The sequence below is a fragment of the Mixophyes fleayi genome, chromosome 4 (assembly GCF_038048845.1).
Source record: "Mixophyes fleayi isolate aMixFle1 chromosome 4, aMixFle1.hap1, whole genome shotgun sequence".
Lineage (NCBI taxonomy): Eukaryota > Metazoa > Chordata > Amphibia > Anura > Limnodynastidae > Mixophyes > Mixophyes fleayi.
In genome coordinates, this window is record NC_134405.1 from 71,837,430 (window position 1) to 71,944,343 (window position 106,914).

General features: G+C 41.5%; 1 protein-coding gene and 1 long non-coding RNA gene across 3 annotated transcripts; one reads left to right on the forward strand and one right to left on the reverse strand.

Annotated features, from left to right (window-relative positions):
* Positions 1-4,194: 4,194 nt before the first annotated feature.
* Positions 4,195-11,633, reverse strand: FIGLA (folliculogenesis specific bHLH transcription factor). 2 transcript variants are annotated; one of them, XM_075207438.1, is made up of 6 exons: positions 11,509-11,633; positions 10,097-10,327; positions 9,843-9,995; positions 7,275-7,508; positions 5,504-5,541; positions 4,195-4,320 (listed from the first exon to the last, which is right to left on the reverse strand). In XM_075207438.1, the coding sequence occupies exons 1-5, from the start codon at positions 11,590-11,592 to the stop codon at positions 5,521-5,523; spliced, it is 723 nt and encodes a 240-aa protein (XP_075063539.1). In that variant the 5' UTR covers positions 11,593-11,633; the 3' UTR covers positions 4,195-4,320; positions 5,504-5,520. The 2 variants fall into 2 exon arrangements, with proteins under 2 accessions (XP_075063539.1, XP_075063541.1); XM_075207440.1 differs by lacking the exon at positions 11,509-11,633 and adding an exon at positions 11,345-11,383.
* On the forward strand, positions 11,508-82,036 carry LOC142151614 (uncharacterized). The gene is made up of 3 exons (XR_012691217.1): positions 11,508-11,645; positions 11,727-11,781; positions 81,707-82,036. It is a non-coding gene; the product is annotated as an uncharacterized LOC142151614 (long non-coding RNA).
* Positions 82,037-106,914: the final 24,878 nt, after the last annotated feature.

The following is a 106,914-nucleotide window of genomic DNA, read 5'->3' on the forward strand; positions in this document are numbered from 1 at the left end:
AAGAGAGGAATACACATACATTAAGCACAGACACAGTCCTTCTAAAATATCACTGAAGTGATAAGCACAATTTTCATGAATATTGGTTTACCCCGCAAATTGGCTGCTTCTCCTGTGTCTCCCCTACACATCCACTTTAAGGACTCAAAGGGGTCGATTCAATTTGGCCCCGTTATTCTAGGAATAACACGGCCTGCACACCATTACTAAGGTAAAAGTGTGCAGTATTACTGTTAGTACGGTCATATTAACATTGATTACAGCTTGCAGCTCTCGGGGCCGCGAGCAAAAATCCGGGTTAAAATGACTGTATTAAAGGTAATAGAATTAGCGCTGCGTTAATCCTAGACTAACGTGGCCGAATTGAATTGGCCCCTAACGATGTAATTTCATTGATGGCTACAAACCCTATCCTTCTATACTTCCAACAACTAAAAAGTCATATTCACATTGAGGGCATGTTTGACATACTGTGCGATCACCAATATCACATAACAATAACTTCAGAAAAGTGGAAAAGGTATCATTGATCCCCAATGGCCACAGTGCATCATTGTTCTCATGGCAATGCACAAAACACCAGGAACACACCATGTATGTCAGGCAATGAGCCATTACACTCCAAGTAGTACCAGGAAGTGCCTTACAGTAAACTTAGATAAGACGCCTGGTTTGTCTATATGTATATTCTGACACACTAATCCCCCATAGTAGAATCACCACTAATATATAGCTTACCACCAAGATTATAAGGCCAGCAGGGGAGGAGTTCTCAATTAATTAATTGTAGGATGACCCACATAGTTTATTGCATTACTTCCCATGTGAGTCAGTAGTATCAGGGTAAAGATACCATTATTATAGGGTGCCACAAAGGGTCAGCTGCACCATACAGAGTACCATAGAACAAAATAGTACATAACTTACAATAAACACATTACAGTTCAAATCCCAGCACAGCTATGAACAATCAACAGAGCAATGAGATATAAATGTATCCCAGAACACTATAAAAGTAGAAAAGGGATTAAGGAGAGGTGGGGGAATGAACCAGACAAAGCTGAACCTGTGCCCAGGAGTGTGGGCGCAACTAACAGAATCAGAGCCAGTGAATGAGGTGGTGAGTCAGTGTTAGGAAATAGAAATCTGAGGGGAGGGATATAAACATGAGTGTGGCAGGAAAGAGGGGAGGATGAATGAGGGCGATGAACACTTTGAGGCCTACTTAAGATTTATTTTTTTCCATGAAAATCCCACGAAAACGGCTTTTAAACATTAACTTTTTTACATTTAAATAAGTTTCACATTTATTAAGAGGGCATTGCAGCTGCTTTGCCTTTCTCTTCAAACTCCAAAGCAGTCCCTACAGATGTCTATGGGGGCTGCAATTTTGCACAATTTAGCAAGTTCCGAAATTCAAAGATTTTCAGAACTTGTGCACAATGACCAACGCCAGCTATAGCTGGTGTTAGCCATTGAAGCCTATGGGGAGAGCATTGCGTTAGAGAGATCTTCGGATCCCTCACCGCTATTTACCTGCTCTCCCCTCCGGTCACTAGCGCAAAGCTTTGTGATAGTGACCATAGCGGAGATAGGAGACAGGTCTTCACAGGAACCGCAGTTTTTTGCGATTGTAGTTCCTAGTGAAGAATTTGAATAAATAAACACAATATTTCAATCCTGGTCTTTGCAATAAGGATTAAACGTACTCATGGTTAAAATGCGGTGGGTAATAAATATGCCCATTGGTGTTTGTGAAAAGGCACATGAAGAGGTGGGATAAAGGTGGCAGTGGAGAAGTTAGACAGTGGTACAGTAGGCTTTAAAGGAGAGTTTGAAGCTTTTGCAGGCTAGGAGACAGCCTGATGGAACGATCTCCCTCATTCTAGAGAAGGGAGGAGTGAGACGTGGTTACCAGAAGGGAGGTGAGGCAGTATTCACTGGCTGTATTGGAGAGGGCAAGAGGGAGTAAACAAGCAGAGGAAGTAGGATATGTAAAGAGCAATGGACATGGAGGGCTTTGTAGGTGAGGATGATGCTGCTGTAGAGGAAGGGGAGCCAGTGTAAGGCTTTCAGAGAAGGGAGACGGGGATGGAGCTGGAAGATTAGTCTCGTCGCAGCGCTGACTATAGGCTGAAAAGGAGCGAGACAAGAGCGGGGAAGGCCAGTTAGTTATTTTATTAATTTTAAAATTATACTATATAGTTCTACAAATAAGAATGTAATTTCATATAGTTTTGCTAAATATTTAAAATAACGTTATACAACACAGAGCATGAAAGAAACATACAGAGGCACATGGTAATTAAGAAAAGGTTTTAGTAATTGTTCTAACACAGAATGAATTAAATTATGTCTTGTAATATTGCTTTAAAAAGGAATATACAGTATATTATATACACACACACAGCGGACAATGTGGGAGCTAAGAAGTGGTGGTATGACAGACCAACGTATACCAGCCCACTTGGACCAGTGTATGTGAGCATATGTCTAGATGTGTGTAGACAGACAGATATACTGAGCAATCATCTCCATAATTACTGTTACTCAAAATATTTTAGTTCAACATCCAAAAAGCCTGCAAATCCATTACTAGCGGCTACTTCATGAAAACCAACATTTTAGGTTTTAAAGTCCTTTATTTTTTGATAAAAGATGGAACCTTTACACTTGCTGGAAGGAAACAACCAGCCAGAGACTTCTTGCAACTATGCTCCTATCCCAGCCTGCATCATCTGTGCTTCCCTTATCCCCTTGTGGAATCTCCTCACACGGGCGGCCAGTCGTGCAACCTCCTGCTGCACAAGGTTAACTGAATACAGTATAATAGCACAGACACATGTAATATAGCTCAGTGCAGGGAACAAGGGCTATTGTTAAGAAACGGAGAAAAGACCAGCAACTTTATAATCGCTTAGGTACACTCTCACTATAAGGTTACCCCCAGTAAGTATGAGAACCTAGGTTAGAAACCAAAACTAAAAAACCCCAGCATGTTATTTTACATTTTTGCCATCCGTAAACCTCAAAATGAGAAGGTGACCAACTAATAGGAGCGCACCGTGCAGGAGGAGGTATAGGAACGGGAGAAGAATTTTTCCTTTCATGTCTTATTTCACTAATTGCGTCAGTCACTGCGCTATAGCAGCGAGTGACCAGAGCATCAGTAGTGCAAGTGCTGCTTGAGCGAGGAAAGGCTGGAACGCCTCTGTGTATAGTATATCAAAGTCTTTGCCATGGAATGTGTTATACCTCAATGTCCAAGTTGCAGAAATGCTAGCCAGCAGCACCAGTACCATTTTTGTACCTATTATTAAGTGGAAGTGCCTTTTTATATAGGAGGCATGTGGATTAGCACATCAAGGTAGGGGCACAGGTGGGGTGTTACTTGTTTGCATCTTCTAATTGGAGGATCTTGTTGAAGCAGAGTGGATGGAGACGTTCCTTGCCAAATACAGGCTATGTCCACTTGTACCGTGGATTGCAGACACATAAAAACACAATGGACTCCACGTACAAGTTCACATGGAGCTTCAGTGCTCAGTTTTTGGTTCACAGCAGCACCCTATGTAAAATTTAGGCATTAGATATAATGGAGCTCTGCTCAAAAATGGAGCCGAGGTGACGGAGCCCCCATGATTAGTACCATTATCTGCACAAAGGGAAATATAGACAAATGGGTAGGAATAAGTCTCTTTCGTCAATATTTAAAATATGTCTTATGACACAGTGTGCATTGTAAATGGGGGTGAGTTAAGGCTGTATCCCAGTTAGCAGGGGGCCATAGAGTCCCCCCCCCCCAAAAAAAAAACCTCTCCCCTTTTTTTAAAATCTACACAAAATTTTCAATGTTACACCCTCCAAGAGTGCTTTGTGCATGGCAGAGTTAACAAAGTGCAGTTACATAAAATAAAATGTACATGCTCCCTTTAATGTCTCTACAAAAGGTCAACCAGTGAGTAAAGTTATTTTCAGTAAGATGTAAGTATCAGTACTAATTCAGATTTTTTATAGAACACAGAGGAAATAGGAATGCATTCCTTCACGTGGATAATTATACAACCACAAGACAGCATGGAAGTCAAACATTACCCCAAAATTAACACTTTCTACCAGAAACATATTTCCCTGGGGAGAAAGGGGAAAATGGGTGGGGGGAAGGGGAACATCATGTACAAACCACAAGAAAGCTGCTGGCCAGAAAAGAAGTTTACTTAAAATATTCATATTTAACAGTGTACACAATACAAATATTTGTTACATATATAAACAAAAAAATATATAAGCTTCATATTTCATGTAGATCTTCACTGGGACCTAAAAAGAACACAACACTGTTTATTATTTAAAAAAATAAATAAAGAGAAATCAGAGTTAGTGAATTTGGTGAGGGGGGCTGGTTAACCCAAGAAAATCAGAAAGTAAACTACACTATTGATTTGTTGGATGGAACGAATTGCTAATGAGAGGTTACATTTGCTGTAACATATGGGGGATATATAAACTACTGCAAACAAAACATGATGCTGTCCATGGAAAACGACTTCAAGTCCTCATTTTTCTAGTGCCAATATGCTGCGGGCAACAACTATTTTTCCATTGAAGCACCGGCCATTGTCTCTCCCTTTACTTTGTGTCTATCAGATTGCGCTTGATTAAGTTGCAACCACTGACATTAACGGCAGATGAGCGATGCAAATTGGTTACAGGTTGCTCTATGGCTGCCTACCTCCAAACTAGGGACACCCTGGAAGAGCAGACGTTGAGTGTGTAGAAATGATAAATATTGTGTATTGGGTGAGTGCAGAGTATCAATGTTTTTTTGGTTGTACAATTTGGAAAACCCCCTCTTGCACCCCAGTTTTTACATGGAGGGTGCAGAGGATCAATGTGTGTGTATATATTTACAGACTGTTGTAAACATAACAGATGCAATTTGCTGCAAGCAACCTTTGCCACACAACAAATAAAGCTACTGGTCTAGCCCTGGCTTTTTTTTTTTTTAAGTATTAAAAAAACCAAAAAGTTTACTGTGTTTCGGTGCAAGCGAAGTATTCAGAAGCATACGACTAAAAAAAGTAACAAGCAACTGCACCAATTAATATTGCCATTCCTGCCAACTAAAAGCATCTATGTTCCGCACCTTTAGAGGACTTTAATTTTCTTTGACATACCTTCATGCAACCTTTACTACTCTTATTTACTAAAAGCATTGCCATTTCTTTGCAACCTGCTTCCATCATGGTCAGCTGTGTATAAATACACAATGATGCAGAGGATCTTATTAGATTTCATCAGTGCAAAAGCAGGCAATGACTTCTATGGTGTAGATTGTTTAGTAAATCCATGACATAATAAATGCTTTCTCTGAGTAGTTCACCTAATTCCACCTTACACAATCCCAAATAAATACAGATAACATTACATGAGGGATCAGTTTAGCAAACAGCACAAACTACATTTGCCCTGTGCAGTGCAGTACAGTGCAATATATACTCACCTACAGGGTAACAAGGCTTAATGACTGCTCTGAAACGCCTGATAATGGGGAGAAAATAAAAACAATCGTCAGGTGTGTGAATGTGGAGATTTAGCTTTAGGATAGAGGCGCTTATACAACATAACACAAACATACAGCACACACAGTATAATAACCTGCAAAGTTGTGATCCACAATGCAGTGCACAGTACAATGTGAGACTTTAGATATACAACATAGCAACGAGCAATACAGCAATTGTTTGCAGGAAATATTAAATGCTTGGTAAGCAGCTTCAGAGACAATAATGTATGCAACAGCAGTAGCTTTTAAACTCTGAACAGCCTGCATACAACTTGTTCCGAGTGCGTGTGAAGGGAGGAGGTCATCATTGAGTACTATTTCCTAGCTTGCACTCAAAGTGCATGTATGACACCCTGTGACAGGCCAAACAAAATGGCAGCTGAATTCCATTTTATTATTCTTGTACTTTTATTATGTGTATTATGAAATGCTATGTAACCAAGGCAAAGCCAGGATATGTCTATATACATATATCAGCTAGGCGTTGTCCCAGTGCCAACTGCGCATGTACTGGAAAGTCCCGTGTAACGTCACTGCTTTGTGCCTGCGCAGAATAAGTGAAACTGATTATTACTCATAGTTCCACCAATAAGAAGTTCTTAATTCTGTTTAAAACTTATATGTTAGTAATATCCGGCACCCTTAGTTTCCTCTCTATAAAAGCTGATTTTGCTGCAACACAAGTTGCCTCGTCCTGGACCGTCGGTAATGGTGCCAGTCATTTGTCTATCCAGCTCGAGAGAGAGTGGGGCCCTGAATAATTGCTGATTAAACATATTTCTAAGAGAACTATCGAAGCCAAGTATATGATTATTATATTTTTACTTGTTTGCTATTTGAACTTTGTGGTCATGACAAACTCCTTGCAACCTGAAAGAACCCGTCACCGCAAACACACCCTCCCTAAAGATTTAGGAAGGGTTTATTTACACACCTAACACCTCCAGAGGAGCCTCACTAAACAGGACATGTCTGCCATGTAACAAGGCTAACTGGGAAGTGGAAATGTCCTAAGAAGATATGTTCAGGTGATGGGCAGATATGAGAAAGCTGTGTGATTACATACAGGTTAGATAAACATGGATACTAAAAACAGAAGAAATGGCACGTGCAGGCAGGTCATCTGCCCACATCTAATGCTGGGAGACCCACATGTATTCCTCCTGATGTCTTTGGACACGGTATTTTGACAACTTATATAGGAGGTCACCAACAAGTTTAAAATGGGTGCATTAAGTAAAAAATAAATGCTGTTGCATCTCAGATCACACTAACACCCCCTTCTACATTCTTTAACCATGCAAAATTCAAAGTTTTTTTTAGTGTTCAGTAGACCATAGTTTTAGAAGGGTCCAAAAAGAAGATTCTTGGATAATGCACATAGTGCCCATCTAATTACTTGTGCAATGTGCTTTAGCAGCAAAGATTATTACAGATAATCCATTGCCTTTGCAGGAGTTATATCCACAACCCCTCCCTACTTGTAATGACCCAAACCTCCCCCAGGTTACCACCATTACCACATAAAAGTAACTGGGGTAAGCGGACTCCTACACTGGAAGAAGAAACTTGGAGGGCTACACATTTTGGTGCTGGAGTAGAGTGCAGATAATGCAGCACATGACTTAGTGACCAAGGAACCAATGCATGGGGAACGGCAAGAGTTTAAATTAGGAAAGACAGATGACAATCATATTATAAAACGTACCAGTCTGCCATTCTTGTGAATTTGCACAATGCCTAGATATCCTGGGAACATGGCATTGGCCCTCCATAAACCCATTGGGTCTTCAGTCTTAACCATAAATGGCATTCCCCCTTGCATATTCCCAAGGGGGTTTACGTGAAAATCGCTAGATAATGTGTCCATGAAGTCTTGCCTGTAAGGCATTGGTCCCAGGTATCTATCGGGAGAATCTACATCAGGAACATCATCTACTTTCTAAAAGAGAATTGGGAAAAAAGCGTATTATTAAATAACTTCATCCTGTAAGTCATAAATAGCACATTAACAGGGATTCACAGAAATGCCAAAACACACCGCCACCCAAAAAAACTCAAAAATCTAGTAAATTTGATGTAGCTCTTCACATGAAAACTGTGTGCTGCGATTTCTACAGGGGTTTCAAATGGACAACCTGCAAACATCAATGAAGATTTACCTGGAGAAAACAGTCACAACTAGGTTCTGTCCCATGCTGTAGAGTTACAGGAAGAAATTTAGAACGGATTTATATAAAAGATAGCTAGAAGTGGGATTATTTTTTAAAATAAATCAAGACTGTATTATTAGAGAACTTTGCATGTTAGGCAGATAAACATATGGAATATATGGAGGATAGCTTAATATCCCATGCTCAAGACTTTAAAGGGCTAGAAACATTGTGTTGTAGTCGCAACCTATTTTCCTATTTTTACAGTAGTGATCTTTGCAAATAAGAAGAGTGCGCAAAAAAAAAAAAAAAAAAAAGAAATCCAAAAGAAAAGTTAGTTTATTTCAATGACGGAAGAAATAAAGATCTGAAATTTAAAACAAACATAAAATTAGACATAATTAGCTGTTCAAATGGTTTTAAGCACAAACCCAGAGAGGAATATGCCCATCCTTTAACAGACGTCTCCCTGGCTGACAACTGAGGGACATTTGAGAGTAGTTAGAGCCAACTGGATAGCTGCTGCCCAGTGAACTAAAAATCCCTATCCCAGCCTCACTTCAGGTTAGGTCAGAAAAAGCCATCTTGGTGCCAGTTAAAAATAGTTTTCGCAGATTAAAAAAAAATAAAAAATTACATTTGAAAGGAAAATAAAATAAAAATTTCAAACAGGGCAAATTGATGATCCTCAGGAACATGGGATTGGTTACCCCTGTGAGATATTGGTTATGTTGGATATTAAGAACACCTATATAAAAGGAGGTTACAATACAAGTTTTATTTTTTTCAAATTTAAAGAGCTCCAAAATTATAAAACAAGATCTTCTGCATCTGCGGTCTAGAGTCAAACAGGACAGATTTCAACAGGGCTTAGTAAATTCCGTACAATGACAGAAAAAAAATGGTAGCTTGTATAGTTCCATGTGGGCAAGTGTTGAATTAGCAGAGCTTGTCTTAATGCAGCTGTTAGTAAGACAGCATGCAGAGATATACATGGCACAAGTGTGTGTAGGATGCAGAATGAGGAGCCGTGCTGTGACATGTTCTATACAAAGTAAATTGGTAGAAATTCAGATTTCCACTATTCTAGATAGATACCACCTTAAACAAACTCATGTACCAACAGACATTTTATTCTTTCAGTGTCTATACTCAAAGTGTCCTTGTTTTCATGCACTGCTGACTAAGTTAGTGCAGTATAAATTTATACTGTATACCATTTATATTTATTGAACATACATACATAGGAAAGACACAGAAAATAGAGATGAAGGATCTGTGGTCCAAAAACCAGCTTCTGGACACAAAAACAATAAGCAACAATAAAATTCACCCTGACCCTGAATTAGAGAGTAAAGCTCCTCTCCCAACTAGAAGGTCTGTAAGCGTCATTTTTCTTTTATTAGGAAATGTAAAATAATCCTGATTGCCTGTCCTCAGTGCTTGCACAATGAGAGACTAAAGAATACCAAGCCAAGCTCTTATATTGCACTGCACATAATACAATACTATACACGCTATTTGAAGGTGAAAGAAGCCAATATCACCCTACACCAGAGGTGCTCAAACTCAGTCCTCAAGAGCTACCAACAGGTCATGTTTTCAGGATTTCTGTCTGTAGAAACAGGTGGGATAATTACTGAGCCAGCCAAACAGATTAACTCTGTGCATGATTAAAGAAATACTGAAAACATGACCTGTTGAGGACTGAGTTCGAGCCCCTTTAGCCAACACTATATAGGCATCTCCTGTGTGTTCCCCTCGCCTTCATGTTGTTTCAGGTGTGTGACTAGGATCTGAGCACCTTTCTGTCATCATTCTGTTAGTCCATTAGGACCATTTTGATTTGAGCAAAGGTAGAACCATTGGAAGGCTACTTATGGGAATATGTTAGTGAGCACAGGGCAAGTGTCTTGAAGCTGGGAAGGGCATCAAGTCACAGACCGAGTGTTAGTAGCAGGAGCAGAACCGACCTACAGCTCAGAGTAGTGATGTGAACCTCCTGTTATATAAAATGAAGATTACATACCCAACATGTTATGAGGCAAACCATACTAAATGTGCATTGCATTATTTACATGAGAAAATACATCCCCCTACTAAGCAGAGTACCGAAGCAATACCTCAAACCCTCCAGTTTCCTCCAGGAGGTCATGAAGAAGTTGTATGTATTCTGTGGCTGCTTTTAAGGTGTCCACTTTACTCGGTTTTCTGTCCTTGGGGATCAGCGGCACAATGGTTTTCAGCTTGGAAAATCCACTGTTAATATTTCTTATCTGTAAGTAAATGTTAATCGTTAAGTTTAAACTCCCAAGACCCCCACAAAGTATATCTGATCCAGCGACCGGCCAATGTCATCTCTATTGCACTCCCTCACCCGCTCTCTTTCCTTGGCATTGGCTGCCTGCCTCCTCTCTAGAACCTCCTCAAAGTTCTCCAAACACAGGTAGCGTCCGGTTGAGAGTCTCTTCATCTTGTTGATGGAGGCCATATAAGGCAGGTAAGTATAATGCTCTTTTAGAACATTTCCCAGTAGTTCAGGAGGGGGTGTTACATACAGCTTTGGAAGTTCCCGTTTCCACTGTGTCAGAGCAGTTTGTGGCTTCTCCTGAAGGAAAATGTTTATTATATTTACAATGTTTGTTTTACATCTAAATCTGAGTTTTTAGTGAGATGTGTTAAAGGAAAATAGATGTGACAAGCATACAAATCAAAATAAGCTGTATTGGCCTCAACAGTGTATTGAATGAATGATTATAGCAGTACAAGTGCAGCTTAGCTTGGACCAGGATAGTTTTGTTTGTTGGCCATTTTTGTGCGTTTCTGTTCTGCGAGTGTTTCAGTTATTTAATGTATTATTTTTGCACAGTTCATGAATTCTGCTGCTATTGGCATGCTGTCTGAGCATGGCTTACTGGGGAGCAGTTAGCATGCTCTGAATACATCATCAGAGAATCTGTTTGATTGGAAATTACCTGTGTAACACCTGAGGCCATTACTAGCTCAGTCAATACAAATAATTAATATGTCCATCATTAAATGTGTAACCTCCCACCACAAAATATTTAACATGATGCAGAGGAAACCATCTTATCTTTCCTTATTATAGCATCACAATGTTTCATACCTTTGAAATATATGTAGATATGTCACATGAACTTTTGTAATTAAAAATTCTAAAGTTAGAAAATATAAAATTCTAAATTGTAGCATATAAATTGAAAACAAATAGGAGACAATATAGAAGAAAGAAAAGCCTCCTGAAACTTCTTATTTCCCTTGGTAGACATTTACAAGCAATGCCACCAGAGAAGCTTTTCTATAAAGGATGTAATACAACCAACCTTATCTGCAGAATGAATATACTGCAGAGTACTGATCCTAGTTTGTAGCAATGCAACATGACTTCCAAATACCATTGCATGGTCCGTATCAATAACATGTGACATAAGTATATAACTTACCAGACATATAAACTACAACGGGATTCTCTTAACCGCACCCTATATGAACCACTTTAGAGGCGTTCATACTTCTACATGTCATGAGAGGTTTCACAGTAAATAGATAGACCCGTTGCACAGTGTAAAATAACCCAGAGACTTCTATAAAACAGAATATGTACATATCTAGCTGTACTTCTGTCCATATACATCGGCAGTTGACTAGAATACAATTTTCAGAACTCTTTCTGGGCAGGTGCACATTTTCAATGATAGACAGACACCACAACCTCCATCTTGCAGGGTCGGTGAGAGGTACAGATTAGATCCCCGGGGGCCCTCTTACCGCAGGGGAGCAGGGCAGGCCGTCCATGCTGATGCAGAGAGGCGCACAGCTCCCGGCACCGCTACGTGACGGCGGTGACGTCATGACGCTGAGGAGCCAGCGGCAGCCAGGACAGCTCTTCTTTGCTGCCTCTGCCAGTGCCTCAGCAGTAACAGTAACAGTAACAGTAACAGTAACAGTAACAGTAGCAGTAACAGTAACAGTAGCAGTAGCAGTAGCAGTAGCAGTAGCAGATCACCCCCAGGACCCACCTCCTGCAAGCCTACAACCAGCGTAAGGAGTGTTATCTTTTTTCAACAGTACTGTGTTTCATGCAGCATATATATATATATATATATATATATATATATATATATATATATATATATATATATATATACCCCCATTTTTTAAAGTAATATATTATTTTAGCTTAGTGAAATGTAAACACTTTCTTAAGAACTTAAATTCATATTCATTTTTTGATCTCTTTCTCCCCCCCAACATTTTAACTAATTTTTACATTTTTACTAATTCCACCCTTAAGAAACTTAGGAGTGTATATATATATATATATATATATATACACACACACAGAAAGAAAGTTGTCAGCGCTTATCCTTTAAACTGCATATCTGTGTGTCTAGCTAAATGAAAACATGAGGTGTTAGTTCATATTTTGATCAAAAGACTTAAGCCTGCATCCCACGTCAAGGGTACCTCATTATATGCAGGTCCTACACTGACCTATATGCTTTAAACACTATTAAAATCAGATGCACTCACCTCCCAGGTATAGGGGTTTACATCTAACAAAGGCTGGCTTGTGAGCCACACCCAAATGTGCCTTAAATAGGCTTGATGGACAGCTGCTATGACAAAAAGGCAATATTTTAAAACAAAACCAGAGAAAAAAAAATAAAATATATATATACAGGGCCATCTTTTCCATTGGGCACGATGGGCAGGTTTCCGGGGGCCCCAAGGGCAAGGGGGCCCCATAGGCAGGGCTCTTAATTAGAATAAATAACCCTGCAAAAAAAAAACCTGCAATAAAAACCTTCAAGGGTCACAGAGCAAGTACATCTATCTATCTATATATCTATATCTATATCTATATCTATATCTCTACATATATATATATATATATATATATATATATATATATATATGTAGGGGCCCCGGTGCACTGCTTTGCCCAGGGGCCCATAATGTTGTTAAGATGGCTATATATATATATATATATATATATATATATATATATATATATATATAATCTATAATATAAATGTCTAGTGGCGTGTGTTAGTCTGTCTGTGTGTGAAAAAAATAAAACCAAGCTGCAGCGCCACCTGCTGGGCGGAGTTATACACTGACCTACTAAATTCTTTGTGTGGAAAAAAAAATTCAGAAAGGGCTGAAATTTGGTATACTAAGATGTTTTTAATTTGTTAATTTAATTTGTTAATTGTTAAAAGTGTTTATAAAGATTTTAAAAAAATATATATATATTTCTTGAAGGAGAAGTGACAGTTGGGAGTGGTTGGTGGTTGAGGCCTGGGCTATGGCCCAAATGCATGACAAGAACCTTTTTAACACCTTAAGTAGATTTGACTAGAATGCATGAGTATCATGCACGGGTTAACTTGTGTGTGTGTGTATATATATATATATATATATATATAAAATCTATACACACACACATATATATATATATATATATATATATATATATATATATATATATCTACACATATAGAGATATATATATATATATATATATATATATATATATATATATACATACACTAGATTTAGTCTATATAGAAACTGTTTTTGTGTTCCATTCACCACAGGGTGAGTGGAATGTGATGTGGGTTCAGATACAGGCACAGATAATTGTGTATGAGAGCCCTACAACCAGATACAGGGGGACGGAGATTCAATTCAGCGTGATGTGTCTCCCACGGAGACACATTGGGGCATATTCAATTCTGGGCGGAAATGCCGAAAATCTCGCTGTCCGCACACGATTACCGTTATTACGGTAATCATGCGCGGGAAAAACCGTTAATACGGTAATTTACTCGCTGGATTTCAGCCGCAAGCTGAAATCCAGCTATCTATTACCGTATTAACGGTAATAGTTTTTCCCCAGCGCGGAAAAAAAAGAAGTGAATATGCCCCATTGTGCCCATGTTGGATGGAATCTCCACTCTGTGGGGTGTGAGGAAAAATGAGCGGACATGCTTTACCATAATGTGTGCAGCCGGAAATCACGGTAATGTCTGGTGGCACATCACCGGAAATTCAGTCTGCCCCAATGATGGAATTCATTAGGGAACAGAAGATGTGGAACTCTGCAGTTGTCTATTTATTTAAGTAATTACATACTGCAAACAGAGCAATACTAAAAGCACTGGAGATTTTGCAATGGTAAGCAAAGAAAAAACTGGTCATGGACAAATTTGTTCAAAATGGATAGGGAAGTTAAGGATAAATACAAACCATGCAGTTTCTACTATAATTCCAAAATGTCCCTGGACTTATTTGTCCTCAGCAAAGTCTTTGTTTTCTAGTTATAAAAACAAAGTGCTCAGTACCACTTTCTCTTTTTCTGTGTTAAGTTAGTAGTTGTCAACCTCTTTGTTGCAATGATACATGCAGGGCCGGACTGGCCTTCTGGCAAATGCCAGAAGGGCCGATGGTCAGATAGGCCGGTTCGTGCAGTCGGTGTACCAACACTTCCTGGTCAGTGCATTTAGAGCCAAGTGTTATTTGTATAATTATTTACAACGCCAAATATTGCCACATGCAAGTGCCATAGTCATCATGTTACATTAGCTATCTTTTTTTTAAAATATTGTACATCTTCTCTCAGCACTGTCCGTCCATCTCCCTCCTTAGGGACAGCCGCTTCTGAAGCAATCATGTAGTCGGCGCTGCTAGTGGGAGCAGCAGACATGGTACACGGGTCAGTATCACATCCACTAGACAGTCACAAGTTGCACAACTATAACAATTTTAAATCCAGCAATACAGCTGATGAGAATATATATATATATATATATATATATATATATATATATATATATATATATATATATAGTTCCTATAGTGTGTATATATAGCTTATATTTTTATCAGCATAGTGCGATGCTGTATATTATAATTACATAACTGCATAAAAGCCCTGGAAGAAAATGGTAATTAGTAAATTGTCTGATGCTGCGAACAAAAATTAACTGGAGGCCTTATTATTATTATTATTATTATTATTATTAATAATATCTTTTATTTATGAGGCACCACAAAAAGTCCACAGCGCCGTACATAGAGCTTGGTATAACAGTACAGGGTGACAATACATGGCATACAGAGTAGTATAAAAACACAGTGCAGTAAAAAACAAAGTGCAATAAGTATAAACAAAGTTCAGTAAGTACCAACTAGCAGAGAAATGTGCACAGGGTAAAGAGGTAAAAGTGAATTCCAGTGTACAGATAGAATGAGAAGGAGGGAGGTGGGTAATGGATAAAGGGTTTAGCCTGTGCCCAGTAGAGTGGGCACCACTTTTAGGATTAGGTCAGAGATGGAGAAGCGGAGGAACAGGAGAAGAGGAGAGATAGGGGCAAGAGTCAAGTGACGAAATGGAGAGAAGATGCGGAGGGCCGAAGGCAGATGTAAACAGGAGCAGGAGGACACGAGGAAAGAGGGCCCTGCTTAATGGAGCTTACAATGTAAAGTTGAAGGGGAGACTGATAGGAGACACAGAGTGGCAAGAGGGGGTGAGGGACCAGAACACTGAGGGGAGAGAGGCACCGAAGTAAGTAGGAGGGGGCGAGGTATAGAATGGTTAGTATAGAAAGACGTAGAGGGTGAGAAGGAGTAAGTGTGGAGATGATGGAGAGATATGGAGTGGTGAAGTTAGAGAGGGCTTTATAGGTAAGGGTGAGGATTTTGAAGAGGATTCTGAAACGGAAGGTGAGCCAGTGTAGGGCTTGACAGAGAGGGGAGGCAGATGAGGACTGGCGGGAGAGGTAGATAAGTCAGGCTGCAGCTTTTAGTTTGGACTGAAAAGGAGTGAGACTGGTACGGGGGAGGCCATTGAGGAGGAGGTTTCAGTAATCAAGGCGGGAGATGAACAGAGAGTGGATGAGAATTTTAGTGGCCTCAGAGGAGAGGAAGCGTCTGATCCGGGCTATATTGCAGAGATGGAAGCGACAGGAGTGGGCAATGAATTGAATGTGAGGGGCGAAGGAGATGGAGGATCAAGGGTGATCCCCATGCATGGAATTTGGGGTGAAAAGGAGCAGATGGTAGAACCAATAGTCATGGAGAGGGTGGGTGGGGTGGAGTCTCTTTGGGAGGGTGGATTATAAATTCAGATTTGGCCATATTGAGTTTGAGGAAATGTTGGGACATCCAGGAGGAAATGGCAGAGAGGCAGCAGGACACCTTATTGAGGATGGAAGGGGAGAGCACAGGAGAAGAGAGGTAGATTTGGGTGTTATCAGCATAGAGGCCTTATAATCAACCTTATATTTTAAAGCTTCATCTATGGAACAGGTGAGTTAATCAGTGCTCTTAATATAGCCCTACCAGGTGGTCCCATTGTGTAGGAATGTGTTAATGACCTGGTAGACTGGGCTCTCGGGTCTAGTTGTTTTACCACTAGAAATGTTTAATGCACGGTGCTTAATTTCTCAAAATTCTATATTTTGATGGATCAAACAACTAATTACACATCCAAAGGAAATATTGGGAGCATTTTATGGTCTGTGAAAACTTCAGGTTACATTTTTAATTTCTTAAGTTTGAGCCTGATGGTGAGCCTCTCCTAGATTGCACCTACAGCCACTAATACCCCATTCATACTGCACCAAAATCCCGGGTTTTTGCCGGGGCGAGCTCAAACGACCCGGGTCTTGGTGCAGTATGAATGGTACAAGTCAAAAATCCCGGGTCTAAAAACCCGTGTCTTCAACCCGGGATTTATCGAGGGGTAATTCCCGGGTCGGACCCGGGTTGCCTGCACTATGAATGGTGCAACCCGGGTTTTTCAACCCGGGTTGCACAGAAAACAAGCTGATTGGCTGTCTGCCTGTCTCTGGAGGATGATGTCATCGATGGGAGCCCGTGGAAGATTCGAGAAGGAGTTTAGGAACATGAACTCTGGGCTACACAAAAGTGAGTCGTCGGCCATGATGAAAAGTAATGTGGTAAACAATCACCACCCACTTTTGCATCATCTTTATGCGTCAAAAAACCAGTCACCTTTCAATGACATCACCATTTTTCAGCCAATGAAAACTGCTCTGGTGATGACTCCCACAAATTGCCAGGGCACAGACTTGTGCAGTATGAATGGGGTCAACCCGGGAAATTCCCGGGTCCGAGGTGCAGTATGAATGGTGTTTCTGAGCTGGGACGCTCCGAGCCCCGGCAAAAACCCGGCTTGAAAAACCCGGGATATTGCCGGGGCGGCAGTATGAAAGCGGTATAATATGACTTTAATTTAAATGCAATTCACTCTCTCATTAAAGGTACAGGGGCAAACGCAGGATTTGCGGAAGGGTGTTTCCACACCAGGATGCAAGTGGGCATTACCAGCATGCATGGGGGCGTGGCTATAATTTTAGAGAGTGCTTGGCTGCTCTCCAACTCTCCCTTTCCCCATAATATATATATACGCAATGCTGAGAGCACTACTGTTAGGTGCACGCAGCTCTCTCTTTTCCAGCAGAGCCATGTGAAGCGGGGGCAGGGTCCAGCCACCTCAATTATACAGTGTCCCAGGCTTGGAGGGGGGTTCTAGGCACTAGGAACCCCCCCCCCTTCTGTTTGCCTATGAGGTATTCTGTATCACCTGTCTTAGTTGGCTTTTATATCTAGTATTGGGTTTGCATTTTACATACCGTTCTGTGTTGCATTAATTTTATTTAGAATTGTGTTAAATGTAGCAGTTTGCATTAATCAACGACTAATATGCAGCCATTGAAATCTAAATTTAGCCTGTTTTTTAAAATAAAGGAAAAACAATGTGTGCAGCTCTCAAAATTAACATAATATTCACTTTATTTAAGCAACAGAATTCAGTCAACTCTGTTATTTCAGTCTGACAAGCCAGTGGTGACAATTTAAGATCGAGCACAGGGCTCTCTCACTCTAAATGGCACACACAGAATAACACAAAATATAATGAAAAGTTTGTTTAGTTGAGTTTTTCAGAATATTATTTTCATATCGCATTCTGAGTGGGAAGCAACACAGGGAAAACCTCTCTAAAAACACTAATTTGCAGCAATCTATGATGTGCAAAATGTATTTGTTCTAGGGAACAGGATTGTCTCCACGCAACAGGAGGTGGCTTAGGCAGCAAGTCTCCCACATACGCTGAGGCACTAGAAAGTGAAATAGTTTTCACTTCCCTGCTAGAAGTGGAGCTGTGCATGTGCACCTGCAGTCACTTCAGATCGTGCCAGAGCACCACTGGTCAGATTTTTTGGAAGCTCATTGGTGACAAACCAGTCTTAGAAAGGAATAGTGAAAAAGAAGAGCGCTAACTGAAAACCCATGCTGTAAACTTGGACTTGAGCATTTAAGATATAAGAACATTTGAGTTCCAATGGCTCGTTCTGCCTACTGAACTGTTCTCATCCGGCTGTGTTTATTGTATTTTTGTTCACAGGCGTGTGCTAAAATGTGTTTATATTCCCTGTATATTTTAGATTATCGATTGTGTGTTAGAAGGGTTTATTATTAAATGTTGCCATATGAAAGTGTTAATCAAAGATAAGACAGGGCAATGGGTATGGCCAAAATAAACTTCATATCATCCACTTTTGTCCTCTAGTCAACAAGACATGGCATCAGGGGAGGGCTGGCAAATTTTAGCCCGAGGGGCAAGATTCGACTCAGCAGCACATTAGAAACATTTTAAAGGAAGAAAAAATGCAGGTGACCCAGCCCAAGGTAGCCCATTATGGGACCAGCCTAGGGGCAGATGCCCCTCTGCCCCCCAGCCCAGCCTGCCCCTGCATGGCATGATAGTACTCTGGCCTAGACTGCTAGGCGCCCTCTCCCCAGGGAACCAACGCGGTCATGTGTCAGCAGGGGGAGGACACTCTGGGGTTAGTCTGTCATATTGCCACCAATCATCAGCGAGTTACCGCACTAATACACTCCTCCATTAGCTTCATGACCGTGGGAATAATCTATGTTATATAAACTGTATTTTTGGGCTTTATGACTGTGGTGACTAGGAACTGCGCCTCGGTTACATGCCTTTGCTGTGCTTCTAGGGAATTACTCTACCTGTTTTTTTATCTGTTGAATAAACCACGGTCTGGTCGCAACAACTCACCTAGGTGAGTTTTGAAGAAACCCACCCAGACGCACGTTCTTAACAGTATCCTTTGTGCTGACACTTTTAAATTCTGGAGGAAGACCAAAGACACATACGTTCGATTTATTGAACTTTCACTGACAACTTACAATAACGGTTTATTTGCTGCTGTTAGAACAAGTTGTTAGAGACAAAAGTTAGAAAACCAGTTTGACTCCAAAAATCAGGAAAGAGTAATAGTGCTGGCTAATAGATTACTTCTGCCCCTTATTGGTGGCTGCTAGAAGCGTCTTTTGGTCCATTGCCGCACCTAAAGGGGTGACAGAAGGAAAGATTATTAATACCCATACGTAGAGCCTCCAGCTGAAACAAGAGTCCTAGGAAAAAGGAGAAAGGGTGAGAGCTGTTGCTACTAGGTGGCAATTCTGTTCCCAAATCCAGTTTGCAGGTCATAGATTCCTGTAAACGAGTGTGTTGTTTATCGGGAAGCTTGCTGTGGCTGGATCACTTATAAATAACTTACTGTATAAATTTATTTAAATTAATAGCGCTGGGCGCCAATTTATGTCATTGTAAATGTACTGATTTTTTTATATTGTATTGTATTTCGGTATAGGAAATGTATTTTTTTCTGAGACAGTGCCAGGAGAGGAAATTGGATTTGCGTAACTTTTCTAAAGGAAACCTCATGCTAATTAATTAATTTCATGTGAAGTGACCAACGGGTCTTTTTAGCCTGAAAGCACAGCAGGGAGTCGTTACCTGTTATCCTGTCTTGTTAAAGTGTAGCAGGAAATGTCTGAACAATGTGATTTAGGATATCACAGATTAGTGTTAATTTTGTTAAATATAAATTGCATTTAAAATCCAAGTTTAAGGAACATCTCGCATCCTGATGTTAATCCCTGAATTAAATATTTCAGACTTTTAGGGGCCTGTTCGGAAAAGGGGGCTGGTCTACCCCCTGTCAGGCTGTGTCCAAAATGTATAAAACGAGCACTGTTTGACCATATAGTAGTATTCCATTTGTACTTCTGGAGATCACTAGTACCTTAAACTAGTGTATGTAACTGTCCTTGTTAGGACACTTGAGCTAATAAAACATCACTGCTTCAAGAGTCTGCTTGAAGCCTACTTACTTGCTGTAATTCCTGTGACCTATAGATTAGACCCAATCTAATACATTATCCACCTGTTCTGAGGTTGGTACCCAGCATTCCAGTACCAACGCTCTGCCCGCTAACTTGCAGCTCTGGTCAGTGTGATCAGCCAGGGAAAACCATTCACAGCAACCCTGATCTAAAGAATGAGGTAAGGGGTACCAGCCCAGCTGCCCAGTGAGGGGGTACACCAGCAGCGAGATAAAGTTACCCAGAAGGAAGTGCTTCTAGGCGCTGGTGTAGGAGCCTAGTGGTGGCAGCAGGCTCCCTCTACTGCAACTGGAGGGGCGCATTTGGGATAAAGAAAGGGGACGGTGGCCCAGCTGGTCCCCAGCAACACAACAGCCAGGGTGGCATATGAGCGCCATCCTGTCGCACTTGCCATCTAGCAACAGCAGGTGGGTAGACTACCATATATCTTGGTGGTTGCTCTGAGAAATTCAATCTTTTGTAGATCGGTTGGTCTCCAATAATGCTTAGCGAAGGGACGAGCTGAAGACCATCTTGCTGTCAGCATAGATGTCTGCAATGATATGCCTTTCACTTGCACTTTTGTGGCTGCTGCCCCCTGTAGGGAGTGGCTTCTAAACTGGTTTGTTTCTATCCCTGCATCTTTTATGGTTACCACAATCCATTCTCTGATAGTAGAGGAAAAACTGAGTGATATTGTCTCTCATGGGAGAGACCCAGGTAGGTGGATAGGCACAAAGCCACACAAAGGTTAGGCTCTGAAGAGTCATATATAATATTGTATTCAATTATTGGATTATTGAATGAGGAAGTCTTAGGATGACGTTTTGGAATGATGTGATACACCCTATGAGTCTGTGATAACCACGGGTCTGAGGTGTGTATGAGGGTCAGTTCAGATCCTCTACCTGCTTTGACTAGAGCCAGCAAAGATGACAACGCACAGGATAAATAGCCAATAATGGAGTCCATCTCCCATGAAGCTAGGAAGGAGAGGAAAGGCTCAATATAAGTGTGAGAGTATTTTGGTAAGATGGGTCTAGAAAGGTATATACTCTGTAGAAAACAGAGATATAGTTTGTTATCCATTAAGTTTGGGATCATGATAGCTAAAGCAGAACTGTATGATTTGATGGTAGCTGACGCTAGGCCTGACTCATATTTAGAAGCTAAGAAGTCCAGAGAGAGAGCTTCATGAGAGAGATTCCCTTGAAATTGCCAGAGGAAGAATTCCTTAATAATTATTCAGTATCTAGCTCTCGTTCAGCTCCTTAAGGAGGCATAATTTAGTAATTTTGTCGGGGATACAAGGGCTACGTTTGTTAACAGCCATCTACATACATTGGGGAAGTGTCTAGTATGTATAGGGTTCCCTGGAAACAGTGTTTGGATAATCCTAGGGGAGTCTTCGGACCAATGCATAACTGACTGATCAGAGGGAACTAGACTCTGGATGGCCATCTTTTAGGACTCTGCCATTAATTATAATTGGCTTGCAGTACCTCTTTTCCACCAGAGGTGCTGCTGTTTTACTTTAACATTCCACCTCGCCTGCAGGAGTTAACCTCCTTCCTTGATTAGTGCCTGCACATGTTCCACTGCTTTATATACCTGCCTCAGTCATTGCTCCTTGCAGTTCATCGTTGATTTCTGATTGTTGTTATTTGTCTGCTATTGTTGTGAATAACCTGCTCCAGTTTGTTACTTTGGTTTGACCTCTGCCTGTGACCTGACCATCCTTGATTGCTAACTGGATTGACCCTTTGCTTGTGATCCCGAGTGCGCATATCTGTGCCTGGACCGACTCTTTGCCTGGTATTTGACTCAGCTTTTCATCTGCGATTCCACTTCCCAGCCTCAGTTTTGTGGTGTCCGCTGTTTTCTCCATTGGACTTACCTGTGTTCTGCCTGTTATCCATGATACCATTTCCTAGCCTCAAGTCTGTGGTGTCTGATGTCTGCTCCTTTGGACTTGCCTGTGCTTGCTGTGTTCTACCATCCAGATTTACAGCTTGATCTGGCCCCTGTTTGTACTGTGTTGCTCTCCAGCGCCATCTCCATACAGGCCACTACTGACATTACATCCAACCTTAAATCTGTGTTGCTATAGACTGAACTATTAATCCTTTCCTGCATCAAACCTGGTTGTCCTGCTACCTTGTACTGCGGTTAAGCCTTCATATCCTGGAACTGTTGTACTATGGACTAACCTTGCTATTTTCATATGTTTGAAACACATCATTGCTTGTTCTGAGTTGCTGTTCATAGGTTCTCTGCACCAATTGGTTTTTCATCTGTATTTGCCTTTATAAACATACTTTGTTTTATTCAAACACTTCCCTTTTCCTTGAAGTTCATACTAGGTATCATAACAACTCCACCACTATTTGAGGAATCCATCCATCTTGATTTTCTGTATTACCTGTAATTGTGTTACCAGAACGAGCAAAGGTGGGAAATCAGGTCCTGTGGACATTCCCGATCTCAGGACATCCCTAGCTCCTTTCGAAAAGCCCTGTGACGTTTGGGAGATCAATCTGTCCTTATTGACAGCTAAACTCCAAAGGTGGGGGTGAGGACTATGTGGAAAAAAGGTTAAAAATCTTCTGCTTTAGACATCAGATTGTGCATTTTCATGAGGGGTCTATCAAGACTGAAATGTCTCAATTTCCTCATCGGGCCTTAACTAGTAAGCAGTAATTCTGATTTTATTTCCTATTTTATTTTCTGAAACTTATTTGTGCAAAATATATTGTATGTCTTTTGTAAATAAGCCTTGTAAACATTTTTCAGATTAAATAAATTTAATCTAGCATGTTCTCCATGATTCTTTGTGAATTTATGAAGCCCAGGGAGGCTCATGCTACATGTGTATGTGATTAAACTGTGAAACATTAATAAGTGGTTTGTGTGAACGTAAGGACACCTTTGTGGTGGCAGAAAAGTTGTATTCATTTCTAAGTGACTAAAGTGACGCCAGTCACGAACAGCTGTACAGATTGCTGTGTATGGGGCAGGCTGGGTGTTTGTGACAGCTTCTATTAAGATTCATTTATGAACCTAAAACATTGCTAACCTGCAATGTTACTTTATGTGCTTAAGTGCACTTTCTTGCCGCCAAGGTACACTCCCACTTCCTGGTGTTTGGAAGCACTCCTGTAAAATCAATCTGCATCTCGAATTGTGGGTTGGCAGATGCTCAGGAAAATGTGTGCTCTGGAAACCGTTAAAATGTCACCTCAAAGTACAGCAGAATGTCACTTGCTTGGATTATTCTTACATTAATTGTGAGAGGACATTACATGTGTCACTTTTGTGTGTTTATTTATAACATTGGTTGAATAACACCTAAACATACACTTCCCACAGAAATACGACTGGATGGTGCAAAATGTATAATAACACCCGTTCCCTGGTGCTGGACCATTCAAATCCATTTGCTGGGACAAAAAGGCTGTGTTCCCTCCCATGGATCAAAAAAAATCCAGTAAATAGACTTTCTCTACCCCTTTATCTCATTTAAATTGTCCAGTTCCACAAAATTAAATCTCTGCTTTCCACTTCAATGCAAAAGTAATGCACCCAAATCCTCCCGTCTGTCGGTGAATAATTTTGCACCGCTGCAGACAACATCATTTTGGGCTGCAAGTCCATGAACTTCCCCAAAAAAATGTGTACTTGTCTAAAAGTAGATGTGCGATATCACAGAAGAGTATTTAGCCTGTAGATTAAGGCTTTGACAAATTAGCCTTATTGTCTTATCTCATACATAGACAGTGTCGGACTGGGGCATGAGGGGCCCACCGGGGGACTGGAATGGTAGGGGCCCACCAGAGGGGGTGTGGTCAATCACCGTAGAGGCGAGACCAGACACTAGAGGGGGGAGTGGTCAGCCCATGAAGGACATAGCTAACATAGTGTAGTATATCAAGAAATGTAGTGTATATAAAGAGTGCATAGTCTAGGCCCCGCTCCTTAGATCAGGACAAAGTCTTGCCCCACTAGAATCAGAACAGTTGGCAGCCTGTCCTGCTCTCTCCTACCTGTTCTTGCAGTGTTCACTACGTTTAGGGGTTGGCTAAAATATAGTCAAGCCAAGGTGTACCATTCAGATAACGGAGACAATATAAATATATAAATATATATATATTAATAATGGAACAAATAAATGTTCATATTATGCCACACAGTAGTGCCCCAGTTCAGCTTATGCCACATTGTTCAATTTATGCCACAATTCATAGTATTCCACAAAGTACTGCCCCCAAACCATATTGTGCAAAGAACATGCTACCCCCCCCCCACCATGTAAAAAGGGAACATTGTCAAGTTAAAAAAAAAAAGGAAATAAAATAAAGTAAACGTTACTTACCGCTGCTTCATCTCCTCTCTGTGGTCACCTGGGCAGGCTCCAACGTCATGACGTGTGCGACTCTTAACGGTGCAGTTGACTTGCGCTTTGCAAATTTGTGACTCGGGTGTGCCCCACCTACATAGAAAAGGGCAGGGGCAAATTGTGAACTTAAAGTGGCCCTGGAAAAAGTGGCCTCATGTATGCGTAGCCAAATAAATGGCAGTCGGAGCCCAGTATGTGTGTGCACTCAATGTTAGTGTGTGCGCCTGCTGTATGTACCCGAGTATGTGTGTCCTGTTCTTGTCGCTTTCCTGACCTGTGGCTGCTGTTGTCTTTAGCTCAGTTGCTGCTTGTCTGGATCCAGGAATGTTGAGGGTCTTATCTGGAAAAAAAAAGGGGTACAAGAAAGTTAGAAAACTCCAACCAGCCCTTGGCCTTAAATAAATAGTACACACGTTTAATAACAGCCCCAACATTAAAATAATAGTATTCACTGTGATAAATAGATCTATTTCCCTCCAACCAGGCCCAACATTAAATTAATAGTATCTTCATTTAATAAATAAACCTACCTCCAAACAGGCCTAGCAATAAATAGCATTTAAGTTTAATAAATATAACCATTTCCCACAACCATCCCGGCATTAAATAATTCACATTCACATTTAATAAATAGCCCTGCTGCCCAAACTTAGCCCCATATTCAATTAATAGCCCCAAACCACCCCAACATTAAATTAACGGTGCTGCCACCTTATATTAAATTAATAGGCCCCGTTATTAAATTAAATTTCCCACCGTCACCCCACAAATAAAATAGCACACGTTAGCCACCACCTACCTCACACCCACATTACATTACTACAAGTCCCCTGCCCCCACCCCCCTTTTCACTTATAAGCCCCCCCTGTTCTCGCCCCATTTCACTTATAATAAGGACCCTTGCTCTCACCCCCATTTCACATAATAAGCCCCACTGCTCTCACCCCATTTTGTTTATAAGCGCCCCCTGCTCACTCCTATTTCACTTTAACAAACCCCCCTGTCCTCACCCCCTTTACATTGCCACAAGCCCCATTGCTCACACACACACACACACACACACACACACACATTACCAACACACACACACATTACCAACACACACATTAGCCCATCAGCAAAGAGACCCTGAAAATCATTTTTATGGCAGCAGCTAGGAATTAGACTAATACTTGCTGATAACAGAGAGATATTGATAGGTAGGGCTGTAATATGTTTCTATACCTTCACCACCTCCAAGCAGAAACACCGGACTCCTGCTCCTCTGGGCGGCCGCGGCAAGATGAACTCCCCTGCTGAAAGTGAAAAATAACACTCTCTCTGCACCTGCGCGGTAGGGTTTGTTATCGAAGTGTCGCCGCCGCCATCGCAAGTGACATCTTCTCCATAAGCTCCGCCCCAACATCGGAGGGGGCGGAGCTTCGACGCAGCTGGGCCTGCCGGTGAATAGTCCGGCTGTCCGGCAGGCCAGTCCGAGGCTGTACATAGACATATAAAAGCTAAGTGCTAACGGGTATCCATGCTTTACCTCAAACTTGTACCTACCTATTAAGTTATAAAATGAGCCTTTTAACTAGAGATGGGCGGGCTCGGTTCCTCGAGAACCGAACCCACCCGAACTTTGGCTATCCAAGTACCGAGCCGAGCCGAGTAGGCTCGGTACTCTCCCCCCCGCTCGGAATCCAAATCGAGGCCGAACGTCATCGTGACGTCGTCTGATCTCGGGGCTCGGTTCTCGCGATACTTGAAGATTATAAATACACGCCTCCACAGCAATCCATCGCCATTTGACAGAGGGAGAGAGCAGGGTGTAATCACAGGCTGAATAGAGCAGGGACAGACAATACAATATTCTGATTCCAATTGTGCTAACAACAATCGATAGAGAAGAGAGGAGGATAGAGGAGTCTTTTTTTTTTCAATATTTAGCACTCCTAAGTGCTTTTGGGCTATCCCCCATAATTGTGCATAAATATTTCTGGCTGTCCAAAGTATTATCTGTCAGCAGATTTAAAAAATAATTTTTAGCACTCCCAAGTGCTTTTGGGGTGTCCCCCCATAATTGTGCATAAATATTTCTGGCTGTCCAAAGTCATATTTGTCAGCAGTATCTAAAGCAATTTGTAGCACTTTGGGCTCAGAATGGATTCAAAGCAGTCCACTTATGAGCAGAATGAGCAACCAGGTACTGTCACCAGTCCTGATGGTAGTTTTCCCAGTACGTCATCTGGGCAAGGCGATGTCAAACTACACAGTGTTTCGAAATCAGTCCAAAAAACACACACCCAAAATTTTTTTACTGTGTTGAAGCGAAAAAGAAGTGTTACTGAGCAAAAGTTAAGTGCCGATAAAAAAAAAATTGCCAACATGCCATTCTACACACACAGTGGCAAAGAGAGAATGAGGCCTTCACCTTTCTCTATTAGTGGCAGATCCCAAAAAGTTACCGAGCCTACAATTGGTGCACAACTACTGTTACGCGTCAAAGCCAAGCTGCAAGATAACAGTAAGGCATTAGAGGATAATGTTTGCTCTGATTCACAAATGACACCAATCCCTGTGGAGAGTCTATCCAACAGTGGTATGTCTAATCGTGAGCATTCTGTTAGTGTACCCATAAAGAAGGGCCCTTTCAGAAGTTCTGCTCATGTGTGCCTGAACAGCCCGAATGTAGCCGGTGATACACAAATTGAGGATGCCATTTTGGAATTAGAAGAGGATGAGGGGGAGATTTGTGTAGGCGACTAGGGCGCTAATGAGGATGTTGATGAGGTTGTTTGTGTAAGTCCTGCACCAGTGGCAGCATTTCTGGCACGTGACAAGAAAAAGGCCATTGTCATGCCTGGGCATAAAACAAAAAAATCCACTTCTTATGTGTGGAATTATTTCTACCCAAATCCAGACAACAATTGTATAGCCATTTGTAGTGTATGTCAAGCCAGTCAGTCGAGGGAGGGAGCTTAACCATCTTGGAACCTCGTCTATGTTACACCATTTAACGAGAGTTCATGGCAAAGTGTTGGGAAAAGCTGAAAGTTCTTCCAAAAAAATTACAAGCACTCCATCATCATCTAGGACCCTCCGGTCACCGACATCCTGACGGCTACAAAATACACCCACAACACCATCCTCATCAATATCCTCAGTAGCGCTCGGAGTTAGCCTGGCATCCCAATTATAAAGGCTGGATGACTCCTGCACTATTATTGATTCCTCTGAAGAAAGCGTTAGTCCTGCTGCTGCTGTTGCTGATGCTGGGGGTGAATCGTCAGCCCAGAGGAAGGCCAAGAAAAAGAGCAGTCCTACATTTCAACAATTAACTGTGAAATCATTTGCTAGGGGAAGCAAATATGACAGCAGTCACCCAGTCGCCAAGCGAATCACAGATGCCATGGCTGCCATGTTAGTGTTAGATCTGTGTCCAATCTCCACAATAAATGCAGCTGGTTTTTCACAGTTAATTGAGGTTTTGTGTCCGCGTTACAGAATTCCATCGCGACACCATTTCTCCCGTAAAGCAATTCCACAACTATACCAAAAAGTGTGTAACAATGTAGAGATTGCGCTGAAAAATGCCATTCTGCCCACTGTCCACTTAACCACAGATATGTGGACAAGTGGAAGTGGGCAAACCAAAGACTATATGACTGTGACAGCCCACTGGGTTGGTCATTCACCTTCACCAGCAGGAACAGCAGCAGCATGTACACCACTACGTAACATTTGTCACAGGCAGGCCACTCTTTGTATCACCGGCTTCACTAACAGGCATACAGCTGACAATTTGTTACGCAAACTAAGAGATGTGATTGATACATGGCTTATACCACTTGGACTCTCCCCAGGATATGTCATTTCTGATAACGCCAACAATATAGTGCGAGCATTACAGCTGGGTGATTTCCAACATATTCCCTGTTTTGCTCACACCATCAACTTGGTGGTGCAGAGCTTCCTACGAAATAACTGTGAGGTGCAGGAGATGCTTTTGGTGGCCCGTAAAATTTCAGGCCATTTCAGGCATTCAGCCACAGCATGTAGGAGATTACAGCAGCTCCAAGAGCAGTTTAACTTGCCCTGCCACCAACTTAAGCAAGAGGTGGTAACTAGGTGGAATTCCACCCTGTACATGCTTCAGAGGATGGAGGAACAGCGCAAAGCCATTCAAGCACATTACACAAGCCATGACATTGGGAAAGGAGGGAGGATGTATTTTAGTCTTGCACAGTGGGGAATCCTTTCAGTGCTGTGCAAGGTGCTGAAACCATTTGAAGTTGTGACGTGAGAGGTGAGTGCAGACTCTGCTAGTTTGAGCCAAGTCATTCCTTTAATTAGACTATTGGAAAAGCAGCTTGAGAAACTGAAGGAGGAGCTGAAAGCAAGCAATTCAGGAAAGTATGTTGGCCTTGTCGATCAAGTACTTCATTCGCTTCACAATGATCCTCGAGTTATTAAGATCTTGAACTCGGATCAGTACGTTTTGGCCACTGTGCTTGATCCAAGGTTTAAGACCTACATTGAGTCTTTACTTGTAAATGAGCGAGATGTGAACTTTTGCAAGGAGCTATTGCTCAACAGGTTGGCCGCTAAACTGGGCCTCGGCTTCACGTGTCCTCCTTCACTTTCTCACGCTGCTGCTGCTCGTAAAAAAATTACATTTCCCAAAAAGGAGCAGGGAAGTCGCAGAGGGCAGACCAGAACAATTTAACATCTGGGCTGGTTTGAAGGATTTTTCAAAAAAATGTGTGACCTTGCCCATAACTCCATCCAATACGAGTATAAACATGCAAAGGATTATGGAGGATTACTTTCAAGAGGTAGTTGATATGGAAATGTCATACAGTCCCTTTCCTTACTGGGAGGAAAAGCAGGCCATTTGGAAACCCATGTACAAACTTGCTTTGCAATACCTATGCTTCCCACCCTCCAGTGTGTACTCTGAACGAGTATTAAGTACAGCCAGGAACTTAGTCAGTGATCGCCGTCGAAGGTTACTTCCAAAAAATGTGGAGAAAAGGATGTTTATAAAAATGAACTACATCTTCCACGAGGAAGGCCTTCACCATCCAAGACATCCAAGCACTGACTGTTCTCTAATGGCGGATTCAAGCGGCGATGAATTGATAGTCTGTGATGATGACGTACACACTGATGAGGGTGAGGATGAAAATCCAGATGATGACGATAACAACTGTTTAAAACTTTCTATTTAAGTCTAGGGTGCAATCTACCCCCAAAGAGGAAAGGGACTTGGGGCATTTCCATATCATGTACCGTGACACGTACTGCTGTTTGGGCAATTTATCCTTAAGGGTAGGGTGTCATACACACAGTGACCCCAAAATGGCTTTCTCCATTTCAATTAATATTGGACAGTCTATAACGGCTGAATTTTTTTGTATTTTCGACAAGTGGAGGGGGGCCTATAGAGACAGAAAGCAAACTGCCTTTGTCCATTTCTTTACATATTTAACTATAAGTGTAGGGTGTAATATACATCCAAAGACGATGGCTGCATTGCCAATATGCATAGATGGAGAGGAAGACAATCTGTTTTGTGTGTAGAATTAATGAAGGCCTACCTACCAGGAATTAAACTGTTTTTTTGATAATTTATTAGCTTTACAATTACATTACTTATCCAAGAAACAGCTGGAGCACTAAATTTGGTTATTTTAGGCCCAAAAACATTGATTTTCCAACAAAATAGCAAAACAAAACCAAAACACGCAATGGCGGTTTTGCAAAACCAAAACACGACGGTAATCCAGATCCAAACTCAATACAAAATCAAAACACGGGGGTCAGTGACCATCTCTACTTTTAACATGCAAAAAGGATCACTGAAACCAGTGTTGGCATGATTTATCTTTTTTTTTCTTCCACATGTGATTTTGCAAACATGCAATAATTATTGTTTTCAAAATTCTGTGTGAAAAGAACACTTCTACAAGTGTAGGGAACAGTGATCTCTTATGTGGATTCTTTGTGCTGTAGTGTTTCAGGATCTCAAATTCTAATAGGTCCAGCAAGTTGTGGATAAGAACTTGGCTAAGGAAATATTGGCAAAGGTGCCCTGTGATGTTGATGAATGCAATCTGTCAAATCTCCTATATTAAGCAATAGTTAGACCAAGTTGTGTTAGTTCATACCTGTTAAAAAAAACAACTAAAAAATGAATAAATCCTGCTATGAAAGCTTTTTTTTAAAAGCTTGTAAAAGGGTTTGAGTTGGAAGTTATTGGTTCCAATGACCCTATACCCACTACCACTTGCATCCATCCATGTAGATATTTTTCTCGGGGCACCTCTGTTTCTCTGAAACAGAACTGGCAAATACATCTTATTAGCCACTGTAGGTGGAGTGGGTGTGTGGTATGGGTGGGAGGACCAATCACAAGCCACAACCTTTTTATTGTAGCTTCCAATTGATCGTCCTGCTCCTCTCCCGTGTCTACAGGTCACAAATCCCTGGCTGTGTTTCTCTATTGGAACACTGCAGGGTTGTCATGGTGACGGCATTATGTGATGTCATAGTGCTCCTGTGCGATGCAGGTGGCTTATGCTCTTTTTCCAGTTGATACTAGTGATGCTGGCAGGGCCTGATTAAGGGTTCTGGCCGCCCGAGGCTAATACGGCCGCAGCGCCCCCTCTCACCGCCCCCCCCCCCCCCCTCCCCTCCCGAATATATAGGTGTATAGGAACACTCCTGAATATGGATGTTCAGGTGTATTCTCCAGCATTCAAATTTAGACAGATTGGGGGGTATTCAATTGTTAGCGTTAACGCAAAAAAACGAGCGCTCCAAAAATATTACCATTAATACAGTAATATTGCGCGCGAAAAGCGTTAATACGGTAGTTTACTCGCGGAATTTCAGCTCGCGGCGAGCTGAAATTCCGCTAGTAATCACCGTATTAACGCTAAGATTTTTTGAGCGCTCGTTTGAGAGCGTTAACGCTAACAATTGAATACGCCCCATTGTGTCATTGTCTCTTACCTGTTCTTGCTCTTCTCTCTTGCAACTTTGTTATCCTCTCGCTGGCTTCTGGAAAGTTGGCGTCCTGTTTTGAAAATGCAAAAATTTATTATAATGCACAATGTTAAGAAACCCTGAATGATTAGGCCCTTTATTTAAAACAAAACACTCCATTATGGCCAGCTAAAAGTACCCCATTGTACAGGCATATATAAGCAATATCTGAATATTTGTGGTCAATCAAATACAAACCTCTACCAGCCCCATCTCACTAATATTTAGTATTCTAGTGATTGCTGAGACCACAGAGAGCATCCATGTAACCGCCACACAATCATGAGATTAAGCCCCCCAAAGCTGCTCTATTTTTTTAAATACCCCTGCTGCAGCCATTTTCCTTAACCCCTGCTGCAGCCATTTTCCTTAACCCCTGCTGCAGCCATTTTCTTTAACCCCCCCTGCAGCCATTTTCCTTACCTCCCACCCTGCATCCATCCCCCTGCAGCTATTTTCCTTACCTCCACTCTGTAGCTATCCCCCCCCGTCACATCAAAACTCCCCCAGTCACTTATATCAGCCCCCCACCTCTGCCCTCCTTCACACATATCAACCTCTCTCCCTCCCTATAGATTATCATGGCATCCCCCCCTCCCACCCTATAGATTTGTATGACAGTCCCCCCTCTCCCACCCTATGGATATGCATGGCAGTCCCCCCTCTCCCTCCCTATACATATGCATTGCAGTCCCCCCCTTTACCTCCCTATAGATATGCATGGCAGTCCCCCCTCCTCCATCCCTATAGATATACATGGCAGCCCCCCCCCCCCTCCATCCCTATAGATATACATGGCAGCCCCCCCCTCTCCCTCCCTATAGATATGCATTGCAGTCCAACCTTCTCCCTCCCTATAGATATATCATACTTGCCAACTTACCCGGAATTTCGGGTCAGTCTCCCGGGCTCCCGCGAGAGCTGGCATTTCTCCCGCATCCCGGATTTCACAGAGAATCGCGTCGTTTTCCTCTTTAAAATATCACAGTTCAAATGGATAATTTTCTTTTTGTCTGGGCATAAGTTCTTGGCAAAATGTGTACCTTATGCTTAGAGAGATTATGGTCTATAATACCATTATAAGTAAGCATGGAATCAAAGTAGATTTATTTGATAATTTTGCCACTCATTGATACAAAATACTGTGTAATTTAAAATAAAAACGTATAGCTAAAGCTTTTTTTTAATAATTACAAATAAAAACCAGACAATAATTGATAGCATAAATGCTACCACCCTTCTGTTAAGACGTGGTAGAAGTACCATTATCTGCAGTTACTGCACACTGCCATATTACACAATTCTGCTTTACATTATTGCTCGTGTTCACCAGGTTGGATGGAGGAGTGTTGGTGGCTAGCAATTTCCACTTTGTCTTTCAACATTATTTCTATGGGATTGCGGTCTGGGCTTTCAAACATAGATATGTTTATATTTAAGCCACTGCAAAGTAGCTATTGCTGTATACTTTGTGTTATTGTCCTGATGGAACTTAAATCTTCTTCCAAGTTCTAGGTCTCTTACAGACTACAATGGTTTTTCCTCCCAAGATTTGTCTATATCTCAGACCCACCATTGTGTCCTCTATTGTGACAAATATTCCAGTCACTGAATCAGAAAAGTATTCCCATAACAATATGTTCCTGCCACCATGCTTCATGTTATAGTTTTCTTGGGATGACGCACCAGGCTAGAATGGTGCCAAACTTAGCACCTAGCAATCGGACCGTAGAAGCGTCCTCCACTTGGTATGCAGGCCTCCAACATGCTGGTAAATTCTAGGAGATATGTCTTGTGAGTTGTCTTCAACAATGGTTGAACAAGAAAATAAAATGTGAAATATGCCAAAGGTGGTGAATACTTTCTATAGCCATTCTATCTTTTGTATTGACTTTAATGTGTTTTCCTGCGGAACAGTAAGAGGAATGTAAAACAAAATTGACCCCAAATAAAGTAGTACTTCGCAGAATTATAAGTAGGCTAAATAGTCAAATACAGAATTTTGAACATTAGAAAATCCATTAGAACACCTTCCAAATATATGGTGGTGCCAGATTAGCATTTTTGTTTTAGCCAGACAAACATTGTTTGTCGTGTTGGAAACATGATTTCCTCACATTAGAACCTGGTTTCTCCAGCTGTGGTACATGTACCGCTTGGAGCACCTCAAACATATGCAAGGGTTTTGTCCGTTAAATATAAGCTTCAGCAACATTCATTTATTAGTAAAGAATAAACATGTTCAAATCTAATTAAAAGTGGTATTTTTAGAAAATTTAAATGCATAATGAGCGACTTTGTATACATTTACGCAAATTAAGGACTGCTTTGAATAAATGTCTATGCACAGTGAATAGGTGTACTCTAGTGTGACTTCCCATGAAAATGTCCGTAAATGACAGCAACGTCTGTGCGCAATGTCCATTAATGCAAGTGTGACGTGATGCTTAGACAGAATTCATATAATGTTGTTTATTTACACCTACAATTTATTTTATATAGTTCATTCTTATGATTGGTCCTTGCAGCATATACTGTGTCTGATGACCACAATAAACCACATGATCTGAGAACAAAAAACTAGACCCATCCAGTGAGTGTAGAAACAATCTACTTTTGATATAAAGTATATAATTTATCAGAGAACAGAATATACTTTGATCATTTTTATTAAGCTTGTAAAGCGCTACGGAATATGTTGGCGCTATATAAATAAATGATGATGATGATCATTTTTATTAAGCTGAATATTCAGGTGCACCTTATTGTTTTCCCTGTAATGTTAAAACAAGACCATTAGGTGTCTCACTTGTACCAAATAACTCCGCTGCTATGTTGGTTGCATATCCACCTTCAGCTCTCGGAGCCCTTTTCTGTATTGATTTTTATACAGCTGTTGTTCTAAGCAATGCTGCATTGTTTGATGGGTACACAAGTTTAATGTCATAAAAGACCTGCAAAGAATTTTATATCTTTTTATGAAATTTGCTAAATCATTTCTTTAAAGAGAAATGTGCACTGTTTATTGGTAGCATGTCATTTTCTCACAGAATGGTCATAGTAGAGGGAGCTCTCACTGGGTAGATGAGCAAAGTGCAAGAAAAACAAATGATATATACTGTTGGTTGGTATTTACACGACACTTCACACCAGGATAGCTTAATCACATGTCCAATTCTATTGTCAGGATGGTAAGGTAAGCAGTTTGTTCAGAATATAGACACCTGAAGCTTTTCAAAATCCCTGCGACCCTGTCTCTGTCTAGACGTGCATCTTCTGTCTAGTCACTGGCTAACTAACTGCCTTCGGTCACCCTGCTCGTATCTGTGTGCTGTATGAAAATATGAGTGGGAATTTAACACTGCACTCTGTACTTCCAGACTATTTGGGATTTCACCTGTCCCTATGCAGGAGAGGTGTGGCAAATAACCCTCTTTGTCACAAAGTGCTCAGGTTTTGTAGCAGAGCAGCACCATGCATATAATTGCAGTGTGCACATATTACAGCTCTGCAGTGATTCCTCCTCCCAGCGTGCCCTACATGGACAGCCATGTAAGCAACAGAGAGGGGGCAGCTATGGAGGAAAGAGTGGAGATGTGTTATTCTTTCCTCCATATTTGCCTTACAACATAGACCCCATGGAATTTCTCCTTTAAAGTAAAAGTACTCACGCGATATTGAATAGAGATGTAAAGATCGGTGTTAAACAGACATTACACACACATGAATGCTAGTGAATACACATGGAGTATGGATTGAGAAAATTCAAGTTAAAACTGTTGTCTGGATCAGACTGGTTAGTATGTGGTGGCATGATTAAAAACTCATCCTATAATTTAACACGTTGCTGCCTGTCTGATGTAGATTATACTTTTTTACACGTGGCTTAAACATGGAACTAGACAGCTGATAGTCTAAAAATATAATGTTAGCAAATGGACCTGTACACACACATTCTGACAAACATTAACTCTACGCTGCTTCTTGCCAGTTACAATGATTCATGCAGCACTCGGTACACTATGCTGCAGGGAGGCTTTGAGAACACACTTGGAGCACTGTTAAAACTGAAAATACAGCGCAAGGTCTTTTAGCAAATGTTGTTTTTCAACACATTTACTTAAACCCATGAATATGTTACATACTTATTTGAATTCTAGCTTTTAAATACACTACAATCAGTCTTTGTGTAATATAAGTTTTGTAGCTGTGTGACTGCAGCTGGTGGGAAATGATATATGCTGTGGATAGCAGGTCATGCTGTAGTTATTGATATCTCTGCTAAGGGGAAACCCACTGACCTCATTTAGAGACTCTACAATTAGCTCTGGGATTCTGTCCTTGAAAACGTTATTTGTGACACCCATAAACCAAGAAATAACATCAGGTGAAGACCAGACAGCAATATAACCTTTATGTTGTAGAACATTTGTATTTATTCTCTGTCCATCATGTATTGTTATCTGTGTGGATGTGTTATCTGTGTGGATGCTCCTTAAACTGCTAAATAGGAATATGTATTTTAAATCCAAGTAAATTCATATTTTACGGCACTTTCACTTACTGGAAATAAAATTAGACACCATCTGCATGTGCGTTCATCTTTATCCTATTTGTGTCCGTTGTGTGCTGGGGGCGGGCAAACAGACAATAGCCCATTCTAAAGGAGGTAGATACGGGTAGTCGGGAGTGGCCAGGCCAGGCACTGGTGATCACTTGCTGGATTCCAGGTTTGGTGGTTGGTGCACCTGTGTGCCCAGCCACACATGTTTGGCAGGTGCGCATCCTGCTGCTATAGAACGTGCCTACGTGGGCATGCTCTGAGTAATAGGTGCTCTGATCCTTTATATGTCAGGCAGACACTGAGCAGGGTTCATGATAAGTCCTTATAGGTTCCTGGGTGCACTGTTACTTGTGGTTCTTCGGTTTTGTTTTTACCCTGTCTGACTTCTGAGACCACTAGCTTTAGATGTTTCTCTTGCATGCTGTCTCAGTACTGTATCTGTCTAGCTATTGCTGATGTCGGGTTGACTTTCTATACCTGGCCTGGTATTGACGTTGCCTCCTGGTTCTCTGAATTTGGATTCTGTTTTATCCTTGTGGTTTACCAGGTCTGGTACCCTTCATCCCTTGTTGATAATACATTTGGAGGGCTGGGTCGTGATGCTACTGTATCCCTATGGGGCTTTCAGAAGCAGAACAGATACTGCATATATGCGCGGATGAGGTTTTACTGACCGGTTGGTACTACAGATAGGGGCACAGGGCTATTGTTTGCTGGGGGGCTCCCAGTGGAGCTCAGTGCTTCACATTATTTAAAAAAAAAAATCATTCTTCCAGAGTGATTTATTAGAATAATGTTTTAATTGCTAAACTTTCTGGTAATGTTACAATATATAGGTGACTCCTCCATCGCTCACTTATCAGGGTCCGACGTTGATCCTACATTGATCTTTCTCTGTCTCACTGATGTGTTTCTTGAGGGGTTTTTTTGTGGCCTTCCCCTGAGTTTCTTAAGTGCTAGGCCTACACACACTGTCCCACTGCACGGCAATCCCAAACCTCTTACTTAGATGGGCCTGGTATTCGTCCTTCTTCAGGAAAGGACGCTGAGGAATAACCATGGTTTTCACAAGCTCTGGAGGGTACTGCCCAAAGTAGACAGCAATTGGTGTTTGCTGTCTACACTGAGGGTAAATTTGCTTCATGGTCGATCATGGCTGGTGCTTCATCCTTCTTACAAGCAGGAGTGCTCCTAAATGCTTATCACAGTTCTCAAAGGATAATTCATGAGTGCTGTGACCCCTGGTGGTAAATGTATCAAACTGAGAGTTTTCCGTTGGGTTTGAAAAGTAGAGATGTTGCCTGTAGCAACTAATCAGATTCTAGCTGTCATTTTGTAGAATGAACTAAATAAATGATAGCTAGAATCTGATTGGTTTTTGAAACCCACTGGAAAACTCTCAGCTTGATACATTTAACCCCTGGAGTGCTACTTCTAGCCTACATCAAAAACTTATTGTTAATAGGCAAGCCTGGACTGTCATGAGCAATACAGACACATGACTATTGCAAGTATTTTGCTAATCTTTCTTTTTTTCCCTGTCTCAGAGGATAAAACTTACCTGGCAGTTAGAAATATAACACAAAATATTAATGAATGCAAATCTCTAGCTTTAAGTTGGGAATATAAACACCTGTCTGTCTTAGTTTTTATAGATTACAGGGTTTTAGTCATTTTCTAGATGTTTTTTTAACTATGACATGTGATGTATAATAATATAACTCCCCTGGCTATTACTTTCAAGATTATAACAATAAATGTTAAACCTCTCTTGGATGGGATGGAGTCTTATGCAAACCTGGTAGCCTGCATTGTGAGACCGTTTTTCAAACCAAAATATACAATCTAGAAACTCCAGTGATTTCAAGGATTTCCTTAATGCAGCATAATCCATAGATAGGCAAGAAAAAGGAAAAGGGTATTGTTATATGATGAGTCATGATTGTTATGAGAATTGCCGTCTTTCCCCTCTAGGCCTGGCACAACTTCTCAGTACCATGGTCTTGCCATGTTGTTTTGTAAGCAATTATCTGAATGTTCCATAAATATCGTTCCTGGATGTGTGCCACTGTATGTTCTTTCAACTCCGGAATCTCTTATTAAATGTTATCTAATCAAATACATAAAGAAACATTTACAGAAGGTGGTTGTTTGACCACTCCACCTCTCAGCTAAAATTGGAATCGTGTTTGTATGTAAAGATGATGGCAGCTTAAGACCCTGTATTGACAATAGGGATCCCTGTCAGAGAAAGGCCCCTCTAGCTACTCCCTGATTAGATATCTTATCATATATTCCAACCGTCATACAATATATTACCTCTATTCTGTCAGGAAACCGCTCCTGAACCCCTTTATCAGTCACAAACTGCACTCTGCGCACTTGTGACTTGGAAGCTTACTGTAAGGGAACACTGGATTCCAGACCCAAATCTAACACTCGCCTTTCTCTAAGGCTACAGATTTCACTGGTCCCGTCCCAACGCAAACGCAGGCTTCACACCTCTCTGCAACTGCCACCAGCTACGAATAAGGCCCGTAGCAAGCCTATGACTTAATCGCCCAATTGCGCACTCTCTGTGAACTGGTAGCTAAATAGTTATCTCTTCTCACTCTGGTATCTAAAGAATTAATCCAGCCAAGCAATCTGTCTCTTCTAAACAGGCAATGGATTCGTTTAGAGCAATAAGGACAGAATTATTAAATTTTAGATTTAATATACAAAAAGTACAATGCTTGCAGATAATAAAAACAATTAGATAAAGATTTGACATACAAATAAAAAATTGCAAACAGTTATAAAAACAAATGGGATGAAAGTACAGAGCATTACTTACAAAGAATAATCTGTATGCCTGGGGCACGCAGAAAAGATGGACAGTCCTTCAATTAGATTGATCCCCAAGAAGCTGACCATTTGTCCCTCCAGAACACAGATTTTTAAGCAAACTCAAATGGGGACGGCATTCACAAGGGCAGTGTGAATGCTAATGTGGGGGCGGAAATGTCCCCTGGGTGTCGCCTAAGGTTTGTTCAAACTATTCCTAAGTTTTGACCGGTCTTAGCTGTCCTCAGATATCTCCCAGAGACATAACTTTCCCTTCAATAAGCTGATCATAATTTCCGGCACATTTAAATACCAAATATGATGAGATTACAACAATATCCAGTCTCATCCTGAAATACATGTGACTATGGCTGTTCCCTGTGTATTTGTTATCTATGTTTTAAGACCCTTGTGTGGTTTTTGCCTCTCAGTACGGAGTGGCATCCAGATTTCCCAAAATATGAACTATGTAGACATTTTCCTTTGAAACCCATATTTCCATATATCTTTATAGGCAGTCTTCAAACGCTATCTTTGTCTACAAGGATCTCACCTAAGCATATGGCTCTCTAATTTACACCTAGGGGTAAATGTATGAACATGCGGATTCTTTAACACTCGCGTGTTCAGCGCGTTCGGCGATGAAATTTCAAGCGGCGCTGCATTGTAAAGGGAAGTTTCCCTTTACAATGCAGCGCCGCTTGAAATTTAATCGCCGAACACGCGCGTGTTGAAGAACCCGCATGTTCATACATTTACCCCCTAGGGTTAGTTTGTGTTTACACTACCTATTGAAAGGAAGTCAATTAGCTAGTGGAATACATGATCAAAAACAATGGATGTCTGTGATCTGCATATCTTAAGCTAGTCTCTTCACAAAGGGTTTGCTTAACTTCATTACCTCCTACTGGGCTCATTTGGTCACACATTTATCTGAGTTGAAGATCAGGTTAATTTATATATCCATGCAAAGCTTTATTTGGGCCCTGACATTCACTATTCTATTTCAGCTTATCAGATTTATGCTCTCATCCTGACAATCCCCTCTTTCAAATTAGCATGCCCCTGCTTTTCATTTTGTTTGAAATTAAAAGGAGTAATTTTTTTTTACATGAAAGTAGCTCTCTTGCTAAAAAATAAATAAAAGGGGACACCCTTGTTTGGAAGAGCAGAGTCTCAAACTGTGGTACCCACTTTTGTACCCCCCTTCCCACAAATTTCTAAAATATGTTCAGGCACCCATCTTTGTAAGAGTGAAGTCCCCTCTTTCAAACTATAGAGTCCCTTTTTATTTATTTATTTAGAAACCACATTTATAGAAATAAAGATAGGTAATTATTATCTGTACTGTGTACTATTCTTGTCGGGAGAGATGCAGCTCTTTAGAAAGGTATGACTATTTCTCTGTTCCAACTGTTTGACGAACTTTAATTTATTAAACAAATGAAGAAAATTAGTATATTGTTTCACCTCCTGGTAAACTATTGTGCATTCCAAGCTTGGGTCAGAACAGTGGCGGATCCAGGGGGGGCGATCGGGGCATTCGCCCCCCCTAGCAGCAAAAAGCTAGGTCCCAGCCGCCGATTAAAACAGGAGGGGCGGGGCTAAGTGGGGGCGGGGCTAAATGTGGGCCAGCCAATCAGAGTGGTCCCAGCCGGCGACCACAACTGGAGGGGGCGGGGCCAATCACAGGCGGAAGGCGGGGTTAACGCAGGCCAGCCAATCAGAGCAAAGGAGGGGCGTGATTATGTAAAATCGCCCCCCCTAAACATAAAGTCTAGATCCGCCCCTGGGTCAGAAAGATAATTTTGCTTGTCAGCCTTTAACCTCATTTGCAGTTCTCTAGTTTCCTAAATAATGTCTCCCCCACATATTAATTTTTGTCACTCTGAAACCTTTACAATTCTCTCATTTCACATTTGAAAACAAAATCACATAAATCTGGAAGTATGATAAAGGGTCCCGATGTACAAATATGAAAGTCACCCCTCAGGAAAGGTGTAACAATCTTATGGGGAGACCTGCAGCTATTCAGAAAGTTATGACAATTCCTTCTTTTAAACTGTCTGCCCAACTTTTTTTTTTAGTAAATTAATGAAAAGTGTGTTTTCTGCTGTTTGTGTTACTTACACTAAACTACTGGGTATTCTATCCCTTGGTTATAGAGAAACCAATGCTATTTTATAAAAATGCGAAGTCTTCTGAAAAACTAAAGGTATGACTGATGCGGATTCTGCACAGTAAAATTACTGATATTGACGTTGAAGAGCCCAAAAGGGCCAAAATTTGCTTAGGACAGGGGTAAAAAACTGAGAAAGTGAGCCAGATCTTAGAACAGTATGTACACTGCTAAACCTTATTTGGACTTAGCAGATTTCCTGCCTTGGGCTGAGTTTACTTAAAATAATAGCCCTCATTCATCTATTGAGATTTCACCATTCTTTTGTGCTCATTTTTTTTTTCATTTTCTTGGCAATTTGATTAATTAAAATATAGAAAATGAGAAAAATGTAGTATCCTCTCTTAACCAAAAAAAGATAAAAAATCTGCAAACCCATACACTTTGGCAGAAATCTAAGTGTGTGTTGCCCCCGAAGAGGATATTACACTTATTGTGCATCACAAATCGGGTCAGATGAGTTGTATGTGTTAGATATAGATCCCGGTCAATATGCAGGTTTAGGAAGTACAGAGTGTGCAACAAATACATGACAACTATCATGCAAAACAGTTATTAGAGATGGTAATTATATCTGACATTACAGTAGGTGGTATTCGGTTGTTCAGCTTTAAAGTCATTCCTCTTGTTTTTTGTCTGACCCGATGGCTGTTTCTTAGTAAATGTACTTTTTGTGTCTGTTTCCGAAAAGATAATTTGGATGTTATCAGGTTCCAGTTAATTAATATAGACACATATCTTTTACTTCCTGTTAATTACAGAAGCTTATACCACTAATGCAACAGAAACGTGAATTTCTTGCCCTTGGCACTGTCTTCTGTATTTTCCTGAGCATAGAAATATGTATAGGGTAAATGCTTTCCTTTTTACATGCACCCATAAACAATATTGAATATTAATACAATAAATAATGTACAACATGAGTCGGCCAGATGTTTTATAGGGGTTCTTTCACACCAATTATTTATGAAGCGCAGAACAGCCTTATTGCAACACCAGATTTGCTCCTTAATTTCTGCAAGTCAACTGGGGCACACAGATTTACAGAGGGTAGGAATTGGGCAGACTGACAGTGTGAAACCGTGCAGAAATGAGTCTTCATTTTGCAAAGCCAAGATGATTGTAATGAAATAAAGTGATAGAAAGAGAACATATGCGTACACACCTACAGGATTTACCTTCAGATCTGTGATCTTCATCCGTCATAACCATCTGCTGAAAAGATTGTGACTCTGCACACTCTATAGAGATCTGCCTACACTCCTGGTTGTGAGTGTGTACACACTTCCACATTTGCACAACATCATTCCATCTGTGAGCGTGATTTTTTAGGAAGTTTAGAAAACCATATCAAGCGTTACAATGTGCTTTTGTAGATAAAACATTGATCGTAGGAGCATACACACTCTTGTAGTACCTGACCACACGGTCGTTTATGGTATGATCTGCAGGATAACTGCATCAGTGTGTACCCAGTTTAAGTATTGGTAAATTATGCTAAAATACAGATTTCTGGCTCAGTGCTGATTCTACATATTTTTGCAATTTAGATAGATTTACAAAGTAATTTTCATGATAATACATGATGGAGCTTGCAAACATTGCCGCTGCTTCAGGCCATACAGAAGCAGCCATTTTGTGAGTCATTCGTGCGAAGGCAGACAATTAAATTGGAATTACTGTACCATGAGATCTGACACAAGAAGCCCTGTGCATATTTTGGGGTGTATGCATCACTGGGGCCACTAGTTCTAGGTGAATTGTTAGGATGCATCCTTATAATGTGTAGGTTCAGTACCTAACCTATTACCGCCTCAATAAGCCTCTGCTACATAATCCTTTTCCTTTCCTCCCCATCGTGTTTCATCTAGGAGGGCTGTCTTACTACATCTGGTTTGACAGTCAATTTGCAATACTGATTTCAAACCTGTTGAGGTCGGGTAATGCAATACTGGGGAGACCTTCCTCCTGATGAGGCAAAGCAAGCAATCATAGGTTCTTGCTAGATACACTCTGCTAGTGACTGTGTGCATCCAATGAGTATAGCAAAGGGTCTAATGTTCGTAACTATTGTCACCAATATAAATGCGATCAGCGTGGTTCCAAAACACACAGAGGTTTAATAGCAAAATATAGTATAACTGATACATATTCTGCACACTGGATCCAGTAACGGCTCATCAATCCTGAGGTCTGTGTTGTCAGAAAGTGTTACTGTACATATGGCCTGTTTATATACAGTTTGGTTTGAAAAAAAACCCAGTGATAATGTCACAATGTACACAAAGATAACTGCAAGATAGTTCTTCATTGGTTCAGGGTTTAAGATAGTCCAGTTTTTCAACCCGGGTTGCACAGAAAACAAGATGATTGGCTGTCTGCCTGTCAGTGAATCATGAAGAACTGTGGGGCAATGGTGAGGGGTATGTTTTATAGTACAGAACTGTGTGCAGCATATCTCACACTGATTCTACTGTGCTGTGTACATACATTTTTTGGAACTCAAGGTGACCTCTCAGTTTTCTTTATTCTTTATTAAAAGGGGAAAGAGTAAAATGTAGTAATTGGGTTTGGATTGTGAGAAAATTAAGAACCTCAACCAGAATAGAGCTACAAGTACACTAAATTTGGAATATAAGTAGTATATAAAGGTCATCAACAATTAAAGGTAATTTAGCCAGTCCCTGCAGCTGTATAATGCTCATTCTTCAGCCACAGAGGGGTCACAAAGAAGAAAGCTCAATGTACATGTCAAGTTGCTGCCTCGTTTTATTACCATAGAGTAAAATTAAATTCTAAGCACCAATAGTTATTATCCCTGCACCTTTAAATCACAATAACTTGGTCACATCTTCTTACCATACCTTTTTGTAAATATTGTGCAGGAATCCGAATGATAAGTTCAGTCGCTGAGTGATGAAGAAAGGTACTTAGATCCCAAATACTATACACATTATTATATTGATTGCGTGAATCATCACATCCCCAGATTATGAGACATATAAATGCTGTGTTCCAGCATTAACCAGTCACCTTTCAATGACATCATCATTTTCAGCCAATGAAAACTGTTCTGGTGATGACTCCCACAAATTGCCAGGGCACAGACTTGTGCAGTATGAATGGGGTCAACCCGGGAAATTCCCGGGTCCGAGGTGCAGTATGAATGGTGTTTCTGAGCTGGGACGCTCCAAGACCCTGCAAAAACCCGGGATATTGCAGGGGCGGCAGTATGAAAGTGGTATAACTCATGATTCAGCTTACTGTGGAATCTAGACTGAGGTTACATCTAAATAAAATACTAATGTATGCATGGATTGAACGTAATAGCAGTGCCTGGAAGTAGGGCATTTATTTACTAGAAGTCACAATTATTTCATTTATAAACAAAAATTGAAAAAAACACAAACAAATATTGAACATTAAAATGTAACCCCTGTTGTACCTATACATTGGTGTGCCACATGTACGTTTTAATGATTATAAGAAAACACACTGGAAATGCATAAACCGTTTGATGTCAGGTCGTACTACATCTTCAGAAAACAATTGTGAGAAGCAAATTAGTTCTTTGCTAAATTACTGATGTAAATGTGTACTAAGGGCCTCATTCATGCAACTTACGTTTAAGAAATAAGCATGGAACTTGAGTGCAGTTCTGAACATATTAAATCTAAGTGGATCTCGCAATATGTTTCAATTTGAATCAGGGTGTAAATGTGCTTTTCCTAAACGTTACTTGCCATATGTTAACAGACAGAACACAGTGCAGGATACATACATGTTTACGTGTAATATAAAGTCCTATCAGAACGCATGTAAAACAAAAATCTTCAACGTACAGTAAGAAATGCTTTATTATATTCTAGGGAATTCACTTTTTGGCAAGACGGGTTAGATCTTGCTGTAATTGTCACTCTGCTGTTGCTGACATCACTGTTTATTTCTGTTCCAAATATTTTGTAATTGATATTATATAGTGTAAGACAACTCAACTCTTGCATCTGTTACTCTGGTTAATTTGGGTGGCTTAGTGTTAGGACCACATAACAAATATAGCACGTGTTAAACTGTCCTCTCATGCCAAGCACTTTAATTATTCTGTCTGGCAGACACTGTAAGGACAGACATTTCATTACATCAAGTGTGTTTTAAAATTCACTACCAGCCAATCACAAGTGGCTAGAATGGCAAAATGACTGGCTATTCAGTAAAGGGTGAGCACCAGGAAATTCAACTTTTGTACATTTAGGGGTATATTACTAAACTGCGGGTTTGAAAAAGTGGGGATGTTGCCTATAGCAACCAATCAGATTCTAGCTATCATTTTGTAGAAAGTACTAAATAAATAGCCAAAATCTGGTTGCTATAGTCAACATCTCCACTTTTTCAAACCTACAGTTTAGTAAATATACCCCTTAGTGCTCTGTTGTAGAAAGGGGGTACTAGTTTTTGCAGGCATCAGTTTTTTTTCTTCTGGGGAGTCGGATTACTCTCTACATTTCAAGGGGTATTTCTATCCAAAGAGGAGTATTGCGTTACGTTGGTTAGTGAACATAAAATGTAAACTGGCTTATTATTTTCAAATCTCAATATGTAAGCAGGGCAGCATTGTAAATACATGCTTTATATTTATAAATATGATAGTACTATAAATAAACAGAACAGTATTCCATTAAAAAGAGACCCAAAATGACCTCTGCACCCTCATTTTGCTTATCTCAAAATGCCCCTCAGACTGTACATGTGCCACCACCCACTTGCTCCAAAATCCCACCACATGCCTTCAGACCTCCACTTCCCACAAAATCCCACCACAAGCCACTTAGGCTTCCCGCCTACCATAAAATGTCTCTATGTGCAACTTAGACCAAGACTTGCTGCAAATTACTACCACATGCCACTCAGACCTCCCACTTACCTTGTCACTGTCCAGAGCCTGCAGAGGGAGGAGGTAGCCCACATGGTGCAGACTACATTGCACTCCTTCATCCACTTAGATGTGTGGGCCTTCAGTTCCACTGCACATGCGTAATCTGGCGCGCTGTGTCACACATGCACATATTCTCTCAGTGCCGCTCATGCAGTTGAGTATTGTAACTGTATATTACAATGATAGGTGATTTTCTATGGCCAGAGTAAATTGACTATGGACCCTTATGCATTACTACCTATTGTATTACCCATTGTACAACATTACAGAATATGAGGGCTGCATACATTAAATCCTGCCTAGAATGAAACACAATTGCAGGCTTTGCATGAAGTGGAATTTGTTCACATCTGCCTTCTGCAGTTCCATGTATAAGAGCAGTAATGCTGGATGCTTGGATCCACTGTGCATCGCAGTTTCCCTTGGCGTGCATGGGTCTTACTAACTCTATCGGGCACCAGACCATGAGCTAATCCACTTTCTTTTTTCTTTTTCTTTTTTTTTCACTCGACCTTTTCTGTTCGCTCTGTTGCACGTGTGTATGTGTAGTTGGTCACGTCCTATACAGAAATACATGTCTGCGCTTTTTTTTTTGTCTAAGAGGCCTGGAAGCTCAGGCAGGCTTTTTATATGTAATCTTTTACGATCATATAAACCCCACAAAGGCTGAGAGCATATTATGCATTGCAAATGGCAGGATTAGGAGAAAAATACAGAGTAATGTGAATAAGAGATTATTTCAAGAAACATGATCTTATGCATCAAGATATTAAACTTGTCCCTGCATTTTATCCTCCTGTTTGTGGAAGGAACAGTGAAAGACTTGAAAGACTTAGAGCTAGATTTACTAAAGGGCAGTTTGCTCAAACCGCCGCTTTTCGGCTATTTTTCAGGCGGTTTCTAAAGCCCAAACCGCCGTCAAAATGGCCAGAAATTACATTTTTAACAAACCGCTATCCCAATTTTAACAATGATGAACTTACAAACATTTGGATTTACTAAGCTGGGGTTTTCAAAACCGCCGCAAAACAGCCATACAAACGGCCAAAATAAAAGAGGTGGTTGTGAATGGCGAGATTGCTCAAACTGCTGCTGTTTGAGCTATTTTGCCATTCAGAACATAAGAAAAAGCACCATTGACATTTAAAATATTTGGGAAATCATTATTTATTGATAAAGGGACAAAATAAATGTAAGAACTTATGGGGGAATTTTTATTTTTTATATATTTTTTTACAGGGACACTTATAGCATTATAGTAAATGGGAAATGTGAATATATAATATTAACTGATTGTTAATGATGGATATACCGTATTTCTCCATGTATAAAATGCATCTTTTTCCCCAAAATTTGGGGTCTGAAAACTGGGTGCGACTTATACAGTGGTAGCAGGGATCCAGAGGGAGGGGGGTACAGTGGCAGCGGCAGGGGGTGGGGGTGGGGCAATTGCAGGGGCTTGCTGCCAGCAGCTGCTCTAATCAGAGCAGCCGGCCAGCACTCTGCCTGTCTCTAATGAACGGACCTGCACATAGTGTGCAGCCGCCGGCAGCAAGCCCCTGCAATCTCCGCACACTTTGACAGCTACCGTAATTTTTTTTTTTTTTTTTTAAATTTCGGGGTCAAAATTAAGGTGCGCCTTATACATGGGGAAATACGGTAATTATTTATATTGCACAATTTGTCACTACATATTATCCGAATAATATAATAATTAAATAATTTTATTGTCTTTAATATAATGATTTTTTTTTTCTCCTCATAAGTTATTGATTCATTTTGCCCCTTAATCAATAAATAATTATTGCCAAACTAATTTAAATGTCAATGGTGCTTCTCCTATGTTCTGAATGGCAAAATAGTTCAAACACATGTTTGAGCTCTCCAGCCATTCTGAAGCAGGTATTAAAACTGTCCTGTCTGTCTTTTGGATGGCAGTCTTGATGGCGGTTTCATACAAACCGCCAGCAGTTTAGCTTTTTAAATCCGCCAAACATCGCCAGTCATTTTAAATTGAAGCCTCAAACCGCGCTATAGTAAATGCAGCGGTTTGGACCACTAAACCGCCAGCGAAACCGTGTGCTGTATGTTGTAGACCAAACACGCATTTGTAATTGGAGGGAGACCATGTATATTGGGGATGGCTGCTGGCTATGATTAATCTGTGAGGACCTGTGTGTACTGCTGGCATGGACATGCTGGAAATTGTAGTTCCACAACAGCTGGAAAGGTTGCCTATGCCTGATGTATGTAATATTTGGTTTCACATATATTACAGAAGCAATAATCAAAGTATGTATGCCAGTGTGCGCGTGTGTGTGTGTGTGTGTGTGTGTATATATATATATATATATATAATTATTTTTTTTAATTTATTTTTTAATTATTTATATATAATTTTTTTATTATTTATATATGAAATTTGAAATGCAATTAAAGACAATGACATGACCATTAGTTATTTTTTTGGCGAAAAGTTAATATCTGGGAGGCTAGAAATCAATGAGATATATTTACATTCCAATTACATTAGGATTTGCAGAGCATTGCTCTATAATCTGTTGCTGGACGAGGAGTATATAGTGCATTGGATTTGGCTTGAAGGTGGAGGCTGCTTATGTGACCTAGAAAATAAGCAGTTCAGCTTTATCAATCTGCTAGCTTGTGCAATGACATCAATAGTAGGGTGTGCAGTGTCTGTACAATGGTCATTTGCTACAAACCAGAGTTACCAAACGTGTCAGCCAACAGATAGCTGCACCATCTTACCGCTGAAATATGCATAGTATAGTTTGAAAGGTTTTCACTAACCTCTTAGAATGGTGAACCTTGGAAACCACATTGATCTGACCCCACAGTGTCTGGGAGAAGGAAGGAGAGGGTATTAGCGACTGTTAGAATCCTGAAGATTCAAGTGGAGCTAGTAACCTGTAGCATGCCTCCATCCTATTGTGTCCCCAGGTTTGTACACATTGCCAGTCCTCTTTCTCTCTGGAGCAATCTACTTGATTGTTGCAGCTTGACAGTAACAGCGTGTGTAAAGTGATTGTTAGTGTTCAGGCACCAATTACATGTACACTGCAGCAGTAAGAAGGTACTCACTTATCCTACAGCTTGAGCGGAGAACGGATAGCTGTACAGAGTAGAACGGGAGATGGGGAGAGAGCTCTGCAGAACAGAAACAAGAAAATGTTAAGAAGAGTTTGTAAGATTGAGGACAGGCAAGGGGCAGCGTTAGATAGCGGGGAAAGGTGGGTGACCCTGGAGAGTAAAATACTAAGGTGAAATAAGAGGAATGAGAGAGGGCAACAAGCACTGAAGACAGTATAGGGCAGGATTAGAGGGGTAAAGGAGAGTACCCACTCCAAGACGACACACCCAGAACACAGTGGAGCATATTATTTTATTGGGTGTGTTTTGTGTTAAGGGGGTGACCATGTGCACGGTTATCTTTCTGTCCAGGTTATACCACCTTGCTTTAGTATTATGGTTATCTTGTATGCTGGAGACTGTGTAATAAATGGCTTACTTTCTGTACAAAAACACTTGAAATTTTTCCTGTATCTAGGCACTGGTGAATCTGTGTCAGCAACTCTCTAAATATACTCATAACCGAGGTCATTCCAATAAGTACAATAAAAGTATCTTGCACTTATTTTTGCACAAGTGTTCCTGCTTCTAGAGATAACACAATGCGCATTAAGGTGGTGGTGCATGCAGGGGTGCAAAAGTAAGTGTCTATTCACGGGTCTGTAGATGAATATGCCTAGTTGTGCGCCCATAATTCACAGAGATTTCCTTTTATGGGATGAGGTTATTTAAGTGAGATTCAAGGGGTGGATAAAGGGCATTTGATGGAAGATAATTCTCCTTTTCTAACGGGGCGGGAGGGCATTTTTTTTCTCACAAGAGGACTTGTAGTCTTACATGTCCTTGGAGGTGATGGAGTATAAAACTTGCCCATATTGCCAGTGGGATGGCTTCTGCACCTTCCAGGCAGCACATTATATGGAACAGCATATATTTTTTTTTTAAACTCTTTATTTTTGACAACAATACAAATAATGCAAGATGGTTGTGTGACAAGGAAGGGAGAAAGAAGGAAGAGATTTTAAGAATATACAATATAGGACAGAATCTGAGAGTACAGGCAAAATTATCCTTAGTTGCGTTCTAAATTGCACATTTACTTTCCCTCAGTTCCCTAGACTATCTTTTTGTTGTTGGTTTTTTTGTTTTTTTTTTATTTTGGATGAGTTAAAAGAGGGGGAGAGAGATAGGAAGAAGGAGAGAGGAAGAGGGAGGAGAGAGAGAAAGAAAAGAGGTTCAGTGGAGTCCCCAAGGAGGGGGCGGCCTGCGCGACCCATCTTCAGGGGGCCGTATGTCTCGAAAGAGATGCTAGTGAATAAAATGAGGAAAGAGTTGGTGTCAAACCTTCACGGTGAGCTAAGGATGACTTAGTAATAGAGAAAGATCGAATCTAGAGGGGGCGGTGATACAGGGGGTTAAAAGGGCGGAATGAGGAGAAGGAACAGGTTACTGGATGGCAGGCATAGTGGACTGGTGAAAGGAGTACCATGGATCCCAGGTTTTGTGGAAGTTGTTGATTTTATCATGGAGGAGGCTTGTAATGTATTCCATTTAAGCTATATACCAAACTTGGGAGGTTATGCTATGAAGGTTCGGGAGGCAAGATGACTTCCAGTTCCTAGCTATTTGGAGGCGTGTTGCGGCACATATATTTTGTGCCAGTTTATTGCTGAACTTATTAAGTGATTTGTCTCGAGAACATAATAGCATAACCAATGGGTCCGAGGAAACCCCGACCTTCAGGATTTTGGAGATAAAATCGGAGACCTGCTCCCATAGATTGGATATAAAAGGGCAAGTCCACCAAATGTGATAAAAAGATCCCACCCCACCACATGATCTCCAACATAAATCTGACGTACCTGGGTAAATCTTGTGAAGTCTCGTGGGTACCAGGTACCATCTTGTGTAGACCTTAAATGTGTTTTCTTTAATCGACGTGTTAATGGATACCTTGGAGATCCTGGTTCTGAGCCGGGACCATCCCTCCTGATCCAGAGTTTTGCCAATGTCCAATTCCCAAGCGGTCTCGAACAATTCGACGGGACTATTTTCTGGTTTTAGGTATACGTGATATATCAGGGAAATCAATCCCTGGGCTCCAACTCGATTGATACAGCATCTCTCAAAGGGCGTGGGGCTACGTAGTTTAGAAGATCTGCAATTTGACTGTATAAAGCTTCTTATTTGAATGTAAGCAAAAAACAGGGACGGGTGGGAGTTTATACTTTTCTCTCAGGTCCGGGAAGGACTGGGGGGCATATGTCCCTAAGATGTGGGTAAATTGAGTAATCCCCGCTTTTCGCCAGGGTACAGCATAGGATTTGGAGTTCCCGGGGGGGAAATCTGGATTGTGCCAGAGTGGAGTGAGAGGGGAGGGAAATTAAGTGAGTTTCCATCTCCTATGTAGTTTATCCCATAGATTGAGTGTGAACTGTAGAGTGGGGTGAGAATAGGTCGAGGCCGGTCTCTGACTACGGGGAAGCCAGGGAAGGGAGCTGAGATTATGTTCTGCTGTGAGTGCGTTTTCGAGGTCAACCCATCTCTTGAGCCCCGGGGGTGTCTGCCAAGAGACTATATGGCTTAGGTTAACCGCGTGGTAATATTGGTCAAAAAGCGGTAGTCCGCAACCACCTGATCGTGAGTGCTTGGCCAGACAGGATCTTTTGAGTCTCGATTTTTTCCCCTGCCAAATAAATCTACTACATAATAGTTGGAGATTCGCTAAGTAAGCCCCTGGGACTGATATAGGTAATGTCTGGAACAGATACAGAATTCGGGGTAAGACGTTCATTTTTATTACATTTATTCTGCCAAACCAGGAGATGAATAGTGGGTCCCATCTTATGAGGTCGCCTTTAATGGAGTTTAGAAGGAGGGAATAATTAGCGTTAAACAGTTGGCTATATTCCTTGGTTATCTGGATCCCGAGATAGCGAACCGCTTTAGGACGCCATTGGAAATTAAATGACGACTCGAAGGTGCGTTTCACCGTGTCAGGCGTTTGGAGCGCAAGAGCTTCAGATTTAGAATTGTTTATTCTGTAATCTGATAAAGAACCGTATGTCTTTAGTTCCTTGAGTAAATTTGGGAGCGAAATTAGGGGGTTGGAAAGTGTCAGGAGGACATCGTCAGCGAATAGTGAGATTTTGAAGTGTCGGGGGCCAATTTGAATCCCAGAGATGTCTGGATTTCTTCTTATGGCGGCAGCTAAGGGTTCAATACATAGTGCGTACAGTAAGGGTGACAAAGGGCATCCTTGTCTTGTGCCATTGCCCAGGGAGAAGGTGGGGGATAGTAGTCCGTTCGTCAAAACTGATGAGGACGGGCGGTGGTATAAGGCTTGGATGGCCGACATGAATTCGCCCTTCAGGCCAAATTGTTTGAGGGTGTTGAACATGAAGGGCCATGAAAGCCTGTCAAATGCCTTTTCGGCGTCAAGGGCTAGGACCACTGTGGGAATTTTGTGCTGGTTGACATAGTTCATAATATCTATGGTGCGCCTAGTATTGTCTAGGGCTTGTCTAGAGGGGATGAAACCTACTTGGTCCGGGAAAATCAGGGTCGACATGTAGTTATTTAGTCTGTTTGCCAAGACTTTAGCGAATAGTTTTACATCTGCGTTGATTAATGAGATGGGGCGATAACTAGAGCAACAGGAAATGTCTTTGTTTGGTTTGGGAATGACCACTATGGTAGAGCGGGTAGATTCTTCATGGAATTTACCGCCGTGTAGTATGTTGTTAAATAATTGGCTCAGATGGGGGACAAGTGTTTTAGAAAATGTTTTATAGTAGAGCATCATGAAGCCGTCGGGGCCGGGGGCTTTGGAGTTTTTTTGTGATTTCAAGGCCAAGGAAACTTCCTCCCCAGTAATTTCCTGATTTAAAGATGTGATCTGATAAGGGGATAGGGTGGGTAGTGAACCTGTGTCTAAGTATGATTTGATGGCCTGGGAAGAGGCTTCTGGGGTGTGTTGAGCTTTGTGCAGGTTATAGAGGTTTTCATAGTATTCATGGAAAGTGCCATTAATGACCCTGGGATCATAAGATATGTTTCCCTTCTTGTTTCTAATGGAAGAGATTGTTTGGGATGCCCTTTTAGCTCTAATTCTTTTGGCCAAGAGAGTGTCGGCCTTATCTCCTTTCTCGTAAAAGGATTGGTTGAGCCAGCGGAGTTGACGCTCGGTCTTCTCTGCCAATATAGCCTGAATTTCCCCTCTAATTTTTTGAATCTGCTGTCCTAGAGAACGGGAGTTGGATTGCTTATGTTGTAATTCTAGGATTTTGAGCTGGGAGAAAAGCTTGTTGTATGTCTCGTTGCGTTCTTTCTTCCTACGGGAAGCGAACTGTATAATGTTTCCTCGGATTACCACTTTGTGAGCTTCCCAGATTGTTGGGATCGGGACTTCTAGGTTATTGTTGGTGTCAAAATAATCTGTTAACGCTTCTGCTATTTGCTCTTTAAAGTGCGGTAGCTTAAGTAATGTCTCATTTAGTCTCCATGAAGTTCTGCCCCGGGGGTTCTGAAAAAGGTCGACCGAGAGGGAGAGTATTGAGTGGTCAGACCAGGTGTTAGGGATTATGTCAGCTTTCTTTATGTGTTGGAATAGGTTAGAACAGCACATGAACATATCTATTCTGGAATAGGATTGGTGGGGGAATGAATAGAATGTGTAGTCCCTGGAAGAGGGATAAAGTGCTCGCCAAATGTCAAAAAGGCCAGCTTCAGTTGTTTGCTTGAGCAGGTTTTTGGTGTGTGAGGCTAGGGAAGAGGGGTGTCTAGAAGTTGATCTGTCCATTGAGGGGGACATAACTGTGTTGAAGTCTCCCCCCAAGAGGACCAAACCCTTGCGTGAGCGATGTAGTTCTGTGAAGAAGTGTGTAAAAAAAGCCGCCTGACCTGTGTTAGGAGCGTAGATATTAGCAAGGGTGATGTCTAAGTGTCCAATCCTTCCCGTTAAGATCAAGAATCGTCCCTCAGGGTCGTCCCTGATCTCTGACTTAACGAAGGGAACAGAATTGCGGAGTAGGATGGCCACTCCGTTTTTCTTAGCAGTATGAGATGAGTAGTAAGCCGTGGAGTGATTTCTGGAGGACAAGGAGGGATGGCCGCCAGCCTTGAAGTGGGTCTCCTGTAAAAAAATAATATCACCTTTTAGTTTATGCATAGTGTGGTGCAGCATAGAACGTTTTTGCGGAGTGTTCAGACCTTTTACATTGAGAGAAAGTGCAGTGAAAGACATAGCTGTTTTGTAGGGGGGTTAGGTTGTTTTGAGGACAATGTGTTCAGTAATTGGGAGGGAAGGAGGGACACCAAGTAGAAGAAAGGGCAGAGTATGCGCCAGGAGAGAAAGGCGTAGGAAGAAAGGGACAGTAGATAGAAAAAGTTGAAGAGGTTTTAGGTTGAGAGAGGGTAGGGGAAGTGGACTCAGGCCTCAAAGGCAGAGGAAGAGTCCACAGGTGAAGTGCCTGAGTATCTGGATAAACTAAAGATAGGTAAAATGAACCTATAAAGCGTTACAAATGAAGGCACTTGGTGCGGGAGTGCAGAAATGTTTCGTATATCAAAATATAAATTTAGAGCTATAAGTGAGTAGTTCCCAATATGTGTGGGTGCGTGACCAGGGGAGCAAAAGGAGTGTCCCCCGTCTGTCTTGCAAATTATCTAAGTATAATAGATTATTGGCGAAACGGCCAACCAGAAGTGATTAATACTGTAGTGCAGCAAAAGTTATTTTAACAAGAACAAACCTGAGTGAACGGATGCAAACAATGCAATAGGAAAAAAGGAAAAAACAGAGTGTGCAATACAATGCAGAACATAACGTTACATGAGTTAAGAGATGTGACTAGGTATTAACATCCTCTCTAGTGAGGAAGACAGAGAGTTAAATCAGGGAGGTTGTTGGCTAGATGAAGTTTGCGGAACTTCTCCAGAGGGTCTGTCAGAGTGTGGGAGATTGAGTTTGTGGATCAAGTCTTTCCCTTCGTTGGGTGTGCGGATTGACTCTTGATGACCTTCCACCTCAACTATTAGACGGAAAGGGAATCCCCAACGATACTTATAGCCATTCTCCCTGAGGGTGCGTGTCACATCCCTCAGATCACGACGTTTAGCAATAGTTGATGGGGCGAGATCTTGAAACACTTGGATGCGATTACCGTCAAAGAGTATAAAGGGAGAGTTCCTGACTGCCTTGGTGATAATGTCCTTAGTCTTGAAGGAGAGGAGACGTAGGATAACATCACGGGGGGGGGTCAGAGTCCTTTGGACGTGGTCTTAGAGCTCTATGGACCCTTTCTATCTGTATTGGTTGGTTGGAGAACATGGGGTCTAAGGAGGAGAAGAACTTGCATACGAAATCTTCAAGGTCCTTGGGTTCGATTTTTTTCAGGGACGTTGCGCAGTCGTAGGTTGTTGCGACGGTCCCTATTTTCCATATCTTCCAGTTTGTCTCTGAAGAAATCATTTTCTTTCAGTAGGAAGTCCAAGTCCTGAGAAGCGTCGTTCTGGAATTTGAGTGAGGACTCCATCTTGTTTTCTAATGTTGAAGTTCTTTTAGCAATTATGACCATTTCCGTTTTGAGGTCCCCTATTGCTTTTTGCAAATCTACCGAGAAGGCGTTGGTACGATCAACAATTAAGTTTTTCAGTTCAGCAAAGTCGGCCTTGGTGGATGGATTTGACGTGCCTGATGACTCTCCATCGTTGTGAGGTTCTTGAGGGGAAGGGGGAGAAGAAGATGATGAGCCAGGTTTGTCTTGACGGGAGAAATGCTGCGTGATTTCGCCGGCCGTGCCCCGGCGGCCTCTACCTGCAGATCTGTTCATATTGGAGATTTTAGTTCTGGAAGACCTTCCGTCTCAATAATGAGAGTGTAACAGACAGGTGGGGGACAAGTCCATTTGGTTTAGGTGGACATTAGCCCTTTTAAGCTATTAGAATGGAGGGAAAGGGAGGATTACCCCAGGAAATCCTCCGGGAGCTGTCCTTACAATAAGTGAGGTACGGTATTTTTGTAATTAATGCGGGACCATAATACTGGCCTCTGCTGTTTTGGGAAGGGGATCTTCTCTCTAGTGGTGCGCAGCTTTGAGAGGGCCCAGGGCGGAGTTAATACAGCTTATGGAGATGCTGTTGAAGAATTCAGCAGTGGGTTCCCCTCAATCTTCGCGGGGGGCCGTTGTGTCTTCAAATCTGAGGGACCCCAACCAGACCTGCGCTGTCCACCCAAATCCAGAGATGGAAGGAGGGGATGCTTATTTGTTTGGTGTGGACTGCTAGTGCAATATGCAACAAGTGGGTTGTCTCACCAGAGCCAAGATGCGTCCTGGAGTTCCCACCGCAATTTACAGTGTGTGGGGGGAAGTGTTCGATCACTCCACGTCTGAGGTGTGGAGAGTGCAGGGGGTAGCCTCTCCTTGGGAGCCCAGGGATTACCTCGTTGCTGGTGAGGTTGCAACTTCCGGGATCTCCAGACTTCCCAGCAGGCACTGCGAATAGTAGCAGGGCGGAAGAGAAGAGGACAATGGCGGCTGCTACTTCCGGCGAGGGGATCAACACCCCTTCCCTCCTCAGGATCAATTCAGCGGGGGGGTCTCCAGATGGGCCGGACGTTCCCCGATCCGCTCGGGTAGAAGGTGAGGGGAGTGGGTATGTGGCGAGCAGGGAGGCGCGAGGTCCGGATCACGGTATCAGCAGCCGGGCAGAGGGATTCGAGCTAGGGCCACCAAGAGTTCTGGGACCTGGTCTCCCCGGGTCCACGGAGATGCTGGACTGCTTCTGTGGGGTTATCTTTGGGAAAGGGATGGGATAAAGGGCACTTTACCGGCGTTTTTTTGAGGAGCCCACCGACTGTGCGACTTCTCCTGTTGGCTACCAAGCCACGCCCCTCGGAACAGCATATTTTGAAGAGCATTTCAATCAAAGGAATGAAACTACTGAAATATATAAGTGAAACATGTAATATATAGAGTCCTGTTGTACCCCCACTCTCATGATAAAACATGAGGCTGGAACTAGCAATATTTTAGCAAATAAAAACAACATGTTAAATGATTGAAGGGTGGTGGGCCTAAAGTGATTGTACTCTGGAGATTTTTACACTTCCAGTTAGACCCAATGTCTTGAAAATGTAGACACTGCCTCATTTGGAGTTTGATGTATTTTGCGCACACAACATACAGAAAAAATTTTGTTGCAGAAATACATAGAGGTGTGAATTGGCATTGTTAATAGTAAATGGGACAATGGCCTTATCTATACATACAAAATATAATGTAATAAAGTGTCATTTACACGAGAGAATAGTGGCTTGACAATTATTAATAAATGTGAGTCTGATCTTCATATGAAATTCAAACACTCCCATCGTTTACTGTTTCATAAGTTAAATGTCAATCTTCTTCCTGCAGTAGTCCAATTGGAAATGACAATTAGGTAGTCAAATAGACAGCTGTGATTTGACATAATATAGCCATGCCACTAATGAATTAAATACAGCTGGATGGTTTCAATACACAACACACCTTTAGGGGGGAATTCATTTGGCTGTGTTACTGTAAAAAGTAATGCGTCCTGTGCACTGTTACTGTTATTACGGTAATAGTACGCTTAAATACCGTTATTGCGGTAGTTTCAACGCCTGCTTTTTGCTTGCAGTTCCCTGATAGGTTGAACACTGCGCTACTTCTGGGGGAATTAGATTTCCCCCTTACTGTACTTATGTTTTCCTGCATCTGCTCTGCCTTTGTAGACGCTAAGGGATGCAAGACTAAGATATGGATGCACTTAAATCTAGATATGGATACATTTTGATACGCGTGGGCAGTATTGAAATGCATACATTCAACTCTAAATAAGGTACTTGGTCTCTTCCTATCCCTCTTTTTCTACCCTGTATTACTCCTCTTTAAAAAACATAGCATAGAAACAAACCTGTTACTTGTTCATTATTGTTAATTGTGAATGTTTATAGCCGTTTCTTTCATACATAAAAAGTGTAACAATAAATAAATATAAAATAACTAAGGCTCGGGGTGCTTTTCAGAGGGGAAGTTCCAAGAACCAGTGTATGTGTGAGGCAGATAAATAGGTGAATTTGCCTTTCCCCTTCTCACATCATGACACTACTCCCGTCTTGTGTAGTTCTCACTTACATACACCAGTGAACAGGTCACTACGCAAGATCAGCTCACTCATATCCTGCTGCTGTGATCTTTCTGATGATCAGATTGACTATGCTGCAAACGTTCTGATGATTAGATTGGCTCTGCGGTGAACGTTCTGATGATCATATTGGCTCTGCGGTGAACATTCTCATGATCATATTGGCTCTTCAGTGAACGTTCTGATGATCAGATTAGCTCTGCCGGTGATCGTTCTCATGATCAGATTGGCTCTGCAGTGAACATTCTCATGATCAGATTGGCTATGCTGTGGTTAAGCAAGAGATGATATTGAATACAGTAAAGAGGTGAAACTGTAGGCAAACACCATATATATTGGCATCCTTTTCAAAACACACATACAGAACTAGAAATATAAATTAGTTGTAACAAGTGCAGATAAAGTAATTTTTTGCACTAGAAGTAAAAAAACAAATGGAGAGTATAGGAAATAAAGATGTCAGCATTTTTTCACAGCTTGATCCAGTTTGAATTATATTATTAGCTTATTTATTATGGTTGCTAATTACTGTTTGCTAAGCTTGTATGTGCCACTAGCTAGTTTCTCCCATGTACTGTATGTTGTGCTGCACACAGAGACAGTATCTGTATCCATGTGTGCATCTCCTGTCACTGGGCATGATCAATTATGTAACCATAGCATCTATGTACTGTCTCAGCTTTTATATTTAGTGGTTTCTGGTATGTATTCCCTTAGGGCTCCAATTTAATTGAATGGTTGTGGATAGTGACAGCCAATCAATGGTAACTTGTCATAATGAACTGGAATCGATCCTGTTTGGCTGGTATACTGTAAATGGTCTTACTCTGAATTGTACATTTGTATATAAATATAGAAAACTTGTTCTTGTTATGAAATGTTTCATGTGATGTACAAAACTCCATGGCTTTTCACCAGTGTGTCTGAATGACCCATCTCATGCACATCAAGGTTAAAGAGTTGGGAGGCTTGTGTCTAGAAAGGGAGCAAACCAGGAGATTCAGATGCAAAATAGACCAGGAGACAGACAGTGAGAGGTATCAGAGCTTAGGAAGGGCAGTAATACATGACCTAAGAAAGCCAGAGAAAGGAATACATATAATTACAAGCAGATGTCTGGAGAGTGTATAATAGGGAGTAGTAGCCCAGATCAGGGAGGCAGGTTGGTAGTGTAACACAGGGAAAGGCTGGCAGGATGCTGGAGGGTGTAGAGCAGCTACGGTGAGAGGATAGGAGCTTAGGACCTGACAGGGGGCAGAGGATAGTGACTGTAAGGCATAATACCATTTCATGTATCCACAATACTGCATTGAACCAAACGAAACACTATTCCAAAGTTGTGGCACTCATATATGAAGACGTAATAAATTGCAATAGGCTTAAAATGCTGAACTGCTCTTTATATTAATGATGCAATGTTCCAGAGCTTTCTCAAGTGCTTACAAATGTGAAAGTATTTGCAGGGCACTTTTACTTTACATCACTCCCCTCTGCGTAGAGGCTCTCAAACTCTTATATATGGGATTTGTGATTTGGAGCTCTCCCCTTGGGTTATGTTACTGGGGAATAATCCCCACAGGTGCTGGTGCTCATTTCATTATTACTGTTTATCATATTAAATTAATTACAATTTCTTAATGTTTAGAACAATTATCCAAATATACAATATACTGTATGTACATTTCATTTATTGAATATTGACCATATAAAGCAGACATTAATTAGCTTTCTGTGATAATTTATGTATCAGAACCTGTCTTTTCTTATTCCAGTGGTATGTCTGTCAGACCTCTTAACGCCCTGACTAAGCTCACCTCTATCACACAGCCGTACTGTGAGGTAACTCAGTATACCACCACTGACTGATCTCACCTCTATCACACAGCCACACTGTGAGGTAACTCAGTATACCACCCTGACTGATCTCACCTCTATCACACAGCCACACTGTGAGGTAACTCAGTATACCACCCCTGACTGATCTCACCTCTATCACACAGCCACACTGTGAGGTAACTCAGTATACCACCACTGACTGATCTCACCTCTATCACACAGCCACACTGTGAGGTAACTCAGTATACCACCTGCTGACTGAGCTCACCTCTATCACACAGCCACACTGTGAGGTAACTCAGTATACCACCACTGACTGAGCTCACCTCTATCACACAGCCACACTGTGAGGTATCTCAGTATACCACCCACTGACTGATCTCACCTCTATCACACAGCCACACTGTGAGGTAACTCAGTATACCACCCTGACTGATCTCACCTCTATCACACAGCCACACTGTGAGGTAACTCAGTATACTACCTGCTGACTGATCTCACCTCTATCACACAGCCACACTGTGAGGTAACTCAGTATACCACCACTGACTGATCTCACCTCTATCACACAGCCGTACTGTGAGGTAACTCAGTATACTACCTGCTGACTGATCTCACCTCTATCACACAGCCACACTGTGAGGTAACTCATTATATCACCCCTGACTGATCTCACCTCTATCACACAGCCGTACTGTGAGGTAACTCAGTATACCACCACTGACTGATCTCACCTCTATCACACAGCCACACTGTGAGGTAACTCAGTATACTACCACTGACTGATCTCACCTCTATCACACAGCCACACTGTGAGGTAACTCAGTATACTACCACTGACTGAGCTCACCTCTATCACACAGCCACACTGTGAGGTAACTCAGTATACTACCACTGACTGATCTCACCTCTATCACACAGCCACACTGTGAGGTAACTCAGTATACCACCACTGACTGAGCTCACCTCTATCACACAGCCACACTGTGAGGTAACTTAGTATACCACCCCCTGACTGAGCTCACCTCTATCACACAGCCACACTGTGAGGTAACTCAGTATACCACCCCCTGACTGAGCTCACCTCTATCACACAGCCACACTGTGAGGTAACTCAGTATACCACCCCCTGACTGAGCTCACCTCTATCACACAGCCACACTGTGAGGTAACTCAGTATACCACCCCTGACTGAGCTCACCTCTATCACACAGCCACACTGTGAGGTAACTCAGTATACCACCCACTGACTGAGCTCACCTCTATCACACAGCCACACTGTGAGGTAACTCAGTATACCACCCCTGACTGAGCTCACCTCTATCACACAGCCACACTGTGAGGTAACTCAGTATACCACCCCTGACTGAGCTCACCTCTATCACACAGCCACACTGTGAGGTAACTCAGTATACCACCCTGACTGAGCTCACCTCTATCACACAGCCACACTGTGAGGTAACTCAGTATACCACCCCTGACTGATCTCACCTCTATCACACAGCCACACTGTGAGGTAACTCAGTATACCACCCTGACTGAGCTCACCTCTATCACACAGCCACACTGTGAGGTAACTCAGTATACCACCCCTGACTGAGCTCACCTCTATCACACAGCCACACTGTGAGGTAACTCAGTATACCACCACTGACTGATCTCACCTCTATCACACAGCCACACTGTGAGGTAACTCAGTATACCACCCCCGACTGATCTCACCTCTATCACACAGCCACACTGTGAGGTAACTCAGTATACCACCCTGACTGATCTCACCTCTATCACACAGCCACACTGTGAGGTACCTCAGTATACCACCACTGACTGAGCTCACCTCTATCACACAGCCACACTGTGAGGTAACTCAGTATACCACCCTGACTGATCTCACCTCTATCACACAGCCACACTGTGAGGTAACTCAGTATACCACCCTGACTGATCTCACCTCTATCACACAGCCACACTGTGAGGTATCTCAGTATACCACTCTGACTGATCTCACCTCTATCACACAGCCACACTGTGAGGTAACTCAGTATACCACCCCCTGACTGATCTCACCTCTATCACACAGCCACACTGTGAGGTATCTCAGTATACCACTCTGACTGAGCTCACCTCTATCACACAGCCACACTGTGAGGTATCTCAGTATACCACCCGCTGACTGATCTCACCTCTATCACACAGCCACACTGTGAGGTAACTCAGTATACCACCCCCAGACTGATCTCACCTCTATCACACAGCCACACTGTGAGGTAACTCAGTATACCACCTACTGACTGAGCTCGCCTCTATCACACAGCCACACTGTGAGGTAACTCCGTATATCACCTACTGACTGAGCTTACCTCTATCACACAGCCACACTGTGAGGTAACTCAGTATACCACCCTGACTGAGCTCACCTCTATCACACAGCCACACTGTGAGGTAACTCAGTATACCACCCCTGACTGAGCTCACCTCTATCACACAGCCACACTGTGAGGTAACTCAGTATACCACCCCTGACTGAGCTCACCTCTATCACACAGCCACACTGTGAGGTAACTCAGTATACCACCCCTGACTGAGCTCACCTCTATCACACAGCCACACTGTGAGGTAACTCAGTATACCACCCCCAGACTGATCTCACCTCTATCACACAGCCACACTGTGAGGTAACTCAGTATACCACCTACTGACTGAGCTCGCCTCTATCACACAGCCACACTGTGAGGTAACTCCGTATACCACCTACTGACTGAGCTTACCTCTATCACACAGCCACACTGCGGTATCTCAGTATACCACCCTGACTGATCTCACCTCTATCACACAGCCACACTGTGAGGTACCTCAGTATACCACCTACTGACTGAGCTCACCTCTATCACACAGCCACACTGTGAGGTAACTCAGTATACCACCCCTGACTGAGCTCACCTCTATCACACAGCCACACTGTGAGGTAACTCAGTATACCACCCCTGACTGAGCTCACCTCTATCACACAGCCACACTGTGAGGTAACTCAGTATACCACCCCCAGACTGAGCTCACCTCTATCACACAGCCACACTGTGAGGTAACTCAGTATACCACCCCTGACTGAGCTCACCTCTATCACACAGCCACAATGTGAGGAATCTCAGTATACCACCACTGACTGATCTCACCTCTATCACACAGCCACACTGTGAGGTAACTCAGTATACCACCACTGACTGATCTCACCTCTATCACACAGCCACACTGTGAGGTAACTCAGTATATCACCCCCTGACTGAGCTCACCTCTATCACAGTGTCTGGGCCATACATTCAGTCACTGGGAGGTAACTCAGTATATCACCCCCTGACTGAGCTCACCTCTATCACAGTGTCTGGGCCATACATTCAGTCACTGGGAGGTAACTCAGTATATCACCCCCTGACTGAGCTCACCTCTATCACAGTGTCTGGGCCATACATTCAGTCACTGGGAGGTGTGCATAACAACACCTGAGGGGGTGTTACATATCTATATCTATGAGGTGATATAATATAAATTTAATTTATAAAGTGCTTTGTACCAATATGACTGAAATGACTTTCCATTTGTAGAATAAAAAGATCTTATTCAAAATTAACAGAGTAGAGAGAGAAAAAAGCGAAGTGTTGGGTATTGTGAAAGAGGTGCATTAAATTAAATGCTAAGAGGCAAGTGTTGAGTATATTTTTGACGACTTTTCCGTTTTTTATGCTACAACCAGCAGGGCTTGCTCTTGTCAATTGTGTTGGGGGATTTTCTTTCAATGTGGCCTTTTATTCATCAGGTCTGGCTACTCAAGTTAAAAAAGAGAAGAGCCAGCCTCTTGCAGCCCAATGAGTTATCAGCCAATGAGAAAGCTGCTAAAGCCAGCTACTGGGCAGGTACTGAGAGTGGTATTATGTTCTGTAGCCGGAGCCCTGTCACAGGAGATAGACCAAAGAGAGAGAGAACAGGCAAGAGGGACAGTGAAGCGATTGGAAATAAGTGTGCAAGCTAAGGCAGAAGAAAGAGGGATATTGGAAAGTAGTTGAGAGATAAGGACATAACGGGGACAAAACTGGAGATAAAGATGTAAAATAAAGCAGGAGAAAGACATTGAGCGGTAGCAGAGCTTAGGAAGGGCAGTAATCAGGACCGGATTAACCCGAGGTCTAACAGCCCAGGGGCCTCGGGCATCCAGGGGGCCCTTGACAGAGCTCAGCAGCATTATTGATCGGGCTGGCAGGCGGGGGGGCTCCTCGGCCTGATCAATGCTGCTGATCCTGTCACTGTTGTCCTTCTGAGGCGCTCAGTAATCTTCATACTGAGGAGATCTCGTGAGAGTGTCACGAGATCGCCTCAGTAAGGAGCTTACAGCGCGCCGCAGAAGGACTACAGTGACAGGAGAAGGTAAGCGCTTGGGGGGTCAGCGGGCAACTAAAAGGTGGGGCTCATGGGGGCGGGCGGCAGGTGGCTATCAAGGGGGGTGGGGGGTGGCAGGTGGCTAACAGGGGGAGCCTCACGGGGGAATGGGGGTCCCCTTAGCCCAGGGGCCTCCATTCCCTTGATCTGGCCCTGGCAGTAATACAAGACTTAAGAAAGCCAGAGAAATGAATACATATACTTAGATACAAGCAGATGTCTGTGATGGGAGCATAATAGGGAGTAGTAGCCAGGATCAGTGAGGCAGCCATTCATTGTAAGAAAAACATCCATTCCATTATAATCCATCTATGGAATCTTCTGTAGTGAATTCCCCAATCTAACTAACCTCACATTGGAAAATGCATTACTGTGTTGGTAGTGAAGTTATTCCTCCATTCCTTTTACTCTCTGAACATGCTCAAGCCTTTCTCATACACAGGTGTCGTATATTCATCTAACCAGTGATTTATACAATGGTAAAATTATGTTTGGTTTTCGTGCATTTATCCCCCATTCTATGACTCTTAAGATTTTGAGTAGCAGCTGACCACACATGGTGTCTCACCACTACTAACCAATACAGAGTGATTTTCCCACGCTCTGACCAATCAGAGCAAAGTCGCTCTGTATTGACCAGTGCAACATGCTCAGAGCCTGTCATTCGTGTCACTGCTCCTCATTGAGCAGTGACACGAATCACTGTCCTCAGCGGTTTTGATGGTTTTATAGGTTTTCCAAAGGGATTTAAAAGCTGTAAGAAAGAAGAGGAACCCCCCACATGGATTTAGGTGAGAACTAAATTGGTGAACCAGGGTGTCTGGGTGTTTTTCTATTTTTGATAGAGGACTTTGTGCACGGGCTCTGATGCAAGGGCATGCTGGCACTTGTAGTGCTACAAGTTGCTGAATGCTCTGGCGGCTTTGGGTATGCTGGTATGCATGTGTAGTTTGTACAGGCCCCAGCATTCACAAGCAAATGGGTTAAAACATGTGAGTCAGATGGGCTAACCGGGGTAACTGAAATCCCCGGTGAACCCCACTGGCTGATGGCCCTGTCCCTTTTCTCAACTGGAGACCTCAGAAGAGAGAGGACATGAGAGAGATCACATAAACCCCTCATCACTTAAATCCCTCATCTCTTCCCAGTCCTCTAACCCCCGCCGCCTCTTTGCCACCTTCAGCACTCTCCTGGCCCCCTCCCCCCCCTCCCTCCTCCCTGACTGCCTCCGATTTCGCCTCCTTCTCCTCTAAAATCGAGGCCATCCGACTTGAAATCTCCTCCTCCTCCACTCTCTCTTCCACCCCTCCCACTCTTCTGTCCTCCCCCCCCCCCAACCACCTTCCCCTCCACTCCTTCCGTCCCACCACCGGCGAGGAAGTCCACTCTCTCATTTCATCCTCCCCCCCCCCCCCCACTACCTGTCCCCTGGATCCCATCCCCTCCCACCTTCTTCGCTCCCTTTCCCCCACCACCTGCTCCCACCTCGCTCACCTCTTTCATCTCTCCCTCTCCACTGGCATCTTCCCCTCCTCCTTCAAACATGCTCTCGTATCCCCCATTCTTAAGAAACCTAATCTCGACCCCACTTCTCTCTCGAACTATCGCCCCATATCTCTTCTCTCTTTTGCCTCCAAAATTCTCGAGAGGCTCGTCTGCAGCCGTCTCACCTCCTACCTTTCTGAATACTCCCTCCTTGATCCTCTCCAGTCTGGTTTCCGCCCCCTCCACTCCACTGAAACTGCCCTGGCTAAAGTCACCAATGACCTCCTCTCTGCAAAAGCCAGGGGCCACTTCTCCCTTCTCATCCTCCTTGACCTCTCTGCAGCCTTTGACACCGTTGACCACCCCCTCCTCCTTCACACCCTCCAGTCTTTCGGCCTCTCCGGCCCAGTCCTGTCCTGGTTCACCTCTTACCTTACTCACCGTTCCTTCTCTGTCACCACCTCTGGGTCTCTCTCCTCCCCATCCACCCTTCCAGTCGGGGTCCCTCGGGGCTCTGTTCTGGGACCCTTACTCTTCTCTCTATACACCTCCTCCCTGGGTGAACTCATCAGCTCCTTCGGCTTCAGCTACCACCTTTACGCTGACGACACTCAACTATACCTCTCCTCTCCTGATCTCTCTCCCTCCCTCCTCTCTAGGGTGTTTGCCTGCCTCTCTGCCATCTCCTCCTGGATGTCCTCTCGATTCCTCAAACTTAACCTTGCCAAAACTGAGCTCATAGTTTTTCCTCCCTCTCATACCCCATCCCCTTCTGACCTCTCCATCACTGTCGACAACACCTCTATTTCCCCTGTCCCCCAACTTCGCTGCCTTGGTGTCATCCTCGACTCCTCTCCTTTGGCCCCCACATCCTCTCTCTTGCTAAATCCTGCCGCTTCCAGCTGCGCAACATCGCTCGCATCCGGCCCTTCCTCTCCCAAGATGCCACCAAATGCCTTATCCACTCTCTGATCATCTCCCGCCTGGACTACTGCAACCTCCTCCTCACTGGCCTCCCCCACTCTCATCTCGATCCCCTTCGATCCGTCCTTAATGCTGCAGCTAGGCTTATTTTCCTCTCTCGCCGCTCCTCTTTTGTCTCCCCCCTCTACCTAGCCCTTCACTGGCTCCCATTCCCCTTCAGAATCCTCTTTAAGCTCCTCACACTCACCTACAAGGCCCTCGCCAACTCCACTGCGCCCTACATCTCCACCCTCCTCTCTATTCATGCTCCATCCCGCCCTCTCCGTTCTGCCTCTGACCGTCACCTCTCTTCCACCCTTATAACCTCCTCCAATGCGCGTATTCAAGACTTCGCCCGCGCTGCCCCCCTCCACTGGAACAAGCTCCCTCCCTCCATCAGAACTTCCCCTAATCTGTCCAGTTTCAAACGGGCCCTAAAAACCCACCTTTTTCTTAAAGCCTTTCTGTCTCCTATTTAACTTCCTACCTTATCTTCTGCCTCTGTCCCCCTACTCTCCCTCTCTCTTCCCTGCATCTCTCTGACTGTCCACCCCTCCCCTTAGATTGTACGCTCCTCTGAGCAGGGCCATCTCTGCTCCTGTTTCCACCACTTCTAACTCTGCTCTCCAGCTACTTAGCCCTCCTCCTCGAGGGTCCTTCACCCCACGTCCACTCTCGCTCCCTCCTCCCCCTGGGGGTCTCACTGTCTTCCGCGCCCTCCTTCTTGGGCCCCGTCGTTTGCGGATCCTCCCTCCCCCTTCCCCGCCCTCTCTAGCTGTGCATTGAGCTTACTGAGTTGCTGTGTTTACTGTACTGTGCTGTCTCCCATTGTATTGTAATTTTGTTTGTCTCTGTACGGCACTGCGGATGCCTTGTGGCGCCTTATAAATAAATATTAATAATAATAATAATAATAAACTTTGTTATAGGTAAGTGCATGTACAGTTATTTTATGTTACTATTATTATAGATATATTAAATATTATTAAGAAGAGGAAACAACCTCATGGATTTAGGCGAGAAATAAATTGGTGAACCAGAGGGTGTATATAGGTGTTTTTATTTTTAATAGAGGACTTTGTTCATGGGCCCTAAGTGCAAAGGCATGCTTTGTAGTGCTATGGCAGCCATGGGTATGCTGGCATGTGCATGTGATTCACTGGATGTGTCGGACAGGTCCACTGGGGTACCAGGGAAATCCCTGGTGGGCCCCACTGTATGATGGCCCCGCCCCACTTCATGATGGCCCCGCCCCCTTTCTAAACTGGAGACATCAGGAGAGAAGACAAGAAAAAAAGAGATCACAATAATTTTGTTATAGGTAAGTTCATTTACAGTATTTTTTATATAATACTATAAATATATTACTGTTTTGTTTTTTAGAATTAAAATAGCATTACAGGTGAAAAATATTTAAAATATAGATTTTGTGTAATTTACATAAAATGTTTGTTTAACTTACTTAATTGAATAAAATTTATTTTTTCGCTTTTGGTACTTTTAATTATACAGAAGTACTGAAGCTCACAAGCACTGTGCTGCTACTTACACCTGAGCCAGAGCTGGAATAAGGCTTTGGGGGGCCCGGGGCACTTAAAAGAGGAGGGTCCCTAAGATCTGAAATTAAGAGCATAGTGTCATCATGCACAAGAGAGCATTACAAGTAGGTGGTGAATATTAAAAAGACAATCTGACCAATTCTATCATAAAAGGAATATTTATTTAACATGTATCCAAACATAATAGTGTTTTTATCACGGGCACTAGGAGTCTTGCCCAGGATTTCACCAGATGACTGGGCTTACCAGAGTCGTGAAGTTCACACAACGGTCCTCTGGTAGCGGGGTGACTAGCGGAACAGATATCACAGCAGATGGAGAGAGAATGCCAGAAAATAATAGGAAAGTCAGTGACTTGCAGCAATCTTTGGTCAATAAATCAGCCTCTAGCTGATATAGTGGAAAGGCAGATTTGAACACGGAGATCAGGATGGACGTGAGTAGATGCAGGGAGGTGCAGGGAAGTCAGTGGCCTGCGTACAGCAAGTTGTACCACTGCTTATGGTGAGAAGACTTGTCCAGGTGCAGGTAGGTAGCGGGGAAGTCAGTGGTCTGCGTATAGCAAGTTGTACCACTGCTTATGGTGAGAAGACTTGTCCAGGTGCAGGTAGGTAGCGGGGAAGTCAGTGGTCTGCGCTATAGCAAGTTGTACCACTGCTTATGGTGAGAAGACTTGTCCAGGTGCAGGTAGGTAGCGGGGAAGTCGGTGGTCTGCGTATAGCAAGTTGTACCACTGCTTAATAGGTGAGGATGTGTACAAGTGTTGATGAGTGGAAGCATACAAAGATAATAGGATGCAGACACTGAGAGCACAGAGGAACTTGATCCCAATAGGTATGCAGCGTATCCAACAAAGTCTATATAACGGTATGTGTGGCGCTGCTTGGTAGAGACTTGCTCAGCACAGATATGCAGGTCAATAATGGATAGTCAATCACAGTTATGCATATAACAACTGAATAGTACGGTAATTCCAAACAGGTATGCAGCGTAACAATAACAGTCTATAGCAGGTATGGATACCGCTGCTGAGCGTGGAGACTTGTCCTAGCGGATATACAGAGTAAACATAGAAAGTCAATAACAGATAGGCATACCGCTATTCAGTAGAACAGTCTGTCCACAGGAAGATGCAGGAACTGCAGAGACGCTGGACGGCAGAGACGAGTGTAGGAACCACAGGTGAGTAGATCCGGTAATCAGTCCAGCTGAGGACACAGGCAGGAGACTGTAGCAGGTATGGAAACCAGCGATGAGTAGCACAGGGAATCCACAGGAACTGAAGACACTAGTAGTACACAGGAGATAGTAGCGGGTATGGAAACCAGTGATGAGTAGATCAGGAATCAGCAGGAAACTGAAGACACTAGTAGAACACAAGGAACACCTTCAGAGACTCACAGGGAATGAGACTCCAAGATCAGGCAATGAGGTAATGCACACAGGTGCCTTAAATAGGGAGTTGCCTGATCAACCAATTTGGATTAAAAGCAACAGTCACAAGAGTTCTTGGGAGCTGCGCATGCGCAGTCCATTAGAATGGCGGACGGCCGCGGTTTAGGACAGGTGCCGGCAGGAAGGCTAGGGAGCCACGCACCAGCGCAGAGGCACTCACGGTCCGGTGAGGGACAGTTTTATATATTATATGTATCTATACATACACACACATATATACAATAACACAATTACATATGTATACATCATACTTGCCAACTTTCCCGGAAAGTCCAGGAGACTCCTGAAATTCGGGTCAGTCTCCCGGGCGAGCTGGCATTTCTCCCGCATCCCAGGTTTCACTGAGAATCGCGTCATTTGACGCGATTCTCTGTGATTCACGCCATTTTGGAGGGCGGGAGGGGGCGAGGCCAATCGTGTCATTTGACGCCCCGCCCCCTCCCGCCCTCCAAAATTGCGTGAATCACTGAGAATCGCATTAAATGAAGCGCTTCTCTGTGAAACCTGGGATGCGGGAGAAATGCCAGCTCGCCCGGAAACTTGTTTCCGCGAGTTGGCAAGTATGGTATATATATATATATATATATATATATATATATATATATATATATATATATATATCTTACAGCTACCTCTACTTCTGGAAAGCTAGCTAGGTCCACAAAGATGTGAGGGTATGATGGCTACATGTAATATATATTTATATATATATGTGTGTATATATATATATATATCTATCACGCAGCGCAGCAACTATGTTATAGGATCCTCTATTTTATTAATCATCATTAAAGTAATTATCGAAGCCTGCCACTTATATTAAAACTTTAATTACACACACACACACACACACACACACACATATATATATATATATATATATATATATATATATATATATATATATATATATATATATATCTCATTCAAGCTTTAATATAAGTGTCTGAGTTCAGTAATTACTTTAATAATGATTAATAAAATAGAATCTGCCACTCTGGCATTGGCTATTCCATATTAATGTTCAGTGTATATTCATTGACACATAACTGATGAAAAAAGTAATCATATGTGTATACATATATAAGAAGACCCTTCATAGCATGATTATTGCTTGATTAATATGTTAAATGTAGCCACCTATACCAACAAGAAATATATATATATATATAAAGCAATAAACATGATATGAGGGGTCTTCTTGATATTTTTATTTATTTATGATTTATTTTGTGACTAACAGTATAAATATGTGCCCAGTGAAACGACTCACCTGCTCACTTGATGTCATGGAGGAGCTGCTGCTGCTGAGCATGCGCAGCCAGGGCCGCCGAGAGGGGAGGGGGGGGGGGGTACTAATTACCCGGGCCCGGGCATGTGAGGGGGTCTGGCCCGGGCCCTGGCGTTGACGATTCTTTTTAACATTTTGTAATTTTTTCAAAACTAATTTTTTTTCTCGGTCGGGGCTCGGTCGTTGGTGGGGGGAGCAGGGTAGTTAAAAAAGACCAAAACCATACTCACGTGATTGCGGCGCCGGCGTCCCTCCTCTATGCTGCTCTGTGCTCCATTGCTCCAGACTGACTGAATGCCGGGTGTGACATCATCATGTCACGCCCAGCATTCAGTCAGTCTGGAGCAATGGAGCACAGAGCAGCAGAAAAGACAAGAAAAAAGAGAGAAGTAAAGGTAAGTGAAGGGAGGAAAATGGGGGGGGGGGCAGCATGACACAGAGGGGTTAAAGAAAGGAGGGACAATAGCAGCATGACACAGAGGGGTTAAAGAAAGGAGGGACAATAGCAGTATGACACAGAGGGGTTAAAAAACGGGGGACAAGCAGCATGGCACAGAGGGGTTAAAGGAAAGAGGGACAAGACAAGTTGTTTCTGCTGTATTAGAGAGGTAGCTATTTTATTGATGCCTAATAGCAAATGCATATGTTGCAAATAAAACTGTTAAAAACATGGGTGTATGTGGCACGCAAGTGTATCTTGTGACGTATGCTTGGCATAAATCAGGCACATGTGCCAATCAACATGCATCTTAAGAAAGTTGCTACTTTACATATGATCGTTTTTTTAATGAACGCAAGTTCACCTGCGATTTGGGGAGAAAATGCGACCTTATATGCATCAGCCCCATATTTATTTATTTACAGCAGTTTTTATAAAATGTGGAACATTTCTGCCAATTGATTTTCAGCAGGTCTAAACTTAATATTTTTCTGTTGCATTTGTGTAAGCAAATATTTAATAATTGCATTTAGAACATGTGTCTGTATCCTGCAAGTAAGAATGGAACACAATTCTTGCGTTCCCTTTGTACTCTCCCTTTTTATTTCTGTGAATGGAGTCTGACATAGAACTGCGCGTAGGGCACTCAGAGGTCAAGCAAGCTGTGTCTGACTGGATGTGTAGGGACAGACACATTCTTTTTATTTAAAGAAAACTTTTTGAAAGCTGTCATTGAAGTGTCATTGAATTGACAGATGCCTCCTTGTGAAACTCCCTCACCCCATTCTCCCTTTATCAGTTGCTCTAAATGAATCACCATCACACATGGAATTCAGCAGTCACTTAATTAGGGTTTGGTGATGTAATTAAGATGCTTGTCTGCCTGTGCAGCCTCTAGCACTGAATACATTCTCCAGAGGTTTATTGCAGCGTTTCCCCACAAGGAGATCTTTTGCCTATTTAGTTACATTCACCATTCTGTAAACGGGGAAAAGGATTCTGTATGATATCATTTTCAAGGATATGTATTTCTTTTCAAAAAAAATCTGAAGAAAAAAATTAAACTTGAAACCATACCTGCATGCTGTTTCCTTCATGTGTCTTCTGCGCACAGCAGCAATGTGTTCAAAATACAGTAACTAACTCTCACACAGTCTGATGCTGGTTGGCACGTTCTCTTCTGAGACCAGGACAAGGAGGAATCACCTTGGAAAAATATGCAAGTTTCATGCCAAATGGTCTGGTGGAAACACCTCCTTATTTGTTCTCTTAAAGAACTCAGTAGTCTATTAATATAACTTTTCCAAGTTACAAAGAATTTATGAGTTTGCTTCTCTTTTTGGAGAGATGCCTCCAACCAGTCCATTGTCGTGACTATTTTTGTTTAAGTAGTTCAAATATGGTGGGGAGCTTAGGACCAACATGTGGAGGATGCATTTTATGGCTGATGACGAAATTGCCATTATCCGTTTTTTTATCTCCTTTGCTTATTCTCTCATTGTGTGATAGAATGCCTAAGATTGTCCATTCGGGTGTCATGGGTAGATAGATAATTTACCAGGTCTTCTGTTCTCCACACCTGAATCCAGAAGCCCTGTAACATAGGACTTGCCCAAAAGCAATGAAATCGATCAGCTGAACGTTCATTGCATTTCTGACAATTTGGATTGTATGAAAGACCTATAAGATATAATGCCTGCGGTGTGTTCACCAATTCTTCATTTTAATGGTCTTATGTTGCGCCCAACATATTGGAGATGGCTGGGACATTCGATGACTTCTTGAGTATCACAAGTTAAGAAATCTTTAATCTTGTATGTAATTCCTGTCCTTTACTATCATTTCCCAAGTGGGAAGTGATAGTAATCACTGATTACAGCACTGTAATCACTCAGTGCTGTAATCAGTGATCCGTTATCCCTAATTGAGGCAACGTGGTTTTTATACCATCAAGAATCCCATATACACGATCATTGTCTATAACATGGCAATGTTGCTGTGTTTTATCATGCTTTGTTTCCAGTCTGTTGATAAACCAGTTAGCAACAGATATATTATATACACCAATAGTGGAGTCTTTTCTCAGAGATAAGGTTACAAGAATATACATTTTCATACTTCCTAGCTGCTATAGCACTAGCAGATTGGTAAATATACAACTTAATAGATGTTTCTTCCCCACATACATCCATGTATTTTTCCTGTCTATTGGTAGCATTCCAGCATAAGCAGCAGAATTCTATGTTCTGACCTATACCGATACACAGATCAACATTTTAAAGTATTAATGATGCTTTGCACGTTTTCAGTGTCAGTCTTCTATTTATCTACCCACAGTTGACATATATTGACTACAGCACAGTATATACCTCTGTATTCCCCACAATGTCCAGCATATACCTATACAATCTGTAATAACTGTACCATACAATACTTGTATATAGGGGTATATAACTGTTCGCTATTCATATCAGCTAGCTGGGTCATGATTACTATCATTAGCATAACCTTTAAATCAGGTGTATTCACCCTCTATATTCTCAGATTATATTATTATAAACCTTTCTGCCACTTGTACCTTCCTCGATATATATGCCTAAGATTAGGCTATAGGGACACGTATATTCTGGCATTCACTTAATGAGCGTTTGGAACAGATATAATATTGATGTAATTAGATAATCTACTGTGAAGAGCGCATACTTTCATAGTAAAGTCTAACCAGAACGTGATCCTTCAATAGAATGATCACTATAGTTACGAGGTACAGAACCCGCCTTAGTACCCGCTCATCCATCGAGAGGATCATTGTATATTAACTAGCGTTATTTAGTCACATAATTTGTACTATTCATTTTTCATGTATGTATGATATACGCATTGTATGTACTACTTGTCAAAGTCGAATAATTGGATGAAAGAAAGTATATTGATTAATATTGTTTTACCGTGCAATTGCGATCAGTATGCAACGTGTCATGGCGCGATCGCACAATAAATAACGCACACTAATCACTAGACAAGATGGGACAGAACAGTGGATTATATTATGTTATATATTGTGGTATGGGCATCCTTCTGTTGATGCAGACACAAACAACTTCTTGCTTTGTACTTCTACTTGTCCAGGTGGCAAAGTAACTCATAACATAGAGTTTAACACTTTCTTGTGACCCTAATACAAAATTAACAGAGACCAGCTCCCTAGACACTGACCCATTTATTCAGCTTTGGTCATCCTGAACGATGAAAAAAGACAGGTTTACACTCATCCCACAGCCCCAGCTTGATGGACAGGAGACACTCTAACTTTGCCTTTAAAAAGGATTTTCTGTAGGTATTCTGCTTGATTATTCTCACTGCAGACACACCATCAGCTTGCTGTGGAAAAAGATGCTTCTAAACCACTTCAAAGTAGGTAATTTAAATTGCACTCTTTACTATTATATTACACACATAAGTCTTCCATCTATGTATCTATGAACTAGGTGCACTGCTGTATCTAATTCCTCACAATATGTTTGTATATATTGTCATCAGCTATTTATATAGCACCACTAATTCTGCAGCACTGTACAGAGAACTCATTCACATCAGTCCCTAATACACACATACAGACCAAGAGAGACTAAGGTCAATTTGAGAGGAGCCAATTAACCTATTGGTATGTTTTTGGAGTCCACCCGGAGGAAAAGCTATGCAAACACGGGGAGACCATACAAACACCACACATAAAGGCCATGGTCAGGAATAGAACTCATGATTCCAGTGCTGTGAGGTAGAAGTGCTAACCGCTAAACCACTGTGCTGTCCTATGTATATTCTATACAATACTGGGCACAATTGAAAAAACACAATGCCACGATGATTTCTTATGCAGCTCATTCATATGCATATTTAAGACCAACAGGGATGCGATCATTAATATATATATATATATATATATATATATATATATATATATATATATATATATATATATATATATATATATATAAAAATACACCCATGAAATCTGTCATCTGATACTAGCACACACCTCCCTGAAAATGTCACATGGCTTTGTTGCGAACATCATTGGATTCGCCTCTAATCACTAATGACCCTGACTACCAGACAGGAGGTGAAGTACCGCATGTTTTGAACTCCTTATACAACACTAGGAAACTGTGCACATGCTGGCGCACAGGACCTAGATACCATGTTCAATGGAATTTTATAGGATGACCATTTTAGTATACAGTACAGACCTGGCCAACCTCTGGCTCTCCAGCTGTTCTTAAACTACAAGCCCCAGCATACTTTGCCAGTAGATAGCCAGTTGAATGTTGGCATGGTCTACAGAGACTTGTAGTTTCACAACACCTGGAGAGCCTCAGCTTGGCCAGGCCTGATATAGTAAATACTTAGTGTGATGTGTGTAGATTTAAATAAATTGTGGTTTGTTTTTTTTACTGTACTTTTACCTTTATTTTATTTACATTCTCTTTTGTCACCTGCCCACACCTGGAATGACGAGGAATGATGCTCCACCTGGAGCCTGAAAAACAACCATAAAGATCTTCAGGTACATTATTCTATTATTTTTCTTTAACTGTAACTGAATGCTCAAGTGTTGGCTTTCAGTACTGCTGCGCATGCGTGAACCAGCTCTCTAGATCAAGCATATTCCTATCCCTTCAGATTGGTCTGGCAAAGTGGTAAATGAACCTATTTTATTGGTGAATTGTGGCGATAGGTGATTTCTTATCTTATAGGTGATTTCTTATCCTTAGCCATAGCCCACAATGTCAGAGTCATTAAGGAAAGTAAGGTGTAAATGTTCTCTGGAACAAACCATGTTACAATGCAAGGGGTGCAAATTAGTTTATTATTTTGCCTGTCACTGCAAACGGACCTGCACATAGTGTGCAGCTGCCGGCAGCAAGTCCCTGCTAGGGGGGGTGATCGCCCCGATCGCCCTCCCCTGGATCCGCCACTGTGTCCTATCCCAACTATAAATCTGTCCCCATATTTTAAATCTACCTTCCCCTCGAATGCAACATGGTTTTTCCCAGGTGCAAAGTTACTCCCTTTTTATGCTTTGTTCTCCTTAATGACTCAGGACCTTAATCTTTAGCCATGTTGCATTGTTCACTCCATAAGTATGTTTTGGAAGTTCTGATTCCCTTGGTCTCATATAAGGAGAAGCACAGAGAAAGAATGTTAGGTTCTATTTTACTTTATATATTCAAGCTATGGTGTCTTGTACTGTAAAATATTATGGCATTTAGCACACAAACAAAATATTGCGCTGACATATTTGTTCATTACGGAACGTCCTCCTATCCCCTGCAGCTGTCTGTCTTCTCTGCCCTTTCCTGACCCATTCTCACATTACTCTCATTGACATAGCTTGTATGTTTCCTTTGGCCCCATGTAATTTATGTGATCCTATTTATAACTGTGTTTCTCGTCACAGAACACGTCCAGATAAACCTGTACTATGAATGTAACATATTTTATTTTACTTAATTTATTCCCTTTCTGAAGCCTGCCACCTGAACCTATCACTCAGTTCCCTTGCTTTAGACTCTTACAACAACTTAACTTAATAAATATTTCTTTCTCTAGCTAAAATTTATTTCTGCTGATGTTAAGTTCATCCTTATAAAAGTATCTAATATTTTGTTTTGAATGGTAACAATATATTTCATGTATCTCTCCCAAGGGACCCCCAGTATAAGCAGAAATACATAGTATTCACGTTATTTCAGAGACTTCAGTGAGTCATATGTCTGTTTCACTATCAACTTTAGAGCATACTTGTCCACGATCCTGGAATGTCAGTGAGAATCCCGAATTCTCGGGAGGACGCCTGTCCCCTTCCATCCTCCCACTTTACCTCCCCTCCGGGATCTTCCGGAGGGTACGACCAAAAAGTTAGTAAGTATGGTTAGGAGGGCTTCCTGAACCCAAAACATCTGCTACTCAAATAAACTAATGATCATTAGTATATTGCTATAACCATGGAGAATTTGTTTTTTTCCATTTGTTTTATTAATGACCCTGTAGATGGCCCAGAAAGTAATGTATCCATATTTGCTGATGACATTAGCTGTGTAGGGTTATTAACACAGACCAGGATAGTAACTTAATATAGGCAAATGACAAACTGGGCCTTGACATATCAGATGCAATTTCATGTAGATAAATGTTGGATTCTACACCTAGTGTACACCTCCTATAGGTAGGTGTTATTAGAGTGTAGTGCGGATCACACCTGGTCTCCGGATCCTCCTCTCTCGGTCACGGTATGGCAGTGGGACAGAGAACCCACGAGTCCTCAACACATGAAGGAGGGTGACAAATTTAAAAATGGATTGGATGCCTTTCTTACAAAAAATGGTATCTGTTGCTATATATTGTAGTAGAGGATATTATGGGTTTGGTTTATCTAGGGAATTTATCTGAATTATTTACTTTTTTGGGGTAAAAAAGACAAACCCCATCTCCTACTGTCAATCCCCATTGGGATGCTAAATTGACAACTGTGGAACTGGTTTTGTTTTGCTCTCCTGATCCACACAACTAGACTTTATGAAATGTTTTTTATTGTTGGACTAGTGTTTTTTTTTTCAACTTTACGGACTATAATTATGTAGTGTACTCTCCTGCCAAACATTGCTGTAAAGTGTTACTTGTACCTTCTAGTGATTACATGTGACAACAAATCCAACTGCATTCAGCTTGACAGTAAAATTGTTGCCTCTCTTCTGTACTAAGTACACTGTTTCTGTAACGTAACTGTTTTATCTGAAACAAGAGTCAGGAAATATGGAGTGCCATTAGGAACAGATTAATTTCCTCAAAAATGGTTTGATTTTCTTTCTGTAATTATTTGAGGTCAGAGCATATGATACAGATTGTTTGCCATTAGAGACCAAATTAATTTGCTTCAAAAATGGAACATCTTGGCTCCTACAGGACTGATGCAAACCTTGTGCTAAGTGCTGGCTAGAAGCAGGTGCCCAACACAAGTAGTCACAATGAAATAATAGAATGTCTCTGGCCATTAGATCATGAAAGTGATAAGAAACATGGGGGTAATGAGGCTGATATTCTGTTGATATAACCATTGTCATGTTACATTCAAATACAGCTTTGTCCAACACAATAAAACCTTGGTGAATTTTTATTGATTTAATAATTTCTATGCATGTTAATTGAGTTCCGTGACATTTTGTGCCGTGTGAGAAACTGGAGAGGATCCTGGGAAATTTCATATAAACACCTTGCATAAGCTTTGCATGTATTTTATGCAGAATTGTTGCTTTTTCTGGGACATACAGGCTGCTGACGCCTGCTTTGCATGACAGTCTCACACACACTCTGGTGTCTGACCTGTAATATAGTCACACACTTGAGTGAACTCAGTTTGTCTCCATCTTTTCCAGCTTTACATAATTTACCTGGCATTAGTGGGACAGAATAGCCATAGAAGAGCTCCTCATAAATCCTCAGGTGACCGCTTTATCAGCCTTTGAGTAAATATTTGTACACTATGTGTAATAGACTAATGTTGGCTCTGAGCAAGAGCAAAACAAATATCCCAATGGAGCTATTAGCAGTGTCCAGCCTGCAGTTTGCTCCTTATTTATCTATGTATTGGTTGCAGACCGTTCTCCTTATCAGTCCAGTGTCCCACACGTAGATAGATTAGGAACTTTGTATAAATAGGTGGAAAACCTGATTGCCACAATCAGAGAGAATGTAAAATACTGCTCTAGCTGGGTTACATGATTACAGCTGTGTACAGTTTTATAGCAGGGCCTAAGACTATCACTAATGGCAGTAAAAAAAACTAGATAATAGCAGTAAGCTAGATAAAATGTGCATTTGTGAAGTGTTAGACATCAAGGCAGAGAATACATAGTCTCGTTTTCTGTCTAATTCTGTGGCGGGCTGTGCGTGTCTCTGATGTCTGCAATAACAACAGGCGAGGCTGAGCATTGTCACACAAGAACCATTGGTTACTGGATTCCATTCATACAGGAATCACACAGCACACTGGGCAGATGATACTTTGTATAGTTCAGCTTTTGCAGCCACCTTTGACTGGGGGTGGGGGAGGAATCCCCAAGGTCAGAGGTTATGCATTATTCAGGTCAGCACATTTTTCTCGCTAACTGTTTCAGCCATGGTTGACTTCTTGCATGATGTTACTCGATACAGTATTCGCAAATAAATCATACAGTGCTCTATCTATAGTTCTTTGTCATCACGCTGTCTTTTTACCTACATCGGTGTATATATTTCAGTGTTGATGACATTGTGATCTATATACTGAGTTAGCGCTACACTCTGTAGCCAGACCTGTTATTCATTACATTACAGGCGACCTGTTATTCATTACATTACTGACGGCAAAAACTGCTTTCTTGGTGCCTGCTCCAAAAATGGTGCCTGCTTATCACAATTTGTGTGTTTTACCATCATCCCAAACCAATAACTATTACTGTGAGTACTTGGTAAGGCCTAACCAGTCCCTATTTATCTGGCAGTAGGTTTTATGTCTCAGGTTTACTTATCTTACAAACGCTGACAGTAATTCCATACCACTCCTGCTCTACTACCGCTACCAAGAGGATAACGAAGGGCCAGCATGCAACGGATAGGTAGGAGATACACTCAGTCTTTCTACTTCCTGATCTCTCTGAAGATATCCTTTTTTGGGATTGGCAATACTTGGTGCTGCCAGTCTGGAGGATCTCACCATGTACCCTAGAAATGGCTTGAACCCTCAATAGGGTAAATACCTCACCGTACTTCCCTACAAGTCAGGGTAAAATAAGTCATGCCCTTATCTACCCAGCCGTTACTGTGACAACAAAAGTAGAACTATTGGGAGAACCCTACCCAAAGTTATTAATAAACATATATCAATATATATATTTGTGTGGCACTAAAAACTGTTGCGACAGCGGGACAAAATGGGTAAGGACAGACCTCGATGTTACACGTTAAGGTGATGTGAAGGAAAATTTATGTAGACTACAAAAGTGTGTGAATATGTTGAATTATTTATCTGTCCTGCTTTCTAGTTACTGCTTACATTCAGACTGTTGTAGTTATATGGTATAGTTGAAATACAGAACTGCTGACATTGTTTAACAGACTTGTCACCCTTATAACAACCAAATTAAGGGTACATATTCACTGTTGGTTGTAGAGCCACACATTGCCTTGCGTTCAATAGGATGGGTAAACGTTAGCGAAACTCATATTAGTGATCTTTCCATCACTATGAGGACTGCACTGTCGGTTGTCACAGCACAGACTGTAAATGATGGATGCAAGTTTTTTGGTCCAGCCGACATTTGAAGTCTGCACACTGCAGTCCTCCTAGTCCGCTAATTTGAGTTCTACGAGTGCGTGGTAATACACAGGGCCTGGTTTAGTTGGAAGTCCAAATGCAGTGTGTAAAAATACACTCCGCTGCACTGCGCATGCGCAGAAAATGCGGCTGCAAAGTAATTTGCACTTGCGGCTCTCGTGCCTGGTAAGGCAGTTCACTGGTTAGACTTGGCCACGTCTCTAGGTATGCCTCTTAGAAGGCGCATCTATTGCAGGTTCCATGTAACTGATGGAAAGACATATGCTGATGACAACAGCATCAGCACATATATTTACTATTTTAAAAAAAGATGGAAATATATATATATTTAAACCCAAACTGCCCAAAAACACCCCAAGCCCCTTGTTTATCTTTTTATTGTATACCTAAATCCACAGGGAATCTTCCTAAAGTACTCCATAGGAAAGTAAAATAAAAATGTGGCCTTTTTTTGTCTCTGACTTTGGTTATTTGCTATTATTTTTTCGGAGCTCATTATTGCACTGCATGCAGTGTTAGTTATATTGTTGTTCTGCCACTTTTCTTGAAAAAAATGCAAATAAAGATAAAGTTGCAAGATTATTTTATAGCATGATTCACAATTCAACAGCATGGAAAATAAACCTTACATGCAACTTGCATTTACACCGCCTTATTTACAAGCAGGCTGCCTTGATTGCCATTCTCATCGATTCTTCTCTTTCTCTCTTTTCTATAGCAATTTGTCCATATCAGCGATCTTTCAGGAGCTGCAATGTGTGAAATAGGCCATACAGAAGAGTTAAAATGAGAAAACGATTTCTGCATTAACAAACGCAAAGCGAACGTAATGTGCATTCTTTAAAAAAAAGCACACGTACATCGGATATGCGCACTTCCAAATTCAACCAGGAGTAGACCTGGAGTTGATACATTTGTTGATGAATATTGGTCTAGGTCAGCTCTCCTCTAACAGACAAGACACTGCAGGATACGTTCAATACATTTGTGGAATATAAAGTGACCAAAAGAAAGCAGAGAAAAAATTCAGTTCATGTCACCTGATAATAATATAGTCATTAATGACAAAAAGTTGTTTGTTTTTCTTAATAAAATACATTTATTAAAATGTCTTCTGTACTTAAAATGCATTTTTACAGTTGCTCCTGATTGCAAACACATGTTCTAGCATATATACAGAGCTGTCATCACTAGTGATCGGCACTTACACCAGACCTGTAGCTGGTGCAAGTGATACAAAGTACCTTCGAGATGCCTGAAGCGTGAATCTGGTGCTGCTACTTGCCACTTGAGCTTGGCACGCTCTTACTGTACATTGTACACATAGTCATTCTCCTCCCTATTCCACCCCTGAAATCGTAAGCTGTCATAAGTGTCCTTTGCGCTCGAAAATGAATTGGAAGCTGCTGCATTCTGTAGCGTTTTTGGAATTTGCAAAGTAATTGTGTGCAATATACCCCACACATTTACGCTCATTAATGAATATCGGGCCCTTAGTCAGCAGGCCTCGTGAGCTGCAGGCACAAATGCTAGCAGGCAGGAAGCCTAAGTCCCCCCTGCTATTAAAGAAATGAGGCATGATGAGAATGTTCCCTAGGAGCGAGCCCCCTCGCAATGTCACTGGTCACTGCAGTTATGGGACTGCCAATCTAAGCACAGTGTCCTGGCTGCTTGGCAACCAGCCAGGACAGAAGTCGCAGCAGCCAAAGACAGGAAGGCGCATCCTAGCTGCTTAGTCTGGGACGAAGAATCAATGTGAGCCATCAAAAGTAGCGTGGAAGCTCCACATCTAAAAAGACCATTGCATCGCTGCAGCACCATCTACTTCCCAACAGTCCTGGGCAATCAGATCAAAAGTCCTGAAAGGCATATATTTAAATAGATATTTGTGATGGTGGTAGAGATGAGCAATTTTTTTAAAACTATCCAGCCTAATATTAATGTTATTCACCATTTGGGTGCAGAATGTTGTACATTGGTACAGAGGAATTTGGACTTAAATGTACCGGCCAGGATTCAAACCCCTTCCCCAGAACAGAATGAACTGACTGTGGTATTCAGAGGTCTACTTATAGCCTACAAACTCCATAAATTGGGAATGTTTGTTTTTTTTGGTATTTTTTTAAATCATGGAATGGTGAAGCAGAAGCGAAACAGTCTGTTCTTGCACAAGTTTCATTTAGCAAGTTTTTGCCGCAACTTCTCCCTAGACAATGGATCAAAACATACATTAACCCTAGACTTGAAAGTAGCATCTCGTACATTAAACAATGCAGTGTATGTCACTTTGAACCACTGTTATTTGATCTGGCTCTGCCAGGCTTGAGGCAGAACACAATGGAACCTTTGGTTCACCTTTGTGTGTACAGCCCCAACAGTAGATGTTCACCATGTTATAGGAATGCAATGGCATCTAGTTGGAGCTTAATATAATTTTATTTCTTAAGTACTAAGGTGGGGCCCTAATCACTGGTACTGAACACACTGTCTTGGTGCCAAGAGCTGACATGAATGCGCGTGAGCTTCGACTCACCTTGACTATCAGCGTCATAGATTAGCTCCCAAACTAAACTTCGTCTCTGTAATAGCTTTAGGATCATGTTACAAATACTTTACACTCATTCCTAGATTAAGGTTGAATTACACATTGCCTTTGTGTTAAGAAACCACAAAATCTAAGCTGCGAACAATTGTATATAAAAGCTTGACTAATAATCTTCACTAATAAGTATGTGTGTAGATGTATGCAGTGTTGACCCTTCTTTTTGAAGACCTCTGCAGTTCGCCCTGGCATGCTGTCAATCAACTTCTGGGCCACATACTGACTGATGGCCGCCCACTCTTGCCTAATCAGTGCTTGGAGTTTGTCAGAATTTGTGGGTTTTTGTTTGTCCATCCGCCTCTTGAGGATTGACCACAAATTCTCAATGGGATTAAGGTCTGAGAAGTTTCTTGGCCATGGACCCGATGTTTTGATCCCCGAGCCACTTAGTTATCAATTTTGCCTTATGGCAAGGTGCTCCATCATGCTGGAAAAGGCATTGTTCATCACCAAATTGTTCTTGGATGGTTGGGAGAAGTTGCTCTTGGAGGATGTTTTGGTACCATTATTTATTAATGGCTGTGTTCTTAGGCAAATTTGTGAGTGAGCCCTCTCCCTTGGCTGAGAAGCAACCTCACATACGAATGGTCTCATTGTCTCAGGATGCTTTACTGTCGGCATGACACAGGACTGATGGTAGCGCTCACCATTCCTTCTCCGGACAAGTGTTTTTCCTGATACCCTAAACAATCTGAAAGGGGATTCATCAGAGAAAATTACTTTACCCCAGTCCTCAGCAGTCCAATCCCTGTACCTTTTGCAGAATATCAGGCTGTCCCTGATGTTTTTCCTTGAGAGGAGGCTACTTTGCTGGCCTTCTTGACACCAGGCCCTGAAGCCTTCTTCACAACTATTGAACCTCTCTCCTTGAAGCTCTTGATGATCCGATAAATGGTTGATTTAGGTGCAATGTTACTAGTAGCAATATCCTTGCCTGTGAAGCCCTTTTTGTGCAAAGCAATGATGACTGCACATGTTTCCTTGCAGGCAACCATGGTTAACAGAGGAAGAACAATAATGATTTCAAGCACCACCCTCCTTTTAAAGCTTCCAGTCTGTTATTCTCAACTCAATCAGCATGACAGAGTGATCTCCAGCCTTGTCCTCGTCAACACTCTCACCTGTGTTAATGAGAGAATCACTGACCTGATGTCAGCTGGTCCTTTTGTGGCAGAGCTGAAATGCATTGGAAATGTTGTTTTTGGGATAAAGTTGTCATGGCAAAGAGGGAGTTTGAAATTAATTGCAAATCATCTGTTCACTCTTCATGACATTCTGCAGTATATGCAAATCGTCATCATAAAAATTGAGGCAGCAGACTTTGTGAAAAATAATATTTGCGTCATTCTTGAATAAAGTGTTTTTATTATTTAGATTTTTAAGGGACAGTACAACAAAACAAATTACATAACAAAACATACATACCCAATTCCTTTACTTAACTATCTTCTACCTTGCTTCTCAATATTTGTGTCACTCTCAAAACTTTTTGCCATGACTGTATAGTATATGTGTGTAATATATATATATATATATATATATATATATATATATATATATATATATATATATATTTATATATATATATATATATATATTTATATATATATATATATATATATATATATATATATATTTATATATATATTTATATATATATATTTATATATATATATTTATATATATATATATTTATATATATATATAGTATGTGTGTGTGTTCTGACACTTAACAGAATTAAGAATATTTGAAATACGGTTTTGTTATAAATATCTTATTATCAAAGGGACATCTGAGCCTGAAATAACTGATGCCAGATCACAATAACTTGCAGTGAACTAATGGGACCAGCAGAGTTGCAGTTTTGCAACCCCAGTGGTCACAGTACAATGTACCAAGGATTCCGAAGACCCCTGTTTTTATAACAAAATTTAAAAAAAGATACACCCAAAAATGGTTCATCACTTTTTAATTTAAAATGAAATAAACAGTTTTTCTTTTTCTGGATCCATTGTAATCCAATGGGAAATTAATTATAGTTATTTTAATACAATGTGAGCAACCCACTCTGCCATAGAATGTGAGCGCCCATCGCAGAATGACTGTGACCCGGAGTAATGAGAGTCACATTAGTCACTCAGCCAATTGTAAGCATTTTCCAACAGTGGCCACTTGTTATTGGCCAGTGGCTAATAGAAGTCAATTCAGGCCACACTTATACAGCAGCAGGCAGAGTAAGAGTGTTCCTTGCTTAGTATGGATTACTGGTGCACATAGTTTAGAGGAACAATGCAAAAATTAATTCCAATTTGTTGAACAAGATGATTGAAATGATAAAAATGTTTTGAGAGAGTGCTGCACGGCAGGGGCAGAACAGTGAATCACTGAGCCCCACAGCAGAACTTGGTTCTGGGCCTGACCACAGCACTTTAGCCGTCTGTGCCCTACGCTATGAAGAGGACTCTTTTCAGCATTGAGTGGTTTTCGGGGAGTGCTCAGAATGCCACAGAAAGGATTGTCTTCTTCACCTCCAGCACCTTCACCACAACATCTGCACCAACAGTAGTTCTGCCACTGGTGCATGACCAATTCCACTCCATAGAAGGACTTTATGACAGGCATTTTGCACTGTGAGTTAAATTCATGAAGATGACCTCTCAAGGCAGTTATATTTTTTAGCTGTATTCATTAAAACAATATTAGTTCTCTAGAGGTTAGTCACATTACTGAAGAATGAGGAACTTTGCCTTAGTAATGTCACAAGTTCCTATGGAATAGATAGGCAGCTAATAAAATGACTGCATGTACACCATTACACCACCATCACCAGTCTGCACCGATGACACAAATCAGGATTCATCCATGGATTCATGTGGTTTACATCAAGTTCCGACCCTACCACCAGCAGACATTGAGATTGGTCAGACCATGTGAGTTTTTTCCACTCTTCAACTGTCCAGTTTTGGTGAGGCTGTGCCCACTGTAGCCTGTCCTTAGCTGACTGGAGAGGAACACGATGTGGTCTGCTGCTGCATCAGCCCATCCTCTTCAAGGTTCAGTTCGCTGTGCATTCAGAGATGCTCTCCTGCATACAGGGGAGGGCTGCTCGACTTTTAAAGGAAAAAAAATGCAGGTGGCCCAGCCCAAGGTAGCCCACTATGGGACTGGCCCATGGGCCCCTGCCCTCCAGCCCAGCCTGACCTTGCCTGCATACCACTGTTGTATGGTTATCAGTTATCAAAATATACATGCAAATTCAAGTCATTTTGTGGAGTACAAATGGACGTACACCTCTCCATACAGCAAGGGACAACCCCAAAAATGCACCAAATCTCTTTTCTGCAGTACTTCCAAATCCTGGTGTGCTCTCACTTATTCTGCCAATATCCTCCCCTTGGCCTGAGCAAACTTATTGGCAAATGTCACCATCTTGCTATATTCTCTTTGGTGGAAATCTAAGCAAACTTGTGCAAAGCAAATGAAAATGTATTTTGTGCTGTCTCCAATTGTTTGGCAGTTGTAAAATGATCACAAGTGTGTAAGCACCAATATATATTTCATCATCATAATCGTTTATTTATATAGCGCCACTAATTCCGCAGCGCTGTACAGAGAACTCACATCAGCCCCATTGGAGCTTACAGTTTAAATTCCCTAATGTAGACACACACTCACAAACAGACACAGACAGACAGAGAGGGAGACAAACAGACCTACCTGCTTAGTCAAGCACTGCTGGGGAGGGACAAGATAATGGGGTTCCAGCTGCAATGGTGAAACATTGTGAGGTGGATTCAGCAGTCAAGTGAGAAAACATTACACATTAGATTGTATTTTCTCAATCAAGCATGTGTCGCAAGTTGTAAAAACCAGATGGTCCAGTTCAATATCAGACACCAGGCAACCCTATCCATTTGTTTTTTTTATCTAATGTTCAGCTACAGTTGCAGTATATAACTGTGCTCCCAGCTGTCTTTGGCATTTACTAATGATATATTACAACATTAGAGACTTATGAACATCCTGGATTTGCAGATTACAATGGTAAATTGATGACCGGCAGTTCCAGGGTAAAGAGCAACGTACACTACAGTTCTTCAACAGAGGTCAAGGCACAATCTACAGAACTAAGCAATAATTACAATATTCCTTGTCAGATCTACTGTCACCCATCAGTTTAACTTTTTATACATTTCTAATCTGTTTAGCTTGAGGATCGATGAGCCCACAACAGTTCTTTCCACAAATGTAACGCAAGACTATTTTGTTGAACATAAAAGTGTATCAAACCCCACACCCTTGACTCTTTTACACCTGGATCCACTGTTCCTCTTTCTAATTTATTCAGCAATTGGGACTGACATATAGCTCTGCACATCCGAACTCCTCTAGTGTTCAAAATGGTATATTTGGCTTTCCAATGTACAAAACTATTCGCCATCTATGGTATTGTTATGGTGTCTTTAACTGTGTCCATTAGTTCATGTTTATGTCAATTTGCTTTTGTGAGTGCGTCAATTAAAACACAAGAAAGTTTTACTTTCTGTAACAAATGGTAATTATCCCTTGCCAGCCTTAGGGAATTTCAGGCAGTACCGTAAAGACGTGTCTCTCCCATATTTTGTATTTTAACGATCTGTTAAATACTTCAGATTTTTTTTTTAAAATTAATACTTTTAAATGAAGCCTAGGTAGAAAGAAGGAATTAAAAGTCGAATTATTGTTCACTTTAGGAGTATAGTTAAAGCTAAATTTATGTGCTTGTGTCTTTTGCTATTTAAATATACATCATCTATAGTGCATCATCTATATTACAAGAGTCCGTTCTAGCAAATGAATTTAAACAAAGGTGAGTGTAATGTGACACTAGACGTGGGTAGCGTCTAGCAGAAGCCTTTAATTAGGAGTCTGGGCTGCATGCGTACGGCTTCTCAGGAGAAAGTTCTGCTTTGTTTTATAATAACTTGTGAACAAGAGCTGTGTTTGCAGACTGAGCTGTCATTAAATTCCACTACTTTTTATTAAGCTTTTAAAATCAGAGTATACGTCTTTTTATTTTTTTATGAGACATGATGCAGTTGGTTTTTAAATTGCTTTTATTAAACGAAATTACTGTTAGCTTCAATCTCTTCATATTGGGTTAAGGGGTGGTACGCTGTAAATGTTGTTTGTCCCTTTTGATAGCGATCAGCCAGCGAGAAGTTTGAAAGCGTGGGGCAGTCAAAGACTGAGAGGGAGGCATCTGATTGGCTGGGAGCCAGAGAAAGAGGAACATGAATATAAGTCACAAGGCGCGTTTAGCTTAATGCCTTTCATTGTCATTATTACTGGGCAATATTACAAAATGTTACATTTTGTCATTTTTTTTTTTAATCCAAATTTTGTATTTACATTTAGTGAGATACAACATTTGACATAACAAATCTAGCAATTCCGCAGCGCTGTACAGTGAACACACTCCCATCAGTCCCTGCCCCTTTGTGTGTATTGGGGAATTTAGATTGTAAGCTCCACACAGACTAGGGTCAATTTGTAGCAGCCAATTAACCTACCAGTATGTTTTTGGAGTGTGGGAGGAAACCGGAGCACCCCGGGGAAACCCACGCAAACATGGGGAGAACATACAAACTCCTCACAGATAAGGCCATGGTTGGGAATCTAACTCATGACCCCAGTGCTGTGAGGCAGAAGTGCTAACCACTAGGCCACTGTGCTGCCCCCATCCCGAGTCTTATACTAAGCATAATAATCAATGTGAGTCTGAAATATACCAGTCTGATTTATCATTCAAATTGTCAAGTATAATATATTCTATAAGAGAGAAACGATAAGAGGGGACTAAATAGAGGATGGGACGTTTGATACGCAAATACTCCAGGGAGTATATTTACTAAACTACAGGTTTAAAAAAGTGGAGATGTTGCCTATAGCAACCAATCAGAATGTAACTGTCATTTTGTAGAATGTAATAAATGACAGCTAGAATCTGATTGGTTGCTATAGGCAACATCTCCATTTTTTTACATATATACCCCCAGGAATCTTTTATCTATAATGACTTATATCTATGATCATAGTTGAAGAAAAAAACCTAATCATTTAGTGTTACAGGGTATGATTGAAATAAGGGTCTTCTGTCTACATGGGACTCCAAGGTGGAGATTCAGTTCAGTGTGAGGTGGTGCTGAACATGATGCACATATATACACCTATTACGGTAAGAACCCTCCACTCATTTTTCTGCACCTCGAAAGGAGCGAGGGAAAATGAGCGGAGATTTCAGTCAGAACATCAAGGCGATGCGTCTCCGCTGACTGAATCTCCCTCCAAGAGTGAACCAAGGGTTCCGTATAATCTGGAATTTCTCCAAAGATTCATTAACACACGCCATATCTTTAGTATATGATCTGATTTTTTTCTCCCAGTGTTGAGCTATCAAACATCTGAAAGCTGTCAAGATACTCAACGCTAGTTTGTTGACTATTGTGTAATACTAAATGTGTAGTTAATTTGGGAGTTTGCACCAAAAGTCCCAATAGAAGAGTCCACCCCCATTGGCGGTAAGACTCAACGCAAAGCATAGGGAAGTCTGTTTAACAAGGGTCGCGGTGATACAGGATAACAGAAGAAAACATGATAAAATACTTTATTATTAGAATAAAGCATTTTTTCTTTGGGGAATAGTTTTTAAATATATATTTATATTTTCGATTTTTAAGCTAATTTTTTACTATTTTTTTTCCCCACTACAAAAAGGAACTGAACGGCCAAGTCAGGACTTACAGTTCCACCGCACACGCGTGAACAGGCTAGCCAGATCAGATAGTGGGGAGTGGTGGTTTCCTCCGATAGTAAATCCTATAGTGTTTTGGGGGATATTCGGAGCCCTAACTATTATGTCTTATGTATGCTATCACAATATCCTGTATTTTTGCATTTACTTGTTTTGCCTCTTGGTCGTCTACGTCTTTTATTTTTTCTTGTTCATCATGCTGTATTTGTACAGAATTGTGTGGCGCTGTATAAGTAAATAATAGATGTAATACAGAGTTCAGCTGTTATGGATGTGATTAGACTATTGTAATCACTCTTCCTTTAGGTGTAGTTATCTTATATGCCTACTCTGCAGTCCATGCTGTCTGGTAACATGGTGTATTTTAGGACACTTCCTGTGCTAGTTGGTCACAGCTTTTCCTTGTTTTAGACTCCAGTATGTGATGCTGAATGACACTGGTACTTCAATGTGTCCTGCGAATTCACTGTGACAGTCTGTAATTCTTCCTTCCCTCCCTCCTGCCTTTCCTCCAGAGTCATCCACATCATGCTGTGGGGAGGGGAGACCTTTTTTAAGTGTACATGTCTTTTCTCACGTACCACCACAGGCAGTTCTGTAAGGTGCACAGTGCAGTGGAAACAGCTCTGACAGCGCAGTCTGCTGGGTTAACACACTGAAGATCTTTTAAAGCATCTCCAGGATATCAGGGGGGGTTGCAAGTGACAGATGGCAAATTACACAGACATATAAATAGTACGGTTATAGAGTTAATAGACAAAATGTATAAATTGCTTATAGAATATTTTGGAGCAAAAGGCACAGATTAATTATACCCCGAAAATTCAAGATATCAAGTTATCAACTATGGACAAGAAGGTAATATAAAATAGAAAGCTTGCCCACAGAGCTTACACTCCAGAACTACGACAATTTACATAATTGCGCTCATAGGTATCGCCTCCATACTAATTATATATGTTTGTATAATATCATAATCTGTATTTTACTACTGTTAGCACCAGCTTTACAGCACACAATAAAACTGTGTGTATATATATATATATATATATATACAAGTTAACCCGTGCATGATACTCATGCATTCTAGTCAAATCAAGCTACTTAAGGTGTTAAAAAGGTTCTTGTCATGCATTTGGGCCTAGCCCAGGCCTCCTCAGGTGAAGAGCGTTACTTCCCGACGCAAGCGCCCTTTTTTAACGTGGTTTTGTCCACATGTCACCACCTCATCATTCTTCTCCATCACCTCATCCTTCATTTTCATCGCCACATCCTTCATCAAGCTACTTAAGGTGTTAAAAACCCCCCACTGTCACCCCCGGCAACCACCAACCACTCCCAACTGTCACTTCTCCTTCAAGAAATATATAGGTCAGTGTATAACTCTGCCCAGCAGGTGGCGCTGCAGCTTGTTTTTTTTTTCACACACGCCACTAGGCATTTATATAGTAGATGTGTGTGTGTGTGTATATATAGATATATATATATAGAGAGAGAGAGAGATAGGTAAAGATATAGATAGATATATGGATAGATACACACACACACACACACACACACACACACACACACACACACACACACACACACACACAGAGAAAATATACCTGTCCTTCTCTTCATTGTGCACCTGTCTTGATACCTTTCATGTGGTCATACGTCACGAGTCCCCAGGGTTATATGCAATAAAAATGAGAACAGCACTCTGTGCAGAACTGCGGTATCCTGTCTACTCCTAAATTGAAATGGAAATCCGGCCAGGAAAATTCAATAGTACAGCAACACTGTCTGGGGTCATCAATTCAGTCTCTGCGGTGAGCAATAATAGAATGAACCACTGGTAAAGTGAGATACTAAACCATAAGAATCATACAGAGTACGTGATCAGTAGGGAATTATAATGTAACATAGTGGAGTAAAATATATTGTGTTTATTTATCAACAATATTAGACGTAACCTCCATTTGGGAAAACAATGTGAAAACCAAATTTGTAGGTAAAAATATTTTAAGAACATTTGTTGTACAAGTACTTCATCTAGTAATGAAAGGATTTATAGACTGTCTAGAGACATAGCTAAGACCAGCTTCCATCCTTTACAAATCACATGCATTGCTACATTGTGATGTGTCCCCTCATTCACTCCTTGTCACCTTGTGTGGTCCTCTGTAGGGCAATCTATACTTAGAATGGCATTGTACAGAGTAGAGATGGTCATAGGTTAAGAGACCCCTACCCCCAGCCTGCCACATAGGGAAATCTGTGTCTGTATCCTCTAGTGGTAGTAAAAGGTATACATAGATATGGGAAATGTGGGCTGGCCAGAGTCCATGTATAACCTTGGTACAAGGGACTGACATAGGCGAATGTTTCTCATAGCGATAGCTAAAGCTTAGAAGTTGTAAGTAATCAATTTCAAATATTATTCATCTAATACTGGTTAATTATCTGATTTGTCTCTTGCAGCTTAAAAGGCAAAAAGTCTCATTTCAGAAAGATAACACAGCTGATAATGATACTGATAATCATAATGGAGATAATTACAGCTGTCTCCTCTATCAGGTCATTTTATGGAGCGATGCCTCCTTCATAGAAATCGTTCACAGCTTGGTGCTCTCATTTAGCAATTCCTCGATAGGGAAAGACCTGTCTGGGTATTTCATACCTTCAATTTGAAATAAATTGAATCCGTTTACTTTATAGCACTATGCCAAGGGCATATTCATACATATCAAAGTGACAAAAGCTTTAATTTGTAATGGCTTAAAATAGGTTTAGTTATACCGGCTCTTCCTGGAGATATGCAAAGAATATGGATGGCAGTAGAAATATTCTGCTCTGCTTTTGTAAAAGGTATGACATGTAAAGGAAGTGACAGAATGTCTATTAATGTAGCAGGTCATTTATCGATTAAAGTCAGTCACAAGGGATATGGGATGGATATCACAGAAACATGGCAGTGTGCAGTGACTAAATTCGCTATAGCTGTTGGATGACTTCCATAGAAATATACGTCCACAGCAGCATATCAAAATCTTTTCTTCATGATTAGTTTTACCAGAAGTGGGGGCTGATCATTATCAGAAGTGACAGGAACTGATGCTTGCCATTCCCAGTCAGAGCCTTCGAGGACTTTGTTTATCTATGGAATTGAGATTTTGAACCCCCTCTGCTGGGATCACCTGTGCTATGAGCCCCCATCCCCCATTCCATATACACTTGTACACTATGAGCTTGGGACCAGCTGTGCATACATACTCCCACTGAGTGTGTTACCATTCCTACAGTGGTATAGAGAACACACTCACGTCCCTCCCTGCCGCAATAAAAGCTTACAGTCTAAATTTCCTAACAGACACTAGGGTCAATTTGATAGCATCCAATTAACCTACTAGTATGTTTTGAACATGCACAGGGAAGTGTTGTAATTATATTCCACACATTGCATCACACAGTGTTTACACCACAAAGATAAAACTTTTTGCAACTTCCTAGTTCTGTATGTGATGCTTCGTGTTTTTAATGATTATTAAAAAGATATTTTATACTGTAGTACAAATATGTTGTAATAGTTACATCCGGTGTTGTGTATGTGATCGGGGTCTGTATTGATCTAGCTGCATTCACGCTTGCAAGTTCCTCAATTAGAGGGACAGTCATCACTTTTCTTAAGCCTACACTTCATCATTTCCCATGCTCATGATGAAGTGGTGGCAAACTGACTTAAACCATAGCAGAGCATACATAAAATAAGGAATGCGCTACTGTGTGTTCGCCTGTGCGAGATTATGTAGCTCCGTCTTGACTAAGATCATGGCAGATTTGGCATCTAAGCATATTATAATACCCACCCAGCTATTACTGTAGTCAAGGAACAACGACTAGTAGAAACATGAAAGGGTAACTGTTGAAATATTGCATTCCAGCAAATTAAAATATATAGCTTAAATCCATCCTCAATACTGCTGCCCGTCTCATGTACCTCTCTCGTAGTGTACTCTCCACCGACTGCCGTCTCGCCACTCCACTGATTACCACTTCTCACTACCACCACAGAATTTCTCCCAACCTGTTCTCAGCCTTTGCAACGCACTCCAACACCCAATTAGACTATGTCATACTTTCCTATTCTCCCGGAATATCTGGGAGACTTCTGAATTGTGGGGTAGTTCTCCAAAAGTCCCGTAACCTGTCCACTGAAGTGAGAGTTACAGCGGGACTCAGTAGCGCATCGTTTTAATTCCGCTGCACGTTGATGCAATCGTGGCTTCGGGCCAAATGACGTTAATGGATGTGTCGCACCACCATCGCAATTGCCACTTGACCTAAATAAATTTGGACTATCCACCAGACTCCAAGGCTTCAGATTTGCATTAAATCTCACCTCTTGCTTCAAACCTACCAGCCCTCCTCTAAACCATACTTGCCAACTCTCCCGGAATATCCGGGAGACTCCCGAAATCTGGGTCAATCTCCCGGGCTCCCGGGAGAGAGAACAATTCTCCCGATTCCCGGGCAGCGGTGGTCACGGCCGCGTCATTGTGGCCCCGCCCCCTTTATTATTGCACGAAAAGGTTGTGACAGCTTTGGGGGCGGGGCTAACGGCGCAATTCTTCGAGCCAAGCCCCCACACACCCACCTGACCCCCGGACCTCCCGGAACTTAAGCTGCCAATGTTGGCAACTATGCTCTAAACTCCACAACCCCAACCTCTGCCCCCAACAAGCTTCTCCCTCTTTGTGTCCGTCCCTCCTCTCTAGAATGTAAGCTGTTAGAAACACGCCTCTCTCTCCTAGTGTTTTCTATATGTAATTTTGTGGCCTGCATCTATGAAACTTTTGATGTTTACAGTTATGTAATTTTGTTTTTGTACTGATATTTTATTGTTTGTTCAAACTCCCTATGTACATGGCTACGGACCCCTTGTTGCACCTTTATAAATTAAAGATAATAACAGAAAGTGCCAGTATGCCACTACCCTCACATTAACACATGTCAATGTCTCAGGAGCTCATCAGAAATTAAGTCATTTGAGATAGATTTGTGACTTTAGGGGAATAGTTTATTTTATGCAGATAAGATATCCTGCCAGCAAGACCGTAATTAAAGTTGATGCTGCCAAATGCATATGTTGTATATTGTAATAGGGATCCTAGCTTGCACTGCTGTAACATAGGGATCATTGACCTTGTGGTAAATATATTGTCAGTGCTCATAGACACTGTCTGAATTCCTGATGCAACATGAATTAATTGTTCTTGTTTGTTGTATGAAGTATTTGGAAATGTGTTGATGTATACCTATACTGCATGTACTATAGTGATCAGTGATTCATATTTTTACAGCTGTCCAAGATTTATTTACAGTGCAGAGACCTCATATCAAAGGAACTCCAGTGTGTACTGTATGTAAGCAAACAATGAAAATTACACCTCCTCTCACATAGGCACGTACGGCCCTGCGGGTGGCCATAGGTTGATTCATCTACCCTCTGTTTCATGTCTACAGCTTCCCTGTCAACCTTGTATGTCCATGTTTTGTTTATATGTATGAATTGTTTTTTTTATGACTATAAAAAACTCAGCAATTGCGGAACTTTGTGGTGCCTTATAAACATTGATAATGATGGTCTCTATGGACAAAAAGACAGAAGTATGGTCTAAGTATATAGACAGAAGGCACTCCAGTCCACTTGTTAACAATTAACAAATACAATTTCTTATACATAATCAACATTGAAATTCTCATTATTTTATTTTTTTAATTTTAAATTTTATTTTGTTAATTGTTAACTAGTGGACTGGAGTCCCTTATGTCTATATACTTAGATGGAGCAATAGAAAAAGGTGGTCTACTCTAAAGAATCATGTTTGTATTACTTCTTTCATCATGTAGACAGCCAGGTTCAGGTGCATTGTGTACCTGGTAAAGAAATAGCACCAGGATGCACTATGGGAAGAAGGCAACGTGGCGGAGGCAGTGTGATTCTCGGTGCAATGTTCTGCTGGGAATCCTTGGGTGCTGGCATTCATGTGGATGTTACTTTCACATATACCACTTGCCTAAACATTATCGGTTTAAGACCAAGTACACCCTTTCATGGCTATGGAATTCCCTGATGGCAGTGGCCTCTTTCAGCAGATAGTGCGCCCTGCCACACAGCAAAAATTGTTCAGGAATGGTTTGAGGAAGATGACAAAGAGTTCAAGGTGTTAACTTGGCCTCCAAATTCCTCAGATCTCAATCCAACCGATCTTCTGTGGGATGTGCTGGAAAAACAAGTCTGAGCCATGGAGGCCCTACCTGGCAACTTAAAGGATCTGCTACTGACGTCTTGGAACCAGATACCACAGGACACCTTCAGAGGTCTTGTGGAGTCCATGCCTCAACAGGTGAGAGCTGTTGTGGAGGCGCAAAGGGGACCTACACATTATTAGGCTGGTGGTTTTAATGTTGTGGCTGGTGTGTGTATGTGTGTGTGTGTGTGTGTGTGTGTGTGTGTGTGTGTGTGTGTATGTATATGTGTGTGTGGATGTATAGATATAGAGAGATATATATTTTATGATATACATACATATCACTTCACTCTGGGACTATTACTTTACCCTGCACTACTTTGTTTTGCAATCACCGCATTATGAACATAGCTTGGTCTCCTCAACATAGGGAACCTAAATCTGCTGTCAGTACACATAGACACTTTCTGAATTCTTGACACACTATAAATACTCCTTGTTCTATTTTGTGTCAAGTGTTTGGAAATGTGTTGGTGGGAATGGTCACTGCATTTACTATAAAGCTTAGTGATTCATATTTTTCCATCTGTCCAAGCTTCGTTTACAGTGCAGTGACGAGAGCAAAGGAATGTCAGTGTGTTCTGTATGTAAGCAAACAAAATTACACTGCCCCTCAAATAGGAAGATTACACTACAACTGGCCATAGGCTGAGTCATCTTTTACACTGAACACGTTCTTTGAAGTACTTTCGTTATGAGGAAAGGTTCATGTAGTTTTGAATCTCTAGTTCCTACTCATATAGAGTATAGGGGTCTGTTTACAAAACTGTTATCAGCCATAAACCCTGAGAAAACAGCGGTTCTATCAGAATGGCCATCGCATCAAGTTGCACAATTTAAGAAGGGATTAACGCTTTGATTTCTCCTGCTTTAACCTACTTTTTATGGGTTACCAGAGTCTCCCTAAATCCTATTGATGCGTATACACGTTTCACGTTCTTCATTCGCCAACAGCTTTAAACTAACGGTGAAGAGTAAAAGCAGTTTGCGCTGGAGGGGGTTCTTTGACGGGGCTTCCTTAGCAGCCCCGCTACAGTAAACAGCAGCAGTACTGCATTATGTATAACTTTGATTTGCAGCAATACATGAATGTTACCTCTTCACAGTAGTGCATAGACCCCATAATGACAAGTGTAATGCCCATGAAAAAGAGCTGTGTTTTTGTAACATAAATCGATATGAGAGGCTATACGAAGAATCTTCGGAATCACAATTTTTCCTTTGTTTGTTTCTTCAGGCAGCTACTAATATTTTAAATTCTGCCAGGTGTCATGTGACTATAATGCCAACTTTGGAAATATTTAAAATTCCACAGCATTATCTGGGACTGTACAATGAAAAAAAAAGAGAATATTTAAGTTGATATTGTCCAGTGAACAATTTGTGATGGGTAGTGCATATATCGTATTTTAATCATATAAAATATTCAATAGTGTTTAAACATAAAAGAAAAACTGTATTTATAATGTACATTCAATACAAAAAAAACAAATTCTGGCCAGAAATCATCATCATCATCATCATCAACATTTATTTATATAGCGCCAGCAAATTCCGTAGCGCTTTACAATTGGGAACAAACATTAATAAGACAATACTGGGTAATACATACAGACAGAGAGGTAAGAGAACCCTGCTCGAAAGCTTACAATCTATAGGACAATGGGAGTTAGAAACACAAGGGCATGTGCTACATCATATTGCACAATGGACCAGCCAGACTGCAAAGGTAAAAGTACTGAGTGGGCTGTGTGTGTTGCAATGTTGGTCAGAAGGTTGTTGTCTTGCGTTAGCAGTGTAGAGGATGGTAATAGGGTAATCTAAGGAAATTAAGATGATGGTTGAGGAATATCATAACCTTGTCTGAAGAGATGGGTTTTCAGTGAACGCTTAAAGGTTTGAAGACTAGAGGAAAGTCTTACTGTGCGTGGGAGGGAATTCCACAAAGTAGGTGCAGCCCGGAAAAAATCCTGTAACCGAGAATGGGAGGATGTGATGAGAGTGGAGGAGAGATGTGGATCTTGTGCAGAACGGAGGTGTCGAGTAGGGAGATATTTCGAGACAAGTGAGGAAATGTATGTCGGTGCAATTTTGTTGATGGCCTTGTATGTTAGTAGAAGAATTTTATATTGGATTCGTTGAAATACAGGCAGCCAATGTAGAGACTGCCAGAGTGGCTCAGCAGAGGAATAACGGTTTGTAAGGAAAATCAGTCTAGCCGCTGCGTGCAAGAGAATCCACAATTAGAAGGGGAAATATGCATAGAGATAACAGATGACTGTTAGGCAGAGTAAAACATACATCAACATACACTAAAACCACATAATCTGCAGTTGTGGTAATGGAGTCCTAATGAATGATAATAATGTCCTCCTGTAGTGGGGGCGCAATATGAGAAGTTTTTTAAGTTGATCCATGGTAGAAGAGAGAACCTGCCAAATATCAACAGTTTATTGTCCAAAGGAACCTCAGTGTTTGAAAATAATGAGTCATTAAAGAAAAGAAATGGACGAGCAGTGGAAATAAGAAATGAATGGCTTCTGGTCACTTACATTAAACTCTGCCAGATTTTTACCAAGGAGTCCTTGGGGGGAACCAGCACGAACATAAGATGCCCATTGACCAAACTGTAGACAAGGTCACATGGACTCCCCCAGGCACCTTGAAACGTCTCCACCGCAGCCCCCATCCTTACATATACCAACCCCCGTTGGGCCTATACACTCGAAGTTCGAGCAGGAGCTATGAGGTGAAACAGGAGCCATGCTCTCCCAGACTGATGATGAGGACAAAGGTTCACCTCTGACAAGGTCAACTACCACCGAGATTTGCAGGCCATCACGAATATAAACAGCATCACAAATTCACCCCTTTAAATAGCTCAATTTGTATAGTATTTTAATAATATATTGAACATACTTCTGCTACCTCTGATAACCCACTATATAACATATAAACAAACTTAGAAAAACAAGCATTATCTCTATTGATGTGTACTGCTATATACATTAACATTTATATTCTTTATCCTATACACTTCTAATTCTAGCTCATCTTTTTCATTCAAGGCAGGGCATCATGGCATCATTATTATTATTATTATTATTAATTTTTATTTATAGGGCGCCACAAGGTGTATGTGGCGCCATACAGGGACAAAAACGAATTACAATACAAGGTGAGACAGCACAGTACAGTAAACATAAAGCACAGTAATTCAGTAAGCCCAATGCACAGCTAGTGAGGGCGGGGGGAGTATCCGCAAACGACGGGGCTCAAAAGGAGGGCGCGGAAGACAGGGAGACCCCCAGAGGGGGGAGGAGGGCCCTCGAGGAGGAGGGAAAAGTAGCTGGAGAGCAGAGTTAGAAGTGGTGGAAACAGGAGGAGAGATGGCCCTGCTCAGAGGAGCGTACAATCTAAAGGGAGGGGTGGACAGACAGAGAAATGCAGGGGAGAGAGGGAGAGTAGAGGGACGGAGGCAGGGAAGGGGAAAGAAGGGGGAGAGGCAGAGGATAAGGTAGGTAGTTAAGTGGGAGACTGGAAGGCTTTAAGAAAAAGGTGGGTTTTTAAAGCCCGTTTGAAACTGGACAGGTTAGGGGAAGTCCTGATGGAGGGAGGGAGCTTGTTCCAGTGGAGGGGGGCAGCGCAGGCAAAGTCTTGGATACGCGCGTGGGAGGAGGTGATGAGGGGGGAAGATAGGCGACGGTCATTGGCAGATCGGAGAGGACGGGATGGAGCGTGAATAGATAGGAGTGCGGAGATGTAGGGTGCAGTGGCGTTGGCGAGGGCCTTGTATGTAAGAGTGAGGAGCTTGAACAGAGTTCTGTAGGGGAAGGGGAGCCAGTGAAGGGATAGGTAGAGGGGGAGACAGAAGAGGAGCGGCGAGAAAGGAAGATGAGCCTAGCGGCTGCGTTAAGTACAGATCGAAGGGGAGCGAGATGAGAGAGGGGGAGGCCAGTAAGGAGGAGGTTGCAGTAGTCCAAGCGGGAGATGATCAGAGAGTGAATAAGGCATTTGGTGGCATCTTGGGAGAGGAAGGGCCGGATGCGAGCGATGGTACGCAGCTGGAAGCGGCAGGATTTAGCAAGAGAGAGGATATGGGGGCCAAAGGAGAGAGAGGAGTCGAGGGTGACACCAAGGCAGCGAAGTTGGGGGACAGAGGAGATAGAGGAGTTGTCGACAGTGATGGAGAGGTCATCATGAAAATTATTGATTTGTGATGGTCGATTGTAAGGAAATATGTTGCCTCCTTCGTTCAATACTGCACTACCTGTGTTCACGCCAAGGTACCCCGGACCCTGTTCTGCTAATGCCATTACCTGTGTCTTCTATTCTGCCCACCAATACCATATATATTTAATTTGACTACATTTTAATACTGTAATGACCAAATCTATTTTACACTGCTGGTAGATCTTTTCTAAGCGTTCTTTAAACTGTTGATATTTTTTATTATCTTATTAGAAAAATGTTTTATAGAATTTTTTGATCCAGGGCAAAGGAGAACAAAATGAATAAGACCCAAGTGGTCTATTTGGTATCAAGTTGAGAGTTTTTCGGCGGGTTTGAAAAACCAATCATATTCTAGCTATCATTTATTTAGTACATTCTACAAAATGACAGCTAGAATCTGATTGGTTGCTATAGGCAACATCTCCACTTTTCAAACCCGCTGGAAAACTCTCAGCTTGATACATTTACCCCCAGGAGTTTTCTTTCTTGTGCTATAATGTTGAACAGATTATCTTGACAGCAGTAAAAGTAGGATAAAATACCTAATTTACAGCGATTTGCAAGAACTAGAAGACGCATTAGTTCTTGAAGATATTTCTTGAAATGCATGTAGTTTTTATTATAACTAAGTGCACCTAAATGTGCATGTTAGAGCTCTTTACTTTTAGTTAATTTTTTTACAATATACACTATATTAACATATAAAAATAGTTGTTGGTGGAACTGGACGACCTAAAATAAAATACAGAGATTTACTTAACGGCACTTGGTCTTACCTAGTGATCGGCAGGTACCATGATGCTTGTAATCGCCCTGATCTTTCCTCCTGCTCCAACAGGACTTATTCAGGGTTGTCTGTCACCTTCTCATTCACCTTTACAGTTTTACTTGTAACTGTAGTAAGTCTTTAACGTGTACCTGTTACCCCCTTCTTCTCAGAATGGAGGTAGCAGATTTATGAATTTTGCTGAGAATGCAGCTTATTATTTGCACTAATAACTGATGGCATCACTAAGGCGTGAGGCACCTTGTACCTCACATAGCACTTTGTGCCTCATGCCTTAGTAATGGCACTGGTTCCTGGTAAATTGATAGGCTGAACATTGGTTACATTCATAAAATAGCTCTCTTGTTGTGTGTAAGTGACTGGTACCCTTAAATACCAGCTGTTTAGTGAGTGGATAAACGATGGGAGGTTCTATATATAATGATATTGAAGATTTTCTCTCTGTTTTATAGCAATTTTTCAATGAAAGGTCACCGCGGTAACTAAGGGCGTTCAGATCCTTGGCGATATTGGCTTGTGCATGCACACTAGAATTGGAAGCCTGGACTAAAATAGAATAAAATAACTTTATTTGTAAAAAAAAAAAAAGCTTTATTTTACAGTAGCCCTGGCTATCACCATCCTGAGGTGGCGTTATCTATAGGAGAGTTAGAGTTAGGAGAATGTCCAGCTCAATAGAGCTAATTGGCACATGGACAAAGCATGTTGTGTTGCCAGGGTGTAAATTATTATTTTTTTGTCTGTACATGCAGTCAGAAAGGGAGGGTAAGGGTTAACTTATCGCTTGACCAGACCAGTCTCTACAAAGATGTGTAAGCTCAATGAAACTGAATGTCCAGATTTGGGTATCCAGTCCCGTTGATGTGAAGAAGAAAAAAGATTAACAAATAGATAGAAATGATTTAATAGAAAAAAACTAAAAAAAAAACTTTTTACATTAAAATGCTTTATTTAAAGAAATGATTTTGATCTGTTATCGCCATCCTGTGAGTACAGTCCAGGTGCAGACAGGATTACATATAGCATCTTTGCAGAGACGGATAAAATCAACAAACGTGTGAAGTAGCAAATGGTTTTATGATTTTTTTAATCATTTCTTTACAATGTTTTAATGCGCATCTTGGTGATAGCGCACTATAAAATTTGTCTTGTTAAACTTTATTGACCTTTAATTTTTAACAGAGCTCCAGAGGAATGTCAGTGTAAGACTTATGCATTGTACCTTCCTAGATGAGCTTCCCTATGTAAACAGGAAATAGTGTGACAACAGTACAGATTTGCATATTTTTTTCCTCATATACCAACAAATAAAAAAACACACATCCGTGTGCATTCTTCTGCCAAGATCTGTATAGAGAGCTAGGAAGCCCCATGATACCCAAGCAATGAGTGCTGGGTGCTTTCCACAGGATACTCTAATTTACCAAGCTGAAGATCGCTTGGCAGCACGGTGGCACAGTGGTTAGCACTTCTGCCTTACAGCACTGGGGTCATGAGTTCAATTCCCGACCATGGCCTTATCTGTGAGGAGTTTGTATGTTCTCCCCGTGTTTGCGTGGGTTTCCTCCATGTGCTCTGATATTCTCCCACACATTTCAAAAACATACTGGTAGGTTAATTGGTTGCTAACAAATTGACCTTAGTTTGTCTGTCTGTGTCTGTGTATGTTAGGGAATTTAGACTGTAAGCCCCAATGGGGCAGGGACTGATGTGAGTGAGTTCCGCCACTGATTCCGCAGCGCTATATAAATAAATTGTGGTGATGATGATCGCTGCCTTTCTCCAATATACAGACTCAAATATACTTGTTGCTATAATACATTTTGAAAATTATATTGTTAAAATTGGAGAGATGTTATAATGAAACAATATAATATCCTAATGTTATGTAAAATACCTGCATATAATAATAAAACCAGTTGTCACCTCATAAATCAAAAGCTTTATTTGTCGATTATGAAATACAAGTGGCATCAAAGTATGTCCATATTTATATAGTCTATCACTCCTGACACACTGGTCAGAGATTGACATCTGATAGACTCTGTAGCTATATATCCAAATGTCAGTCTTATCTATCAACTAGACAAGATCTGGAGGTAATTAGCAATGAGCTAATGGGAAGTTATCAGGTGACAGTGACACATGTTTTGGTGTACAGGTTAAACAAGAACATAAAGATTCTGGAGCCTCGGGTCTCGTCTACAGGACAGACCCTTTCCAGACACTTGCTCTCCTCACTATAAGTAGCTTGGGGAAGAGGTGGGAATCTGGAGGTTTGATAGGAATCTTACACAAACACATATTGATAAAAAACAAAATATTACCATTTAAGTGCATCCTCATCATTATTCTGAAAAAATACTAGTGATTTATGGAAACACAAGTAACATGACAGCCAGGGAAATATCTATGTTTTACCTGCAAGTGCTGTGAAATTCAGGGATGGAATAAATAAATTAATACTAGGAGTAGATGTGGCACTGGGGAGGTTAGGTGCTCAGCAGTTAGAGGATCCCAGTTTCATTTACAAATACAATTTTGCTGGAAATACTGTGAAGTCAGACAAGAGCACTGGCAAATCTAGTGACAGAATGTTGGTGGCAGATATAGTCTAATCCAGTGGATCCCAAACTGTGCGCCTGGACTCCCTGGGGGGCCTCGGCGATCTCACAGGGGTGCCGCGGCCAGGACCAGTGTTAAGCAAGGCGGGGGACTACTTGGTAATTATTTTGGCTTAGGGGTGCCCTGAAAAATTATGGAGGCCCTAAGGGTGCCTTGAACTGAAAAAGTTTGGGATCCACTGGTCTACTCATTACACTTTAACCCCTTTCCAATTTACATACGCACAATGTGGTGGCTGCACGTCCTAGCATACAGCCTTGTACCAAGACCTCAGCTATCAGGGACAGCCTTGTGTTCTGGTGAAGTGAGTAGAAATCATTACTTAGGATTTCTGGCTGTCTGAGATAGGCTGCTTGGTTAAAAATAAGTACATTAGAAAAATAAACAATCTAAAAAGCAAGGCCGTATATCTCCATCTTATCTTACAAAACCCGCTACACTTATTTGGTAACCCTGTAATCAGGAGACACAATCTTAAAGTGCACTAATTGTATAAAAGTAACTATAAGTAACATCATGGAAAAGTGTCATTATTTTGCTAGCTTTATTTCCTACTCTGTAATGTGCTTAAAATAAAGTTATTCTTAACTTTGAAAATAATTTTACTAAGCTATGCAAGGCGTTCAAAAAATGTATTACAAGAAAAATACGTACATAGGCACTCCTGGATGTTCATATAGGGAATCAATTCTTGTACCAACCCGATGGCATATACAAAGAAAAAACAATAATATAGTGTAGTGTATTGCAACAAAGTGTTCTTATTATATAAGGCTACCAAAAAAAGATTAGCCTTGATAAAGACCCCAGCAAGGGGTAGAAACGCGTTGGATTTTGATCGCTTTACAGCTGGTTCGTTCTGTGACATGAGGAAGGAGTCTGACCCATAGGAACGTGGTGAAACAGCTGAGTACCTTCTACATGCTTTTGAACTTGCTTTTTGCGGTACGGGCATCATCCTCACTTGTTGAGGATTCTTGGTTTTATTTCTTTTACTTGCTTTTATACTATTAAAATCTGTAATACACTATGTTACTATGTTATGTTATAATACACTATGTAGTATTATTTTTATTTTCATGATGATGGCTGAAAAGAAATTCCTGTAAGGACAATCAATATTTCCTTGAGATTGTACAATGCAAGTATAAAAGATTCTATCTTGTAAGCACATACAATATAGGATTTCGATTGAAACACGTGGGGTGTTGGAGAATTTGGATTTCCTCACTTCTCTTATTGGGAACTTTTAGGTAGCCTTATATAATAAGACCACTTTGTTGTAATATACTACACTATATTATTGTTTTTTCTTTATGTATGCCATCTGGTTGGTACAAGAAGAAGTTATTCATGAGCGTCATGTACATATTTTTCTTGTATTACATATGTATGATTTTGTGGATATCTTGATACAGTATAGGGCTGTCTCTGAAGTGCGCTATAACATTTTCCATCTGTTTATAATAGTTTAAAAAATGTATGTCAGTTTAACCAACACATAGCAAAACTGTGAGATGTCATCTGGGCCCAATGTTAGGAAACATTATTATTCTTTATATAACTCCAACCTATTACAGAACATTAGTACATACACATCAGTCTCTGCCCAGCTGAGCTTACAATCTAATTTCCTTCCACATGCAAAGAAACAAAACATACACACGAAGGCCAAATAAGTTGGCATACCAGTATTTTTTGGACTGTGTGTGGGGGGTACATTGGACATGGTTAGTGTAGTCCATTAAGCTTCAAGTCCAAGACTCCAGTTCAGCAAAGCTGTAATACTAATCACTGTGCCCCCCCCCCCCAAATACCAACGGTCATGAAAGGGTTAATGTTTTATTCTCAGAACAGACGCGTTTTCAGAATCTGTCAGTTCTATAGTGACGTCACTACAACTACATCCAGTGGGCGTTTTACTAAAATCTCTTTCAGTAAAATATTTTATGTGCCCCTATGCTTTCCCCAATACCAGTCTGAAACACAATTGTTTGTAGTACAATTATAAATAAGCCTATATAAATGCAATTGCAGTGATTACTACCGATAAAGCAGATTAAGGGGTCCTGTACTTGTAATGAAAAGTGTATGAATAGCGCTACCTCTGCGGCCATTTACATTACTGTACATTTGTTTGATAGTATCGTATTTTCTCCATTGATTAATTGTCACACAGCACTGATAGCCGGAGATGAGTCACTGTCACTTCACACCTACATTCTTGTGCGCCATTCAGCTTACAGTCTACCTTGGTTCTTGACCTGTTAAGTCACAATTCGTCTAATTTACCAAGTGTAGGTATATATATATATGTAGAATGGATGTTCCTGTGCGCTCACAAAATGATGACACTATTATGTAATGATGTTTCACGTTCTCCCGACCCATGAAGCGGCTTCCTTGTGTGATGACAGTGATAATCACCTAGACAATGCTATAACAATGCCTTCCTGCGGCTATACAATGAGCCGCTCCCTCATCAGCCTCCATAGGCAGCCTCAGTGCCACCACGTTCCATTACATCGCATGATCCGGGTGGGGCGGGGACCCGTCCCTTCCATGGCATCTTCATGCCCCACGGTAGGG

Bases quoted from the DNA above. Each gene is read 5' to 3' on its own strand.
- FIGLA (XM_075207438.1), bottom strand. From the start codon at position 11,592: ATGACGTCACCGCCGTCACGTAGCGGTGCCGGGAGCTGTGCGCCTCTC. The intron at 9,996-10,096 runs GTGAGGGAGTGC...ATTTACTTACAG, and splicing joins ATGCCAAGGAAAGAGAGCGG to ATAAGAAATATTAACAGTGG. The intron at 5,542-7,274 runs GTACGTTTTATA...CCCCATTATCAG, and splicing joins TTCACAAGAATGGCAGACTG to GCGTTTCAGAGCAGTCATTA.